The sequence below is a fragment of the Oncorhynchus tshawytscha genome, linkage group LG04 (assembly GCF_018296145.1).
Source record: "Oncorhynchus tshawytscha isolate Ot180627B linkage group LG04, Otsh_v2.0, whole genome shotgun sequence".
Taxonomy (NCBI): domain Eukaryota; kingdom Metazoa; phylum Chordata; class Actinopteri; order Salmoniformes; family Salmonidae; genus Oncorhynchus; species Oncorhynchus tshawytscha.
Window position 1 is genome coordinate 42,620,989 of NC_056432.1, and position 110,195 is coordinate 42,731,183.

A 110,195-nucleotide genomic window follows, 5' to 3' on the forward strand; every position below is an offset into this window, starting at 1 on the left:
GTCTTGCTTCAGACTAACTGTAGATTGACTGTCATATTTCCATCTGGGCACAATGTGAATGCAAGACTAAATACTGCTCCACTTGAACCCAACAATCATTGATGGTCCATCCATTTTCAAAATTTGAGAGTAGTTCAAATATCCAGTCCCATCCCTGAGCTGTTTAACAAACAAAAAAAAGTGGCAAGATGTCCACGTCGTTTTTCAAATCCCAGACTGCCCCTTTAACAAACCTTTGTGTTCCAAAGGAAAAACATACAAACATATTGAATCAACAATGATTTATTATCAGTAACAGTCCTGTGTATAACATTGAGTAAAATAAATCTAAAAGTACAGGCATCAAAAGGGATGCGGGATAGGGACGTAAATGCAGAGTGCAATACATAATAAATACAAATAATTGAGGAGATCATATTATGTGTATCAATGAAGGCACTGAAGAGAAAGTAAAAAATAAAAACGTGTCACAGCTGCTAAGACGAGCATCTGTGGAAAGACTATATGACAGTGAAAAGGGTCAAAAACGTATGAAGTCAACATAGCATTAAATACAGTATGTACAGATGCTTTCTCTGTTGGGAATAGCTCAATGTTTTAACTGAGGTATTCATGTCAATAAGAATTTGTCAAATATTAAGGACAACATATCAAATACCATTACTCGTTTGCCTTGCTTTCCATGTCTTGCGATAACAGAACAGTTAACACATCAATATGTTTGACGGATTGTCATTTCAATTTGAAACAGAAAATAAAAAGTACTTTGAATGAGATGTTTTCTAGTATTTCATAAGGCACTGTTACTACAGAATTGCTTGCACAAATTGCTTGCTCCCCAGACACCTTTTCAACATATCTCAATAAATACACGTCAGAAGAATATTATTGGAGGTTGATGCACAATTATAAAAGTATTGGAATTACTCTGATAGAAAAAGAGATTCAAAAACGGACAGGAAACGTCAGAGTAGAGAGCAACTGTACGAAAGTGACAATGAAAGAACACCAATAAGATGACAACAATGGACATATATCAGTCGTTGAACCTATTGGAATAAATACTCTGTGATTTTGAATTTAGCCATGGCTAGCTATACTGTAGCTTTGCTCATGTTGTCATGGTCCACTCTAAATACAATTGAACACAAACTAGATAAGTCAGACCGTTGACAGCTTTTGGATTCAGGGTAAAGCCAATTCAAGTGGTTGAGCAGTAGTGCAGATCATAGAGGACAAATCAATGATGATATTGAACGTTATATACCCCACCAAGAACACCTGAAGTGTGTGAGTTAATTTCATATTCACAGCACACCATAGTATGGACACAACTGGGTCTTTCTATTGTGCTCCTCATACACTACCCAGTGAATATATAGTAAAAAAAAAAAAAAGGACAATGTAGTGAGTCCCTAAATCTGGTTCCAGATTAGTTTGTGGCCTTTCTAATTCCAAAGCTGCCATTGCCAAGCCATGTTTTTTTTTTATGACAATGAGTGACAGTGAGAGTTGGCATGAGTGCACAAACATCTGGCACTCAAGCCACAATGCACATGCTATCAACTGGAATGTGGACGTAATCTGTCAAAATATAGAAACAATAGGAAAACAACATATACAGGCATTGAAGTTGCACCTGAACACCGATCAATGTACATACAGACTGATGATTTGGTAGAGGTGGATAATATTGGTGAAAAAAAGTAACTGTTATTAAGAGAATAATCTTGACAACGAAAACTAAGCGGTAAAATTATTGGCAAAACTACTGTATACAAACCATTTCCATTGATGAAATTGTCTATGCTATTGTGAGATTAATTGTGTATAATATCCTGGTCTTGGTAAAAAATAAAAAAAATCCAAATTGACACCAGCATACAGTCCAAACAATGACTCATTCCACACTGGGGCCGTCTGCCTTCTCTGAGTCCTCCTGCGCTCCTGCTCCCTCCTGGGACACAGTCACTCCCTCTTCCCCAGCCTCAGGGATCACCTCTGCTGCCTCTGGCTCCTCTGTACTGGGGGCAGCCTTCTCCACCGCCTCACTGGTGGGAGACTGGAAGCCACTGTCGTCATGTGGAGGTGGAGGGGGCAGGGAGTTCAAATCCACCGTGGGTTGTGGATTTGCTCTCTGGACATTTGAAGTGCTCTCAGTGCTCTCCGACTCCTCTGGCATTGGTGCAGGGACAGGGACTTTCTCCAGGGCTGTTGTTGTGGCTGCAGGAATTTCTGTTTGTGTGGGTGCAGGCACTTGGAGCTCTGTGTCCAGGGCTGTTGGTATGGGGATCTCCTCTTGTCCTATGGGTGTTACTGCTACTGCCTCCATCTGCGTTGAGGGTAGGGAAGATACCGCCTCTGAACTAGGAGACGTATCCTCTTGGGTTAGAGCTGCTGGTGCCGAAGCCTCTTCCGGAACTGTTTTCAGAGATTCCTTCTCTTTGCTTGAGGGTACACTTCTAACCTCCTGGCTTGAGGGGGACACTTCTGCTGCGGTCTCCTGTGTAACTGCAGCCACCTCCACGCCTGGCTCGCTGTCCTCTTCCTGCACAGCATTCTCTATCTCCTGTATGGCACTCTCAATGGCTGATGCTGTGTTCTCTGAGTCCTGTAAGGAGCTCTCAATCTCTAGGTACTTCTCCTCACGCTCAGCTTTCTGGGTCACATCCTCTGAGATTTTGGTCTGCACCTCTGGGGCCACACTCACGATCGTCACAGACTCTCCTCCTTTCAGGACGGAGCCATTCGTTAGGGCAGGGGATGGACTGTTCTCTGGCTGGACAGGAGGTGGAGGGGCTTTCTTCTTTTCTTTTGGAGTGGTTGCATTAACTTTGACTGAATCCTGGTGGACGATCTCTGGAGACGATGGAGCGTCCTGGTCCTCCCCCTCTCCCTCCCTCTCCTCAGGGATGCCATCCACACTGGGCACCTCGAGGCAGGACTCGTTGACCAGGATGGGGGAGCCATCCAGCTGGATCATAGAAACCACCTGCTTCATCCTGCGCCTCCTATGGGCCTCCCCACTATCACCAGTCTCTTCCCCCTCTACCTCATCTTGTCCCCGTCCTTCCTCCGGTCCTGTCCCGTACTCCCCAGCCCAATCAATAGCAGGGTTGTCCCCCAGCAGGTGCAGGTTGGGGTCACTGCTGGTCAATACAATGCTGTCCCTGTACAGATTGTGTCTCCTCTGGACTGCTGCCTCCTTCACAGCTACACAGGGAGGAAGAAAGAAAGGATAGAAAGAGAGAAAGAGAGAGAAAGGTCATTAAGACATTGTACACCGGAGGTTCGTTCCATTTAATTTCAGAAATTAATGACACCCACCATCTCAGATTGTTCCGAAATGGTTTCTGTAGTTGCATTATTTGTTTTAACATTATATATGTACTTCAATATTATTTTGTTGAAAGACATTTGGAATTCTGAGAAATAAAGCTAATTGATTGCACACAAATAGGCAATTTCAATTTACAGGATTCATATAATATTAATTAAATATTAACTAAATATAATGCCCCAAAATTCACTGAAAATGCATTACATAGTATGAATAAACAATAATCCAAGCCGCAGTGTCATACTACCTGTCAAATATAGATAACTGATATTGTATACTGGCCATTGGGATGGGCTTGGGGTGGTCCGTGGGAGGCTTTTGACCATTTATTTGGATTTTTCATGTTTCATACACTATTAAGAAGTGGTTTGCACCAAACTGGAAGATGGGTAATATATTTATTGAATATTATATGAATCCTATAAATTAAAATGGTAAATATGTGCAACATTATATTTAATTTCTCAAATGTTTCAAATAATCTTTCAACAAAATATTGCTTATATTATCTGTTTCTAACTGCAGAAACAATTTCAGAACAATCAGAGATGGAGGCTGTCAATCTTCTTTCTTGTGCTTTTGAGGTGAAACGACTCAGGAGTGGTATCTCTTCTAAACACATCGATTTTGCATATCACTAGAGCATGGAGTTTTTCCTAGTGAGGTCATTTGGTGACGAAGAACTCTGGGGCCTAAATATAGCCTGTGAGTACTCGTATTCCATACACTGAATACACAAGACAGGGATCATCAACTAGATTCAGCACCAGGACAATCTTTTCTTGAGTGGATGGTCAGGGGGCCGGAACATAATTACAAACGACACACTTAGAAGCCCAACAGATATAATGTTTGACTGAAACATAATTTTAAACCTTGCTTATTTGCATATGCTCACATAGACTGAGTGTACAAAACATTAGAAACACCTTCCTAATATTGAGTTGCACCTCTTTCGCCCTCATAACAGCCTCAATTAAGCATTTCACAGGGATGCTGGCCCAAGTTGAATCCAATGCTTCCCACAATTGTGTCAAGTTGGTTGGATGTCCTTTGGGTGGTGGACCATTTTTGATACACATGGGAAACCTTTGAGCGTGAAAAACCCAGCAGTGTCGCAGTTCATGACACATTCAAACCGGTGTGCCTGGCACCTACTACCATCCCCGTTCAAAGGCACGTAAAGCTTTTGTCTTTCCCATTCACCCTCCGCATGGCACACATACACAATTCATGTCTCAATTGTCTCAAGGCTTAAAAATCCTTCTTTAATCGATCTCATCCTCTTCATCTACACTGATTGAAGTGAATTTAACATCAATAAGGAATCATAGCTTTCACCTGAATTTACCTGGTCAGTTTGTCATGGAAAAAGCAGGTATTCCAAAAGTTTTATACACTCACTTGGTGCAGATTTGCTTGTGTAGTATTTTATGTTGAACCCTCCATTTATTTTTTATTAATACATGTTTTGCTCAGAAAACTTGGGAGGGTCAAACGAAATCACCGCCAGTTGGTTAACCCTGACAGAAGGCATTCAAATATAAGAGAAGTACATGCCTGCGTCCCAAATGGCACCCTATTCCTCCTATTGATCAGGGCCCATAGCAATGCAATACAAAGGGAGTAATGGTGCCATTAAGGACAAAAGCCACTGTTTCCATTGTGAGACTCACCCATCATGATGTCCTTCATGACAGAGTGCAGCACCACTTCCTCAAAGATGTTCTCCACCAGGATGAAACGAGAGAAGTCCTCAAAAATCAGCTCCTGGAACCGTGGCAGCTCCTGGACACGGCAGAGGAACAAGTATGAGAACAGAGGACCCATAAAAGGTGTCATACACACTCAGGAGAGACATGCAGAGAAACAGTAAGTTAACAGTATGAATGACAAAGGGAATGCTATTGCATGGAAGTGTAATGTCAGTTTCACACAATGTATGCATTTGACCCGTCCTAGACACACTGTCTGGCCGGCTATAGCTGCTAGACGTACAGATGCGACCGAGGGAGTGAGCTGCTTCAGCATGTAAGGGATGAAGATCTGAAGAAGAGCCTCTCGGAAGAACCTCTTCCGGACTGTGCTGCTGTCATAGTCAAATTTCTGTGGACAGACAGGAGGGAAATAAAAGACAGGAGATGTTATGATTTTTTAGAGAACATTTATGTTGTATCAATCAGCTCAATCCTACATTTTCCAAGATGGAGTAGCAGCAATACACGTTTGTTTTTGTCCCGTGTAAATATTCATCATTTTTCGTCTTTCTGTATACATTTCAAACTCTTTTTCCATTTTAGAATTAAATACAGCTCCCTGCAACCCGCCTCACCCAACGTGGTACGGATCTACTATTTTTTAGACCTTATAACCGGAACCTCCATCAGAAGCTAGCCTTCAGAAGCTATCCAGCTAATTAGCTACTAGCTATTTAGTCATTGTTAGCCACTGCTAGCAGTCTTTACCTTTAGCACAGACACCAGCCGCTTTAGCCTGGATAGCCCGGGTAATATCTGCACAGCACGATATCAGCCCGAAGCATATCGGACTGCTTTTTTCCCCCATTACATCACCGGATTCCTGCCACAAGCCCTGGACCATTACACCGGATTATCGCAGCTATCTAGCTGCTACCAAGTGGCTATCGTGGCTAACGCCCTTGTCCAGAAACAAGCACCAGTTAGCCTTGAGCTAGGCCCATTCCCCCAGCTAGCAAACACAGTACACCAACTACAATACCTCTCTTGCCAATTGGCCTGGACCCTTTGTCGACACGGAGCCCCTCCGATCCATCACAACTGGTCTGCTGACGTATTTCGGCAAATGTGCTCTCAACCGGCCTCTGCGTCGTTGATGTCGGTGAGGACCCAGGTACTAGCCCCGGCTTGCTAGCTCTCTGAGCGCCGTGTCTCCCGCTCGCATAGCGTAGTGATAACTGCCGAGCGGCTCCCTTTTTCATCCATTGCTGCTTATTGGACCCTATGATCACTCGGCTACACAGCTGATGCCAACTGGACTGTTCATTAACACGGTACTTCATTTTGTTTATCTGTCGGCGCCAGCCTCGAACTCAGGCCCTGTGTGTAGCCAACTGACCCTCTCTGCCCATTCATCGCCATTTACACGTTATTGTGGTCCTAGCTTTTTACCTGTTGTTGTCTTAGCCCTCCCAATCAACACCTGTGATTGCTTTATGCCTCACTCTAATGTCAATATGCCTTGTATACTGTTGTTTAGGGTAGTTCTCATAGTTTTTGTTTTACTGCGGAGCCTCTAGTCCCGCTCTACATGCCTAGATTAGCTCCCTTGACCCCCCCCACACACATACGGAGACCTCACCTAGCTTAACTGGCGCTTCCAGAGATGCAACCTCTCTCATCGTCACCCAATGCCTAGGTTTACCTCCACTGTATTCGCACCCTACCATGCCCTTGTCTATGCATTATGCCCTGAATCTATCCTACCACGGCCAGAAGTCTGCTCCTTTAACTCTCTGCTCGAACGCACTAGACGAATCCTGGCTTAGAAAGGCCACCAAAAATTCTAAAATTTCCATCCCCTATTACAATATTTTCCATCAAGATAGAACTGCTAAAGGAGTTGGAGTTGCAATCTATTGTAGAGATATCCTTCAGAGTTCTGTCATACTATCCAGGTCTATGCCCAAACAGTTTGAGTTACTACTTTAAAAATGAATCTCTCCAGAAATAAGTTTCTCACTGTTACCGCTTGTTATAGACCCCCCACAGCTGTGCTCTGGACACCATATGTGAACTGATTCCCCCCCATCTATCTTCAGAGTTCGTACTGTTAGGTGACCTAAACTGGTATTTGCTTAACACCCCGGCCGTCCTACAATCTAAGATAGATGCCCTCAACCTCACACAAAATATCAAGGAACCTACCAGGTACAACCCCAAATCCGTAAACATGGGCACCCTCATAGATATCATCCTGACCAACCTGCCCTCCAAATACACCTCTGCTGTTTTCAACCAGGATCTCAGCGATCACGGCCTCATCACCTGCGTCCGTTATGGGTCCGCGGTCAAACGACCACCCCTCATCTCTGTCAAACGCTCCCTAAAACACACAGGCCTTTCTAATCGACCTGGTCCAGGTATCCTGGAAGGATATTGACCTCATCCCGTCAGTAGAGGACGCCTGGTTGTTCTTCAAAAGTGCCTTCCTCACCATCTTAAATAAGCATGCCCCTTTCAAAAAATGTAGATCTAAGAACAGATATAGCCCGTGGTTCACTCCAGACTTGACTGTCCTTGCACACTGCACAAGCTTCGAATAGTCCCCTTGATATGAAACTTTTCAGGGAAGTCAGGAACCATTACACACAGTCAGTTAGGAAAGCAAAGGCTAGCTTTTTCAAACTGAAATTTGCATCCTGCAGCACTAATTCCCAAAAGTTTTGGGACACTAAAGTCCATGGAGAATAAGAGCACCTCCTCCCAGCTGCTCACTGCACTGAGGCTAGGAAACACTCACCACCGATAAATCCACGATAATAGAACATTTCGATAAGCATTTCTCTACGACTGGCCACGCTTTCCACCTGGCTACCCCTACTCCGGCCAACAGCTCTGCACCCCAAGCTGCAACTGGCCCAAGCCCCCCCGCTTCTCCTTCACCCAAATCCTGCAGAATCTGGATCCCTACAAATCAGCTGGGCTAGACAATCTGGACCCTCTCTTTCTAAAATTATCCACCACAATTGTTGCAACCCCTATTACTAGTCTGTTCAACCTCTCTTTCATATCGTCTGAGATTCCTAAAGATTGGAAAGCGGCCACGGTCATCCCCCTCTTCAAAGGGGGAAACACTCTAGACCCAAACTGTTACAGACCTATATCCTTCCTGCCCTGCCTTTCTAAATTCTTCGAAAGCCAAGTGAACAAACAGGTCACAGACCATTTTGAATCCCACCGTACCTTCTCCGCTATGCAATCCGGGTTTCCGAGCTGGTCACGGGTGCATCTCAGCCACGCTCAAGGTCCTAAACTATATCATAACTGCCATCGATTTTTTTTTAAACAGTACTGTCCAGCCGTTTTCATCGACCTGGCCAAGGCTTTCGACTCTGTGTATCGGCAGACGACACCATTTTGTATACATCTGGCCCTTCCTTGGACACTGTGTTAACAAACCTCCAAACGAGCTTCAATGCCAAACACTCCTTCCGGGGCCTCCAACTGCTCTTAAACGCTAGTAAAACTAAATGCATGCTCTTCAACCGATGGCTGCTCGAACCTGCCTGCCCGCCTAGCATCACTACTCTGGACTGTTCGGACTTAAAATATGTGGACAACTTTAAATACCTAAATGTCTGGCTAGACTGTAAACTCTCCTTCCAGACTCATATTAAGCATCTCCAATCCAAAATTAAATCTAGAATCAGCTTCCTATTTCGCAACAAAGCCTCCTCCACTCATGCTGCTAAACATACCCTCGTAAAACTGACTATCCTGCCGATCCTTGACTTTGGTGATGTCATTTAGAAAATAGCCTCCAACACTCTACTCAGCAAATTGGATGCAGCCTGTAACAGTGCCATCCGTTTTATCACCAAAGCCCCATATACTACCCACCATTGCGACCTGTATGCTTTCATTGGCTGGTCCTCGCTACATATTAGCCGCCAAACCCACTGGCTCCAGGTCATCTATAAGTCTTTGCTAGGTAAAGCTCCGCCTTACTCAGCTCAATGGTCACCATAGCAACACCCACCCGTAGCACGCGCTCCAGCAGGTATATTTCACTGGTCATCCCCAAAGCCAACACCTCCTTTGGCAGCCTTTCCTTCCAGTTCTCTGCTGCCAATGACTGGAACGAATTGCAAAAATCACTGAAGTTGGAGACTTATATCTCCCTCACTAACTTCAAGCATCGGCTGTCAGGGCAGCTTACCGATCGGTGTAGCTGTACACAGCCCATCTGTAAATAGCCCATCCAACCTACTACCTATCTCATCCCCATAGTTGTTTTTTTCTGCTCTTTTGCACAGCAGTATATCTACTTGCACATCCTCATCTGCACATCCTCATCTGCACATCTCTATCACTCCAGTGTTAATTGCTAAATTGTAATTACTTCGCCACTATGGCCTATTTATTGGCTTACCTCCTTACTTAATTTGCACACACTGTATACATATTTTATATTGTGTTATTGACTGTAAGTTTGTTTATCCCATTTGTAACTCTGTGTTGTTGTTTTTGTCGCACTGCTTTGATTTATCTTGGCCAGGTCACAGTTGTAAATGAGAACCTGTTCTCAACTGGCCTACCTGGTTAAATAAAATTTATAAAAATACAATGTTATCCATCCATGTGCCTTGCAAGCCATATATGACATTTTTGTGTGCTTATCTAGATTCACTGGTTTTACACACCAACTAAACTTTTTTGGGGGGAGAGCGCAATGGTCTTGATTAGTCATCGTGCCTATGTCATGGTGTGCACTCGGCCAACAGCCATTCCTTTCCTGTCTGCCTTACCTTGATGACCCGGTCCTGGCAGCGCTGGATGTTCTTACAGAGACCCTCTGGCCCCTGGTCCTCCAGACTCTGGTGGAGGATCTGCTCAAAGGTGTAGACCGCATCGTCCATTTGCTGCACAGAAAGGTTTGTTTATCAGTTTACATTTTAGTCATTTAGCAAACGATGTTATCCAGAGTGACTTACAGTCAGTGCATTCAACTAAGTTTAGTAGTGGAAAAACAACCACAAATCACAGTCATTGCAAGTAAACCAATCTTTAAAATGGTCTATACTCTACCAGACAGAAAGAGAACGCAGAGAAATCGGTTTATAAAATGGATCATCATGTGGGCATGTTGGTGACTCAATAAACTGGTGAACTCCACTAAGCAGTCATCCGACAGTGTATAGATAAAGTCCATGATTTGCCTGTTTGCTGAAATCACAAAATGCCAAGCCAAGAACAAAACATTCCATCAGTTTTCATATATTCACCACAAGGGGACACTATCTTCCCAACAATTCCTTTTAAAGTGTAGCATAACAAAATAGGATTGCTTTCTATATACTAGTTGAATCCTGTCCAATAAAACCCTTCCCTACCTCCATTCTAAACTAATCACACTCTGAACCCTGAGGGTAGATCTTTGCTATTGTATATCTGAACTATAAACAGAATCTTGGATGCAAAGCAACGTTCAATTGTTGAACTCTCTGAGACCTTAGCCCCCGTCTGAGAGGTCTCACCCCCAGCAGCTTCTAGCCACTACAAAGAGGTCAGCCTATGTGATTCACAGTGGGGGACAGAGTGGTGAATACTTGGCTCTAGGATATCTCTCCAACAACAAACAGCCTTTCAACAGAGACCAGCCAGCCAATGACAGTAAACCACCACTCACTAACCAGAATGTGCTTGTTCTCCAACCAAAACAGCACAACCAACAACCACAAAATAGACCTGCAGGCCACATCCTTTCAGCACTCATACACCAGCCAGGAACTCAAATGGAGACATTTCAGCAATTATTTAATTAGTACCCCATATGTCAGTTTAGTGATTAACTGTCCACATCATCAGTAAGAGGTTGTGTCACGTTTTGCAGAATGTAATAAGGTGTAGGAGGGTGTAGTTTACGTTTGCATTTGGATCACATTCAATTAAGCTAGGTACGACAACCTCTCACAGTCATTGCAAGTAAAACCGTCATCCTCAATCAGTGCAAGTTAAGTTGTACCTCTCTCATGAGGATCTGTGCCCTCTGGACGAACACAGAGGGGCTGGAGACGTCAAACCTCTGCTGCAGGCCGTCCAGACTCAGGTCCTCTACTTTCTCATAGCAGCTCTGCATCTTCACCGGGTGGAAAGCCAGCATAGAGATCTTCTCCATGTGCTGACAAGAGAGGGAGAGAAGGAGGGAGAGAAGGAAGAGTGAGGCTGGGTTGACAGAATTAACACAGACCATAGAGACCAGGCTTGGATGATATACGTCTTTCAATTCACTCATCAATTTGTATGCTACACTTCAGATATCACCTAAAATGGGTGGAATAAAAGCATGCAGCTAAACTGTTATGCTGGATCATTAGACTGACACCCATATAAATGAATAACAACGTTCTCACCTCTCCCAGTTTTTCCTTGGTGCTGTCGTTCACTGTGTTCTTGCTCATGTCCACCAGCTCTCTGAAGAAGACGTCCCTAACCTCAGAGAAGCCTCGACTGGTGGGCTCCATCAGGGCCTCCAGGATAGAGCTGATGTAGGGCTGGATACTCACCTTCAGCAGCTTCTCTGCCTTAGGCAGCGCCACCGCTGTGAGGAAACACATCGAGAGAGAGAGAGGATGTCAACACACAGACTAGTCTACATGACTTTATAAACTGGCAGAAGTTCCACTGTGACCCATTGTGCAACACATGCTTTTCTCAAGATATGATTCGTCCAAAGGAATTCAGTTCCTCTCCATATAAGACTGTTATTGCGCAAGACTAAGTCCCCCATGTAACTGTTGATGGAATGCTGCTATTCTTCCTGACTTCAACTCAATGGACGCAGGCTGTCAACATAGCACAAAACTGTCTGTGGCTGTGACAACCACCTGCCCAACTGTTGGCAAATATTTGTCACACCACTGGCAAAGAGCCCAGAATGACATACAGGCCAGACATGTATTGTAGGTATTCAGAGTATGAACTAGAATCTACCATTGTACTGCAACTATCGGTATTTACCTACAGTTGGTCCCAAGTTGACCTGGCTTGGGCACAGATCTAGGATCTGCTTACTCCCCCAAAATCCATTACTGGGTGGACTGTAAAACTGACGTTGGGTCAATGTCTGGGACTAGGGCTCAACTTCATCTTACTGTGGATGGCTCAAACCTTTTAAATATATTTATTGTGGGATATTTATTTATTTATTTTATAAAGATGTAATAATGAAGAGGAGACATGAAAGGTGGAAAAGTTGGCAAGTCAGAAATGCAGTGGTGTGGATTCCAACTCATGCCGACTCTAGTGTGCATGAGCTGGGGTCTGCAGCTCTAACAGGTGGACCACACCGGTCACTGAGGGTTCACCTTTGATTTTGTTGCTGACGTGCTCCTTGGAGGTGATGATCTGATCCATGTCTGTGCGTATGGAGGCCTCTAGAAGGGGGCGTCCAGCCTCACAGCTCTGCACCACAGCCTCATACTGGGCCTGGGCCTGCCTCACCACCAGACCATAAACAGCATCGCAGATCTGCATGGGGACACACAGAGGATTGTTATGTTTGCATCTTGTATTGAGAAAAGCCACTGGGCCGAAACGTTGACCAAAGTGCCATATTATCCACCTTTGTGAACATGGAATACAAAGATGTAGATCACCAGCATTCTTGCATCCCAACATGACATGGATTCATGTACAAACAGGGAACTCAGTAGCTGGTTAAGGAGAAGACATTTTCCCTATTATTATAAAGGGGTATTTGGTCAGTTGTGTGAGATAGGACTTACCAGCATCCAGTTCCTCTGCCTTTCGTGCATTTTGCCTTTCAGTCCCGGGGTGATGAGATCCCTGACCTCAGGGAGAAGTGTCTCCATCACCAGGTTGGCCAGAATCTACAGGGATGGTAGTGGGTTCAAGATCAGATGACAACAATAAGTGTGGTGATGCTGTGCTGTTTGAGATGCAAGACAAATTTCCCAAAAAGAGACGCAAAGTGATTCATGAACTACTGAGACCAATACAGCCATACTTCCAGAGTGATACAATTCTTATGACCTACTAAGGTCATACCAGCTCACCCTCTCCACCTCTGGGCAGTGGGGCTAATCTATGGCTTCGGGGCAAAGTATTTATTTATACATGGGAAGTGGTTCATTGAAGGTCCTATTCATGCTTTGTATCTGCTGGAGGGCATCCTCCAAAAGTCTGTATACTAGTCTACTGTACTTTTCCCTCTCAGGTGTGGTCGGCACTCTACACTACAGATATGTCAGAGCTATCGAAACCTGAGAACTGGTTTTTCTAGCCTGATTGCTCTAGATCAGTGGTATTAAACTCTTACCCTATGAGGTCTGCAGCCTGCTGGTTTTCTGTGTACCTGATAATTAATTGCACCCACCTGGTGTCCCCAGGTCTAAAATAAGTGGAACTGGCTTTGAGGTCCAGAGTTGAATATAAGGGGCCCAACACATTCATCACAACATATTTATCATGACTATCTTCTATTGTACTTATTTGGCCTTGAAGTCAAGAGCTTTGGGCTAGGCTGCATTGGATGCGAGTTACTGATCTTGATGATATGGGACAGAGGAATGTGTAGGAGTAGAGTTGGCAATGCTGCCAGAGAATCTCTGTTCTACCATTCTGGTGTATTTCAACTTGAAACAGAAAGATGAGTGCTGGTCTTATCTGTAGGTGTCTCATTGGTGGTGTGTCACAGCAGGGAACGATGAATGACAACCACTGTTTGGTTATTGTAAAAATGTTAGCCAAGGAGTGCACAGATGTGCACAGATTGCAAGTGATGTAGCAAGTTAAGTTGACAATGCCTGCCATGGACATTTCCCAGTTGCTTTGAATGTTCAAAATCATAGTGTAAGAACACTTTTAAATCCCTCAAATGAGTCAGTTTTGTCTAGCAACAACAGCCAACTAGCTAGCTAGGTAGCCATTTAACTTTCTAGCACATTCACTAATTTATTGTAAACAGTTAGCTACCATGTTCTTGTCAAACTATCAACAGAGTAGCTAGCAAAAAAACAAAATATGCCAAATAACAGTCTAAAAACCACTTGTGGGCAAATAATAGGAATCAGATTTGTATCAGATTTCAAACCACTTATGAAGGTGGTTTGAAATGTGGCTTGAAATATCTGATTCCACGTGGCTTTTGGTTGTCGATTCAGATTCTAATCGATATACATTTTTGGGGGGGATTTGAGTCACTTTAAACTGACCAATGTGAACAAGGCTTTACTGACACAAAAGGTTAGATGTTCTGTCGGGTGTTTGACACCTCAGTGACACGTTGATATGGTATAATAACAGTATCACAGTGCACTGCTGACAGAAAAAAAGAAGAAAAAAAACATACATTTCACATTTATTGGGTCATTCTACAAAATGAGTCCCTTTGATATTTTAAATAGAAATTGTGCGTCAACATTACATATTAAAAGCTTGTTATATTAAAAGGGCACTTCACTTAATAGAACATTGAACATTCAATAAATCATATTTTTATTGAATGATTTTTTGCATGTCCCTCTGTGCACTGACTTCTAGGAAGATTTTAACCCACTTGACACCAGAATGTTTAAGCATTTTCATCAGTGTAAAGCCATAGTTATTTTGTGGTTTTGACAAAGTCATTTCTGAAAATCATTATATTTCATATTTTCAGGAAGAAAATGTCCCACATTTTAAGGTCAACCCTGTTTACGTGAACAGAACTCACATTTTAATATTGTGAAACTATTCCTTTAAAAATAAAAAAATATATACATAGCTCATTTTACTCTTTTTGTCCATTTTCTGGTGTGTCGTGGTGGGAAACTGAGTGGGTCAAGCGTAACACGTCAACCCTGTTACCCAGATAGACAGGCTAGAATTATTTGACCAATAAATAGTTTTTTTGGTGGAGCTTGCATTCAATTGTCCGTTCCTGTTGCACACAACAACCTTCCATTTCCCCTGTCACAGGGGGGTTAATGGCTGACTTAAGATGAAATCGTCAACTCTGTTACTTTATTTGGCACTTACTATAGTCATTTTTTTTTTAATGACTTGAGATTGAAAAACATGTTTTTTAATAAGTTGAACATGTGCTCTTCATGACAATGTTAAAATGATGGAGAAAGAGGAGGAAGGGAAGTGCTACTAAGGTACACAATAGCACGTTTTGGTAGATAGAAGCTGATCTTTGGTAAAAGGGGTAAATTGGTCATCAAAAAGAAAGGAAGACCAAGGCCCTCTACATATAATTAATTAAAATGCCTTTATTAGCATGGCATGTTCAATAGGACAACGTGTTTCGGCTGCATGGTCTTCGTCAGGGGTGGACGAAGATACTATGAGATACTAAGAATGATGGGTATGAGTCAAGGCCCCCAGGCCCTGATGTAGGAGCTACCGACATCACACTCACACAGACAGACAAAGACTCAGCTCTGCAGAGGGGGAGGGGCACAGTGAGCTCATGCCCACAGGATGCTGTGTCACCAGGGCAGGGGGCATAGTGACATCATCTCTCAGCTGGACTCTACATCCCTGATTGTATCCCAAATTATACCCTATTCCCTACATAGACCCATTTGGCTCTGGTCAAAAGTAGTGCACTACAGTGCACTAAGAAAGTATTCAGACCCCTCAACTTTTTCCACATTGTTACGTTACAGCTAGGGATGCGCAATATAGAAATGGGTAAGCATATCGAAAACAGACGATATTAGGTACAAATGCTAACATCGGCCTGATGTCTAGTTTACTGCCGATGTCAAAGCTGACGTGCATAACTATATAATGTAGGTAGATTATGTAATGACGGCACGAAAAATATAGCTCTACACGTGCAACATAGCATTCCTAACCTAGCCCACAATGTCTGCTGTGTGTATCGAGCAGTCATTTGAAAGAGTAAAAACATTTCAGCGAGACAACTCAAAGGCGAAATCCATTCACGCCAAGATAATGGAATTCATTGCCCTTGACAATCAACCGTTCTCTGTTGTGGATGATGTTGGCTTTCGCCAACTGGTCGAGCACCCCGAGCCCCGGTACACACTACTGATTAGGCGCTATTTTTCAGATGTTGCCTTGTGTTGTTGAAACGCACATCCATGGAGCTACTTGCTATGGGCGTCACTGCTATTAGCTTCACAACTGACATTTGGTCCAGCGATGTCAGCCCCATTAGCATGCAGAGCCTGACAGCACAGTGGGTGGATGAGGACTTCGTACTGAAGAAAGCTCAAGAATGTGCTGTTATATAGGGAATAGGGTGCCATTTGGGACACAGCCACTGTCATTGGCTGTGCCATCCTTACCTGTGGAGGTGCGCCACACATCATCTCCCAGGTGCCATACTGCCCATGGGCCTGGCGAAAAAGCCTCACTGAGTCTGTGAAGGCTGGCGTCTGCACCTTACTCTCCTCCAACAAACCTATGGGGTAACCACAGAGGATCAGCATTGTTAGTGGAAGTGGACATTGTGAAGGTTGATTTGAAAACATTGTAAAAGTTTGATAATTTATCATAAAATCAGCACTAGCCTGGTCAAGCAGACTGACTGCTGTGCTCACATTTCAAACCAAATTGTGACTGGTTCCACCAGGCTAATCTCAATTGAAATCTTGAATTCAGGTTTGACAGAAATATACTTGAAAATTAGTTTCCATGCATTCCTAGAGTCTGTTGCAACTTGTGCAGAAAGAGAACTGTCTAGTACAGTGCATTTGGAAAGTATTCAGACACCTTTTTTCCACATTAAGACTAAAGTAACACTCTGATTAAATAAAAACGCACTCTACACACAATATCCCATAATGACAAAGTGAAAACTGGGTTTAAGAAATGTTTGCAAATGTATTCCAAATAAAAAAAATAGAAATACATTATTTACATAAGTATTCAGATCCTTCGATACGAGACTTAAAAATGAGCTCAGCTGCATCCTGTTTCCATTGCTCATCCTTGAGATGTTTCTACAACTTGACATGCGTCCACATGTGATAAATTAAATTGATTGGACATGATTTGGAAAGGCACACACTCCTCTACATAAATTCCCACAGTAACCAGCGCATGTCAGGGCAAAAACCAAGCCATGAAGTCGAAGCAATTGTCCATAGAGCTCTGAGACAGAATTGTGTCGAGGCAGAGATCTGGGGAAGGATACCAAAACATTTATGGAGCATTGAAGGTCCCCAAGAACACAGCGGCCTCCAATATTCTTAAATAGAGAAAGTTTGGAGTTTGGAACCACAAAGACCCTTCCTAGAGCTGGCTGCGCGGCCTAACTGAGCAATCAGGTTAGAAGGGTCTTGGTCAGGGAGGTGACCAAGAACCCGATGGTCACTCTGACAGCTCTTGATGAAAACCTGCTGCAGAGTGCTCAGAACCTCAGACAGGGTGGCCTAGCCAGAGTGGCCTAGCCAGAGCCCGGACTTGAACCCGATCAAACATCTCTGGAGAGACCTGAAAATAGCTGTGCAGCAACTCTCCCCATCCAACCTGACAGAGCTTGAGTGAATCTGCAGAAAGGAATGGGAGAAAGTCCCCAAATACAGGTGTGCCAAGCTTGTAGCATCATACCCAAGAAGATGCCAAAGGTGCATCAACAAAGTACTGAGTAAAGTGTCTGAATACTTGTGTAAATGTGATAAATGTTTTTTATTATTTGTAAATGTGCAAACATTTCTAAAAACCTGTTTTTGCTTTGTCATTATGGGGTATTGTGTGTAGACTGATGAGGGGAAAAAAACAATTGAATCAGTTTTCGAATAAGGCTGTAACATAACAAAATGTGGGAAAAGTCAATGGGTCTGAATACTTTCTGAATGCACTGTACGTGGACCAAGGGTCACCATCTAAATATGGAGGGAAGAGTGACAGTCATACGCAATGACCACACCACATACACTCTGTAAAGTCAACTGGATCATTCTCATGTCACGAGTGGCAAGGGTTATTTATCAGAGTTTTGCCACCATGGCAACTCAGGGAGATTCCACATTATCCATCTTTAGGGAAGTAAATTATTGTCCTCCCCCCCAAAAAAGTAAATACATTTTTTTTTTTTTTAAATCACCCAATCATTTTCCAAATATTGAAGTAGTAGCTACACAAAGTGCCAGTAATCGCATGATAACTGTACATGTTGTTTTGGCAACAGGGTTTGTTTTGATGGCAAAGGTAAAGCATCTTCGTTGGGCCAGAGTGACTGGTGAACAAGGCTACATCTAATAGATGGTGCGCACACACACACACACACACACACACACACACACACAAACCTCCCTCTTAGATCATCTCCACCTCTACTGAAAGAGTCAACCTGAAGAATTTATTAATGTATCCAGCTGTTGTTTGGATCAGGAATCAGACTCTGGTATGTAGACTCACCATCCAAACATACAGTGCATTCGGAAACTATTAAGACCCCTTGACTTTTCCTACGTTACAGCCTTATTCTAAAATGTATTAAATTGTTTCCCCCCCCCCTCATCAATCTACACAAAAATACCTCAATGACAAAGCAAAAAGTTTTTTTAGAATTCTTTGTACATTTCAACAACAACAAAAAAATCGGACCATTTACTCAGTACTTTGTTGAAGCACCTTTGGCAGCGATTACAGCCTTGTGTCTTCTTGGGTATGACGCTACAAGCTTGGCACACCTGTATTTGGGGAGTTTCTTCCATCATTCTCTGCAAATCCTTTCAAGCTCTGTCAGGTTAGATGGGGAGCGTTGCTGCACAGATATTTTCAGGTCTCTCCAGAGATGTTTGATCAGGTTCAAGTACGGGCTCTGGCTGGGCCACTCAAGGACATTCAGAGACTTGTCCCAAAGCCACTCCTGTGTTGCATTGGCTGTGTGCTTAGGGTCGCTGTCCTGTTGGAAGGTGAACCTTCACCCCAGTCTGAGGTCATGAGTGCTCTGGAGCAGGTTTTCATCAAGGATCTCTCTGTACTTTGCCCCGTTCATCTTTCCCTCGATCCTGACTCGTCTCCCAGTCCCTGCCGCTGAAAAACATCCACACAGCATGATGCTGCCACCAACTTGCTTCACCCTAGGGATGGTGCCAGGTTTCCTCTAGAGGTGACGCTTGGTATTCAGGCCAAAGAGTTCAATCTTGGGTTTCATCAGACCAGAGAGTCTGTTTCTCATGGTCTGAGTGTTTGGGTGACTTTTGGCAAACTCCAAGCAGGCGGTCATGTGCCTTTTACTGAGGAGTGGCTTCCGTCTGGCCACTCTACCATAAAGGCCTGATTGGGGGAGTTCTGCAGAGAATGTACTCCCATCTCCACAGAGGAACTCTGGAGCTCTGTCAGAGCGACCATCGGGTTCTTGGTCACCTCCATGACCAATACCATTCTCCCCCAATTGCTCAGTTTCCCTGGGCAGCCAGCTCTAGGAAGAGTCTTGGTGGTTCCAAACTTCTTCCATTTAAGAATGGAGGAGGATATTGTTCTTGGGGACCTTCAATGCTGCAGACATTTTTTGGTACCCTTCCCCAGATCTGTGCATTGACACAATCCTGTCTCGGAGCTCTACGGACAATTTATTCGACCTCGTGGCTTGGTTTTTTCTCTGACATGCACTGTCAACTGTGGGACCTTATATAGACATGTGTGTACATTTCCAAATCATGTCCAATCAATTGAATTTACCCCAGATGGACTCCAATCAAGTTGTATACACATCAAGGATGATCAATGGAAACAGGATGCACCCGAGCTCAATTTCAAGTCTCATAGCAAAGGGTCTGAATACTTATGTAAATAAGGGTTTTTCATTTTTTTATAAATTTGCAAAAAAAATCTAAAAACCTGTTTTCCTTTTGTCATTATGGGATATTGTGTGTAGATGGCTTAAATAAAAACAAACTCAATTTTAGAATAAGTCTAATGCAACAAAATGTGGAAAAAGTCAAGGGGTCTGAATACTTTCTGAATGCACTGTACTTTACATGAGGAGAGAGCTAGTCTAACAGCATCAGAACAAATCATGTGAAATCCTGTCTTGTGATAAAAATGGGGAATTCATAAATTAACTCTAGCCTTGACAAAGACAGGAAGTATGTTGTGCAGGGTGGGGGAGTGAGTGGGCTGTGTGAGTGAGAGTGGGGCCTGGGAGTATGAATTAGGGGGAGGAGTAGAGCTTCTAGCTACAGGCAGGAAGTCCACAGCCCCAGACTACCTCCCTCTCTGAAAGCTGTGTGTGTGTGTGTGTGTGTGTGTGTGTGTGTGTGTGTGTGTGTGTGTGTGTGTGTTGAAAGAGTGTGAGGGTAGGAGCCAGGTCATTTATCTTGGCTCTGCCTCATGAGAACGTGGAGGGGATTTTTGCCAGCCCAATAAAGTCTGTACCCCAGATCTAAAGTCAAACTAGACTAAAAGACACGTTTATGCTGAAATTCCAGTACCGTATATCAATTGATCAGCATCTGTAGAGAAATAATGGCCTGGTCAGTTTGAGGCTGGTTGTGGTTCAGCAACACCTCCTTATAGTGAGTAGTGTTGTGTGAGTTTTTTTTATTTTTAATAGTCTGCTTTGTTGTCAGAGGGTCCAGCTTCAGAGCTGACTATGGATATTTTAATCAACTTAAAAATCCCTATATCATAATGCTTTTCGGACATGGTGATCATAGCTGCTTTTCTAGGCATTGCAACGTTTTCCAGATCATATACAGTCCTACAGTGTGGTTTTCCATAAAGAAATATCATATTCTCGAGTTGGACAAAGTAACATGATCACAACTGTCAATGTAGACAGAGGTCAATAGAAACCACTGACAGATACAAATCAAATGGTATTTGTCACATGCGTCGAATACAACAGCTGTAGACTTTACAGTGAAATGCTTTCTTTCGAGCCCTTTCCCAACAATGCAGTTAAAAAGTAAGAAAATTAACAAATAGATAAAGAAAATAGAAACAGAATAACAATAAAGATGCAATTCACAAGGAGTACCGGTACAAGGTTGTTGGGGTGAATGAGGTAATATGTACAGTATATGTAGGTTTGGTTAGGTAATTGAAGTACTGTGTACATGTAGGTCGGCGGTAAAAAGCAGAACGTTTGGGTAGCAGTTTAAAATGAACTTTTCAGCAGTCTTATGGCTTGGGGGTAGAAGCTGTTCAGAGTCTTGTTGGTTCCATACTTGGTGCATTGGTAACGCTTGCTGTGTGGTAGCAGAGAAAACAGACTGACTTGGGTGGCTGTAGTCTGACAATTTTTAGGGCCTTCCTCTGACACCACCTGGTATAGAGGCAGGGAGCTCGGCCCCAGTGATGTACTGGGACGAACGCACTACCCTCTGTAGTGCATTGCGTTTGGATGCCGAGCTGTTGCCATACCAAGCGGTGATGCAGCCAGTGATGATGCTCTCAATGGTGCAGTTTTAGAACTTTTTGAGGATCTGAGGGCCCATATCAAATCATTTCAGACTCCCGAGGGGGAAGAAGAGTTGTCCTGTCCTCTTCACGACTGTGTTTGGGCCACGATAGATCCTTAGTGATAGGTCCATACCACCCTGCATCCCACTGCTGGCTTACCTCTGAAGCTAAGCTGTGTTGGCCCTGGTCAGTCACTGGATGCTGCAGGAAGTGGTGTTGGAGGACCAGTAGGAGGCACTAAAGAAATCATCCCCAGCTTCCAGTTGGCTCATTCATCCACACTCCTCTCCCCTATAACTATTCCCCAGGTCGTTGCTGTAAATGAGAATGTGTTCAGTCAACTTACCTAGTAAAATGCAAAAAAAAGTGATGTGGACACCGAGGAACTTGAAGCTCTCGACCGTCTCCACTACAGCCCCATCGATGTGAATGGGGGCGTGCTCGGCCCTCCGTTTCCCTTCTACAACCTCATCAATGTTGGCTATTCCTGCCACTCCCCACCATGCTAACTTCAGTCTGCATGAGTCCTAGGTTGTGTCCCAAATGGCACCACATTCCCTATATAGTGCACTACATACATTGGGAACAGGGTGCCATTTGGAACACAGCCCTAGTGCTGGACATAAGCGATGAATGAGGAGTAAATCCTATGGCCCCTGAAGGTGAAGTCTTCATTCATGGTCAGCAGGGTGTCCGTCTGCTGGACAGGGTCCCTCTGTGTTCGGCCCCTAGCCCCCAGCCTGCTCTAGGAAGGAGGGTGGGGGTGGGTAGAGCCAAAGCAGGGCGGACCGCCTGAGGAAATTAATTGCCGCCACATACCAGACTTTATTGAGCCTGCAGTCTAAACATCGAGCTACAGAGCAGTTGTTCATACACTGCTCTGACTGACCACTCAGGGTTTGACTACATGAAGACATGCATGTTTCAAATGGCACCCTATTCCCTATATAGGGCACTATAGGTCCTGGTCAAAAGTTGTGCACTATTTAGGGAACAGTGTGCCATTTGGGAAGCGCACATGACGTAACCTTTACAGAATCACAACATTGTGGTCCCCTTCTTTATGAGGCTCAGGCTGGAGCTTCTACACATTGTATACACTTAATGATGTGTTGTTTTTAGGTTGGCCTGTGTCTTTGCTCTGGTCATACAAGGCTACAGGGACATATCAAATAGTACTTGGAGTATTTGCCTCGTGCTACAGAAAATGGAGATGGACTAATGTTCTATGGGCTGATCTGGCTCGGGAGAAGGCAAACTTATAGTACTTAAAGTGAGTACAAATGTGAATTTTGGGGCATGATCTAGACCAGTGTTTCCCAACTCCGGTCCTCGAGTACCCCCCAACTGTACATATTTTTTGTTGCGGCCCCCAAGCACAACTGATTCTACTTGTCAACTAAGTTGAATCAGGTGTTTTTGTCCAGGGCTACAACAAAAATGTGTGCTGTTGGGGGTACTCAAGGACCGGAGTTGGGAAACACTGATTCTAGACTCCTTGATATGACAGAAAGAAAGAGCTGTACATCTGTGGAAGCCCTGGCCGCCAGGCAGATGAGATCTTTCACTGAGGACAAAATCGGATTAGAAAAGTAACAAAGTTGTGTCGGTCGAGAATCCCAAGAATGACAGCTGCCTGCTAACAGATTCCTTTACCAAGTTCACTCTATCGAGTTAGAGCTTGTTACATGTAACCATTTGCCTAAAAAAGGGGTCTACGGAAAGCCCCTGGTGCCTGTCAACTCCTTCATTATCTCATCACCTCAACCAAGAACATGTTGCCAGCTCATGCCTCGAGTTTGGGCTAATTTGCCTGCCGACCCTGACTTGTTAGGTCACACAACAAACTGTCCGCCCACTCACATACTCCCTCACAGACTGTGCTTAGCATGCCTACTAACAACTCAATTAAGTCACATAATAACTTCTATTAAGCCATCACAGATTTTGGAATGGGAGTGCTTAGTAAGTCAATCCATGTGCTTTGACTGACCCATGTCAATCCCAAAAGGCACTCTGTTCCCTATAGTGCACCACGTTTGACCAAGGTGTTCATATGAACCCTCTTACTCCTCTCCCACAACATTCAACTCCCCCTGGAGTACTATCAAAAGGCACTGTGAGTCCTGTGTTGAGGAGTACCAGAGCATGTGAGTCAGAGGGAGCCTTCCTCTCTCTCTCTTCTGTTCTCCATCTCTGGTTGTGTTGACTGCCTGGTCTGGACCACTGACAGCTAGCTCACCTGTCCATGTACAGTGCACGCAGAGCGAACTCCAGCAGCAGGTAGGGTCGCCCACAGCCAGATCTAGGTTCGACTACCCTTTGAAATCATTTACAAATACTTCATCTGTGCTTGATTGAGCTCGCCTTGCTTCATGGACCAATGGAATAGTCCCTAACCCTTCCCATCTGGCAGGCTAAAGCAAACGCAGGAAATATTTCAACGATTTCAAATAGTACTTTAACCCAGGTCCCGTCACAGCTGCTCCCTAATAACAGAGTAGCCATAACTCAAACAGGGGGAGAGATATGAGTGAGGTAGTTTACATTGTAGCAGTGTGAAGTACACTGACTGGTGGTGAAGTGAAGTCATCTGAACCCACTCATCCCAGGCATTGTGGATTCTAGCTGTTCTCTGCTCACCAGCCTCACCGTTTCATGATGGCTCCCATGTTTCTCATGCAAGATCCTATCCACATATGGGTAAAATAAAAGAGCTTAGTAGGTGTTGCAGTCCAGTACATTATGTTAACTAACTTCTAGGGACCTATTGATAGTGTCTTGGGTCGGTTAGGGCAGCCATGTTGGCTCTGAAGAGCCATGCAACGACAATGCTGGTACAGCCTAAAGTATAACTACATATATTATACATAGTTCTATGGTTTTGGCATGACTTCATTGGGCATGCATCCGCTTCTCTACAGTATAATTAGCAACCACAGCACACGATCATTGACATCTGCAGTAACATACAGTTAGTTAGCTGTAATATCTTCAAGTGGACTGAGTCAGAAACTCCAGTGGATGTTGCATTGGAAAGGTTTTGACTATGGAATAGACTGCACGTGATGTCGGCTGTTTACCTGGTCCCAGTAACGACAGCAGAGACATTTTGCCGGGAGTACCTGCCTGCCACTCTTAACTGTCCGTTTTGTTGTACCGCCTGGTGAGCTGCCACTGACTTCTGCCCATATTTCTGAACTTACATGAAACAGTATGTCACACACATGATTCCCTATATTTAAGTTTGAGAACGGGTATGTAAAACTACAGGTTTAACATTGACAGGCACTTGTCTGTGCATGTGTCACACGGTCTTATTTACAATTCGGTGCATTGTGAAGGGCAGACAAAAGGTTGGATAAATCAGAGCCTAGACTCATCCACAGGCATGAAATACAAGCAAACAAAGCTAAACAATGGAAAAAGAGGAAGACTGTCGGAAGGGCAACACATCTAAAGTTAGGGAGTAACCAATGAATATGTCAACTAGTGATGCATCTTGCAAAATGGAAAATTGACTTCACAGTGAAGTTGAAAGGTTATTACTGCAAGGCATATTTTATGTTGATTCAACCTCCAGAACATCAACAACTAGTCTAGCTACATAACCAAACCAAAAAGGGGTGCTTTTTGCATCCCTTTGATATTTGAAGTGGAAATTGTGCACAAATATTGCATTTTAAAAAAGCCTGCTCTATATTAAAGTGCCCTTTAATATAGAGCACATGGACAATTCTATAACTCGGACTTGCTAAAACTCAAATATATCTTCTGACTTTAAAGCTTGCTAAAGTGCCAACATTTCTCAGAGTTTTCACCGTCATTGTAAGGGCTGTTATTGTTTGGTTTCTTTGACTACAGTGAGTGATTTCATGTGGTTGGTGATTCATTTCAGGTTAATAAAAATGTGTCCCTCATTTTAAGGCCAACCTTGTTTCGTGAACTGAACTCTCGTTTTAATATGGCGAAACTATTCCTTTAAATACAATGATAAATTCAAATGAAACATTGAACGTCTAATAGTACAATCATAGTGTAAAAGCAGGTGAGCTGGTTTGGCAAAAAAACAAACATATGTGGTTGAAAACTGAGCAGGTCGAGCATAACATGTCAGCCCTGTTACCCATAGATACAGACTAGAAATGTTTTTAAATTGAATAGTCCCTCCCTGTTGCACAGAACAAACTTCCATTCCCCCTGTCACAAGGGGATTTATGGCTTAAGATAAAGTAACAGGGTTGACAATCTTATTTGGCCTTTAATATGCACTTACTATAGTCCTTTTATCATTTAACCTCGAGCTAAACACTTCATGCTCTACTTCGAGGCAATCAACCTGGGTCCTCCAATGAGGACCCCCACTGCTGAAGAGGACCGTGAGCACTCGATCTCTGTGGCAGACGTAAGTAAGACTTTCAAGCGTGTGAACACTCGCAAAGCACCTGCACCAGATGGTAACTCTGGCCGTGTCCTCAGAGCTTGCGCAGACCAGTTGGCTGGAGTGATTAAGGACATATTCAACCTTTCCCTGTGATCCTTCAAGATTTTCACCATTTTCCCTGTACCCAAACAAACAAAGGTGACCCTGTAGCACTCATTTCCATCATCATGAAGTGCTTTGAGAGGCTGGTCAAGGACCACATCTGCTCCATCTTACCTTACACCCTGGGCCTAGTACAGTTTGCATACCGTCACAACAGATCTAAGGATGAAGCAATCGTCATTACTCTGCACAATGCCCTGTCCCACCTGGACAAGAGGAATACTGTACATATGTGCCAATGCTTTTTGTTGAATACAGCCCAGCTTTCAACACCATAGTCCCCTCCAGGCATGTCACTAAGCTCAAGGCCCTGGGTATGAACACCTCCCTCTGCAACTGGATCCTGGACTTCCTGACAGGCAGACCCCAGGTGCTAAGGTTAGGCAACAACACCTCCGCCACGCTGACTCAAAACGGGGGGCCCCCCAGGGGTGTGTGCTCAGTGCCCTCCTGTACACCCGTGACAACGCACGACTCGCAACACCATCATTAAGTTTGCCAACGACATGGCGGTGGTGGGCCTGAATGCCAAGTCAGCCTACAGAGAGGAGGTTAAACAGCCTCTCCCTCAACGTCAGCAAAACCAAGGAGCTTGATCGAGTATTTTTTTAATCATTCTGCTTAAAACATGTAAATAAATTATGCCTTGGTGGGGTGGGCGGGATATGTTGTATTGATGAAGCTCTTTATTTGTACGTTTTTGAATTTGCGAACATGGAGACATTGACATCAATACAACATATCCAGCCCTTTATCCCCCCCACCAAGGCATAATTTATTTACATGTTTTTAAGCAGAATGATTAAAAAAATACCATTTAAATTAAATAAATAATATACACAAAAGAGAAAATACAATGAATCAAATAAATTAGGTCTCACAATAACAATGGAATCTTATCTGCACACTGTAGCCAGTGACATAACTGCCTATACTGAAATAAAATGATAGTTATTCTCCACTAGCAGCTCAAATACCATCTGGCCAATACAGCGTCCCCAGTCCTGGCCCCAGAGACCAAAGGGGGTACAAATCCCCGCCCCTGCATCCAACGCATTCGACTCCAGACAGAAGTTTGGTAACGAGTTAGTACGCCCCCATTGACATTGACGGGGCTGTAGTTGAGAGGGTGAAAAGCTTCAAGTTCTTCAGCATGCACATCAAAGAGGACCTGACATGGACCAAGCACGCCAACACCGTAGAGAAGCCAGCGCAACAGCGCCTATTCAACCTCAGGCTACTTAAGAAAATCAGGGAGTACAGGAGGGGGCTGATCACACCCCCCCCGAAGGCCCCCGTGTTGAGAGTCAGCTAGGCGGAGGTGGCCCTCAGATCCTCAAGATGTTCTACAGCTGCACCACGAGAGCATCTTGACAGACTGCATCACCGCCTGGTATGGCAACGCCCTCAACCGCAAGGCTCTACAGAGGGTGGTGTGCAGGCGTCCCAAAACTTCACTGGGGGCAAGCTCCCTGTCCTCCAAGGCATCTACACCAGGCGGTGTTTGAGGAAGGCCCAAAAGGTTATGAAGGAATCCAGTCACCCGAGCGATTGACTGTTCACTCTGCTACAGCTTCTATCACCTTCAGACTGTTGAACAGATATCCTTAGCGGTCTCCCTGAACAGTCCTGCACCTTGTGACTATTACACCCTTGAGACCATCTTCACCTTAGAGACTATTTGCACTCTCCACACATCCAACCCTTACACACACATACCACACATTGCGTGCAGCTGCATTCTGAATGGATGATTACTTGTGTGCTGCCAGCTGTGGGCATGTGGGCAGGGTTGAAACAAACCTAACCTTAATTTACGTCGTGATGCAGTCAAGACTGACCTTTTGACCAAAATTATCCTATTTACACTTAGTAGTGAATTTTGTCAGTAGAACAAAACTTTATGATTCATATCAATGCCTCATGGGCTGTTTTCAAAAATTTAGTTTAGGGGCAGTTGCTCTTTAAGTTTAACAGATGCTCTTTATGACAGACTTAAAATGAGGTGAATTGGTGGAATGACCCTAAGATCTGTGGAATTTTGTGTTTAATATGTGCTCCACTACCACATAATTAAATGTGAATTATAGGATTTTTATGGGCTCTACAGTGTGTCTAGGTTTGAATGTTTGTTGAATGTTTGTGTAGGTTTTACTCACCATCATTGGTATGTCTCACGCAGTCCTGAAAAACTGCATGCCACTTCTTCTGCTCTTTCTCCGTTACCACACAGAAGTAGTAGTGGCGGGCATACGGGTGCCACAGGATCAGAAGGAACTCGGTGGCACACTTCAGGAAGGGAGTGTTGCCCACTTTAGCCTTTACATCTGAAACACACGCATTCCTCTATCAGTCGGTGTCCACATCGCCCTTTCTGCATGGTTTTGGAATCATACACTCACACTGAAAACAACTTAAAGGCCCAGTATAGTCAAAAAGCAGATTTTACTGTGTTTTATATGGTAGTTGGTGCGGCAGGTTAGCCTAGTGGTTAGAGTGTTGGACTAGTAACCGGAAGGTTGCAAGTTCAAACCCCGAGCTGACAAGGTACACATCTGTCGTTCTCCCTCTGAACAGGCAGTTAACCCACTGTTCCTAGGCCATCATTGTTCTTAACTGACTTGCCTAGTTAAATGAAGGTAAAAATAAAAAGTAACACTGTGAAATTGAGAAACATGATCACACCTATAGCCTCAAGTTCTTCAGAACATCAAATGACATTGAGATGTTCATAATCAGGACAGTATTAAGCCTTCCAATTTAATGGATTATATATGACAATTGGGTGAGCAGTTGCAACATGTGCCTCACGCCCACCCCTGGTTTTCAGCCGTAACATGTTCTCACCGGGTAGGCTATTGTTGAGTAGCTCCAGGTACTGATCCATTGAGGTCAGCACTTTGTATCCGGCACAGTTGATGGTTCCCTTGGGGTGCAGCCCTCTCTCATGAGACTGGACAGGAACACAAGGACATGGTAGACTTAAGAGAATGATACTTATATAGTCGCAGATAGAGATATAGTAGCATTTTATTAGCTAATACGGACATAAAATAAACCATCATAATGCAACTGAGCTAAGGTGTGTGTGTATATTATATATATAAATATATATCACACACACACAACCAGTCAAAAGTTTGGACACACCTGTTTATTTTTACTACATTCTAAATTGTAGAACAATAGTGAAGACATCAAAACTATGAAATGACACATATGGAATCATGTAGTAATAAAAAAAAAGTGTTAAACAAATCAAAAAATATTTGAGATTCTTCAAAGTAGCCACACTTTGCCTTGATGACAGCTTTGCACACTCTTGGCATTCTCTCAACCAGCGTCACCTGGAATGCTTTTCCAACAGTTTTGAAGGTGTTCCCACATATACTGAGAACTTGTTGGCTGCCTTTCTTTCACTCTGCGGTCCAACTCATCCCAAACCATCTCAATTGGGTTGAGGTCGGGACCTGTGGAGGCAAGGTCATCTGATGCAGCACTCCATCAATATCCTTGGTTAAAAGCCCTTACACAGCCTGGAGTTGTGTTTTGGGTCATTGTCCTGTTGAAAAACAAATGATAGTCCCACAAAGCGCAAACCAGAGGGGATGATGTATTGCTGCAGAATGCTGTGGTAGCCATGCTGGTTAAGTGTGTTTTGAATTCAAAATGAATCACAGTGTCACCAGTGTCACCAGCAAAGCATCCCCATCCCATCACACCTCCTCCTCCATGCTTCATGATGGGAACCACACATGCGGAGAACATTCTTTCACCTACTCTGCGTCTCACACGTTTGGAACCAAAAATCTCTAATCTGGACTCACTAGACCAAAGGACAGATTTCCCCGGTCTAATGTCCATTGCTCATGTTTCTTGGCCCAAGCAAGTCTCTTCTTCTTATTGGTGTCCTTTAATAGTAGTCACTTTGCAGCAATTCGACCATGAAGGCCTGATTCAAGCAATCTCCTTTGAACAGTTGATGTTGAGATGTGTCTGTCACTTGAAATCTGTGAAGCATTTATTTGGGCTGCAATCTGAGGTGCAGTTAACTCTAATCAACTTATCCTCTGCAGCAGAGGTAACTCTGGGTCTTCCTTTCCTGTGGCGGTCTTCATGAGAGCCAATGTCATCATAACGCTTGATGGTTTTTGCGACTGTACTTAAAGAAACTTTCAAAGTTCTTGAAATGTTCCATATGGACTGACCTTCATGTCTTAAAGTAATGGACTGTCATTTCTCTTTGCTTATTTGAGCTGTTCTCACCATAATATGGACTTGGTCTTTTACCAAATAGGGCCATCTTTTGTATACCCCCCTATCTTGTCACAACACAACTAATTGTGTCAAACACATAAAGAAGGAAACAAATTCCACAAATGAACTTTTAACATGGTACACCTGCTACCTCAGGAAGCTGGTTGATAGAATTCCAAGAGTGTACAAAGCTGTCATCAAGGCAAAGGGTGGCTATGTTGAAGAATCTCAAATTATTCCATATATGTTACTTCATAGTTTTGAGATCTTCTCTATTATTCTACAATATAGAAAATAGTAAAAAATAAAGAAAACCCCTAGAATCAGTAGGTGTGTCAAACCTTTTGACTAAGTACACTGTGTGTGTGTGTGTGTGTGTGTATAAACGTGGGACATTTGAATTAAATTCTCCCGTACCGCTTTGTTGTCATAGTAGTTCATGTTGTAGGAGTCAGGAACGAAGAGGAAACGGTTTCTCCATTTCTTGTTCTCCTCCAGAAACTGGAACAGAGCTCCAGAGAAGATGGACCTATTCTCCAGCGGGGCCTGAGTGGGACAGACAGGGGAATCAGTACACATCCCAATGATGACTGGCATGAACGGACATCACCTCTGTGTGGATAGAGCCATATTCATGGGCAGTACATTTTTACGTCAACGATAAATTCCATGATTTTGTAATACTCCAGAAAGCCAAGGAGTGGCCTAAAACTTTTAGCCTTTGCGTTCCTTTAGAAACATCAGGCATACTTATACTGCATGCCATGTGTGATACTACTGTGTATACGTGATATCTCAACTGTAGCCTAGACACTGGAGTAGTGTTGTTTAGTTTACCCAATCATAAGCCCACCCAGTCAGTATTGTTGTTCTCAGGAAAACAGCAGGCATTTCTCAAGAACCTCACTTACTCACCACAAACAACTTGTATCCCAAATGACACCCTATTAATCTTGATAGTTGTACAGTCGTCTCAAATAAAACTGAAGGATGTTACTCTGGACCCTGACCTCTCTTTTGACGAACATATCAAGACTGTTTCAAGGACAGCTTTTTTTTCATCTACGTAACATTGCAAAAATCAGAAACTTTCTGTCCAAAAATGATAAAGAAAAATGTATTCATGCTTTTGTTATTTATAGGTTAGACTTCTGAAATGCTCTACTTTCCGGCTACCCGGATAAAGCACTAAACTACAGTTAGTGCTAAATACGGCTGCTAGAATCCTGACTAGAACAAAAAAGAATTATCATATTACTCCAGTGCTAGCCTCCCTACACAGGATTTCTGTTAAGGCAAGGGCTGATTTCAAGGTTTTACTGCTAACCTACAAAGCATTACATGGGCTCCTATTCTGATTTTGTCCTGCCGTACATACCTACAGGTACACTCCGGTCACAAGACGCAGGCCTCCTAATTGTCCCTAGAATTTCTAAGCAAACAGCTGGAGGCAGGGCTTTCTCCTATAGAGCTCCATTTTCATGGAAGGCTCTGCCTACCCATGTGAGAGACGCAAACTCAGCCTCAACCTTAAAGTCTTTACTGAAGACTCATCTCTTCAGTGGGTCATATGATTGAGTGTAGTCTGGCCCAGGAGTGTGAAGGTGAACGGAAAGGCTCTGGAGCAACGAACCGCCCTTGCTGTCTCTGCCTGGCCGGTTCCCCTGGGATTCTCTGCCTCAAACCCTATTACAGTGGCTGAGTCACTGGCTTACTGGTGCTCTTTTATGCCGTCCCTAGGAGGGGTGCGTCACTTGAGTGGGTTGAGTCACCGACGTGATCTTCCTGTCTGGGTTGGCGCCCCCCCTTGGGTTGTGCCGTGCCGGAGATCTTTGTGGGCTATACTCGGCCTTGTCTCAGGATGGTAAGTTGGTGGTTGAAGGTATCCCTCTAGTGGTGTGGGGGCTGTGCTTTGGCAAAGTGGGTGGGGTTATATCGTTCCTGTTTGGCCCTGTCCGGGGGTATCATCGGATGGGGCCACAGTGTCTCCTGAGCCCTCCTATCTCAGCCTTCAGTATTTATGCTGCAGTATGTGTCGTGGGGCTAGGGTCAGTTTGTTATATCTGGAGTACTTCCCCGGTCTTCTGTGTGAATTTAAGTATGCTCTCTCTAATTCTCTCTTTCTCTCGGAGGACCTCAGCCCTAGGACCAAGCCTCAGGACTACCTGGCATGATGACTCCTTGCTGTCCCTAGTCCACCTGGCCGTGCTGCTGCTCCAGTTTCAACTGTTCTGCCTGCGCTATGGAATCCTGACCTGTCCAACAGACGTACTACCTGTCCCAGACCTGCTGTTTTCAACTCTCTAGAGACAGCAGGAGTGGTAGAGATACTCTTAATGATCGGCTATGAAAAACCAACTGACATTTACTCCTGAGGTGCTGACTTGCTGCACCCTCGACAACTACTGTGATTATTATTATTTGACCATGCTGGTCATTTATGAACATTTGAACATCTTGGCCATGTTCTGTTATAATCTCCACCCGGCACAATCAGAAGACGACTGGCCACCCCTCATAGCCTGGTTCCTCTCCTAGGTTTTGGCCTTTCTAGGAAGTTGTTCCTAGCCACCGTGCTTCTACACCTGCATTGCTTGCTGTTTGGGGTTTTAGGCTGGGTCTCTGTACAGCACTTTGAGATATCAGCTGATGTACAAAGGGCTATATAAATACATTTGATTTGATTTCCTTAGTGGTGCACTACTTTTGAAAAGAGCTGCACACGGAATAGTGTTGCACTTCTGATGCGGATCAAGACTTCGGTCACTTCCACACAGCTTCATGTAGTTACAGTAGCATTCTGAGTGCAGCGGTAGCACCAGACAGAATGTAACGGTTTCTCTTTAAGAAGGTAATGGCACTGTGCAGGCTTGAAAAAGGTGAATTAAACCATGGCTAGAGACACTGGACATCCAGGAGAATACAAATAAAGAGTTTACTAGGTGTGACGCCACTCGCCCTAAAGTCAACTGTAGCAGCTGTTCAAGCTTACTTCTCACTTTGTCAGTAGCACGGTTAACTTGAGATCTCACTGCAGATGAGGTCACCACGACACAGCATGGCTGCTTGTTCTTCACTAGCCTGCTAGCTAACATCTGCTACACAGAGCCATACAAGGGAAACTGAGATCTTTCCCTCCGTACCATGTAACTCTAAAGCAGACTCATTTGGCTGAAGTGGAAGTGGCCTTCAAAAATCAAGGCGACTGTCATTCTATATTTATAATAAACCATCTCGTGATCTAAACACACTTAAATCTTCAGATCACACTGAAAGCATGGGAGTGTAAATCAGCATCTGTCCTGAGTCCCTCTTAGACTGCCATTCATTTGATGTAGTGTGATGTGAGCTCCAGGTTCAACATAATGTGGGCAAAGTGTTCCAAATGTCAGCACTTCATGAGAAACTGCAGATATTATTCCATCGCCTTCTCGGGGAAGGCACAGTAGGAATAAAGGAGTATGGAAGAGGGGAACAAGAGGAGGAGAAAAAACAGGGACAGGAGAGGACGTGTTCATTACCTTACGGCGCAGTAGCTGTGGCTGTGGCCCCCCTCCTCCCTCAATGTCAAAGCGGACCTTGTTGAAGAGGGCCACTGCATACTGCTGCTCATACAGACGGCCAAACTCTCCAATGACCTCGCCTGTCCGGGCTGCATGGGGAAGGGAGGAGAGGCGGGGTCAGTTGTTACACATTAAGTTGTGTATAATGACACACAGACACATGCTCCAAACAAGAGGCTCCTGCTCTATAGGCCATACTGGCTCCGACAATGCTTACTTAATGACACATTCCCCATGTCAACAGTGATGTATTAGTTAGTGTACTCTGAATTAATATGTTACAGTTGAGGTCGGAAGTTTACATACACTTAGGTTGGAGTCAGTAAAACTTGTTTTTCAGCCACTCCACAAATTTCTTGTTAACAAACCATAGTTTTGGCAAGTCGGTTAGGACATCTACTTTGTGCATGACACAAGTCATTTTTCCAACAATTGTTTACTGACAGTTTATTTCACTGTGTCACAATTCCAGTGGGTCAGAAGTTAAAATGCACTAAGTTGACTGTGCCTCCAAACAGCTTGGAAAATTCCAGAAAATGATGTCATGGCGTTAGAAGCTTCTGATAGGTTAATTGACATAACTTGAGTCAATTGGTGGTGTACCTGTGGATGTATTTCAAGGCCTACCTTCAAATTCAGTGTCTCATTGCTTGACATCATGGGAAAATCAAAAGAAAATCAGCCAAGACCTCAGAAAAACAATTGTAGACCTCCACAAGTCTGGTTCATCCTTGGGAGCAATTTCCAAACACCTGAAGGTACCACGTTCATCTGTACAAACGATAGTACGCAAGTATAAACACCATGGGAACACGCAGCCGTCATACTGCTCAGGAAGGAGACGCGTTCTGTCTCCTAGAGATGAACGTACTTTGGTACGAAAGTGCAAATCAATCCCAGAACAACAGCAAAGGACCTTGTGAACATGCTGGAGGAAACCGGTACAAAAGTATCTATATCCACAATAAAACGAGGCCTATATCGACATAACCTGAATGCCCGCTCCGTAAGGAAGAAGCCACTGCTCCAAAACCTCCATAAAAAAGCCAGACTACAGTTTGCAACTGCACATGGGGACAAAGATCGTACTTTTTGGAGAAATATCCTCTGGTCTGATGAAACAAAAATAGAACGGTTTGGCCACAATGACCATCATTATGTTTGGAGGAAAAAGGGGGAGGCTTGCAAGCCAAAGAATACCATCCCAACCGTGAAGCACAGGGGTGGCAGCATCATGTTGTGGTGGTGCTTTGCTGCAGGATGGGACTCGTGCACTTCACAAAATAGATGGCATAATGAGGAAAGAAAATGATGTGGCTATATAGAAAGCAACATCTCAAGACATCAGTTAAAGCAAAAGTTAAAGCTTGGTCGCAATTGGTTCTTCCAAATGGACAGTGACCCCAAGCATACTTCCAAAGTTGTAGCAAAATGGCTTAAGGACAACAAAAGGCAAGGTATTGGAGTAGCCATCACAAAGCGCTGACCTCAAACCTAGAGAGAATTTGTGGGCAGAACTGAAAGTGTGTGCGAGCCAGGAGGCCTACAAACCTGACTCAGTTACACCAGCTCTGTCAGGAGGAATGGGACAAAATTCACCCAACCTATTGTAGGAAGCTTGTGGAAGGCTACCCAAAACATTTGACCCAAGTTAAACAATTTAAAGGCAATGCTACCAAATACTAATTGAGTGTACGTAAAATTCTGACCCACTGGAAATGTGATGAAAGAAATCAAATCTGAAATAATTAATTACCTCTACTATTATTCTGACTGGAGGTCGACCGATTATGATTTTTCAACGCCGATACCGATAGAGATTATTGGAGGACCAAAAAAGCCGATACAGATTAATCTGCCGATTTTTTTTACTTTTTCTATTTGTAATAATGACAATTACAACAATACTGAATTAACACTTATTTTAACTTAATATAAAACATCAATAAAATCAATTTAGCCTCAAATAAATAATGAAAAATGTTCAATTTGGTTTAAATAATGCAAAAACAAAGTGTTGGAGAAGAAAGTAATATGTGCCATGTAAAAATGTGTGCCATGTAAAAAAAGCTAACGTTTAAGTTCCTTGCTCAGAAAATGAGAACATGTGAAAGTTGGTGGTTCCTTTTAACATGAGACTTCAATATTCCAAGGTAAGAGGTTTTAAGTTGTAGTTAATATAGTATTTGTAGGACTATTTCTCTCTATACCATTTGTATTTCATATACCTTTGACTATTGGATGCTCTTATAGGCACTATAGTATTGCCAGTGTAATAGTATAGCTTCCGTCCCCCTCCTCGCCCCTACCTGGGCTCGAACCAGGAACACATCGACAACAGCCACACTCAAAGCATCGTTACCCATCGCTCCACAAAAGCCGCGCTGCAAGGGGAATAACTACTCCAAATCTAAAAGCGAGTGACGTTTGAAACAGCATTAGCGCACACCCAGCTAACCATTTCACATTGGTTACACCAGCCATTAGGCTGATAGGCTTGAAGTCAAAAACAGCGCTGTGCTTGCGAAGAGCTGCTGGCAAAACGTACAAAAGTGCTGTTTGAATGAATGATTACGGGCCTGCTGCTGCTCAGTCAGACTGCTCTATCAAATCAGACTTAATTATAACATAATAACACACAGAAATACGAGCCTTTGGTCATTAATATGATTGAATCCGGAGACTATCATTTCGAAAACAAAATGTTTATTATTTCAGTGAAATACGGAACCGTTCCGGTATTTTATCTAACGGGTGGCATCCCTAAGTCTAAATATTCTTGTTACATTGCACAACCTTCAATGTATGTCATAATTACGTAAAATTCTGGCAAATTAGTTCGCAATGAGCCAGGCAGCCCAAACTGTTGCATAATCCATGACTGCGTGCAATGAATACAAGAGAAATGACACAATTTCACCTGGTTAATATTGCCTGCTAAACTGGATTAGTAGTTATAACTAGTGATTATGATTGATTGTTTTTTATAAGATAAGTTTAATGCTAGCTAGCAATTTACCTTGGCTTCTACTACATTCACGTAACAGGCAGGCTACTCGTGGAGTGCAATGGTTAGAGAGTTGGACTAGTTAACTGTGCAGTTGCAAGATTGGAACCCTGAGCTGACAAGGTGAAAATCTGTCGTTCTTCCCCTGAACAAGGCAGTTAACCCACAGTTCCTAGGCAGTCATTGAAAATAAGAGTGTTCTTAACTGACTTGCCTAGTTAAATAAAAGGTAAACATTATTTAAAAATATAATAAATAAATAATAAATCGGGAGCCCAAAAATACAGATTTCCGATTGTTGTGAAAACCTGAAATCGGCCCCAATTAATCGGCCATTCCGATTAAATCGGTCGAACTTCAATTCTGACATTTCACATTCTTAAAATAAAGTGGTGATCCTAACTGACCTAAGACGGGGAATTTTTACTAGGAATAAATGTCAGGAATTGTAAAAGAAAAACAGAGTTTAAATGTATTTGGCTAAGGCGTATGTAAACTTCTGACTTCAACTGTATGTAATAGTCTTTGAGAGAGCTAACGGGCACTTCTCTTTTTCCAGTGCACCATTACCTCAATTCCTATTTACTACGTTTATCACGGTGTAAAACAACAAAATGTTTCCAAGTGGAAAGTAAAACACAGGCTTTGAAGAATGTACAGCATTTCACACGGTCCTTTATCAGAATGTCCACACAGTCATGTTTGCATTTCCCGGAGTTAGCCTTCAGTTCAGATCCTTTTACTCTAGCCAGTAATGGAGTTGGCATGGAAACAAATCTGGCACATTATCAATTTGTTTGTGAAACTGAAAAGGCCCTGACTTCAAAGTTATATCCTGAACTAGAGCTGGAAATCGCCAGGGATCTTACTATTTGACCTAGATAGTTTGTGTGTATGTATTGATATGTAGGCTAAATGTGCCTTTTTTTATTATGTAGTTCTGTCTTTGTGCTGTTCTTGTCTATTGATGTTCTGTATTATGTTTTGTGTGGACCCAATGAAGAGTAGCTGCTGCTTTTGAAACAGCTAATGGGGATCCTATTAAAATACCAAAATATAGGATATTATCATGATACTTAGGTGCTGACATGATATGTTGCGATTCTCACAATTCTATATGTATTGCTATTGGATACTGTAATTTTATTGCGATTCGATGTTCCAAACATATTGCTTCCCATATGTCTGCTGCAGAGGGACAAGAGAGAACAATAAGAAAATGTGTTTGATCAGTCATGGAAATGAAGTGCTGAAACCAAATTGGGTCCCAATATAAAAAGATGGAGAAAAAGCTATGAAGGACAAATACTGGAGTTCTGGTGCAGGTACAGCCAACAAGCACAAAAACTATATTGCAATATTGTCAAAAAAATATGATATACCAAAGACTACATCCTGTTATCTAACTATCGATTTATTTCACCATCACGGACCTTCTCCAACAAACTATTTTAGCCGTTTCTTTATGTGACTCTCATACCGAGCGAGACCATTTCTGATGTTATCGTCTCTTTATGTCTAGGCTATTTCTGATGTTGTTGTCGGTCTCTTTATGTCTGGGCTATTTCTGATGTTGTTGTCGGTCTCTTTATGTCTAGGCTATTTCTGATGTTGTCGGTCTCTTTATGTCTAGGCTATTTCTGATGTTGTCGGTCTCTTTATGTCCAGGCTATTTCTGATGTTATCGTCTCTATGTCTAGGCTATTTCTGATGTTATCGTCTCTATGTCTAAGCTATTTTGGAGAGAAGGGAATAAAGAAAAAAAATAAGTCAAATGTTTTTTCTTGTCTATTTAGAGAGTGGTGCTATAAATGTAGCGTGGTGAGGAATGGTCTGCTGGCAGGGCAGAGGGCTCTGCTCAAAAGTAGTGCACTGTGTATGGAACAGGGTAACATTTGGGACGCGCACCCAGAAAGTGAGAGAAAGAGAGAGCTGGAACCAGGCCAATTGGGGAAATAAAGAACCACCCGACTGGTGCCAAATAGTTTGGGTTCTCCTGAAAGAGGACGGCAAGAGTCCTTCCATCTGCTGCTCTTTAGACCAATCATATTCTATGACCACCAACCCAAGACCCAGCTGAGGAGAAAAATTGCTAAAAAATAATTGTGTGAGTAGTAGCCCAACCAAGTGAGTGACTAAATGGTATTGCCAAAACAAAATTGGCAAAATGTGTATTTCTGATACTATAGCACTTACACGGGAAATACGATAATGTTAGATAGTAATTATAGTTGGAGCAGAGATAATCTCTCTCTGATCCCATCTGTTCTGCATTAAGTTTATGGAATGCTTCTTTTGCTGGGACTGGGAGAGAGGTGGTTGGGTGAAAATAATGAGAGATGGATCAGATTTGCTTTCTAAAGACTGAGGCTACAGTATAATTAAGGGCTCTGGTAAAGACATTAGGCAAGCAGGAGCAGCGTCTGGGGGACTGGACATTAGAACGAACCGGGTTAGTAAGGAACTAGGCTAAGAAGACATGGGGAGGGGTTGAAATATCACCAATTATTTTGTGGGAATGTTAGGCTCACAGCAAAGTCCACCTTGTGCCACTCCTTCCTATGGCCTTCCAACACAACACAGGCCTTCCATCAGATTACTGATGGAAGTAATCAGAGTCGAGTGTGGGTCTATCACAGACTTGAGGACCATGATACAGAGAAGGAATAGCAGGTGACACATTGGTGGTGATTTTAGGGTAGCCTTTCATAGCTGTATCACTGTTTGTGCAGTGACTCACAATCCATCTTGAACAAACATCTGACTGTAGACAGAGGACTAAAACTGTAAGTGGCTCCTCCAGTCAGTCCAAACCCATCCAGTCACCAGATGCTTGCTCAACTAAACTCTCTCCCACAGATTCTGACTGCTTAATCCCTTAGTTATAGGTCAAAGACAATGGATGGTTAAACAGGCCACAACTATTCGGACATAGGTCACCTCTAGGTGGAGTGAGCCGAGCCTGTGTGTCAGTATATTTCTGCTCTCCTAGTCAGCTATTGTCATGCCAAACATGACAATTTCATAGTGAGTTGGCCAGATAGCAGAAACAAATCTGGGACCAGGCTAAAGTGAGTCTAATGCACTGCAACTTTTCTGCAACTGTTGCAGAAAAAGCAAAAATATGGTCAGGTCAGAAGTAGTAATACTGGCTGTGACCATATGAAAAAAAAACACATTTGAAATAGGACAAATACTGTATAAGCACCCACCAAAATTAATGTTATTATTAATTATTGGAATGAAATAAGGTTAAAGAATAGAAAAGGCCAAACACTGTAATTAAAACTTTTCTGTTTGACCTGATGAAGATCTTCTTGATCAAAACATTGTCATTGTGTAACCTTTATTTAACTAGGCAAGTCAGTTATGAACAAATTCTTATTTACATTGACTGCCTACCCCGGGCCAAACCTGGACGACGCTGGGCCAAATTGCGTGCCACCCTATGGGACTCCCACTCACAGCCGGATGTGATGCAGCTCGGATTGGAACCAGGTACTGCAGTGACGCCTCTGGCACTGAGATGTGGTGTCTTAGACCACTGCACCACTCAGGGGCCCAAGTCATTAAAAGGTGGTAATTAGAACTAAGTAAACAGTGACATTTTTTTTTTAGGATGTGAGTATGACCAACCATTTCTCCCAAAATAAGATGACACAAAGCTTGGGGAATGTCCTGGTGGGCCAGCTGGCTGACTGGTGAGGAAGTGTCTGCGTTACGTAACTATTAATAACAACTTAGTCAGGGGAGGGGGGGGGCTCTAGTGTCTTCATAGTGCTACTGATGGAACAAAACCTGGAAATCAGTTCAGGGCTTAGACCCACTCCAGCAAAAAAAAAAAAAAAAAACCCTTTGAAAAACTGAACCAGTGAGAGGGAGCTAGGAAAGAGAGTTGGCCTGGGAATGGTTCCCATGTTGGGGGTGTGGTCACTTTTGAAAGCTTGGAATGACAGGCCTGAGGAGTAACAACCACAAAATACAACAGTGCGTGTGTGTGTGTGTCACTTGATTGAGTCACATGCTGACTTAGTTTCATGTGATCAAGGCGAGACAGTGACACTTCTCATTGTACCCAAACATGACATTAGGATAGCAATCACGATGAAATTATACAGCCAGATTGGCAGTCTTTATCCTCTGTTAAACGTGTTTAGAAAGCCTACCAGTGATTGAAGTCACAAGGTAACTTGAAAGAGCACTCTGTGTAGCATTGGCAGACTTCATAACACTTAACAATATTCACAATGAGGTGTGAGCGGTTGATTTGGCGCATGACACAGTTGACATGCTCTCAACACTGTCCTTTGATTTACTCGGTTGTTTGTGAGGCATGATCACATGGTGGCAGGACCACTGGACTTCTTTCAAAAAAAATGAAAAGCTTAATTTCTCTCAGTACATGATGTCTAACTAGACAGCATGCGGTATCTCAGCTCACAGATAATACTGCCCCTATTCAACTGGCCTTTAGTGTCTTGGTGAAACGGTCCACTGAAAACGTTCCTGATGAACAGCAAACTCTCCGACTCAGACTTTGTGCTGTTGCTGCCGTTCGTAAAACTTTACCTGAATCAATGGAAAAATGGAAACTCAATTTCAAAACATTGTGTGGTATGAAAACTAACCTACAGTACTGTGGGCTTCTGTCTTACGTACATCCCAAATGGCACCCTATCCCTTATATAGTGAAATACTTTTGACCGGGGCCCATAGGTCAATATAGGAAATAGGGTACCATTTTAGATGCAGCCTTAGTTGACACTAGATCCCATAATAACCAACACTGTGCCCTAGAGGTTTGGAGCCCGAGTGTGAGAAATGTGATTCAGATGTGTGTGTGAGTTCTCTCTGCAGTGCGAGGATGGGTGAGGGTTTCTTGTTCTTCATGAAGAACAAGAAGTCTCTCCCCCACTGTCAAGAGCGGTGAGGGGGAGGAAGGGAGTGCTGACCGGGCATGTGTATTATCTCACATCAGATGGGGGTCACTCCTACGCAATTCTTGTCCCTCAACCGATTGTAATACGTGTGCTGTATAGTCCTAGTACATACTGTAAGATACAGTGTGGCATTTTACAGGACTCTACTATACTGTGGGGCAAAAAAGTATTTAGTCAGCCCCCAATTGTGCAAGTTCTCCCAGTTAAAAATATGAGAGGCCTGTAATTTTCATCATAGGTACACTTCAACTATGACAGACAAAATTAGAAGAATAAAAATCCAGAAAATCATATTGTAGGATTTGTTATGAATTTATTTGCAAATTATGGTGGAAAATAAGTATTTGGTCACCTACAAACAAACAAGATTTCTGGCTTTCACAGACCTGTAACTTCTTCTTTAAGAGGCTCCTCTGTCCTCCACTCGTTACCTGTATTAATGGTGGCACCTGTTTGAACTTGTTATCAGTATAAAAGACACCTGTCCACAACCTCAAACAGTCACACTCCAAACTCCACTATGGCCAAGACCAAAGAGCTGTGAGCAAAAATCCCAGAACCACACGGGGGGACCTGGTGAATAACCTGCAGAGAGCTGGGACCAAAGTAACAAAGCCTACCATCAGTAACACACTACGCTGCCAGGGACTCAAATCCTGCAGTGCCAGACGTGTCTCCCTGCTAGAGAGCATTTGGATGATCCAGAAGAAGATTGGGAGAATGTCATATGGTCAGATGACACCAAAATAGAACCTTTTGGTAAAAACTCAACTCGTCGTGTTTGGAGGACAAAGAATTCTGAGTTGCATCCAAAGAACACCATACCTACTGTGAAGCATGGGGGTGGAAACATCATGCTTTGGGGCTGTTTTTCTGCAAAGGGACCAGGACAACTGATCCGTGTAAAGGAAAGAATAAATGGGGCCATGTATCGTGAGATTTTGAGTGAAAACCTCCTTCCATCAGCAAGGGCATTGAAGATGAAACGTGGCTGGGTCTTTCAGCATGACAATGATCCCAAACACACCGCCCGGGCAATGAAGGAGTGGCTTCGTAAGAAGCATTTCAAGGTCCTGGAGTGGCCTAGCCAGTCACCAGATCTCAACCCCATAGAAAATCTTTGGAGGGAGTTGAAAGTCCGTGTTGCCCAGCAACAGCCTCAAAACATCACTGCTCTAGAGGAGATCTGCATGGAGGAATGGGCCAAAATACCAGCAACAGTGTGTGAAAACCTTGTGAAGACTTACAGAAAACGTTTGACCTCTGTCATTGCCAACAAGGGTATATAACAAAGTATTGAGATTACTTTTGTTATTGACCAAATACTTATTTTCCACCATAATTTGCAAATAAATTCATTACAAATCCTACAATGTGATTTCCTGGATTTTTTTTCTAATTTTGTCTGTCATAGTTGAAGTGTACCTACTATGAAAATTACAAGCCTCTCATATTTTTAAGTGGGAGAACTTGCACAATTGGTGGCTGACTAAATACTTTTTTGCCCCACTGTGTGTGTGTGTGTGTGTGTGGTCAGTTAAGAACAAATTCATATTTTACAATGATGGCCTACCAGAAAACAATGGGTTAACTGCCTTGTTCGGGAGCACAACGCACAAATCACTAGGCTACCTGCCGCCCCAAATTAGGAGGCACAAAAGAGCAATTGAAATGGAGAAAATCAGAGTACTGTAATTCAAATCACTATTGCAGACAATTGGCAGTCAGATACAATATGCTATTGTGCCCGGACTGAAGAGTATCCTTCTGTGCATTGTGTACATGTTCAGCCCGGCTAGGCGGCAACTATGTGGGAGTTTCACCAGGGCCACATTATTTAATGTGTTAGTTTGGCACTCCAGGTCAAATTCATGATTGTGTATACTGTAAAGTTAATCTTTACACCGTTAAGCAGTAACACCGAGGCTGAGAGCAATAAGGTAATTGCATTTCACCATATTACCATCCTCTATTCAAAGAAACACTTTTTTTCCCCCTTTAATCCATTTTCATGTAGAAGAAGAGATAAGAGTTAAAAAGATGGAAGAAATAGAGATGGGGAGCATCTTGGCTCTGTTATTGTGAGACTAGCTGACGCTGTGCTAGGTTGTTCATTTGGTGTGCCGTCGTGTCCCAGCTAATTGTGTTGGGGGCCTCAGCAGTGCTGAGTCTGGGTGAAAGCTGGGTTACTGTCTTGTCATGTTCCAATGACTCACAGGAGAACGCTCAGTCTCAAATAACACTTTAATCTCTTTATAAGCCACTACTTTTGAGCAGAGCCAAACGGGCACCCTACTCTCTATATTAGTGCACTACTTTCAAGTCCCCCATAGCAACACTATATAGGGAATAGGGAGAACTTCACTGGGAGAAAGGATGTTTGATATGCTTTTTACATTTGTATCACAAACCCTTTTTTGAAAATCATGAAAGCGGCCAAAGGCAGCAGAAATGTAATGTGTTTGAAGAGCACATTGTTCCAAACGAAGTACTTTTGAGATATTCATATTATTTAATGTTGAATAAATTAATGTGAAAAATGTTATGAAGAATCTAGACATACTTCATTTTTAAGAGCACATAAGGAGTAAAATGACACTAATATGCTGCTGTATCATGTAGGGTTCACAGAGTCTTCTTACAAGAGGCATGTATAGGTCTAAAAAGGGCCTAAAATGGAAACTTTCAAAATCATTTTCAAAAAAGTGATACAAAATGTAAAATGCATATCAAACATCCTTCCTCCTAATGAAGTTTGTGTGAGAATATCCAGAACAATCTGAGATACCAAAATTATTTTTGCCTGGAATTACCCTAGGATATCATTTTGGAATGCAGCCGAAATCTTTACCAACCACATCCTTACATCAAATTGAATACTTAATTACTTTAGGGAAGTAAATGTTGAACAACTGCACTTAAACAGCTAAATAGCCTATGGGTGGGTGGGTAAATGTATGGTATGCACTAGCTCTCAAACTCTAGGTGACCTTCTTCCTTCTCCCTACAGTTCTCAGCCGTTCGATTAGTCCACGACTGGCATATGTGAACTACACTGAACAAAAATATAAACAACATGCAACAAGTCAAGATTTTACTGAGTTACAGTTCAATTCAGGCAATTGAAATACATTGATTAAGCCCTAATCGATGGATTTCACATGACTGGGAATATAGATATGCATCTGTTGTTCACAAAAAGGTAGGGGTGCGGACAGAAAGCCAGTCAGTATCTGGTGTGACCACCATTTGCCTCATGCAGCACGACATCTCCTTCGCATAAGAGTTGATCAGCCTGTTGATTGTGGCCTGTGGAATGTTGCCCCACTCCTCTTCAATGGCTGTGCGAAATTGCTGGATATTGGCGGGAACTGAAACACGCTATCGTACCCATCGATCCAGAGCATCCAAAACATGCTTTATTGGTGACATGTCTGGTTAGTATGCAGGACGTGATAGAACTGGGACATTTTCAGCTTCCAGGAATTGTGTACAGATCCTTGCGACATTGGGCAGTGCATTATCATGCTGAAACATGAGGTGATGGCGGCGGATGAATGGCACGACAATGGGCCTCAGGATATCTCTGTGCATTTAAATTGCCATTGTAAAGTGCAATTGTGTTCGAGGTCAGTAGCTTATGCCTGCCCATTCCATAACCTCACCGCCACCATGGGGCACTCTGTTCACAATGTTGACATCAGCAAAGTGCTCGCCCACACAACGCCCTACACACTGTCTACCATCTCCCCGGTACAGTTGAAACCGGGATTCATCTGTGAAGAGCACATTTCTCCAGCGTTCTAGTGGCCATCGAAGATGAGCATCTGACAGTTTGTGCAGATATTCTTCGGTTGTGGAAACGACCCTGCAGGTGTGGAAGTCGGACGTGGAGGTCCTGGGCTGGCGTGGTTACATGTAGTCTGTGGTTGTGAGGCCGGTTGGACTTGCTGCCAAATTCTCTAAAACAACGTTGGAGGCGGCTTATGGTCGGTAAATTAACATTCAATTATCTGACAACAGGTCTGGTGGACATTCCCGCAGTCGGGTGGATGGATCATCTTGGCGAAGGAGAAATGTTCGCTAACAGGGATGTAAACAAATTTGTGACCAAAACATGAGAGAAATGTGCTTTTTGTGCGTACGTAAAATTTCTTGCATCTTTTATTTCAGCTCATGAAACAAGTGACCAACACCTTACATGTTTTGCGTTCATATTTCTGTTCAGTGTGTAAGTGTAGGGTACAGATGGTAGTCATTCAAAAATCAAGGTAATCCATGCAACTTATTATGGGACTTGTTTAGCACATTTTTACTCCTGAACTCATTTAGGGTTGCCATAAAGGGGTCGAATACTTATTGACTCAAGATATTTCAGCTGTTCATTTAAAAAAAAAAAAATGGTAAAAATGTTGAAAAACAATTCCACTTTGACATTATTGCCAGTTAGGCCAGTGACACAAAATCAAAATATAATGCATTTAAAATTCAGTCTGTAACACAACAAACATCACAATTGTGTGGTTAAACAATACATAACAGCGTACTGCATTTTACTCATGGCAGAAATATATATATATTTTTGAAAGATTTAAAGGTGTCTTTGGTAAAAAATATATATATATATATATTGTCTAGCCTACACTCCAAAATTAAACAAATTCTAGTAAATCGCCTTTGAGTGTTGACCGTATTATTATACATACTGGATGGACAGGTTACCTTATGCTACGCTCCAAACTTTCAATCCATGAGTCTGGGAAAGATCATAAACTCAGCAAAAAAAGAAAACATCCCTTTTTTAGGACCCTGTCTTTCAAAGAACTCGTAAAAATCCAAATAACTTCACAGATCTTCATTGTAAAGGGTTTAAACACTGTTTCCCATGCTTGTTCAATGAACCATAAACAATTAATGAACATGCACCTGTGGAATGGTCGTTAAGACACTAACAGACCTAAGGCAATTAAGGTCACAGTTATGAAAACTTAGGACACAAAAGACACCTTTCTACTGACTCTGGAAAAACACCAAAAGAAAGACGCCCAGGGTCCCTATTCATCTGCGTGGAAGTGCCTTAGGCATGCTGCAAGGAGGCATGCAGATGTTGCCAGGGCAATAAATTGCAATGTCCGTACAGTGAGACGCCTAAGACAGTGCTACAGGGAGACAGGATGGACAGCTGATCGTCCTCGCAGTGGCAGACCACGTGTAACAATACCTGCATAGGATCGGTGCATCCAAACATCACACAGGTACAGGATGGACAACAACTGCCCGAGTTACACCAGGAACGCACAATCCCTCAATCAGTGCTCAGACTGTCCACAATAGGCTGAGAGAGGCTGGACTGAGGGCTTGTAGGCCTGTTGTAAGGCAGGTCCTCATCAGACATCACCGGCAACAAAGTCGCCTATGGGTACAAACCCACCGTCGCTGGACAAGACAGGAATGGCAAAAAGTGCTCTTCACTGACAAGCCACAGTTTTGTCTCACCAGGGGTGATGGTCGAATTCGCGTTTATCGACGAAGGAATGAGCATTACACCGAGGCCTGTACTCTGGAGCAGGATCGATTTGGAGGTGGAGGGTCCATCATGGTCTGGATCAGCTGTCCAGCTTGTTGTCATTGCAGGTAATCTCAACACTGAGCATTACATGGAAGACATCCTCCTCCTTCATGTGGTACCCTTCCTGCAGGCTCATCCTGACATGACCCTCCAGCATGACAATGCCACCAGCCATACAGCTCGTTCTGTGCATGATTTCCTGCAAGCCAGGACTGTCAGTGTTCTGCCATGGCCAGCGAAGAGCCCGGATCTCAATCACATTGAGCACTTCTGGGACCTGTTGGATCAGAGGGTGAAGGCTAGGGCCATTCCCCCCAGAAATGTCTGGGAACTTGCAGGTGCCTTGGTGTAAGAGTGGGGTAGCATCTCACAGCAAGAACTGGCAAATCTGGTGCAGTCCATGAGGAGGAGATGCACTGCAGTACTTAATGCAGCTGATGGACACTTTTGATTTTGACCCCCCCCCTTTGTTCAGGGACACATTATTCCATTTATGTTAGTCACATGTCTGTGGAACTTATTCAGTTTATGTCTCAGTTGTTGAATCTTGTTATGTTCATACAAATATTTACACATTGAGAGGACGTTTCTTTTTTTGCTGAGTTTATATGCTTAGGCGATGCTGTTTCATTGATTGTGCAGGGCGGCTTGCAGAGTTAATTATAGTGAATTTGTATTCGATTTTGAATAGCCTAGTAAGATATATTTTTTATATTTTCATAATTAATAGGCTGAAACATGACCTTTTAGCTACAGATTATCTCACCACCGAGCGTTTCTATCTCCTCTCTCGCCTTAATTTCTTTCTCAAGTGCGCAGAGATATGGGCTGTAAACAGTTTAATATGTTTTGTTGCAAAAAAGTTACGGTCAGTGTTCATGAACATATTTCACTTAGTTTCCCGGATTAACCACTGGGTAGCAGCAGGAATCACGGTTGGAGAGCCCATGGCATACAGAATTTGGGCAGAATGTCACCTTTCATGCAGAGAGAGGCTGCATGCTCCTCAAACAGTGGTTGATGAATGAAGTGAAATAAGTATTTATAAGCCCAGACATTTCTATATGCATTCCTTTGTGATAGTAGAGTTTTGATGGTTGCCACTAAAATGAGGAGGATCCCAGCTGCAACTATATTTCTTTTCTGCTGTTCCACTATGAAAACCAGAGTAGGCTACCTGGCATGATTTGAAAACAAACTGCTTCCATTCACTATTCAAGTGCTTATGGGTGACATGTATTTTTTCCCCCTGCCCATTTGATAATGTGCCATTCTAAATTTAAACAAATTTTATATATCAGTGAAGACCAGATTAAATTGAGAATAGTCTGATGGGTGAAAATATGATCCCTTGAGAGAACAGCGTGTTCAGTCTGAGGGAAGGAACAGAGAGCAAGCTTTTTTTGCGACTTTTTCAAATAGTCAATAACCTAATCACATCACGCAGCCCATATATATTTTGATTTCTAAGACATTCTAAAAGGTTTGTATCATTCACAACTAAATTAGCCAATAACTTTAAATCTAGCGTATAGGAGCTGTTTCAAATTATCACTTTTACGCTCGACATAGCCACTTCCATAGCGACTGAGCATATGAATGGGAACAATATCCTTTCTATTTCATGCAGCTAAGTTCAATAATATTATTCTTACTATAAAACCATATAAAATAATGGCATGGGACTTAAGCAAATCTTGTCCGCTAAATTAACTACCTTACATGGCACATAGCCAGATAACATACAGTAGGCCTACTCATATTTCTTTAGACCTGCCTAAAATAAATAATGGATTTATTGTGATGGTATATATTAAAATGTATTTATTATTCTTTTAAATATAGATTTTCCAAAGGTACGCATCAGTGGCTTGTAAGCATGGAGGCCTGGAGATTCTAAACATGTTTATGTTAATTAACGGTCAATTACTGTGAGACCAGCAGTCATTTTCAAGACAATAACCGTCTGACAAAATGTCATGACCGCCACAGCTCTTGCTGCAACCCTATCCTACTAGTCTCAAGATGATGACCTCGTTCAAGGGTTACTGGAATACAGTTATGATGTTCAGTCTTGGAACATTGCCACGTGTGGAGGGATTCCCTGACTGTAGATCCTATCAGCATCAAGGCAACTCTAACTCTCTCTCAACAGAGCTGTATCAGAATATACATGTGAAGAACGCACCAAGCAGCCAGTAAAACAGGGAAATGAGTCATGACACAATGATATCTGATGATTCAATTATTAACTATCCAAACTAAGGGAACAGTCACCTTGGCTACATCCAGAATATAGTGACTGATTTTCAGTAGGAGTTCTGTCCCTCTCTGTCTGGCATGCTGTTAAGGTAAATATGTGGTTTGTGTGCGCAAACAGGCGGGCACCTATGTGTGTGTATGTGCGTCTCAGCACATAATAACGAACAGACATTTCCTCAGAGCAGACTGAAAGAATACCTTGACAGTCAGTACTTTAGAGACTGTGTGGCGCTCCGCTCTCTGTCCGAGACTCGCAAGAGACTGACTGCAGCCCAAGGCCCCAAATATTCTAGTTTTTCCAGCCACAAGCACACATGCTTTTTTTCATGCATTCCTGTAATTCCACATCTGATATGCGTCTCTGGATTGGCTGGCCAACGCATTAAAAGTATGACTCCAAAAGAGAACGTTGCTCCCTTTATCATCAAGAGGATCACTCTCTCAGATGTTTCCCTGCTAATGGCACAGGATTACTTGGAATAGAGAAAGACTTCACTTGTTATCTACAAAAATGTTTGGTTTTTCATAAGATAGCTCGACATTCTTCATATTGATGTATTGTGTGCAGCCAGGGTTTATAAAGCCACATGGCCATTCAAAAGAAAAATCGGTAGTTGATTAGGAGTCAGGATACCTCAATGAAGAATATAAGCATTGGTGAGCTACGGCTAGGTAGGTGTTGATACTAAATGTCAATGTTGGGAGGGAGCCTTCATTATCTACTGTTGCCCAACACACCCTTACCCAGGGTTCTTTTCTGGATCAAAATGGGGCTTAGGTGGTGGGTGTGACAGTGGCATGGCCAATGGTACTGTATTTCTTGAAGCCCTCCTGTTGGCCACAGTGACAAAATGTATTATTATCATAATACATTTTTTACCTTTAACTAGGCAAATCCGTTAAGAATAAATTTGTATCTACAATTACGGCCCACACCGGCCAAACACTGACGGCGCTGGGCCATTTGTGGGCCGCCCTATGGTACAATCACGGCCGGTTGTGATACAGCCTGGATTCAAACCAGGGTGTCTGTAATGACGCCTCTAGCACTGAGATCCAGGGCCTTAGACCGCTGTGCCAGTCAGGAGCCCGAAAGCTGTTTTAAAGCACATTTCTACACCTTTTTCCATGTGGTGGAGATAACATTTTGCAGTTTTAATGCAGATTTCCAGCAATTCTACACATTTTGCTGCAGTTTATGCTATCGGAGTGCCTCAATTTTTATAACAAAATCAATGGTGGCCTTATGTCATGACAACAAAATAAACTTCTGAATGCATCATAAAATATTTTTTTTTTTTTTAAATCGAAGATTCTCCCTGACTGTCTAGCTATTAGGAATGGGAGTTTGAAATAATTTCACTATTCGAATAGTATCATGAATTTTCGTTGGATATCCGGATATTCTAAATACATATTTTTACCTAAGCCCTGCTGAGTGAGGGAGAAGCAGGCGCTCTATTGCTGCCGCTAAGGTTGTGTTGTAGCGAGCTGAACGAGGGAGAGAGAGAGATGCCAAGGCAACTCGGCTACAGCTAAGACTTGTAGAAAGCCACAATGTTATTTATCATCCCATATAACAGTGCCTGTTGACTGGAGTAGCCAAGAGAAGCTAGCTAGGTTAACGGAGGCCACCTGCTACGCTTTCTCCCCAGCCCGGTTCAGAAAAAACAGCAGCCTACTTGTTGGTTGCTCGTTGTAGCCTACTCCTCATGTCGCTTACTTTTAATTCCATCTTGCATTGCATTAGTAAACTTGCACTCCACTTGCTACACATTGAGTCTCTTTGTAGTTTATGTTGGCCAATTAACTTGGCAAAGCTACACAGGTCAAGGCTACTGGTCGGCCACATGTCTTTTTTGGGGGAGCACCACGCACATGATAAAAACGACTTTAATAAAATGACAAGCTTTTCAAATGAATAATTAGAAATGTCATGGTATACACTTGTATGTAACGTCACATGGATATTTTAATTTAGAAAAAGGCTTCAGTGTTAAAATATGGACAAATATCCCCCCTCAACAAAATGAATACTCAAGTATTCGAATACTAACATCCGTTCGGATGACTTGGCCTGCACAATCACCTGACCTCAACCCAATTTGAGATGGTTTGGGAGGAATTGGACCGCAGAGTGAAGGAAAAGCAGCCAACAAGTGCTCAGCACATGTGGGAACTCCAAGACTGTTGAAAAACCATTCCAGGTGAAGCTGGTTGAGAGAATGTCAAGCGTGTGCAAAGCCATCATCAAGGCAAAGAGTAACTACTTTGAAAAATCTCAAATATATTTTGATTTGTTTAACACTTTTTTGGTTACTACATGATTCCATATGTGTTATTTCATAGTTTTGATGTCTTCACTATTATTCTATAATATAGAAAATAGTAAATTTAAATTAAAACCCTGAAATGAGTAGGTGTGTCCAAACTTTTGACTGGTACTGTAGATGGCCCGAAACAACTGACAGCCTGCCCAAGACTTTTCTACACAGAAAAGAAACCCTGTTAATCATGTGTTATGTTATTCCTCTCTGATGAAGGCACATCCTCTCAGCTGCCTGTGGACAGGTTCCTACAGGCAGACCCTTGAAGCTACTGGGATTATACAGACTGCTGCACAAGAGTATGATTATACAGTGAGATAAAACTCAGTCCTTATGGTCACCATTGCCACGTGGGCTTTACATTGCTATCAACTCAAGTAAAGGGGATTTACATAGACAATTAACAATACCACCCCCCCCACACACACTTTAAACCATGTCTCTGTGTTGTCTGATTAATCAGTCTGTAATACACAATGAATTGGTATATAGAGCCTGAAACGTGTGCAAAATCGTGTATATGTTCCATAAAAGACAGAATGGTTCTCTTGTCAATAGCTATTCAACCAAGCATTCCATGACAATGAAAATAATATACTCTGAATCATGGGAAGATTGAGAACAATCCACACATTTTTGTATAACTTTTTATTCAACATTCTAGCATTTAAGGAACATTTACACGATTTTGCATTCAAAAGTTACAGGCTGTATATACCAACTCATTGTGTATTACAGCCTGATTAATCAGACTAGCGTCTGTAGTGACACTAACCCATTCATAGACGCTAACGGCCGACAGGGAGGAGGTGAGGGCCCTGGCAGAGTGGAGCCAGGAAAATAACCTCTCCCTCAACGTCAACAAAAGTAAAGTAAGGAGCTGATCGTGGACTTCAGGAGACAGCACACCCCCATCGACAGGGCAGCAGTGGAGAAGGTGAAAAGCTTCAAGTTCCTCAGCGTACACATCACTGACAATCTGAAATGGTCCACCCACATAGTGTGGTGAAGAAGGTGCAACGCCTTACTGAAGAGCTCAGAGACTTTCAACGTGGCACCGTCATAGAATGCCACATTTCCAGCAAGTCAGTTCGTCAAATTTCTAGCCTGCTATTGCTGCCCCAGGTCAACTGTAAGTGCTGTTACTGTAAAGTGAAAACATATAGGAGCAACAACAGCTCAGCTGCGAAGCGGTAGGCCACACAAGCTAACAGGACCGTCGTGTGCTGAAGCAAGTAAAGATTGTCTGTCCTCAGTTGCAACACTCACTACAGAGTCCCAAACTGCCTCTGGAAGCAACGTCAGCACAAGAACTGTTTGTCGGGAGCTTCATGAATTAGGTTTACATGGCCGAGCAGCCGTACACAAGCCTAAGATTACCATGCACAATGACAAGCGTCAACTGGAGTGGTGTAAAGCTTGCCACCATTGGACTCTGGAGCAGTGGAAATGCTTCACCATTTGGCAGTCTGACAGATTAATCTGCATTTGGCGGAAGCCAGGAAAAATTCTACTTGCCCCGAATGATTAGTGCCAACTGTGAAGTTTGGTGGAGGAGGAATAATGATCTAAGGCTGTTTTCCATGGTTTGGCCTAGGCCCCTTAGTTCTAGTTAACTCATTCTAAACAATTCTGTGCTTCCACCTTTCCTGTTTCAGCATGACAATACCCCCATGCACAAAATGAGGTGTATACAGAAATGGTTTGTCGAGATCGGTGTGGAACAAATTGACTGGCCCGCACAGGGTCCTGACCTCAACCCCATCGCTTCTGGATGAATTGGAACGCCAACTGCAAGCCAGGCCTAATCGCCCTACATCAGTGCCCGGCCCCACTAATGCTTGTGGCTGAATGGAAGCAAGTCCCCGCAACAATGTTCCAACATCTATTAGAAAGCCTGGCGGGGGGGGGGGGTCAACTACATATTAATGCCCACCTATGGTAAATTCAATTATTTATGAATGATTAAATTCAGATTTAATTTCTTTCATCACATTCCCAGTCGATCAGAAGTTTACATACACTCAATTAGTATTTGGTAGCATTGCCTTTACATTGTTTAACTTGAGTCAAATGTTTTGGGTAGCCTTCCACAAGCTTCCTACAATAAGTTGGGTGAATTTTGGCCCATTCCTCCTGACAGAGCTGGTGTAACTGAGTCAGGTTTGCAGGGCTCCTTGCTCGCACACGCTTTTTCAGTTCTGCCCACACATTTTCTACAGGATTGAGGTCAGGGCTTTGTGATGGCCATTCCAATACCTTGACTGTGTTGTCCTTAAGCCATTTTAAGCCACAACTTTGGAAGAATGCTAACATGCTGACCAGACCGGACATGTCACGTGCGCAAGCGTCGCAAAATAAAATGTAGAAATCCATGTTATTCAATTATTGCGCGCGCCAAAGAGTGTCAGCAAATAGAAGTCATTCCTATTTCTGACGCAGATCGCGCTGCAAGTCCTGCCTCTCCCATCTCCTCATTGGTTATATTGAATGACGAACTGTTGAAAGACGGAAGACGGACTGTTTTGCCTGTAGTCGTGTTAATACTATGAAGGTTTAGATGCGATCCCCATATAAGTTCAACGATGAAAAGGCCTGGAAGGAAGAGAGATGACTAGAAACGATTCAGTTGGCCGTTTTGTGTGTGGATTAATTTGTCAGAGTAGAGGTCCTTGTGCATTTCAGGTAAAATAACAACTCAATGTTTATATCCCAGGACAGATTAGCTAGTGTAACAAATGTGAAACGGCTAGCTTAGTTAGCGGTGCGCGCTAAGTAGCGTTTCAATCGGTGACGTCACTTGCTCTGAGACCTTGAAGTAGTGGTTCCCCTTGCTCTGCAAGGGCTGCGGCTTTTGTGGAGCGATGGGTAACGATGCTTCGTGGGTGACTGTTGTTGATGTGTGCAGAGGGTCCCTGGTTCGCGCCTGGGTATGGGCGATGGGACGGTTTAAAGTTACTGTTACACTAGCAACAGCAAGCTAGCTAAATAGGACAAATTAATGTTAGCTAGCAAGTGCAAGCTAACTAGCTAAATTGCCATACATGTTTAATGCTTTTCGACCAGTCTCCAAATTAATGTAATTGGTTCAGAGTTTGTTTTGATATTTTAACCTGCGTGTCGTGATCGCGTTTGGTGTGGGGGGGGCAAAATAAATTTGCGCACGCACGCAGCTGGTTTGGGTTCCGTGTTAGGGTCATTGTCCATTTGGAAGACCCATTTGCGACCAAGCTTTAACTTCCTGACTGATGTCTTGAGATGTTGCTTTAATATATCCACATCATTTTCCTCCTTCATGATGCCATCTATTTTGTGAAGTGCACCAGTCCCATCCTGCAGCAAAGCCACCCTACATCATGATTCTGCCACCCCAGTGCTTCACGGTTGGGATGGTGTTCATTGGCTTGCAAGCCTCTCCTTTTTTCCTCCAAACATAACAATGGTCATTATGGATAAACAGTTCTATTTCTGTTTCATCAGACCAGAGGACATTTCTCCAAAAAGTATGATCTTTGTCCCCATGTGCAGTTGCAAAACATAGTCTGGCTTTTTTTAATGGCGGTTTTGGAGCAGTGGCTTCTTCCTTGATGAGCGGCTTTTCAGGTTATGTTGATATAGGACTCATTTTACTGTGGATATAGATACTTTTGTACCTGTTTCCACCAGCATCTTCACAGGGTCCTTTGCTGTTGTTCTGGGATTGATTTGTACTTTTCGCAACAAAGTACGTTCATCTCTAGGAGAAAGGACTCATCTCCTTCCTGACCGATATGATGGCTGCATGTTCCCATGGTGTTTATACTTGCATACTATTGCTTGTACAGATGAACATGGTACCTTCAGGCGTTTGGAAATTGCTCCCAAGGATGAACCAGACCTGTGGAAATCTACCATTTGTTTTCTGAGGTCTTGGGGAGTTTCTTTTGAGTTTCTCATGATGTCAAGCAAAGACACACAGAGTTTGAAGGTAGGCCTTGAAATACATCCACAGGTACACCTCCAATTGACTCGGAAGCTTCTAAAGCCATGACATCATTTTCTGGAATTTTCCAAGCTGTTTAAAGGAAGTCAACTTAGTGTATGTAAACTTCTGACCCAATGGAACTGTGATACAGTGAATTATAAGTTAAATCATCTGTCTGTAAACAATTGTTGGAAAAATTACTTGTGTCATGCACAAAGTAGATGTCATAACCGACTTGCCAAAACTATAGTTTGTAAACAAGAAATTTGGGGAGTGGTTGAAAAACGAGTTAGACTCCAACCTAAGTGTATGTAAACTTCCGACTTCAATTGTATATCCACCGACCCACCTTTCGCTTTTGCCTTAAGTAACCTTTGTCTTTTGTACCCATGCCAAACCTAAAATATACTAATTTAAAAGTATCCTGGAATACCCATTTACTATGTTACGTCAAGTCTGAGACCATGCTGACTGTGGGCACACAACTTGTGGATCGGATCTGTTCAAAACTGCTAGAGTATGTGTATCTTTTTTATATTAAAAGATAAGAATATGTTTTGAAAACCAGTTTGAAAAGCGCTGATTGACGCTTCTGAACGTTAAAAGACAGCATCAGAATTGTTGTTCACATGGAGCCAACCTTGGGCGAATGTAAACTGAAAACCCTACCAATGGAGAGCGGTTTTCGAGAGCTATGGTAACGCTAAAACTTGGGAACTGGAATCGAACTATTCCATATATTAGACACACGCCTAGTAGTTTACTTTACTTGCTATATTCATGATAGAGAACGACAGTGTTTCCATTCAGATCAAAATGCTGCTGGTAACATTGACTATGACGGCTATACTGTTCAGTTCTCTAGTTCTTATTCACGCATTTATGATCTGTAGTATGTATGTACACACAAAACATGCATTACTGTGGTAAAAGCAAATGTTGACAAAATCCCAACGCACTCACCTTTAATGATCTCCCGCTTGCCCTCATCCAGGTGGCTCGAAATCAAGTCCCCCATAACAACAAATAGAACTTAATCCAGTGACAACAATGCCGTTCGTTTCAAAGGCAAATAGAACGCACAAATATACTAAACAAATGAACAGGAACTATTTTGAACTCGCGTGCACACAGCGTGGTGAATGATTGGAAGAATGCAAGCGGTGGTGAAAGGGTGGAGGGAAAGAAAATAAAAGTTGAGCTCGCCTTGAGCAGGAGGGAGACACCCTAAATGTGAGTCACTACTCGTTGAACTATGCCAGTCAGACATTTCTTTAGGCATGTCGAAAGTGTGGTTTCGACAGAGGTAGTCCTTCGACATATGGGGCCGATTCACTGCCATAAAGGGCGTGTCAAGAGATTGTAAACAAATTATAGCACACACGGAATTATTTTTAGCTGAAAGATGGAGAGATTGCCTCTCCACGATAGCTTTACCAGCTGTGAAATACTTACATTAAATGTGGGGTTTTATTCGATGTTGTACTATAAACCAAACTGATGAGTTTCAGCTATAAAATACGCTACAAATTATCCTAAAATCATGATGAAATTAGCGCCGAGACCCCTAGAGGGCGTAGTTATTTCTGACGTCTTGTATTAACAGTCTACTGTATGTGTTGACTCAATCTGCCCAGTGGTTCAACCCACTGGGATACATTGGAAACGATCTCGTCAAAATATTTTGTTTGCGGATTGGACCGCGGTCGCCATGACATTTCTCAACAACAACAAAATAGGCTACCTGACTTTATCTAGGCAAACTAAGGCAAAGTTTAAATGCAATCATGAACGCCGATTTTAGTCTGTAGCCTATATGCCTATTGAAATTACAAGTCAATCTCGCAAATGGGCCATTTATAACGATTTCACACCCTGTGTTCAACTTTCATCACTCAAACTCAACTGTCGGATTTATAATTAATCAGATACGCAAAATTGGTTAATTTACAATTATATAACTGGTTCTAGCCCTGAATGTTGATTGGCTGAAATTTGTGGTATATCAGACTATACATGGTGCATTCGGAAAGTATTCAGACCCCTTGACTTTTTCCACATTTTGTTACATTACTGCCTTATTCTAAAATGTATTCAATTGTTTTTTCCCCCTCATAAATCTACACACAATACCCCATAATGACAAAGCAAAAACAGATTTTTTGAAATTTTAGCAAAAATAAATAAATAACAGATTACATTTAAATAACTATTCAGACCCTTTACTCAGTACTTTGCTTCGGGCATATCTTTTTTATATTTTTCCTAAACCTCAACTTCAATATACTCTCCTGCAACCCGCCTCACCCAATGTGGTATGGATCTGCTATTTTCTAAAGTATTTTTCTTTACTTTCAACCTGGAATCCCCCAACAGAAGCTAGCCAGCTTACTAGCTAGTAGTCAGCTAACTCTAACTCTTTCCTCTAGCTTGGAAATCTCTCGCCAACGCGATTCAAACCAGAGCATAGCAGACTTATTTTCTCTTCATATCCCCGGATTCCTACCGCAAGCTCTGGACCCTTTCTCCTGGATTATCGCAGGTAGCTAGCTGCAATCCGAGTGACTACTCCTGGTTAACGTCTCTGTCCCGAAGCAAGAGCTAGCTCATAGCTTGGAGCTAGCTCATGCTAGGCCCATCTCCCGGCTAGCTGAAGAGGTCCATCAGCCACTCCTTGGGCTACAATTCCTATTTTGCCAATTGGCCTGGACCCCTTTTACTACACGAAGCCCTGCTAATCCATCACGACTGGACTACCGAGGTAATCTGCCTGGGGGTTCTTTTTCCAACAGGCCCCTCCGTAGCAACGTCCCCTGAAGGCCCATCAGCTAGCCTGCTAGCAGCGGCCCGCAAGCTGTCTAGAGCATATAGGACTGTTAGCTGAATAGGTCCATCGGCCAATTTCTTGGGCCACTATACCTATTTTTCCAATTTGACTGGGACCCTTTACCACATGGAACCCTACTAATCCATCATGGCTGGTCTGCTGACGGAACCGCACGAGGAGGCTACAACAGATTTCTTCCATCGCAACGTCCCTCTAAGGCCCTTCTGCTAGCTTGCTAACCCTGGCCCGCTAGCTGTCTGAATCGCCGTGTCTCCAGCCAGCTTAACTACTCACTGGACCCCTATGATCACTCGGCTACGCATGCCTCTCCCTAATGTCAATATGCCTTGTCCATTGCTGTTCTGGTTAGAGATTATTGTCTTATTTCACTGTAGAGCCTCTAGCCCTGCTCAATATGCTTTAGCTAACCCTTCAGTTCCACCTCCCACACATGCGGTGACATCAACTGGTTTAAATTATGTTTATAGAGACAATATCTCTCTCATCGTCACTCTATGCCTAGGTTTACCTCCACTGTATTCACATCCTACCAAACCTTTGTCTGTACATTATGCATTGAATCTAGTATATCGCGCCCAGAAACCTGCTCCTTTTACTCTCTGTTCCGAACATACTAGACGACCAGTTCTTATAGCCTTTACCCGTACCCTTGTCCTACTCCTCCTCTGGTGATGTAGAGGTTAATCCAGGCGCTGCAGTGCCTAGCTCCACTCCCATTCCCCAGGCGCTCTCATTTTTTGACTACTGTAACCGTAAAAGCCTTGGTTTCATGCATGTTAACACTAGTAGCCTCCTCCCCAAATTTGTTTTATTCACTGCTTTAGCACACTCTGCTAACCCCGATGTCTAGCCATGTCTGAATCCTGGCTTAGGAAGACCACCAAAATTTCCATCACAAACTATAACATTTTCCAACAAGATAGAACTGCCAAAGGGGGCGGAGTGGCAATCTACTGCAGAGATAGCCTGCAGAGTTCTGTCATACTATCCAGGTCTGTGCCCAAACAATTCAAGCTTCTACTTCTAAAAATCCACCTTTCCAGAAACAAGTCTCTCACCGTTGCCGCTTGCTATAGACCACCCTCTGCCCCCAGCTGTGCCCTGGACACCGTATGTGAATTGATTGCCCCCCATCTATCTTCAGAGTTCATACTTTCAGGTGACCTAAACTGGGACATGCTTAACACCCCGGCCATCCTTCAATCTAAGCTAGATGCCCTCAACCTCACACAAATGATCAAGGAACCTACCAGGTACAACCCCAAATCCGTAAACAGGGGCACCCTCATAGATATCATCCTGACCAACTTGCCCTCCAAATACACCTCTGCTGTCTTCAACCAAGATCTCAACGATCACTGTCTCACTGCCTGCATCCGTAATGGGTCTGCGGTCAAACGACCACCCCTCATCACTGTCAAACGCTCCCTAAAACACTTCAGCGAGCAGGCCTTTCTTATCGACCTGGCCCAGGTATCCTGAAAGCATATTGACCTCATCCTGTCAGTAGAGGATGCCTGATTATTCTTTAAAAGTGCTTTCCTCACCATATTAAATAAGCATGCCCCATTAAAAAAATAGAACCAGGAACAGATATAGCCCTTGGTTCACTCCAGACCTGACTGCCCTTGACCAGCACAAAAACATCCTGTGGCGTACTACATTAGCATCAAATAGCCCCGTGATATGCAACTTTTCAGGGAAGTTAGGAATCAATATACACAACAGTTAGGAAAGCTAAGGCTAGCTTTTTCAAACAGAAATTTGCATCCTGTAGCACAATCTCAAAAAAGTTCTGGGACACTGTAAAGTCCATGGAGAATAAGAGCACCTACTCCCAGCTGCCCACTGCACTGAGGCTAAGAAACACTGTCATCACCGATAAATCACAACAATTGAGAATTTCAATAAGCATTTTTCTACAGCTGGCCATGCTTTCCACCTGGCTACCCCTACCCTGGTCAACAGCCCTCCACCCCCCACAGCAACTCGGCCAAGCCTCCCCCATTTCTCCTTCACCCAAATCCAGATAGCTGATGCTCTGTAAGAGCTGCAAGATCTGGACCCCTACAAATCAGCTGGGCTAGACAATCTGGACCCTCTATTTCTGCCGCAATTATTGCAACCCCTATTACTAGCCTGTTCAACCTCTCTTTCACATCGTCTGAGATCCCCAAAGATTGGAAAGCTGCCGTGTTCATCCCCCTCTTCAAAGGGGAGACACTCTAGACCCAAACTGCTACAGACCTATATCTATAATACCCTGCCTTTCTAAGGTCTTCGAAAGACAAGTTAACAAATAGATCACAGACCATTTAGAATCCCACCGTACCTTCTCCGCTATGCAATCTGGCTTCCGAGCTGATCATGGGTGCACCACAGCCACGCTCAAGGTTCTAAACGATATCATAACTGCCTTCGATAAGAGACAATACTGTGCAGCTGTATTCATCGACCTGGCCAAGGCTTTCGACTCGGTCAATCACCACATTCTTATTGGCAGACTCAACAGCCTTGGTTTTTCAAATCACTGCCTCGCCTGGTTCACCTACTACTTCTCTGATAGAGTTCAGTGTGTCAAGTCGGAGGGCCTGTTGTCTGGACCTCTGGCAGTCTCTATAGGGGTGCCACAGGGTTCAATTCTCAGGCCGACTCTCTTCTCTGTATACATCAATGATATTGCTCTTGCTGCTGGTGATTCTCTGATCCACCTCTATGCAAACGACACCATTCTGTAACCATCTGGCCCTTCTTTGGACACTGTGCTGACTAACCTCCAGACGAGCTTCAATGCCATACAACTCTCCTTCCGTGGCCTCCTCTTCAACCAATCACTGCCCACACCTGCCCACCCGTCCAGCATCACTACTCTGGACGGTTCTGACTTAGAATATGTGGACAACTTCAAATACCTAGGTGTCTGGTTAGACTGTAAACTCTCCTTCCAGACCCACATTAAGCATCTCCGATCCAAAATTAAATCTAGAATTGGCTTCCTATTTTGCAACAAAGCCTCCTTCACTCATGCTGCCAAAGATTCCCTCGTAAAACTGACTATCCTACCGATCCTCGACTTCAGCGATGTCATTTACAAAATAGCCTCCAACACTCTACTCAACAATGGATGCAGTCTATCACAGTGCCATCCGTTTTGTCACCAAAGCCCCATGTATTACCCACCACTGCGACCTCTACGCTCTCGTTGGCTGGCCCTCACTTCATACTCGTCACCAAACCCACTGGCTCCAGATCATCTACAAGTCTTCTAGGTAAAACCCTGCCTTATCTCAGTTCACTGGTCACCATAGTAGCACCCATTCGCAGCACGTGTTCCAGCAGGTATATTTCACTGGCCACCCCCAAAGCCAATTCCTAGATTGGCCGCCTTTCCTTCCAGTTCTCTGCTGCCAATGACAGGAACAAACTGCAAAAATCACTGAAGCTGGAGACTCATATCTCCCTCACTAACTTCAAGCACCAGCTGTCAGAGCAGCTCACAGATTATTGCATCTGTACATAGCCCATCTCTAAATAGCTCATCCAACTACCTCATCCCCATACTGTATTTATTTATTTATTTTGCTCCTTTGTACCCCAAAATCTCTACTTGCACATTCATCTTCTGCACATCTATCACTCCCGTGTTTAATTGCTATATTGTAATTACCTTGCCACTACGGCCTATTTTATTGCCTTATCTCTCTTATCTCACCTCATTTGTACAGACTGTATATATACTTTTTCTACTGTATGTTTGTTTATTCCATGTGTAACTCTGTGTTGTTGTATGTGTCAAACTGCTTTGCTTTATCTCGGCCAGGTCGCAGTTGTAAATGAGAACTTGTTCTCAACTAGCCTACCTGGTTAAATAAAGGTAAAAAATATATATATTTTAAACTACTCCCTGTAGGCTGTCTCGTTGTTGTTGGTAATCGAGCCCACTACTATTGTGTCGTCTGCAAACTTGATGATTGAGTCGGAGGTGTGCATGGCCACACAGTTGTGGGTGAACAGGGAGTACAGGAGGGGACTGAGCTTGCACCCAGGTAAGGTGGAGGTGATATGATTCTTGACTAGTCTCTCAAAGCATTTCATGATGACAGAAGTGGGTGCTATGAGGCGGTAGTAAATTAGTTCAGTTATCTTTGCCTTCTTGGGTCCAGGAACAATGGTGGCCATTTTGAAGCATGTGGGGACAGCAGGCTGGGATTGGGAGCGATTGAATATGTCCGTAAACACACCAGCCAGCTGGTCTGCGCATGCTCTGAGGATGCGGCTAGGGATGCTATCTGGGCCAGCAGTCTTGTGAGGGTTAACACGTTAAAATGTTTTACTCCCGTCGGCCATGGAGAAGGAGAGGGGGAGGTGCAAGTCCTTGTTTGTGGGCCGCAACGGTAGCGCTGTATTATCCTCAAAACAGGCAAAAAAGGTGTTTAGTTTGTCTGGAAGCGTGGCATTGGTATCCGTGACGTGGCTGGTTTTCTTTTTGTAGTCTGTGATTTCCTGTAGACCCTGCCACATATGTCTCGTGTCTGAACCGTTGAATTGCAACTCCACTTTGTCCCTGTACCAGCATTTTGCTTGTTCGATTGCCTTGCTGAAGGAATAACTACACTGTTTATATTCAGCTATATTCCCAGACCTCTTTCCATTGTTAAATGTGTTCGTGCTTTCAGTTTTTGCGCGAATGCCGCCATCCATCCATGGTTTCTGGTTAGGGTAGGTTTTAATAGTCATAGTGGGTACACCATCTCCAATGCACTTCTTTATAAACTCACTCACAGAGTTAGTGAGTAGATCGATGTTGTAACATATCTCAGTATGCGTGATCAAAACAATCTTGAAGTGTGGATTCCGATTGGTCAGACCAGTGTTGAATGGTTCTATTCACTGGTACATCCTGTTTGAGTTTCTGCCTATAAGACTGTAGGAGCAAGATGGCATCGTGGTCATATTTGTCAAAGAGAGGCCGCGGGAGGGCTTGTATGCATCGCGGAAGTTAGAGTAGCAGTATTCCACCCGCGTGTAGTGCAATCAGTTGATTGATAAAATTTAGGTAACCTTGTTCTCAAATTTGCTTTGTTAAAATCCCCAGCTACGATAAATGCAGCCTCAGGATATATGGTTTCCAGTTTACATATAGTCCAGTGAAGTTCCTTGAAGGCCATCTTGGTGTCTGCTTGAGGGGGAATGTACACCACTGTGACGATAACTGGCGAGAACTAACTTGGGAGCTAATAAGGCCGGCATTTGATTGTAAGCAATTCTAGGTCGGGTGAGCAGAAGGACTTGAGTTCCTGTATGTTGTTATGATTACACCATGAGTTGTTAATCATGAAGCATGCACCCTCGCCCTTCCTCTTCCCAGAGAGGTGTTTATCTCTGTCGATGCGATGCATGGAGAAATCCAGTGGCTGTAACGACAACATATCCCGAGAGAGCCATGTTTCCGTGGAACAGAGAATGTTAAAATCTCTGACGTTTCTCTGGAAGGCAACCCTTGCTCGAATTTGATCTACCTTGTTGTCAAGAGACTGAACATTGGCGAGTAGTATATTCGGGAGCAGTGGGCGATGTGCACATCTACGGAGCCTGACCAGGAGGCCGCTCTGTCTGCCTCTTCTGCGGCGCCGTTGTTTTGGGTCGGCTTTTGGGATTAGGTTGTTTATCCTGGGTGGTGGTCCAAACAGAGGATCCGCTTCGAGAAGGTCGTATTCCTGGTCGTAATGTTGATAAATTGATGTCACTCTTATATCCAATAGTTCTTCCCAGCTGTATGTAAGACTTAAGATTTCCTGGGGTCACAATGTAAGAAATAATGCATGTAAAAACACAATACTGCATAGTTTCCTCAGGACTCGAAGCGAGGCGACCATCTCTGTCGGCGTCATCTTGCAACTAGATATTTCCACCTGCGTGTCCTGATGATCACGTCTGGTGTGGATGGACAAAATCGACATGCACGCGATGGCGCACGCACGTGCCTGTTCTGGTCAGCATGTTACTCCTCAGCCTGAAGTGTCCCCACTTGCACCAGCGAATAGCTGGTTTTTCGCATGGTGCCGACTGGGAAGACGCTTCAGGAGGGCGGTCATGTGTGCTAGCAAGGCATATGTATCTAGTGTGACTGCCTTTCTGAAGCGTCTTATCAGTCGGCGTCATGCAAAAAGCTAGCTAATGAGGCGACACAAGTGGAACACCTCAGGCTGATGCCTTGATCAAACCAACCGCATCATTGCATTATGGTACACCAGAAGTACAGATTTCCAATGGAAAGCTGCGTTTACCTTGCAGCATTGTGTTGCAGAAGCAATTGCAGTGCATTCTGTGTGGTTACTGCATCTTGCCTATGCCTTTTGGCCATTGCTCATCCATATATTTATATGTACATATTCTTATTCATTCCTTACACATGTGTGTGTATAAGGTAGTTGTTGTGAAATTGTTAGATTACTTATTAATTAATATTAATATTAATATTAATATTAATATTACTGCATGGTCGGTACTAGAAGCACAAGCATTTCACTACACTCGCATTAACATCTGCTAACCATGTGTATGTGACCAATAAAATCTGATGTTGGGTTGGATTTATCGAACCCAACGTATGCGTCAAACTGTATGCGTAGACAGCTTGACAGAAATGGTAGCAGAGGGTGAATGTTGAAGTTTTGTTGCACACATATCCAGATGATGCTGCATACCCTTTTGCTCAATGAAACTGTAGGTGTGATCGAGGCGTGAGGGTTAAGTTTCACAAATCCCCATTTGCTACACAGGCACTTCATGTTTTTGATTTAATCAACCTGGAATTCCAGGTTTGTGAAATTTAGGCAATCAGTGAACTGATCAATTAGCTCAGTTGGTCAGGTGTGCTGACTAGTTGGAACAAAATCCTGTAGTACCTGCAGCACTCCAGGAACAGGGTTGCCTACCCCTGGTGCATGCACAAGACATGACCTTACACCTCGATCACACTGACAACGTCATTGCATTTTGGTACACCAGAAAAACATTGATTTCTGATGGAATGCTGTGTTTGCCTTGCAGCATTGTGTTGGAGAGGCAGTCGCAGTGCGTTCTGTGTGGTGCATACTTTTGGATTTATTGGACTTATGCGTGTACGGCTTTTCAGAAATGGTAGCAGAAGGTAGTGGTGGAAAAAGTACTAAAATGTCATACTTGAGTAAAAGTAATAGAAAATGACTCAAGTAAAAGTGAAAGTCACCCAGTAAAATACTACTTGAGTAAAAGTATTTGGTTAGAATATACTTATGTATCAAAGTAAAGGGAATTCTTCAAATATACTTATGTAACAAAAGTAAAAGTATCAATTATTTCAAATGTCTTATCTTATGCAAACCAGACAGCACAATTTTCTTGTTTTTTAAATGTATTTTCCAGATAGCAAGGAGCACACTGCAACACTCAGACATAATTTACAAACAAAGCATTTGTGTTTAGTGAGTCCGCCAGATGTTCTCTTGACAAGTGTGTGAACTGGACCATTTTCCTGTCAAAATGTAATGAGTACTTTTGAGTGTCAGGGAAAATGTATGTAGTAAAAAGTACATAATTTTCTTTAGGAATGTAGTGAAGTAAAAGTAAAAGTTGTCAGAAAATATAAATAGTAAAGTACAGATACCCAAAAACTCTACCTAAGTAGTACTTTAAATGATTTTTTACTTAAGCATTACTCCGCTGGCAGAAGGTTAATGTTGAACTTTTGTTGTACACATATCCAGATTATGTTGAGTTTGCGCAAATACACTGTCAGTGTGAATGAGGCATAAGGATGAATGAAAGGCCTATATTTACTTAGACATTACTGCCCCTCTGTGGACATCTGTGGGTATTATTGATAATGTAGCCAATGTAGTCTATTGTGTTTTATCCTATTGCAGTTGCTGTGAAAATACAGTATGTTAAAATAAGAATTCAATGGTCTGATCATGACTTTTTTCCCATTAGGGTTGTACAATATCCTACTTGTTGTATACAAATTACTAGGCCCATAACTGCTATTTATTCTAACCTATTAAAATAGTTAATAAATACAATAACTTTATTTCACTTGATAAATAATACCACTGCAAACAGCTAAACATAGAATATGTGGAAGTCTATTAAAAGTTGAAGTAGGTTGTCCGTGGCATTGTATGACAGACAGTTGAAATCGGCATGTTTGTGGAGGCGTGGAAGGGATTCTTTTCGAAGCAATACGGTCCCTCTGCAATCACTTTGGATGTTGTCCCGCGGCCTTACAGTCCTACACAGTATTAGCGGTGGTTGGGTAGAATAGAGAGGGAAAGAAAAGGGGAGGCGGAGACACGGCCACGACAGAGACATCATCATCATGGCACCACTCGGACTAAAAGCCATTGTGGGAGAAAGTAAGAATATGTATTTTTGTTTAATCACTTATTATGTAGGTCTATGCGCTATGGTTATTTTGTATTGTGGCGTTGGCCTAGGCTATTTTATTTTTTGCTTTATTTTGGACATTCTATTAATTTAGGCTATTTAGTTGGTTTAAATTACTATTTTATTTAGATCTCAATTTGTATTTCAAACACAATTTAAATACATTTTTTGGCCAAAAACTGGTCCAGAAGTAGACCTATTGAAAGTAAAAATCTAGTGCGTCTCACGTTCGATAGGATTGCTCAAAGTGCGTAAAGGCGCACTAACGCACTCTCAAGTATACTATATCTCTGCATCATTAGATATAGCAAAATGTTGGTCTTTTAATATTGGGTTTTAATTATGTGCACTGTACAATACTGGCATTTGTTTTGTAGTGAGTTGCACTATGAAATTGTCGTTTCGGGTAAATCCACATGCGCTAAATCCATACGGATTAAGCTCTTCCACTGTCATAGTGCTCCTTGCTGCATGGATCCACCACAATACAGCTCCACACTCAGTTACCTAAAGCCACCACGAAAGGGAGAAATCTCTTATTTTGTGGATGTAAACGTGTAGGCCACAGGTGGCACCTTAATTGGGGAGGACAGGCTCATTGCAATGCCTGGGGCAGAATTACTGGAGTGGGATCAAACACATGGTTTCCATGTGTTTGATGCCATTCAATTTTCTCCGTTCCAGCCATTATTATGATCCGTCCTCCCCTCAGCAGCCTCTACTGGTGTAGGCCTATTACTTTGTATTGTGGCTTTTAAAATAAATCTGCTGTGTTGAAGGCAATTAATTCAAGAATGGGCATATAACCTAGTTTCCCCATTATGCACATAAAAAGCAAGACCTTATCCATGCATGAAAAAGTGAAAACAATAATTCCACAATGCAACTTCAGTCTTAAATATTTTAAATGTTTGGCGGGCAGTCTTTCATTTATTTATGGTATGGTAGACAGGGGAATAGAGATATTGGGGTTAACGTGTGTTGTTATTGCGTGGGTATCCGCTATTTAATACCTCCTCAGCGGGGTTTGGTAGGTCACTTGGGTAGGTTACTTTCTAAATGTAATCCATTACAGTTAAGTTACCTGTCTAAAATTGTAATCAGTAACGTAATTTTTGGATTATCCAAACTCAGTAACATAATCTGATTACATTCAGTTACTTTTAGATTACATTCCCCTTAAGTGGCATTAGAATAATACAAACATGTATGTTACCAATTGATTTATCCTGCAATAGATGTGGTTCAATGTTAATGTTTACATAGCTGGCCATATATGGATGTTAAATTTTACTTTATGGGTTGGTTATGTACACTTCTTCTACCCATCGCTTTCTACTACATATAATAATACGATTACATTATATCTTTACAAGTCCAAAAATATATGTAGCAACTACAGATTGCCCCTTTAAATCTATCAAAAGTGTGCGAGTTTGAGCATGTGTCCATTAGGCATATGGATGTATTTCTTTTATCAGCATGAATTAGACTGAGCAATTAAAAGCCCCTCTTTTATTCCTAAAGCTGGGATACCCACTATGCAGATGTTGCAAGAGCGCATTTTTCACTGGCTGTCGACTGGTTTCAAAAACAATGATTAATAGGCAGCTTAAACTATTTGAGTTCAACCATTATTGGGTTCAAATACACATTTAGATTTGTGAACAGCCATCCACAACAACCACAATCCGTAAGGCGCAAATAGCAAAATGAGAGAGCAGCAGTGTGATTCACATCAATGCACTATGTAGATATCAATAATAAGTGATATCCGTATCACCGTAGACTAAACCACTGCTGTCATCCTTACCGCCAAGTGTTTATTCAAGTTGGATAATCTTTGGGTGCCAACAGCAGTCGCACCATCGGAAGACATAGCTTGGACTGTAGCCTACAAAGCCTATTCCTGCTCTTTTCCCGCGATCAATCAAACACATTCGGTGTGTCATCATAGTGGTCTCTGACTTGTGGTCAGACTCGCTCAGGTGGAACCACCTTAAACTTGAGCCTTTTTTCAATGCAGATTTGAATGTCATTGAGAAAACAGAGAAGTGTCAAAATATTGTTTTTTTAAACATCCTTTCTGAATTTAAAGTATTCATCTAGTTTTTCAAGTATCTGTAATCTGATTACAATATTATTTTACTGGTAACGTAAAGGATTACAGTTATCTTTTTTTGTAAATGTAATCCGTTACTCCCCAACCCTGCTCCTCAGATATCCACTGTATTTGATTGAGGTGAGACAGGATGGTGCTATGGTGATTCAGAGTTTGTTCCCCTGGTGTAAAGTGAGCTGTGGTCTCCAACTCCACCCAGCCACCAGTAACATTCAGCATCACCAACTCCAAGCTATGCTGGACTTCCTGAAAATCACACATTGTAGTACTGTGTTCACAAGGAATACTGTTGGTGTTCACAGTTTGTTGAGCCTGTCCCTTACATTTTATGGGTTGTTTTGCTCTTAATCCTGAAGACTTTTATTGTTATACAGACATAAATATCTATGGGTATGACAAATACTGTATAATAAATTAGAAATGGATGGAAATCACCCACTCAAAAAGACAGAAAAGTTTGTTGAATTTCCAATGTGTTATCACTGCTTTCAACAATCTAAAAGCACAACCAAACTCCAATGGAAAAACAATGTCTGATTTTTGGTTTAGTTGTCCACCAAATATCTATCACTGACCCCACCCCTGTTTTGGTAAAAAGCTGAGGAATGGAGGTTGGAGAAATTTAACCACTCGTACATTCATAGACAGAGCGACGGAAAAGGACTGACCATCCATGATATTAAAACTATAGTTTAAACCATGTTTTGAGGCTATGTGGTGTTTGTTTACATTTACTTTGTTTACAAACATCGGAGTAAAACAAGCTTATAGTTTGGTTCCTGATGTGGTACAACAGTTGAGCTAGACTCATGAGGCATTTATAAGTTATATTATTCAAGAATCAATAGGTATTTATCATTTATTTGTCGATCCAAAAATGTTTGTAGCAACTGCTGATTGCCCCTTTAAAAGTACATGGTGCAAGTGATCAATGCCTTTTGAAATTCTGCGCACATTATTGCTGCAACAAACTGGAATTAAAGCCAGAATAAGTCAGTGGAACAGATGGAACTCTCCAAGCAGAAGATACATTTGCTTCAAAAGTTGATATTTGGTTGCCCTGACAACACAATTCAATATCACTAAATATCATTGCATTCACAGCCCTAGGCTTTATTGTATTGTCTATGTTTAGTTTAATTTTGGGTTGAATTGAAACAATAGCCGTTGATAACTTTGCAATTGCTATATAGGCCTAAATAGCATAATGGATGAGATATGAGTGATAAAGTATGGTCCCATTTACTTTGCTCTTTTAAATCTACCTCGATAGTAACAGTGAATCTTAGTTTTCAAGTGGAGATCTCTCAGCAATCATTCTCACAATGGCACATTGATAATAGTCAGTGACAAATTGTAGATTCCACATCATAATACGTTGACTAATTACGTTTAAGGAATGTTGAATCAACCAGTTTGTGCGCAGTGGGTTAGTTAATAATTGATATGTTGGTTTCACATCTCCATCTCACCCCAAAAAGTCTAAATGAAAGAGTAGGACTAAATCAAATCAAACTTTAAATGCACTTTAAATAAAGTTTGATTTGATTTAGTTATATTATTTAACTCTCACAATAGCACACTGGTAATAGTCAGTTACAAATATCATAGCTAAGCAGGTCTTGTTTAAAACCCTAGATGGGAGACCAAAGTGTAGCTGTTGATAGACCAATTATGCTGCACAGCCTATTGTTTATTTCTGATAGTGGATATAACTTTGAAGATCTGATGTTGTTTTAAAGGTACAAATTCAACATATTGTATACAAGGTTTGTCTATGTTGAAATTTGGTTACCACGATGACATAATAATCCTGGTTGAAATTTAACTCTCCAAAAAAATATGTTTATGTTGATGACTTTTTTCAAATCCAATTACATTGAAACAACGTTGATTCAACCAGTTTTGGCCCAGTAGGTTGGCTCTTCTGTTTACCTTCTGAGACACAATAGTTGTGGTTGTCCGGCTCAGACAAACAGGAGGAGTTTAGTGGATGCGTCCCAAATGGCACCCTATTCCCTATATAGTTAACAAATGTTGACCAGAGCCCTATTGGCCTTGGTCGAAGGTAGTGCACTATATAGGGCATAGGGCGGCATTTGAGATACAGCCATTATCTCCCATCCCAAAGCAGCTTCTTCGTTTGTTGATGCTGACTGACTCTTTCATGGGGCATTGGGGAAATTTCCCCTAACTAATCCAGTTGGGTAATTGGATACAGAACTCATTCACTGATAGACATGTCACCTCAATTATCAAACCACCCGACCCATATTCAAAACAACAACAGTGTTTGAATGAAGTATATAGGCACATTTTTGTTCTTGATTTCTGAAATGTTAACAATGATTGAGTTGATTGATTGTTATATATTTGTGACATTGTCTTGTTTTGTCTTTCAATGGAGGTAATGCATGTTAAGATTAATTTAGAAAGCAGAGAGCCATACTATGCTACACCCTTTGAATAACTATTTTTGGTTCCATGTTGAAACATTTTTGTTCCAAGTAGAACCGTTTTTGGGTTCCATGTGGAACCCTTTTCACAGAAGGTTCTACCTGGAACCAAAAAGGTTTTACCTGGAACAAAAAAGGGTTCTCCTATGGGGACAGCGGAAGAGCCCTTTTGGAACAATTTTTTAAATCGTGTATCCTGACACAACAGCCAAACACTTCTGTCACTGGCTTTTAGGATCCATGCTCTATGTAACACTAATTTTAAGCTGGGGATGAAGGATATACAGAGCCTTCAGAAAGTATTCACACCCCTTGACTTTTCCCACATTTTGTTGTGGTACAAATTCGGATTCAAATCGATTGATTTTCAACACAAAATACTCTGTAATGTCAAAGTGGAAGAAAATTCTATTTAAAAATAAAACCATAATAAATCTTGATTAGATAAGTATTCAACCCCCTGAGTCAATACATACTGTATTAGAATCACCTTTGGCAACGTTAACAGCTGTGAGTCTTTTTGGGTAAATCTCTAAGAGATTTGCACACCTGGATTGTACAATATTTGCCCATTTATTATTTTTAAAACTCTTCAAGCTCTGTCAAGTTTGTTGTTGACCATTGCTAGACAGCCATTTTAAAATCTTGCCTTAGATTTTCAAGCAGATATAAGTCAAAACTAAAACAAGGCCACTCAGGAACATTCAATGTCGTCTTAGTAAGCAACTCCAGTGTATATTTGGCCTTGAGTTTAGATTATTGTCCTGCTGAATGATGAATTTGTCTCCCAGTGTCTGTTGGAAAGCAGACTGAACAGGGTTTTAATCTTGGATTTTGCCTGTGCTTAGCTCTATTCCGTTTAATTTTTATCCTACCTAAAAAACTCCCTAGTCCTTGCCATTGATGAGCATACTCATAACATGATGCAGCCACCACCATGCTTGAAAATATGAAGACTGGTACTCAGTGATGTGTTGTGTTAGATTTGCCCCAAACATAATGCTTTGTATTCAGGACAAGAAGTTAATTTCTTTGCCACATTTTTTGCAGAATTACTTTAGTGCCTTATTACAAACAGGATGCATGTTTTGAAATATTTTTATTCTGTAGAGATTTCCTTCTTTTTACTCTGTCATTAAGGCAACTACAATGTTGTTGATCCATCCTTAGTTATCTCCTATCACAGCCATTAAACTCTGTAACTGTTTTAAAATCACCATTGGCCTCATGGTGAAATCCCTGAGCGGTTTCCTTCCTCTCCGGCAACTTAGTTAGGAAGGACACCTGTATCTTTGTAGTGACTGGGTGTATTGATTCACCACCAAAAGTGTCATTAATAACTTCACCGTGCTCAAAGGGATATTCAGTGTCTGCTTTTTTTTATTTGTACCCATCTAATAATAGGTACCCTTCTTTGCGAAGCATTGGAAAACCTGCCTGGTCTTTGTGGTTGATACAGATAATTGTTTGTGTGGGGTACAGATATGGGGTAATCATTAAAACAAATGTTAAACACCTATTATGCAATTCATTATGTTACTTTTTGAGCACATTATTACTCATGAAAGTATTTAGGCTAGCCATAACAAAGGGTTTGAATACTTAACTCAAGACATTTCTAAAATCAAAATTCCACTTTGCATTGTGGGTTATTGTGTGTAGATCAGTCCCACAAAATCTCAATTTAATCCATTGGAAATTCAGGCTGTAACACAACAAAATGTGGAAAAAGTCAAGGGGTGTGAATACTTTTTTTGAAGGCACTGTATCTACTACTTATTTAATACATATACTTATTTAAAATCAAATACCACTGATGAATGTATTTAATGGAGTTTTTTTTAGAATACTAGCCAAATCGAACATGCGCGTGTGTCAACAGGTTTCCCTGTGACATCACATCCTGTGGCACAGAAAGAGCCCAGAAATAGCGACCCTGGCGGTTCCGTGGCGTAAGAGGATTGGAAGAGATTAGGCCTTGTGATTGCTGTGTGTCTCTCTCACTGACTCATTCCAGTAGATAGATGGGCCAGCTTTTAAACTATAGATTCAAAGCTGATCCTTCCCCTCTCTCCATTACCACAGACTGGCATTTGGGATGCATGAACTGTCTCCCAGATGGTTCCAACGGGGCACCAGGTTCCCAGACTCCTCACAGATGTAATGAGTGTTACATTGGTATAACCGCTCACTTCAGACCCCTCACCGGAGCCCATTAAATTCCAACTGTGGCTGTGCCATCACTGCTAACACCGTCTGTCACCCACCTAAACTAACAACTAACAATTCACTAGACCAGAATATCTAATATGCCCTTTTATACCTGAAGCATTATGCTTAGATACCCGGGCTTCGCTCAAGTTGTTCCATTAGTTTGAGTCAACGAGACGAGATTCGGAAGGATGACCTTGGGAGACTAAACTGTATACAAGGTGTCAAGGCTCAGGAAAAGACCCAGATGCCGACAGTTTTGAAGTAACAAACGTTTATTACAAAAACAGGACAGCAGGCAAACGACAAGTTAAGGGCAGGCAGAGGTCAGAAGTCCAGAGCAGAGTCTGAAAGGTACAGAATGGCAGGCAGGTTCAGGGTCAGGGCAGGCAGAGGTCAGAAGTCCAGAGCAGAGTCTGAAAGGTACAGAATGGCAGGCAGGTTCAGGATCAGGGCAGGCAGAGGTCAGAAGTCCAGAGCAGAGTCTGAAAGGTACAGAACGACAGGCAGGCTCAAGATCAGGGCAGGCAGAATGGCCAAAAACCGGGAAAGCTAGAAAACAGGAACTAGAGAAAGAAAGGAGCACGGGAAAAACCGCTGGTAGGCTTGACGAAACAGAACAAACTGGCAACTGAAAACAGGTATAAATACACTGGGGATAATGAGGAAGATGGGCGACACCTTGAGGGGGGCAAATAGCACAAAGACAGGTGAAACGGATCAGAGTGCGACACAAGGGGCCAATAGCCTACAGTGCTTGTGCTTTTTAGCACAGAACAGTTTAATGTAAGTTGAAGTGTGTGCTAATCAATTATTCCTCCGTTTACAGAGATTATGAATGATGTCATCAAGAAGGTGCACAAGAAGGGCGAATGGAAGGTATGGGCAAATAAAATAAAAACGTTGTCACATGCACTGAATACAACAGATGTAGACCTTACCGGGAAATGCTTACTTACAAGCCCTTAACTAACAATTCAGTTCAAGAAAGAGTTAAGAAAATATTTACAGAATAAAATAAAAAAATAATAAAAAGTAACACAATAAAATAACAGTAACGGTACCGAGTCAGTGTGCGAGGGTACAGGTAAGTCAAGGTAATTTGTACATGTATGTAGGGTTAAAGTGACTATGCATAGATAATAAACAGCAAGTAGCAGCAGTGTAAAAAAAATGGGGGGGTTTGTGTCAATGTAAATAGTCTGTGTGGCCATTTGATGAATTGTTCAGTGTTCTTATGGCTTAGGGGCAGAAGCTGTTTAGAAGCCTCTTGGACCTAGACTTAGAGCTCCTGTACCCATTGTAGTGCGATAGCATAGAGAACAGTCTATGACTTGGGTGACTGGAGTCTGACAATTTTTGGGTCTTTCCTCTGAAATCGCCTAGTATGTAGGTCCTGGATGGCAGGAAGCTTGGTCCCAATGATGTACTGGGCCGTACGCACTACCCTCTGTAGGGCCTTTACGGTCAGATGCCGAGCAGTTGCCATACCAGGCGGTGATGCAACCGGTCAGGATGCTCTCGATGGTGCAGCTGTAGAACTTTTTGAGGATCTGGTTACCCATGCCAAATCTTTTCTATCAATTACATTCCTGGTTATGAATGACTGTGTATGTGATAGTACATGATAATAATTGTCTGCGCCCAAATGACACATTACCTTTATAGTGCACTACTTTTGACCAGAGCCCTATGAGCCCAAGTCAAAAGTCGCACACTATATAGGGAATAGGGTGCCATTTAGGATACAACCCTTGACCCCCTGTAAACCTCGTCCCTGTCCTCCCCCAGGTTCTGGTAGTAGACAAGCTAAGCATGAGGATGATGTCATCCTGCTGTAAGATGACAGATATCATGTCAGATGGCATCACCAGTGAGTACCACTCTGTCAACATCACACACGCACATGCACGCTCAACGCTCAGCATCACTTCAAAAGGCTAACTGAATGACTGTGCTTTTCTCTCCTATCCTGTACAGTTGTTGAAGACATTGGCAAGAAGCGAGAGCCTCTCCCCAGTATGGAGGCCATCTACCTAATAACTCCCAATGATGAGGTATTGGAACCATTTAGTTTTAGTAAATGCGTTTTTTTTTAACCTTTATTTAACTAGGCAAGTCAGTTAAGAACAAATTCTTATTTTCAATGACGGCATTGGAACAGTGGGTTAACTGCCTGTTCAGGGGCAGAATGACAGATTTGTACCTTTTCAGCTCGGGGATTTGAACTTGCAACCTTCCGGTTACTAGTCCAACGCTCTAACCACTAGGCTACCCTGCTGCACCTTAACTCTTTATCCAAAGTGATTTACTGTAGTGCATGCACACATTTACTTATGGGCGGTTCCAGTGTAATCAAACCCACAGCCCTGGCGTTGGAAGCGCCATGCTCTACCATCTGAGACACGCAGGAGCAAAAAAGCTTTAGCGTTCTTTGGTAAGATTTGTGATGTTCCTTCTCCTACCCAGACTGTGGAGGCACTCATAGATGACTTCAGAGACCCGCGGTCACCCAGATACAGAGGAGCTCACGTCTTCTTCACTGACAGTGAGTAATATTGGAGAGACATGGGACAACTTTGTATCATCACGTATTGTATACAGTATATGAATTTGAGTTTGGAGCAGTCTGATGATAACTTTATATCTGATTCTCCTTGAGTACTGGGAACAGACTAGCAGACAACTCCTCTTTGCCACAATACCAACACTCAATGTCCACCTTACACAGTACACTCTCTCTTCCAAAATGGTTCTTCAGCTGTCCCCATAGGAGAACCCTTTTTGGTTCCTGGGAAAACCCCTTTTTGGTTCCAGGTAGAACCATTTGGGGTTTCATGTAGAACCCTCTGTGGAAAGGCTTCTACTTGGAACCAAAAACGATTCTACTTGGAACCAAAACGGTTCTACCTGGAACCAACAAGGGTTCTTCAAAGGGTTCTCCTATGGGGACAGCCGAAGACCCCTTTTAGGTTCTATATTTTTTTGTAGGAGTATATAGATTTCAATTCTATTTCCCTATTATTTTCATCCTTTAATTTCATCAAATTTCAATTTTCAATAATTTCATGTTTTTTTTCACTCCCCCCCCAACTCCCAGCAATCCCAGATACATTGTTCAATCTGTTGACAAAATCCCGTGCGTCCAAAGCCATGAAGACCTTAACTGAGATCCACATCGCCTTTCTGCCCTATGAGTCACAGGTAAGAGCCTATCTGCCCCTCTGTCTCTGTCGAGGGATAGAAATACTGTGGGAGAGATACATAGAGAGAGAGGAGGAGGAGGAAAGGGGAAGGATTATGATTAGGGGGGGGTGAGCAGGAGGGGACACAGAAGGAAACACCAGTGGAGAGTGGGAGAGGGGGAGGAGTATAGGTAGAGTAGGGGAGGAGTGGGGGAGGGATTGCTGAATGAGCTGGGGTAGTCTCCTCTCCTCTTTCTCCTGATGGAATGTTCCAGAGCAGAGTGGCTTTAGCCAGGCCATGGCTTTGCTGTGCCTCCAATCCTCTGCTGTTCTGTTGTCCTCTAGAATTAATCCTACAGGGGACGGTGAGGGGATGAGAAGGAGATGAAGGGTGTGTGGGGATGCCACGTCGCCCAGCCTCCCTTCCTCCCAGTCCATCTCTAATCCCTCATCTCATTGGCGGATGCATCAAAATGCTGGCCAGGGAGCCAATGGGAGCCGGAGGAGGGTTGTGTGACAGCGGGAAGTTGTTTGCACACTAGAGGGATTGTTGTCATGTGACGGTCAACAGATGGGCTCGAGTGTTTGAAGGTGCTGGTTGCAGTGGTGCATGGGAAAGGGAGAGCCTGCCTGACTGACACACATTATTGGTTTAGTAGAGTGGATGAAGGGAGGCATGGCTGAGAAGAAATAGGAAGTTTTAGTTTGGAAATAAACTGTCGCTTACTGTATGTCATGGGGCATTTGGCACTGTTATCAGAAAGCCTAGCATTGATTTTCACTGCTATGCAGACGATACGTAAGTCTAAATTTCTGTGTCACCAGAGGATTTTAGTTCCACAGATAAATTATTACACTGTATTAGTGATTTAAATACTTGTATTTACAACTTCTTCTGGCTAAATCAAGACAAGACCGAGGTACTTATCGTTGGAACCAAAGCACAGAGGGAATCTAGCCTCACATTTTAATCAAAGATTAAACCTAGGTGTTATTTTAGATTCTGAACTAAATTTCAAATGGATATGTGACCAAAATAGCTTTTTACCCCCTGAGGAACATTGCCAAGGTGTGGCCATTTTAAATCAAATCAATCTCTCTCAGGCTGATACAGAGAGACTCATCCATGCTTTCATTACAAGCAAGCTTGACTACTGTAAATGCTCTCCTGTCTGGTCTACCCAAGAAAGCCATTGGTCAACTTCAAAACATACAGAATGCTGCAGCACGGGTACTGACCAAGACCAGAGAGCACACATTACACCGGTTTTAAGGTCTCTGCACTGGCTGCCTGTGAGTTTTAGAATGAATTTTAAGATGTTTCTATTGGTTTTTCAATCAATCCACGATTGCGCACCCCAGTACATGTCAGACATGCTTTTAAGTTATGTAGCCATTATGTCCCTCAGGTCTTCTGGCGCTGGCATTTTAACTATCCCAAAGCCTAGGACCAAGAAGAATGGAGATGCAACCTTTAGTTATTATGTCCCCAGCTCTGGAATAGCCTGCCAGGGAACCGAAACTGTGGACATATTTAAAATAGATTTTAACACACATTTGCTTTCCTTTTCCTTAGGGTGCTTTTTAGTTGTTCAGTTTGTGTTATTATTTAGTTCCTATCTTATGTTTGTTGTGTAGTAAATATTTCAGTTTTTATTTTCTAAATGTTTTATTTGTTTGTTTTTCCCTGTAAAGCACATTGCGTTGCATTCCATGTCGGAAATGTGCTGTATAAATAAAGCTTGATTTGATTTCAGAAATCAGTCATAAGGGAAAGAAATGGGAAGGGGACAAGGGATTCATAGTCATTTGCACAACTGAGTGGATTCAACTGAAATGTGTCTTCCGCATTTAACTCAACCTCTCTGAATCAGAGAGGTACGGGGGGGGGCTGCCTTAATTGACGTCCACATCATCGGAGCCCAGGGAGCAGTTGTTGTTGGGGTTTAACTGCCTTTCTCAAGGCTGGAGGAATTAATGAAAGATGTCCCATCTGATCCTACAACACCGTACTGTATTGTCAGTCATTTGGGAATCAATGCAGTCAAATAGGATTATATTATCTCACCCACACAGTCTCACACACTGCTACAGTGCCACCTGCAGGTCTGGCCCTGCATCTCCACTGGATAGGGTTACAAACTTTTGTTAATTTCGCCCAAATTCATAAATTCCTGGTTGGAGGATTCACAGATTTCTTGCTTATTCTATCCTGATTCCGGGAATATTCCAACCAGGATTTCTGGAAAACCTAGGATTTTTGCGAAAGTGACCAACATTTTTGTGTATAGGACGGGTAACTGTAAAGCAAGTTGTTACTGCTGATGTAAAAACAGCCTAATAAAATACATTTCATTGATTTGATTATTTCTCTGTGTGTATCTAGGTGTTTTCCCTGGACAAGACAGATGCCTTCCAGGACTTCTACAGCCCCTACAAGGCTGACATCAAGCACAACATGTTGGCGCGTTGTGCTGAGCAGATCGCCACTCTCTGCAACACCCTGAAGGAATACCCTGGCATCAGATACAGAGGGTAAGAAAGAGCGAGAGAGCTACAGCAATATCAATTACTGCTCCGGTTTCATCTATACTGGCTTCTGTAGTGGTGGCTGGTGGTTCGTTTGAGTCCCAGACAGACCAGAATAGAATGTATAGGCTATGTATCAATCCCAAGGCAGCTACCTACCTCCAAACATAGCATCCTTGTGGATTGGGACATAGCCTATTCATCCTCCTCTGAGAGGATTCTTAGAAGGAGTCAGTCTTCTGTACGTGTGATGGAAAGCTAACAGCCTGTTTGTTGCCCACTCTGTTGCCTTGACTCAGGGAGTACAAAGACTGTGCCACTCTGGCTCAGCTCCTGCAGGACAAGCTAGACGGCTACAAGGCAGACGACCCCACCATGGGAGAGGTGAGGCAGGAGAGCAGCCAACCAACAAGCCACACTGATTTAACTGATATAACACACACTGTAAAGGGATTTCTGTGAATTTGACAGTATCTTACAGGCAGCTTGGTTGCAAGTACAATTCTCTATTTCATATTACAGTACACCTACTGTAATATAAATACGGTATCAAACAAGTACGATAGGTCAGTCACCCGCTGCTTTTACCCATTCGCCAGCACGGTGTGTTTTATCCTTTAGGTTACAGTGAAACATGTCATTATGTCAAATCAATGTATCATTCACAATAATGAAATAGTTAAATCTATTGTAGATCGTCATGACGTTTTGGAGGTTATGAAACTGCAATAGTACAGTCAAATCATAATGTAAAACTCTTTGTCCAGCCATTTGTCTCTCTGTCCCTGTCAGCTAATATGGCCCCCTCTTTCTCTCTGCCCTGCCTAGGGTCCGGACAAATCTCGCTCTCAACTCCTGATTCTGGACCGAGGCTTTGACCCAGTCTCTCCCATCCTCCATGAACTCACCCTCCAAGCCATGGGCTATGACCTGCTGGGCATCGAGAACGACGTCTACAAGTAAACACTCCCACGCTGGCACAGCCTGGCACAGCAATGGGTTCATCGCACACAACGCACTGGGCCTCGCACCACAGAATTACAGAGAACATATAGGATCTCTATCCCTATGCGAATTATAGGATCTCTATCCCTATGCGAATTATAGGATCTCTATCCCTATGCGAATTATAGGATCTCTATCCCTATGTGAATTATAGGATCTCTATCCCTATGTGAATTATAGGATCTCTATCCCTATGCGAAATATAGGATCTCTATCCCTATGCGAATTATAGGATCTCTATCCCTATGCGAATTATAGGATCTCTATCCCTATGCGAAATATAGGATCTCTATCCCTATGCGAATTATAGGATCTCTATCCCTATGCGAATTATAGGATCTCTATCCCTATGCGAATTATAGGATCTCTATCCCTATGTGAATTATAGGATCTCTATCCCTATGTGAATTATAGGATATCTTTCCCTGTGAATTATAGGATCTCTATCTCTGGCACAGCCTAGCAATAGGTCCATCTCTCGTTTTGTTTGGATAGGAATTGTCATCTTGTTCGGTAGCTTCCTATTTAGTTCTAAGTAAACATTTGAGCATATCAATCTTTGCTGTTATGAGCGTTTATGTTGTACATCTCTCTGTGTTTGACTCTGTTCCCTGTTTCTCTCTACTCTCGCTTTCGTCTCTTGCTCTCTTGCTCTGTCTCTGTCTGTCAGGTATGACACCAGTGGAATGGGGGAGGTCAAGGAGAAGGCGGTGTTGCTGGATGAGGATGATGACCTGTGGATGAGTCTCAGACACAAGCATATTGCCGAAGTCACCACGTAAGTCTTTAAAAAATAGGATGCTCCCGTGGTTCTCACACACATACATGCACGGACACACAGACGCACGGAAGCCCTGCTGCCCTGTAAAGGTCTTTTATTTATCTCTTTTTTAATCTATCCCTCTCACACATTCAAACAGGGCTGTGACCCGCTCCCTCAAAGAATTCTCAGCCACCAAAAAGATGAACACAGGAGAGAAGGTACATGCAACTCAGTCTTTATTAGTCCTACCGACCTACTGCATTATTGAACTGCGATGTGTCCTTCGTAACCCTCTGTACTGTATAGACTGCTGTATGTGTCTAACAGTGATGTGCTGTTCTGGGTTTGCTACAGACCACAATGAAAGACTTGTCTCAGATGCTGAAGAAGATGCCGCAGTATCAGAAAGAGCTAAGCAAGGTAAGCATGATGAGCCATATGATACTGTATGGATGTCCCAGCACAGAAATAATACACCCAACATGCTCAGACAGACAACTGGTTCCCCAGGCAGCTATGCAATATAACACATAGAAGACCTTCACTGTGGACTATTAAGACTATGAATGTGACACCAAATGGGAGACAATTGACTGAAACGCGGAGGGACTACCTTGACGTTGTCCAATAAGAAATGCTTGTTTCCTTTTTTCGGGCTGCAAATTGATTTTGCTACTGTGTACACTAATGAATCCACCCCTCCCTGTGTTTCAGTACTCTACCCACCTCCACCTGGCTGAAGACTGTATGAACCGATATCAGGGCACGGTGGACAAGCTGTGTCGTGTTGAGCAGGTAACAGAATAACCAGGGAGCCCAGGGAATTGGAATACATTTAAGTGAAATGTTTGTGATCTGTTTGAACTCTTGCCAACTCCATTGCTGTTATTGTCAAGCCAAACAACAAGTGACAGGGAGTTGGCATTATAGCACAAATAGACTAGCACTCGGGCTATTAAAATACACTATACAGGATATAACCTGAGTGTACAAAACATTAATATTGAGTTGCACCCCCTTTTGCCCTCAGAACAGCCTCAATTCGTCGGGGCATGGTCTCTACAAGGTGTCGAAAGCGTTCCACAGGGATGCTGGCCCCATGTTGACTCCAATGCTTCCCACAGTTGTGTTAAGTTGGCTGGATGTCCTTTGGGTGGTGGGACCATTCTTAGATACATCTTTTTCAACTATTATTGTTATTATATAATTTTCCTTGTTTCAGGTCAACATCGTAAAGAGATTGTACATATATTTGAATTCCAAAATGAAACAAGGTAACGCAAAACATAGCATAACCAACAAACACCAAAACATAGCATAACCAACAAACACCAAAACATAGCATAACCAACAAACACCAAAACATAGCATAACCAACAAACACCAAAACATAGCATAACCAACAAACACCAAAACATAGCATAACCAACAAACACCAAAACATAGCATAGCATAACCAACAAAACCAAAACATAGCAAACACCAAAACATAGCATAACCAACAAACACCAAAACATAGCATAACCAACAAACACCAAAACATAGCATAACCAACAAACACCAAAACATAGCATAACCAACAAACACCAAAACATAGCATAACCAACAAACACCAAAACATAGCATAACCAACAAACACCAAAACATAGCATAACCAACAAACACCAAAAAAGCATGACCAACAAACACCAAAACATAGCATGACCAACAAACACCAAAACAAGCATGACCAACAAACACCAAAACAAACACCAAAACATAGCATGACCAACAAACACCAAAACATAGCAAACCAACAAACACCAAAACATAGCATAACCAACAAACACCAAAACATAGCATAACCAACAAACACCAAAACATAGCATAACCAACAAACACCAAAACATAAACCAACAAACACCAAAACATAGCATGACCAACAAACACCAAAACATAGCATGACCAACAAACACCAAAACATAGCAAACCAACCAAAACATAGCATAACCAACAAACACCAAAACATAGCATAACCAACAAACACCAAAACATAGCATAACCAACAAACACCAAAACATAGCATAACCAACAAACACCAAAACATAGCATAACCAACAAACACCAAAACATAGCATAACCAACAAACACCAAAACATAGCATAACCAACAAACACCAAAACATAGCATAACCAACAAACACCAAAACATAGCATAAACACCAAAACATAGCATGACCAAGCCAACAAACACCAAAACATAGCATAACCAACAAACACCAAAACATAGCATAACCAACAAACACCAAAACAAGCATAACCAACAAACACCAAAACATAGCATAACCAACAAACACCAAAACATAGCATAACCAACAAACACCAAAACATAGCATAACCAACAAACACCAAAACATAGCATAACCAACAAACACCAAAACATAGCATAACCAACAAACACCAAAACATAGCATAACCAACAAACACCAAAACATAGCATAACCAACAAACACCAAAACATAGCATGACCAACAAACACCAAAACATAGCATGACCAACAAACACCAAAACATAGCATGACCAACAAACACCAAAACATAGCATGACCAACAAACACCAAAACATAGCATGACCAACAAACACAAAACAAGCAATGACACAAACAAAACATAGCATGACCAACAAACACCAAAACAAACCACAAACACCAAAACAGCATAACCAACAAACACCAAAACAGCATAACCAACAAACACCAAAACAGCATAACCAACAAACACCAAAACATAGCATAACCAACAAACACCAAAACATAGCATGACCAACAAACACCAAAACATAGCCAAAACAATAAGACTTATACATTCCATTTCCATTCTCTGCTCTTCATTTTTAATGACTTTAATCCCAAAAAATATAACATTCATTTCATTATCACTATTATTTTTTTAATGTTCCTTACATAGACTATCAAAATAAAGAAAGTCACACACTCCATATATTAACTCCCATCAATTTAATGGGTATTTACCAACTTTTCGGCAGCACTGTGCCTTCCTCAGGGTAATGTCATGAATACTTGAACCAGGTTATGTAGACAAACAGTGCAATTAGTGCAACCAATGGCAGTAGTGAGGGGTGTGTCATAATGATTAAGTTAATTAAAATAAATGAGTGAAACTGTTAAAAAAACAATAGTTTATGGCATATTAAATATATTACGCTATTGTTATCATATAGAAACATAACTGAATATTATACATCATATTAGCATCAACATACATTATTGTTTAATTCAATTTCACATAATTGTTTCGTATTTAATTTAATATTTGTTACATGTAATCGTTTGGTTCAACCTTAATGTATAATGAGCATCATCAACAGGGGGAACGTATTAGGTGTACGCTAATAATCTGTAGAAAGAATATATACATTTATAAGACTTGTTCATAAAATAAAGATACAAAACAAATGTGACTATGTGAATGAATGTCGCCAACAACTATCTAAAGGTGACTTTTATCGCAAACTGAATTGTGACCCTACCCTAGAATTCCAGTATAATATCTCATCCACAGTGGAAAGCTGTTTAGAATCAGGACAAATCACCAACAAATAAGTTGAGTTTCTATGTGTGAAATTTCCCAAGATACCAACTTTCTATACAGTCGCTAAATTACACAAACAAGTGTCTCCTCCTCCAGGTAGACCCATTGTAGCAGCAATCTACTCTGTGACATCCAACATTTCTAAATTTGTGGATTACCACATTAAACCGATGGTTGAGAATCTCCCATCTTATGCCAAAGACACTAGTCACATGATCTCATTGATAGAGGGCTTAGGAAGGATACCAGAGGGCACCCTGCTGGCCACTTTTGATGTGGAGAGCATGTACACTAACATCCCACACACAGGAGGCTTGCAGGCGCTGCAACACTTCCTTCAGCAGAGAGACTCTACCCTTGCCCCATCCAATGGTTGCATCTTACAACTTACTGAACTGGTATTATCCGATAATTACTTTGTCTTTGAGTCAGACTTTTCCTTCAAATTCGGGGTGTAGCCATGGGCTCCCCCTTTTCCCCCAACTATGCAAACCTGTATGTGGGACAATTTGAGGAAGCACTCCTTTATAAAAACAGAGACACACCCCTGACTTTCTAAAATACTCCTATGGAAGAGATACATAGATTATGTTTTTGTGCTCTGGGAAGGAAGTCACCAGGAACTAAATTAACTCCAAACTCTACTAAACGAGAGGTCTGAATACCTCAAATTCACCATGCTGACTGATGAGAGAAAAATAAACTACTTGGACTTATGGATTATCAAAGTGAATGATGCATTACACACAGACTTCCACATAAAGCCCACAGAACGCAATACCTTGCTGTGTGCAGATAGTATGCATCCCCTTCCCCCCAAGAAGGGTCTACCATATAGCCAGTTATGCAGGGTTGAACAAATCTGAGGCCACCAGACATATTTTGACAGCAATGCTAAAAAAAAGACAGATACATTCAAAATGGGAGGCTACAAGGACAAAACTCTTGATGCTGCAATGATGAAAATATCTCAAAAACCAAGAGAGGAATTACTAAAAACTCAACCAAAGAAGAAAAACAACGCAACTGTCTTTTGCACTAAGTACACCAAGGGTTCGGAGAAAATGAAAGCAATACTGAAAAAGCACTGGCATATTCTGCAATCAGACATAAAAATTGCACACCTCTTCAAGGAACCCCCACTGGTGGTCTATAAGCGTGGTCGCAATATTGGAGATAGCTAGGTGAGATCTGACATGCCCACTCAGACACTCTTGACACCTGTCCCAAATGGGAACTACAAATGTGGCTCATGCGCACAGTGCAATAGCACTATAAAAACGTCTTTCTTCAGACACCCACATACAGGTCGAAAAATCCCTGTTAGGGGTGTCATCTCATGCAAGATCAAAGGAGTAATCTATCTCATCACCTGTTCATTAGGAAAAGCCTACGTAGGACAAATGAAAAGACAATTAAAACAACGCATAGCTGAATACCGCAGCTCAATCAGGTGTAAGAACATTGACTATCCAGTAGCAGCTCACTTTGTTGAAGCTAACCATCCCATCTCCTCCCTCAAATACACAGGCATTGAGCATGTTGCTCTACCAAGGAGAGGAGGTAACATCGAGATCCGACTACTACAAAGGGAGGCTTACTGGATATCCTATCTAAAAACATTGACCCCTGATTGGTCTGAATGTTGACTTTGATCTCAGGCCCTTCTTATGAACAATTCTTTCTTTTATGAACAAGTCTTATAAACGGATATATTCTTTCTACAGCTTATTAGCTTACACCTACTATTTTCCCCCATTGATGATGCTCGTTACACATTAAGGTTGAACCAAACGATTACATGTAACAAATCTGAAATGAAATACGAAACAATTATGTGAAATTGAATTAAACAATAATGTATGTTGATGGTATAGAGTACAGTAGAGTACAGTATATACATATGAGATGAGTAATGTAGGGTATGTAAACATTATGAAGTGGCATTGTTTAAAGTGGCTAGTGATACATTTTTACATTATTAAAGTGGCTAGAGTTGAGTTAGTATGTTGGCAGCAGCCACTCAATGTTAGTGGTGGCTGTTTAACAGTCTGATGGCCTGTTAAAGAAGCTATTTTTCAGTCTCTCGGTCCCTGCTTTGATACACCTGTACTGACCTCGCCTTCTGGATGATAGCGGGGAGAACAGGCAGTGGCTCGGGTGGTTGTTGTCCTTGATGATCTTTATGGCCTTCCTGTGACATCAAGTGGTGTAGGTGTCCTGGAGGGCAGGTAATTTGCCCCCGGTGATGCGTTGTGCAGACCTCACTACCCTCTGGAGAGCCTTACGGTTGTGGGCGGAGCAGTTGCCGTACCAGGCGGTGATACAGCCCGACAGGATGCTCTCAGTCATAACACTGATTAATGAGTATGGAGATGTGAAGCAGGAGTCGTTACTGACCCAATTAGTGCAATGTTAATCTCTTAACCATTCTGCAATTATGCAAGCATGACATGCCCATTTATAAAATAGCAAATTAGGTAGTGCTAAGCCTTTTAAATTATATGGTAGCTGCAGTTTACAGTGCCATATGAAGTCTAAGAGAAAACATTCATTTTAGTCAGATGAATTCTAGCCAACCATGATAATGGAAAGTCCATCCACCTATCTATGTCTGCCCTAAGTACAGGTGCAAAGTTGCTGTTAGACAGGTTGTGAAGTTTATTCAACATTTTTATACGAAGATAAACAAAACCATTTTTTGTCCAATTGAATTGGAAGTCATTCAAATTGTTGTCACTCAAGCTCCCTAGTGTCATAGTTTCTGATTTATTAAAATATTTTGAAGCCAAAAAAAAATCTATACCTCTTAAGTCAATAAGAAATAAATAGCTAACTATAATCTGCATATAGAGATATAATGTGAGTTTTGTTTTCCAATCTTGCCACCTGTAAGACCATCCTGGGTACGTATAGCCTCTGCCAGGGGCTCTAATACCAAGGAAAATAACAGAGGTGACAGTGGGCAACCCTCACATGTCCCTCTACTCAAAAATAAAGTGGGTGACTGCATTCCGTTTGTTATCACAGCAGCCTATGGGGCAACTTGATCTGGTTATCGAAATTCTCTCCAATTTTAAAGCGGTGGAGTCCTTTAAATAGGCATGGCCATTCTACTCGGTCAAATGCTTTCTCGGCATCCAACGATAGAGACACTGCTCAATGTTTTGATTGCTCACAATGTTGTATTATGCTAATGACTGATATTTGTAAATCAAATCAAAAATCAAATCAAAATCAAATTTATTTATATAGCCCTTCGTACATCAGCTGATATCTCAAAGTGCTGTACAGAAACCCAGCCTAAAACCCCAAACAGCAAGCAATGCAGGTGTAGAAGCACGAATGAATGTCTTTGCGTTATAAAACCAGTTTGGTCCGGCTTTATTCAAGTTTGTAGAAATCTTTCTAGTCCCCTGGCTAAGATCTTACTGTCTACACTAATAAGGGACACCAGCCTATAGTTAGAGCAGTCTTCATCAATATTAGTATGGCTTAAAGTGGGAGGGAGTTCGCCCCTGGCAAAGTAGTCTGTATACATTTTGAGAAGGGGTTCCGTTATGAAACCTTGACCATTCCGATAAAACTCTGGTCCAAACCCATCATGTCCTGGGGGTTTCCCATCTTTAAGGGTTTGAATCATCTCTTGTATTTCGTCTTTGGATATCTCCTTGCGTAATAATTCTCTGTCTCCCACATGTATTGTTGGGAGAGACATAGTTTATCGAGAAAGTGTTGTACGTCAGACAGATGATTGCTGGAGTCTGTAGTTTGATCCTTTTAATTGAAAGTATAGCGTCTGGTGAAGTTCTCTTCTTTGCCCGTCGACTTGTCTTATTTTCCTGTTCCTATAATCTGTGCCCAGACTGGGAAATAGATGCTTCTGCTTTGTCTGTAAACCGTTTGTTTAATGCTGATCTTGCAGCTTGTAATTCTTTAAAAAGGGCTGTTTGGAGGAAGTCCTATACCTTTTCTGTACCTTTTCTTTTTGTAAACTGAGCCAATACTTTTGTACATTTGATAGGCAAATTAATTCCTTTCAAATGAATAGTAGTTATTTTTTAAATCACTCGTTGGGGTTTGCTGATGTTACAGGATTCGCAACATGCAGTGAAAGAGCAATGAGAACTAACTGAGAATATTTCACGTTTGGACAATATTAAGATAAAGGAAAACATAAACACACCGTATACAGCCAACATTACATCACAGAATAAAAACACCTGACAAAGACTGAATCAGTACGTTATACTGATTGGTTAAGCCACAGGGGAGGTGGAGTCTTGAAAATGGAAATCATTAGTTTCACCAAACCGTTCAATCCTCCCCATTTCTAACCTTAAATTATGTTCACTACGTATGAAACCATGCTTAAGGTAACCCATTGAAAATTGACAACGCGACGATATATTGACCGCATTTGGAGATAGATTTAACGTTGTCTAGGCCATCGTCTCCTATGAGCATCTTCCATTGCGTTCATTAGTCCAAATAAACGTTTAGATTTTACCGTTAGCTACCCTGGTACGGTCTACCTTCCCAGAGGCCTTTTCCCAAATGGAATTAGGGCAATTAAAACGGCATTCATAGTTCGTTCAGTCAGCAAAACCATTAGCTGACAAGTAATTTACTAGCCTATTTAATTCATTATAACCTAATAATACTAATGATAAAGTCATCATAATAATAATAATAATAGTGGGCTGGGAAGGAGAAAAGAAAATGTATCAAACTTCCCTTAATTAACAAGCTCATTGCTGGCTTCTTAATCAAATACCAGGGCAAATCCCATTCGGCTTCATATTATAGTCAGCAAAATCAAACAGAACCACCTCTCAATATTTGAATCCCAGTCTGAGAGCCAGGGCGAGGCTATAGTGGCACATTAATCTATCAATCTTGATTATTCGGGCCATATTATGATGCGCGTCTGACCAGCTCGAGTCATTTTCCCCAACTGAGTTCTCAGCACCAACATAAAAAACATACGGCTAATAAATTGAATCATTTATGAGGAGGAAAAGAGAGGGATCTTTGGAATTTGGAATCTTTATGCTGAAAGTGGACAGGCACCCAGTCACCACATCAATGTGAAAATCCAAACAGAATAGACCCATACAAACCACTACAGGTAGGTGCTCAACACAAAGAATGTGTATGCAGAGCCACTGGTCGGCGGAGCCAATAATGCCCCTGCCCTCATACTTAATAGGGACCAAAGGGAAACAAAATAATTTTCCAAGAGACCTTTAGTCTTTAGTGAGTTCTTTATATCCATTTGACGGCCGGCCGACCCGACTGGCATGGAGACGAGCGCACCTACAAACCCAACAAATCCAAAATAATAATTATGGCATACATACACAATCCATTACTCAATTGTCTCAAGGCTTAACAATCCTTCTTTAACCTGTCTCCTTCCCTTCATCTACACTGATTGGAAGTGGATTTAACAAGTGACATCAATAAGGGATCATAGCTTTCACCTGGATTCACCTGGTCAGTCTATGTCATGGAAAGAGCAGGTGTTCCTAATGTTTTGTATATCTGTTAGATCTCTCATCCTCTAATCCACCCCGTGCCCCTCCAACTGTCTTGCCCTACCCCAGGATCTAGCGATGGGTACAGATGCAGAGGGGGAGAAGATCAAGGACCCCATGAGGGCCATCGTACCCGTCCTGCTGGATAAAGATGTCACTGTCTTCGACAAGATCCGCATAATCCTGCTGTACATCTTCATGAAGAACGGTGAGAGAGAAATCTATTTTCTGTGTGTCTGTATTTTACGATGTACATGACTCCACTTCTCTGTTACCATTACAATTCAGATTTTGTTGTGTGGGTGTGTGCATGTTTGTGCATGTCTGTGCATGTTTTCACGCATGTGTGTGTTTTTCTGGGCATGTGCATGTGTCCATGTCTGTGTTTGTGCATGCGTGTGTGTCAGGTGTTTCGGAGGAGAACCTCTGTAAGCTCCTCCAGCATGCTAACATCCCTCCTGAGGACAGTGACATCATCGCCAACATGGCCCATATGGGCATGCCCATCATCTTAGAGGTGAGATCCTTTAGTACCATACTTTAGTAACACCAGGACATATAATCATTAGGCACTGAACAGAAGAAAATGGACTGAAACAGGGAGGAACTACTAGCTAACTTGTCCAACAAGCAACTCTTGTTTTCTGTTGTAAAATGTTTTGTTATGTTTTTCTACAGTGTGCCCCAATGAATATGACCCATGAACCATTGTGGAACTATCTCACAACTCTCTCACACACTAGTAAAACATTTTAACATGTGGATTGGGGATCCATTTTGGGATAGTGGCATAAATATGATATCTGCAGTGTTTATATGCTATCTGGGTCCAACTGAATAGTGTTTCAGTGTGTCAATCATCTACTGAACTTCCTAGGGGAACCCAACCCGCAAAGTGAAAAAGACTGACCGGAAGGAGCGAGTGAGTGAACAGACCTACCAGCTCTCCCGATGGACCCCTCTCATCAAGGACATCATGGAGGCAAGTCCAGCCTGCTGTTGTTGTCACGAGAATTTGTATCCCAATGGTTTTTCTCAACTATCACTATAGCTTTGACCAATTCCCAGAGGTTGTAAGGCCCTGGTTAATGAAGAATTAGACAAAGTCCCAGTCTGCAATAGATCAATACTTTATTCAGAGAGCGGTCTGACTTCAAAATGAGAACACAATCTTTTTATCACACGCGCACACACACACACACACACACAGATACACACACACACACACACATTGGTTTCAGAGTTATCACAAGTCGACAGTTCAGTTGGCCTTGAATGTCTCAACTATACCCAGCTCATATTGCAAAATAGCAACACAATGGCCAACACATGATTGAATTATGACTCTAACACATTTCATACAATTAAATGGTTTCAGGGTAGAATACTTTAGTCATAATCTTGAACATACAAATTATTCTATAAGTTGTAGACTGTTATATACATGATCAATTTGTTAGTAGGGTCTAACATACATTAATTTAGTGTGGGTTAAGACTGGCATGGAAGAAATGGTCTCTCGCTTTTAGGGTTGAGCCAGGGTATGGACGTAAAGCTAGGGTTAGGGTTTGGGTTGAGCCGGGGTATGGTTAGTCCACTGACCTAATGATGTCTCTCTACAGGATGCCATTGAGGACAAACTGGATCCAAAGCAGTACCCCTACATCTCCCAACGCACTGCATCCACCCACAGCAGCGCTCCATCAAGGTATACAGATAAACCCTATTAATTGTACATCACCTCTGTGCTCTGTACCTTCTGAGATTCCAATTACTTTATGACATTTTTTCGTTTTAGGTCTTAGTGGAACAGCCTAAATATTTCCCAACACTTTGATTTGATAGTTTTTATGCTGAACCTAAATATAAACGCAACATGTCTAAAGTGTTGGTCCCTTGTTTCATGAGCTGAAATAGAAGATCCCAGAAATGTTCCATACTCACAAAAAAATGTATTTCTCTCAAACTTTGTGTACAAATTTGTTTACATGCTTGTTATTGAGCATTTCTCCTTTGCCAAGATAATCCATCCATCTGACAGGTCTGGCATATCAAGAAGCTGATTAAACAGCATGATGATTACACAGGTGCACCTTGTGCTGGGAACAATAACCGACCACTCTAAAATGTTCAGTTTTTTCAGGGAGTCAAGTTTTGAGGGAGCACACAATTGGCATGCTAACTGCATGAATGTCCACCAGAGCTGTTGCCAGATCATTTAATGTTAATTTCTCTACCATAAGCCGCCTCGAATGTTGTTTTAGATCATTTGACAGCACGTCTAACTGACCTCACAACTGCAGACCACGTGAATGGCATTGTGTGGGCGAGCGGTTTACTGATATCAACGTTATGAATAGAGTGCCCCATGGTGGCGGTGGGGTTATGGTATGGGCAGGCATAAGCTACGGACAACGAACACAATTGCATTTTATCAATGGCAATTTGAATGCACAGAAATACCGTGACGAGATCCTGAGGCCCATTGTTATACCATTCATCCGCCGCCATCACCTCATGTTTCAGCATGATGATGCACAATCCCATGTCGCAAGGATCTTTACACAATTCGTGGATCCTGAAAATGTCCCAGTTCTTCCATGGCCTGCATACTCACCAGAACTGATGATATGAATTAACAGTAATTTTTATCTGAATGTGCAAATTGTCTAAACAGATCCTCAAGGTAGATGGATGATTTTAAAAATGTTATTGTACCATAAACAGACAGACAACAAGATTTTAGAATTTTTTGCAACTGAAATATCGCATTTTTTATACAGTGGGGCAAAAAAGTATTTAGTCAGCCACCAATTGTGCAAGTTCTCCCACTTAAAAATATGAGAGAGGCCTGTAATTTTCATCATAGGTACACTTCAACTATGACAGATAAAATGAGGAAAAAAATCCAGAAAATCTCATTGTAGGATTTTTAATGAATTTATTTGCAAATTATGGTGGAAAATAAGTATTTGGTCAATAACCAAAGTTTATCTCAATACTTTGTTATATACCCTTGTTGGCAATGACAGAGGTCAAACGTTTTCTGTAAGTCTTCACAAGGTTTTCACACACTGTTGCTGGTATTTTGGCCCATTCCTCCATGCAGATCTCCTCTAGAGCAGTGATGTTTTGGGGCTGTTGCTGGGCAACACGGACTTTCAACTCCCTCCAAAAATTTTCTATGGGGTTGAGATCTGGAGACTGGCTAGGCCACTCCAGGACCTTGAAATGCTTCTTACGAAGCCACTCCTTCATTGCCCGGGCGGTGTGTTTGGGATCATTGTCATGCTGAAAGAGCCAGCCACGTTTCATCTTCAATGCCCTTGCTGATGGAAGGAGGTTTTCACTCAAAATCTCACGATACATGGCCCCATTCTTTCCTTTACACGGATCAGTCGTCCTGGTCCCTTTGCAAAAAACAGACCCAAAGCATGATGTTTCCACCCCCATGCTTCACAGTAGGTATGGTGTTCTTTGGATGCAACTCAGCATTTTTTGTCCTCCAAACACGACGAGTTGAGTTTTTACCAAAAAGTTATATTTTGGTTTCATCTGACCATATGACATTCTCCCAATCTTCCTCTGGATCATCCAAATGCTCTCTAGCAAACTTCAGACGGGCCTGGACATGTACTGTCTTAAGCAGGGGGACACGTCTGGCACTGCAGGATTTGAGTCCGTGGCGGCGTAGTGTGTTACTGATGGTAGGTCTTGTTACTTTGGTCCCAGCTCTCTGCAGGTCATTCACTAGGTCCCCCCGTGTGGTTCTGGGATTTTTGCTCACAGTTCTTGTGTTCATTTTGACCCCACGGGGTGAGATCTTGCGTGGAGCCCCAGATTGAGGGAGATTATCAGTGGTCTTGTATGTCTTCCATTTCCTAACAATTGCTCCCACAGTTGATTTCTTCAAACCAAGCTGCTTACCTATTGCAGATTCAGCCTTCCCAGCCTGGTGCAGGTCTACAATTTTATTTCTGGTGTCCTTTGATAGCTCTTTGGTCTTGGCCATAGTGGAGTTTGGAGTGTGACTGTTTGAGGTTGTGGACAGGTGTCTTTTATACTGATAACAAGTTCAAACAGTTGCCATTAATACAGGTAACGATTGGAGGACAGAGGAGCCTCTTAAAGAAGAAGTTACAGGTCTGTGAGAGCCAGAAATCTTGCTTGTTTGTAGGTGACCAAATACTTATTTTCCACCATAATTTGCAAATAAATTCATTAAAAATCCTACAGTGTGATTTTCTGGATTTATTTTCAAATTTTGTCTGTTGAAGTGTACCTTTGATGAAAATTACAGGCCTCTCTCATCTTTTTAAGTGAGAGAACTTGCACAATTGGTGGCTGACTAAATACTTTTTTGCCCCAAAGTTTGGGGTCACTTAGAAATGTCCTTGTTTTTGAAAGAAAAGCATAATTCTTCCATTAAAATAACATAAAATTGATCAGAAATACAGTGTAGACATTGTTAATGTTATAAATGACAATTGTAGCTGGAAACGGCTGATGTCTTATAGAATATCTACATAGGCCCATTATCAGCAACCATCACTCCTGTGTTCCAATGGCACGTTGTGTTAGCTAATCCAAGTTTATCATTTTAAAAGGCGAATTGATCATTATAAAAGCCTTTTGCAATTATGTTATCACAGCTGAAAACTTTTGTGCTTATTAAAGAAGCAATAAAACGAGCCTTCTTTAGACTAGTTGAGTGTCTGTGTAACGGATGTGAAACGCTAGCTTAGTTAGCGGTGGTACGCGCTAAATAGCGTTTCAATCGGTGACGTCACTTGCTCTGAGACCTTGAAGTAGTGTTTCCCCTTGCTCTGCAAGGGCCGCGGCTTTTGTGGAGCGATGGGTAACGATGCTTCTAGGGTGACTATTGTTGATGTGTGCAGAGGGTCCCTGGTTCGCACCCGGGTATGGGCGAGGGGACGGTCAAAAGTTGTACTGTTACATTGATGCTGTTGACCCGGATCACTGGTTGCTGCGGAAAAGGAGGAGGTCGAAAGGGGGGTGAGTGTAACGGATGTGAGTTAGCGGAAATAGCGTTTCAATCGGTGACGTCACTTGCTCTGAGACCTTGAAGTAGTGTTTCCCCTTGCTCTGCAAGGGCCGCAGCTTTTGTGGAGCGATGGGTAACGATGCTTCGTGGGTGTCAGTTGTTGATGTGCGCAGAGGGGACGGTCTAAAGTTATACTGTTACATCTGGAGCAGCAGCATTTGTGGGTTCGATTACAGGCTCAAAATGGCCAGAAACAAAGAACTTTCTTCTGAAACTCGTCAGTCTATTCTTGTTCTGAGAAATGAAGGCTATTCCATGCGAGAAATTGCCAAGAAACTGAAGATCTCATGCAACGCAGTGTACTACTCCCTTCACAGAACAGCGCAAACTGTCTCTAACCAGAATAGAAAGAGGAGTGGGAGGCCCCGCTGCACAACTGAGCAAGAGGACAAGTACATTAGAGTGTCTAGTTTGAGAAACGGACGCCTCAGAAGTCCTCAACTGGCAGCTTCATTAAATAGTACACGCAAAACACCAGTCTCAACGTCAACAGTGAAGAGGCGACTCCAGGATGCTGGCCTTCTCGGCAGAGTTGCAAAGAAAAAGCCACATCTCAGACTGGCCAATAAAAATAAAAGATTATGATGAGCAAAAGAACACAGACACTGGACAGAGGAACTTTGGTCCATCCACAGATGTTCAACAAACTGTCAGTAGACTATTATCAACATCTCATCAGCTTTTCTTTAGCCTTTAAGTAGCATCTCAACAGTATGTCTCATCATAAATGGACTATCCAAATAAAGTTACTTGAATATCTTCCCCTCTCATTGCAGTGCCCGGTACGGTAACTGGCATAAGAACAAGGGCCCCACAGAGATGAAGACAGGTCCCCGAGTCATCATCTTCATCATCGGAGGCATGACCTTCAGCGAGATGCGCTGCGTCTACGAGGTCACACAAGCCAATGGAAAATGGGAAGCAATCATTGGTGAGTTGGCAGCATATGTAGGGTTACATGTTTTACTGTTTTGTGTCCTGTTTTTCTTTATCTAACATGGGAATATAAACTGTGAATAAATACATAGGCCTAGGCAATATCCATGGGCTGGTTGCACTAGTTGGATGTATTCCTGGTCATCAATTAAAATATACAACTGTATTTGTCACATCCTTTGTAAACAACAGGTATAGACTAACAGTGAAATGCTTACTTACGGGTCTTTTTCCAACAAAGCAGAGTTAAAGATAAATACAGTGGGTCAGAAGTTTACTTACACTCAATTAGTATTTGGCAGCATTGCCTTTAAATTGTTTAACTTGGGTCAAACGTTTCGGGTAGCCTTCCACAAGCTTCCCACAGTAAGTTGGTGAATTTTGGCCCATTCCTCCTGACAGAGCTGGTGTAATTGAGTCAGGTTTGAAGACCTCCTTGCTCGCACACACTTTTTCAGTTCTGCCAACAAATTTTCTATGGGACCGAGGTCAGGGCTTTGTGATGGCCACTCCAATACCTTGACTTTGTTGTCCTTAAGCCATTTTGCCACAACATTGGAAGTATGCTTGTGGTCATTGTCCATTTGGAAGACCCATTTGCAACCAAACTTTAACTTCCTGACTAATGTCTTGAGATGTTGCTTCAATATATCCACATAATATTCCTGCCTCATGATGCCATCTATTTTGTGAAGTGTACCAGTCCCTCCTACAGCAAAGCACCCCCACAACATGATGCTGCCACCGCTGTGCTTCACGGTTGGGAAGGTGTTCTTATGCTTGCAAGACTCCCCTTTTCCCTCCAAACATAACAATGGTCATTATGGCCATAAAGTTCTATTTGTGTTTCATCAGACCAGAGGACATTTCTCCAGAAAGTACAATCTTTGTCCCCATGTGCAGTTGCAAACCGTAGTCTTTTTTATGGGGGTTTTGGAGCAGTGGCTTTGACCATGTTAATTCTTCAGTGATGTGGACACTGAAGAACTTGAAACTCTCGACCCGCTTCATTACAGACCCATCAATATGGATGGGGGCGTGCTCGCCCCTCCATTTCCTGTAGTCCGCGATCAGCACCTTTGTCTCTGACATTGAGGAGAGCACATTGTGTCACAGCAAACTTGATGATGGTGTTGGAATCGTGCGCAGCCACACAGTTGTTGGTGAACAGTGAGTACATGAGAGGACTAAGCAGACACCCCTGAGGGGCCCCCTTGTTGATGGTCAGCGTGGCGTATGTGTTGTTGCCTACCCTCAACACCTAGGGGCGGCCATCAGGAAGTCCAGGATCCAGTTACAGAGGAAGATGTCCTGTCCCAGTGTCCAGAGCTTGGTGATGAGCTTGATGTTGAATGCTGAGCTGTAGTCAATGAGCAGCATTCTCACTTAGGTATTCCTTTTGTCCAGGTGGGTGAGGGCAGTGTGGAGTGCAATAGAGATTGCATAATCTGACGGCGTGTTGAAGAAGGCACAACAGCGCCTCTTCAACCTCAGGAGGCTGAAGAAATTGGGCTTGTCACCAAAACACTCACAAACTTTTACAGATGCACAATCGAGAGCTTCCTGTCGGGGTGTATCACTGCCTAGTACGGCAACTGCTCTGCCCACAACCGTAAGGCTCTCCAGAGGGTAGTGAGGTCTGCACAACGCATCACCGGGGGCAAATTACCTGCCCTCCAGGACACCTACACCACGCGATGTCACAGGAAGGCCAAAAATATCATCAAGGCCACAACCACCCGAGCCACTGCCTGTTCTCCCCGCTATAATCCAGAAGGCGAGGTCAGTACAGGTGCATCGAAGCTGGGACCGAGAGACTGAAAAACAGCTTCTATCTCAAGGCCATCAGACTGTTAAACAGCCATCACTAACATTGAGTGGCTGCTGCCAACATACTGACTCAAATCTCTAGCCACTTTAATAATAAAAAATTGAATGTAATAAACGTATCACTAGTCACTTTAAACAATGCCACTTTATACTGTATAATGTTTACATACCCTACATTACTCATCTCATATGTATATAACTTTATTCCATCTACTGCATCCTGCCTATGCCGCACGGCCATCGCTCATCCATATATTTATATGTACATATTTTTATTCATTCCTTTACACTTGTGTGTATAAGGTAGTTGTTGTGAAATTGTTAGATTACTTGTTAGATATTACTGCACGGTCGGAACTAGAAGCAAAAGCATTTCGCTACACTAGAATTAGCATCTGCTAACCATGTGTATGTGACCAATAAAATGTGATTTGTGTGGCCGTAAAGCACCCTAAAACAATCCATGCCTTTTGCGGCCTTGTGGCCTTCTCCCTGAGTGCTGAGCGCTCCGAATCACCTCTCACTCACATGGCTCTCCATCACAGACACATCGGGGACGCAACTGCGCATGTCTTTATCCAATTCCGAGGTCATAGTGAAGATATTGGAAGAACTGTCCATATTTAGTTTTTGTCAGCCAACAAGATGAATAGGCCTCACGAACAGCAAAAGCACTAGCCTATGTCAATACTACCCCCCCTAGTCTGGAACAGTTGTGGGGTGCAGTAAGGTTCCAAATTAATACAATCACTAGCATCAAAACATTTTTTTGTAAATAAAATGTGGCTGACACAACTGATCAGAACATTTAGCTTAAAATGTTGAATAACTATTAGGTATTTCTCACATTATAAATTCAGCAATGCGCATATAGCAGTGAGGATGTTCCATTAGTGGAAAAACACCATTATCAATGCGATTATGTATGTAATGTTTTTATGGTGAAAATGATCTTCCCCAAACTTGAAACTCACACGCTGCTTATGTATGCCAGTTAGGCTGTAAACCCCTTGTAAAGCATATCAATGTGCTTAATTTTAAGAAGTTATTTGGCCACTTTAGTTGTGGTACAAACCTCATCAAAACATATAGGCCTATGGGCTCGGCTACATGAGGTGTGACTATGATTCGAAAAAGTAGCACAAAAAGAAGGCAGTTTCTTATGCTTGGCATCATTCACATGTGATATTATATAATTCACAAGTGATAGGCCAAAATTGTCACCCATCAGACTATTCTTTATTTAATCTTTACATATTCTAAATAATATTTGTGTGAACTTTGTTTTGATTTAGAATGGACTGTTCATGCACCTGTCTCGAACAGGGGCAGTGGGAGAAAATATGCACTTAAATATCTCTCGCAATTTCATAGCCTATAGAAATGTTGCTCAACATGAGCTCATGGGCTCCCATGACGTCACTGATGCACTTATTAATGACTGATGTGGTAAACTCCTAAATGTTACCAGAGGAGTCCCGGAATATATTCAAGTCTGTGCTATCGAAACTTAGCATTTGCTTCATCGTACCACTTCGGAATTGAGCGAGTCACTGGTACCTCCTGTTTGAGTTTTTGCTTGTTAACAGGTAGCAGGAGGTGGTTATGGTCTGATTTACCAAAGGGATGGCGAGGGAGGAAGCCTAGCTAACGTTAGCCACCTAGCTAACATTAGCCACAACAAATTGGTATTCGTAACATATCATAGAATTTGTATGATAGCACCCTTTGACTTGATCTACATATCTTGAATCCTCCTATCTATACTTAGGAACTGAGGAAATCATTAGAATATACAGTTGATATCCTATATTGCTTTTCCGCTGTGTCTGACTCAGCTGTTGCTGCTGCTACTGGGTGGAATCGGCTTAGTGTGTTAGTGGGCTCAGATCAGATGGTGTTTCTGAGAATGCATCAGATAGAGGATGTGTGTGTTGTGACAGCAGGGAAGGGATACCAACAGTGGCAGGGACAGGACACAGTTACTCTACGAAGGTGCTGAATTACATTGATCTGCAGATGAGTTATCTATCAAATGCCAAGTCTAGGTCAAGTTAAATGACTTACCTGCATCCTAAATGGCAGCCTATTCCCTATATAGTGTGTTACTTTAGGGTGCCATTTAGGACAGGAAAACCAAGCTTAATTGATGCTATCTGGAGAATGTCCATTCACACATGTTAACTGCTTTTACATTCATTTTTTTGCCACTAATATTTATCTTTTTCAGGGGACCTTACCATTTTGCATCAGATCAAGTGCGACAACTCCATCTCCACTTACAGTTCATGGCAACGCAGTCATGTTAGAATAATGTTATCAGTCAGAAGACAATGGAGATTATACACAAAACCAGAGAATGAGATTAGGGTGCAATGTGAAAGCCTTTGTCCCTCCTTAGGTTCCACCCACACACTCACTCCCACCAAATACCTAAAGGAGCTGCAGCACCCGGACTTCCTGGACCCCAACGCCGCCCCTGAGGAACCAGAGCCTGCCCCTGCAGAATGAGAACACACACTGAGAAGTAAAGATAGTTGTTGTGATGTGAAGCCACCTTTTCTGATCTCCCTCAGCCTCACCCCACTTCCCCTCCTCTGGCCCTGGGCCCGGGTTCCCGATAGCAATGGAACTTAGGCTTTCAAGTGTTTTAAAGATGCATTGTTCTTACAACACCCGAAGATGTAACATGCATTTCCCAAAACACTACGCAGAAAGAACGTTGGCTAAGTGTGTCGTTGGAGCATGTGTCAATACTGATAGGTTCGAAAGAAAGGCCCAGCTGCTCTCGGATCAGCTTTCTCCATTGAAATCTTACCTTAACATTATAATTATTCCACAATACTGCCAACGGATCAGGTCCTAGAAAGATATTATCACCTTATGGCTGCAAATATTGAGGCGGCTTATTCTAATGCTTACCCTGGAGCCTAATAATGCATTAAATCACAAATCTGACACATCAATTCGCACATATTGTTACACATCATGAAATATATTAAAGCAAAAAAATTCCAGACAGTTTAGCCTACAATTAGCAAAATAGAACTCAATTGACTAAACATTTAAATTAATTTCAATATGATTGAAATACTGTATATGCAGAGGCCTTTGTAGCCTACTGTATTTATTTTTTGAAGCAGTCATCTCGGTTTTCTGTTATCCTACACAGACATTGCCGACTTTGTATTTGTTGTCAACTTCGATTCGAAGTTATGGGGGTCACAGAGCGACAGATAAACATCTTGATTCTATGTTTAGTGGAGATCGTCTGTGTATAAAGTGACACGGAAGGGCAAAAAAAGCATCAAACGACGCACTTAGCTGTTTTGAGGCAGTCGGAAAATAACGAGAGTTTTCAAGTGCAACTTTACTAACGATGGTTTTGGGAAACAGCTTGGAGATTTAACGGTGCCCCTACAAAGGTTCTTACGATGAATTTAGCCTTAAGACGCTTTCGGGAAACCGTGCCAAAGACTCTGTCCCCTGTTGTGCATCCCAAATGGCACCCTGTTTCTGTTACATTGCACTACTTTTGACTAGGGCCCATAGGAAAGCACATTCTGATTCTACTGTTTGTGATCTATCCCTTTGTTCCTCACGGTTCAGTGGATTGTTTGTTCTCACCTCTATTCTTTGTCTGTATGTGTGTTCTTGGTTAGTGGTGCTGTCGTCTATTCAGTTTATCTTGTCTGTGCTTTCTGTATCTGTCCTTTGGAGATTTGTCCTTGTGGTGTGCTGTATGCAAACAGTTGTCAATAGCTCCCATTTCTGTATTAACAATCAACAAGGCACTATGTCGGTATTGTATTTAGCAATGTAATATTTCTTGCAACGTTTTTTTTAAATGTAAGCTTTTTTGCTCCTGTATTTCTTTGTCGTTTGGCTGAAAATGTTTTAGAGAAGCATATAAAAGCTGAACCCATGCATTGATATGTGATTTCTGCTGTCTGTGTATTTCTCTCAATGTCATTCCAATTTGGAACTGTACTGTACTATAATTAACAGACGAGCCTAGTTCAAACTGAGAAAATATGTGTAGTTCCCTCTCTCTCTCTCTGCTGCAGGATCAACCAATATCTTCACCCCTACACGCCTTCTTCAAGCCCTCAAAGACATGGATAAGCAACAAGATGTTTGAGCTGAACAGCTCCCTGGTTGCAGTTGTCCCTCTCCTAACCTCCAAACTCTCCCAACTGGCATACATGAATAGTCAGGACCCAAGACATAACAAGCCCTTCTACTCTACACATAAGACTGAAGAAAACAAATGGCAGCATCTATTTCTAGCATATCCAAGTCATGTATTCAGATATCATGTTTCAATAGAATTACATAAGATCCCTCAAAACCAGAGTAACAAGAACCACAATGTTTTAACTACTGTACACACACCCTTAATGATTGGATGGAAGAGTAGAGATTGTGTACACTGGATAACTGTTGATACTATGAGCAGTAGATGTAAACTGCCATCTCAGGATGCTGTAGTTGCACTTCCTTAAAAGGGACGCCAGTCATAGAGGAGATTAGAGTAGTGTAGTTGGAAATTGAGGAATTATTTAGGCTGGTGTTTGGTGTAGAGTGCTCATCATATTTCAGATAGGAGTAGAAAGGCACCAAATGTGAGGATAGTGGGATGGGATCTATGTATAACATTCCCCCCTCAAAAATATTTGCAAGATTCCTGTGTTTCTAAGACTGTCTGTTTTTAGTGTCATTATAGTGTCATTATTTAGTGTCATCTTTTGTCTCATTGCTTGTAAACATTTCCGGAACACTGAGCAAAAAGACCGATTTACTTTCCATATTTTGAAAAACAATTTTAGAATTTGGAAACTTCAACCACCATTTTAAAAAGAGAAACATCTTCCGTCTCATGCAATCAGTAGTTAGTAGAATATATGCCGTGCTGTATCAATGTTTTGACGGTGATTAACCTGACTTTGGACATGCCAATGTGAAGCCACTGTACTCGTGGTCATTTTAGCTGTAGTAAACAGTATAGTAGGTGGACAGTGATCAACCATTGGAAGGTTCTTCCTCTATTAGGTTAGTTGTCTGTCTCTGTTCATTAACATTATGTCACTATGTTGACTTGATTTGTTATTTCCTCTCCCTGTAGTAGTTGTGGTCATTTGCGTTCCACTTTCCAGTGTTGACACTGTCATGATGCAAAAAAATGTGTTGTCACTGCAGCTGTTGTTGTTGTATAGTGATTTGTTAGCTTTCCATTAGAGTGATCTGTTATTTATTAAGAGATATTAGTTCCTGTAATATCAGTATAACTTATCAGAATTTGATGCTTTGGAAGCGATTTATCACAAACCGTGCTCTTTCTGCAAATATCATGTACAAAAGCTCCAATAAAGGCTTCAAACAAAAGTTGGTTTTGTACTGTTTACATTACTACATGACTATTGAAATACATATAGTGCATTAGGAACGTATTCAGACCCCTTGACGTTTTCTACATTTTGTTACGTTACAGCCTTATTCTAAAATTGATTTTAAAAAAGAAAGATTCTCATCTACACACACAATACCCCATAATCCCAACAAACTTCTAAAGCTTTTGAGTATTGTGGGGGTTACTTCAATAAATGAAAAATTTATTTGAATGGTAGGACTAAATTAATACTATGTTTTGTGGGTGGGACTAATAACAAGATAATAAATGTAAAATATACTGTGTCTGTAAAATGTATATAGGTTCAGAACTTTTGTGAAATAGCACAGTTAAAAATATGTGGATGGAACTGGATGGATGGACATCAGAAATAGAGGAATGCAAGGACAAAAAACAAAAACAAAAATGGAACTATTGTAAAATAGATTGTGTCTGTGAAATGTATATAGTATGTATAAGCTGGAAGTAGAATCCTAAGTGTTGTTGTTTATTCGTTTACTCGAATTAGGGGACAGGCAGTAGGGTTTGTGAGAAATAATAAAGGAAAATATATTTTAAAAGGATATATGTAAATGTGTATGTATGTATGTATGTATGTATGTATGTATGTATGTATGTATGTATGTATGTATGTTTATATATACAGTACCAGTCAAAATGTAGGACACGCCTACTAATTTCAGGGTTTTCTATCTTTTTATTTAATTTTGTATTTAATTCCCCCCCCGTTTTCTCCCCAATTTTGTGGTCTCCAATTGGTACTTACAGTCTTATCTCATTGCTGCAACTCCCGTACGGACTCAGGAGAGGCGAAGGTCGAGAGCCGTTCGAGAGCCATGCGTCCAAAACACAACCCATATTCTTTATTATTATAAGAATGAACACTGAACAAACTAACCAAAATAACAAAACGACACGTGACGCTATACAAATTTGTGCTGACAGGCAACTACACATAGACAAGAACCCACAAACACCAAAGGGAAACGGCTACCTAAATATGATCCTCAATCAGAGACAACGATAAACAGCTGTCTCTGATTGAGAACCATACTTAGGAAGCCTGTGTTCCCACTATGATTTGTGAGTAGTTGCTTTCTGTTTTGTGTATTCACCTGACAGAACTGTTTAGTTTCTTCCTTTCACTTTGTTATTTTGTTTCGTGTGTTCAGTCTAATAAATTAACATGGACACTTACCACGCTGCATAGTGGTCCGATCCTTCCTACTGCTCCTCAGACGACGAAGAGATTCGTTACAACGTGACCCCCCCCAAAGGTGCGGACTCCTGACCGCAAACCTGAACTTATAGGGGAGGGTCCGGGTTGGCATCTACCCTCGGTGGCGGCTCCGCTTCTGGACGCAGCCCCCCTTTACACGGATCCCTCCGCCTTTGTATAACTAGACCGTGGATCATCGACAGAGGCTCTGGACTGCCGATCATCGCCGGAGGACCCAGACTGGAAAATGTCGCTGGAGACCCCGGGCTGGGGCCCGTCTCTGGAGACCCCGGGCTGGGGCCCGTCGCTGGAGACCCCGGCCTGGGGCCCGTTGCTGGAGACCCCATGCTGGGGCCCGTCGCTGGAGACCCCGGACTGTGACCCGTCGCTGGAGACCCCGGACTGTGGCCCGTCGTTGGAGGTTCCGGACTGTGGTCCGTCGTTGGAGGTTCCGGACTGTGGCCTGTCGTTGGAGGTTCCGGACTGGGAACTGTGGCCGGAAGCTCCGGACTGGGAACTGTGGCCGGAAGCTCCGGACTGGGAACTGTCGCCGGAAGCTCCAGACTGGGAACTGTCGACCGGAAGCTCCGGACTGGGAACTGTGGCCGGAAGCTCCGGACTGGGAACTGTCGCCGGAAGCTCCGGACTGGGAACTGTCGCCGGAAGCTCTGGACTGTGGAGGCACACTGGAGGCCTGGTGCATGGGACCGGTCCAGGTGGCACCGGGCTGATGACATGCACCTCAGGGAAAGTGCGGGAAGCAGGCACAGGACGTACTGGACTGTGGAGGCGCACTGGAGGTCTGGAGCGTAGAGCTGGCACAACCCGTCCTGGCTGGATGTTTATTTTCGTCCCTGCCAATGCAGGGCGCTGACACAGGACGCACTAGGCTGTGCAGACACACCGGAGACAGTGCGCAGAGCAGGCACAGGATATCCTGGTCCAAGGAGTTGTACTGGAGACCAGGAGCGCTGAGCCGGCACCATCCGTCCTGGCTGGATGCCCATTCTAGCCCGGCCAAAGCTTGAATAGAGTGCACCGGGCTATGATAGTGCACTGGAGACACCGTGCGCTCCACCGCATAACACGGTGCCTGACCAGTACCACGCTCCCTATGGTAAGCACGAGGAGTTGGCTCAGGTCTCCAACCTGACTCAGCCAATCTCCTGTCCTCCACTCATCTTTCTCCCAGGCCCAGGATGTCCGCTCCTCATTAACACGCTGCTTGGTCCTTTTGTGGTGGGTTCTTCTGTCACGTTCGTCGTACGAAGGAGATCAAGAAGTAGCGTGGTATGTGTACATTCTTTATTATTATAAGAATGAACACTGAACAAACTAACCAAAATAACAAAACGACACGTGACGCTATACAAATGAGTGCTGACAGGCAACTACACATAGACAAGAACCCACAAACACCAAAGGGAAATGGCTACCTAAATATGATCCTCAATCAGAGACAACGATAAACAGCTGTCTCTGATTGGGAACCATATCAGGCCAACATAGAATGCAAAAAAACCCTAGACCTACAAAACCCTAGACTTACAAAAACTCTAGACAATACAAAAACTAGCGTACCCACCCTAGTCACACCCTGACCTAACCAAAATATAAAGAAAACAGAGATAACTAAGTTCAGGACGTGACAATATTTGAGATTCAATATTTGGGAACTTCTTCAAGACTGTTGGAAAAGCATTCCTCATGAAGCTGGTTGAGAGAATGCCAAGAGTGTGCAAAGCTGTCTTCAAGGCAAAGGGTGGCTGCTTTGAAGAATCTCAAATATAAAATATATTTGGATTTATTTAACCCTTTTTTGGTTACTACATGATTCCAAATGTGTTATTTCATAGTTTTATGTCACTGTTGTTTTACAATGTAGAAAATAGTCAAAATAAAGAAAAACCCTTGAATGAGTAGGTGTTCTAAATCTTTTGACTGGTAGCGTATAAACACAGTCGTTCAAAAGTTCGGGGTCACTTAGAAATATCCTTGTTTTTGAAAGAAAATAACATCAAATTGATCAGAAAAACAGTGTAGACATTGTTAATTGAGCAAGAGGACAAGTACATTAGTGTCTAGTTTGAGAATCAGACGCCTCACAAGTCCTCAACTGGCAACTTCATTAAATAGTACCCGCAAAACACCAGTCTCAACGTCAACAGTGAAGAGGCGATTCCAGGATGCTGGCCTTATAGACACTCTAATGTACTTGTCCTCTTGCTCATTTGTGCACCGGGGCCTCCCTCTCCTCTTTCTATTCTGGTTAGAGATAGTTTGCGCTGTTCTGTGAAGAGAGAAGTACACAGCGTTGTACAAGATCTTTAGTTTCTTAGCAATTTCTCGCATGGAATACTCTTCATTTCTTAGAACAAGACTAAACTGATGAGTTTCAGAAGAAAGTTATTTGTTTCTGGCCATTTTGAGCCTGCAACCGAACCCACAAATGCTGACTCTCCAGATACTCAAAAAGATAGTATAAAGAAGGCCAGTTTTATTGCTTCTTTAATCAGGATGACAGTTTTCAGCTGTGCTAACATAATAGCAAACGTTTTTTTAAATGATCAATTAGCCTTTTAAAATGATAAACTAGGATTACCTAACATAATGTGCCATTGGAACATAGTAGTGATGGTTGCTGTAGTGATAATGGGCCTCTGTATGCCTATGTAGATATTCTATAAAAAATCTGCCGTTTCCAGCGAAAATAGTCATGTACAACATTAACAATGACTACACTGTATTTCTGATTTAAAAATGTATTTTAATGGACAAAAACATTGCTTTTCTTTGAAAAACAAGGACATTTCTAAGTGACCCCAAACTTTTGAACTGTCATGTATATATATATATATATATATAAATATATATATCTGTTTGGTTCGACAGCAGGATACCCAGCAGTGATGCAGCTTCAACTTGCAGGTATATTTGAATTTGTCACTGATTATCTCCTTACGTAATGAATGCATAGCCAAAATAGAACTCCAACCTGACATAATAGAGAAAAATGCAGTACATCAAGAGTCATATGTCCTATCCTATTTATTAGCTCTATAATACTAGTCTCTCTGTTGAGCACTGTGAAGGAAGTGGCTGCTGAGCCAACTGAACACTATGTCAGCCACCAATTTATGGTGACAGCAGAGGAGGCTGGTGGGATGAGCTATAGGAGGAAGGACTCATTGTAATGGCTGGAATTTAATAAATGGAACGGAATCAAACGTTGTTTCCATATGTTTAATAGTGTTCCATTTATTCCATTCCAGTCTTTACAATGAACCCGTCCTCCTATAGCTCCTTCCACCAGCCTCCTCTGGGTCACAGTGTATTCTTAATTGATAAATGATAAATGAAATGAACAATATTTTGTATTTTGAAATGTTATAGCTATACAACCAAACCAGGCAAAAAAATGATCTAAGACATGAGTTGGTAAATCTTTATTCAATTCACTTCAGTGTGGCATTGCTATGCACTCTATAGACTTCAGGAATATGTCTCAGGCCTAGATTCAATCAGATCAAGCATTAACCGGTGATAGCCGACACCTGATGCTTGGCCAGTGTTGGAGGTGTCAAATCGGTGAGCAGCTACTTGTGATCATTTTCAACAAGCCACATCCGTCCTACTGGTATTAGAAGTGCAGAATGAGAAAGTGTAGGCTGTACAGAAATAATGACACTCAAGCTGAAAATCATTCAACGAAATGACGAGGATTTCTGTCATCCTAATCAAGGTGTAGGCTTCATCTTACATTCCAGTGTTCAAACCTTTTTAAGAAGGCTGCATGGGATTTCTCTTAATGCGGCTCCATGCAGCCAACGGCAATGTCCGCTTTAGGTGTAAATGCCAAAAGCCGCTTGTGGATTTCACAGCTCTAATGCAGCTCCACCTCCGACACCGCCAAAACAACCCCTATGCAGATGTCGGATCTGATTGAATAGAGTCCTAAGGTTTTAGTGCAGTAAGCATTTGGTTATGATTGTACACCTCAAATATTGTGTCAGCTCTGTAGTAGTGAGATGCACTGTTACTATGATATGCTGCTACAGCTATGGTGCTGAAACATTAGCCTGGTCCTAGACCTGTTTGTGCTTTTTTTTTTTTGTAAAATGTGTATTACGTTTATTTGGCAGGGAAAATGCACAACAAAAACATAAGTCTCAAACCACTGAGAATTGATGTGTCGCACCAGATTTTGCTTTCAGCTACTTTCCATTCGTAGCCAAATTACAAATGCCATGACAATGAGTGACAGGGAGCTGGCATGATAGCACAAACAGACTGGCACTCAGGCTACTAAAACATTGTCCAGCATGATTTTAATTTTTTTTTTACAATACAGCCTACTCTTGGGTAACAGACGGCCGGCACAGAACAAAAAAAAGGCAAATTGACTGACAATGTATTACCTATAACAGGTGAGGGTGTTGTAATGTTACCTCACTTTTATCTTTGCACCAAATACTCACGGTAAACAATGTGTGACATCAGTTTAAATATAATTGTATTTGTCACATGCGCCGAATACAACATGTCTGGACATTACCATGAAATGCTTACTTACGAGCCCTTTCCCAACAATGCAAAGTTAAAAAGTAAGAAAAGTTAGCAAAAGAAATAAAGGAAATAGTAACACAAAATATCAATAATGAGGCTATATACAAGAAGTACCGGTACCGAGTCAATGTGTAGGGACATTTAGTTGACAATATAGCAAGATGAAAAACCCAATGTAAACCTAAAGTAGACTATTTACAAGTCTGCTGCATCATGGCTGTGTTTACACAGACAGCCCAATTCTGATCTTTTGCCCAATTATAGGCAAAAGTGCTGATCTGATAGGAGGAAAAACCAATTAGTCAAAAAAAGATCAGAATTGGGCAGCCTGTGTAAACCGGGCCAAGATGCAGCAGACTTGTAAATAGTCTACTTTAGATTTACATTTCATCTGACTGTATTGTCAACTGATGTTCACATACTGTTACTGTGAGTATTTGTAAATCTTGGAATTATTTTGGTGCAAAGTGCCAAAAGGTGATGTAGCATTACATCACCCTCACCTGCTATAGGTAATGCATTGTATGTGGTCAATCAATCAATACCCAACTGGAACCTGAGCAAATACACTCTGAGCAACTAGTCGAATGAGAGCTACTGTAGAATGTGACAGCAAACACAGGA

The 110,195-nt window shown here is 42.3% G+C and overlaps 2 protein-coding genes across 5 annotated transcripts; one reads left to right on the forward strand and one right to left on the reverse strand.

The window, feature by feature from the left end:
- Positions 1-266: 266 nt before the first annotated feature.
- On the reverse strand, positions 267-56,966 carry LOC112248837 (protein Niban 2). The gene is made up of 14 exons (XM_024418175.2): positions 56,834-56,966; positions 33,760-33,890; positions 30,656-30,784; positions 28,829-28,934; positions 28,141-28,308; positions 16,365-16,480; positions 12,828-12,932; positions 12,408-12,570; positions 11,454-11,641; positions 11,066-11,221; positions 9,849-9,962; positions 5,339-5,446; positions 5,017-5,128; positions 267-3,213 (listed from the first exon to the last, which is right to left on the reverse strand). The coding sequence occupies exons 1-14, from the start codon at positions 56,886-56,888 to the stop codon at positions 1,901-1,903; spliced, it is 2,964 nt and encodes a 987-aa protein (XP_024273943.1). The 5' UTR covers positions 56,889-56,966; the 3' UTR covers positions 267-1,900.
- Positions 56,967-57,014: 48 nt separating this feature from the next.
- stxbp1b (syntaxin binding protein 1b) lies at positions 57,015-103,761 on the forward strand. Of its 4 annotated transcripts, none has more exons than XM_024418180.2 (20): positions 57,015-57,103; positions 74,764-74,813; positions 75,726-75,807; positions 75,915-75,991; positions 76,404-76,482; positions 77,035-77,138; positions 79,506-79,654; positions 79,948-80,032; positions 80,477-80,607; positions 81,324-81,431; positions 81,574-81,634; positions 81,771-81,836; positions 82,131-82,211; positions 90,615-90,753; positions 90,953-91,062; positions 91,423-91,527; positions 92,168-92,253; positions 96,387-96,541; positions 100,778-100,903; positions 102,444-103,761. In XM_024418180.2, exons 2-19 carry the CDS (start codon positions 74,769-74,771, stop codon positions 100,885-100,887), a joined length of 1,773 nt encoding a protein of 590 aa, XP_024273948.1. In that variant the 5' UTR covers positions 57,015-57,103; positions 74,764-74,768; the 3' UTR covers positions 100,888-100,903; positions 102,444-103,761. The 4 variants fall into 4 exon arrangements, with proteins under 4 accessions (XP_024273948.1, XP_024273944.1, XP_024273945.1 ...); XM_024418176.2 differs by lacking the exon at positions 57,015-57,103 and adding an exon at positions 66,972-67,114; XM_024418177.1 differs by lacking the exon at positions 57,015-57,103 and adding an exon at positions 66,972-67,114 and having other exon boundaries at positions 102,419-102,506.
- The last annotated feature ends 6,434 nt before the right edge of the window (positions 103,762-110,195 follow it).

What these genes read in the sequence shown, in the direction of transcription:
- stxbp1b (XM_024418176.2), top strand. Translation starts at nt 67,078, where the DNA reads ATGGCACCACTCGGACTAAAAGCCATTGTGGGAGAAA. An exon ending in AGCTGTGTCGTGTTGAGCAG is followed by an intron (nt 82,212 to 90,614) that starts GTAACAGAATAA and finishes GCCCTACCCCAG; the next exon opens with GATCTAGCGATGGGTACAGA. An exon ending in GTACATCTTCATGAAGAACG is followed by an intron (nt 90,754 to 90,952) that starts GTGAGAGAGAAA and finishes CGTGTGTGTCAG; the next exon opens with GTGTTTCGGAGGAGAACCTC.
- LOC112248837 (XM_024418175.2), bottom strand. Translation starts at nt 56,888, where the DNA reads ATGGGGGACTTGATTTCGAGCCACCTGGATGAGGGCAAGCGGGAGATC. An exon ending in CGTCAGCAACAAAATCAAAG is followed by an intron (nt 11,642 to 12,407) that starts GTGAACCCTCAG and finishes GTTTCCTCACAG; the next exon opens with CGGTGGCGCTGCCTAAGGCA. An exon ending in TCACTCCCTCGGTCGCATCT is followed by an intron (nt 5,129 to 5,338) that starts GTACGTCTAGCA and finishes TGCCGTGTCCAG; the next exon opens with GAGCTGCCACGGTTCCAGGA.